This window comes from Pteronotus mesoamericanus, unplaced genomic scaffold (genome assembly GCF_021234165.1).
Source record: "Pteronotus mesoamericanus isolate MK-2021 breed Mesoamerican mustached bat unplaced genomic scaffold, CSHL_Meso_final scaffold_232, whole genome shotgun sequence".
NCBI classification, from domain to species: Eukaryota; Metazoa; Chordata; class Mammalia; order Chiroptera; family Mormoopidae; genus Pteronotus; species Pteronotus mesoamericanus.
In genome coordinates this window covers 15,711,391-15,855,569 of record NW_026555311.1, presented here as the reverse complement: position 1 = coordinate 15,855,569, position 144,179 = coordinate 15,711,391, and positions in this window count along the sequence as shown.

Here is a 144,179-nt window from a genome sequence, read left to right as displayed (position 1 = left end):
TTCCCTCTACATACTGCTTTATCTGTGTCTTATAACAATTGGCATACAGATCTTTCAATATCTTTCAACTTAAATTTCCCATTTTCTTTAATACTGAAGTTAGTGCTTTTTTTCAATTTCCAGATATATAATCTTTTCTGAGTTCTCACTTCTTTATTTCCAGTCTTAGTGTATTATGAATAAAAAATCATATAATATTTTGTTATTTGAGACTCTATTTATAACCTTAAACATAGTCACCTGTTTGACTAAGCCTTTGAAATGAATACACATTTATTTGACATAGGGATTTTATTAGTCTGATATATAATTGCAACCTTACATTTTCTTCTGAAAAATATTTGCCTGGTATTTCATATATATTTACTTTCAGAGATATACTAAATAGATCATTTTACCAGAGAATGGTCAAATGTGAAAATTAATATTTGATTAAGATTGAGGCAAAAGTCAAATATGCCTTTCAAATAACAAATGAAATAATCTTTTATCCCCAGAATAATCATTTTATTACAACTTATTTAGTGGCTAGCTTGCTCCTTCAATCACAATACTGTACACTTGGAATACTGAAATAGATGCCCACTTTCCCCCAAGGCTGTGGAGAAGCAAAAAGGTCCAATGGCAGGTTTTTCAGCTGTTGATGGTGAAGTAACCAAAAAATTATTTTACCAAAGTAAAAACTCATCACATTTTCAAATATAAGTTTAGACAAAGTGTTATGTAATATAATGTACTCAATTCCACAAACATAGGCTTCATGCTTTTTTCAAATATAATTTCTAACTACTTAAAATCCATATTTAATTTTTTGAGTAATCTTCCCACTGTATATGGAAGCAATATAAGTGTCCATCAATAGGCTATTGGATAAAGAAGATATGATACATATATACACAAGGGAATATTACTTGGCCATAAAAAGTAAAATTTTACCATTTGTGACAACATGGATGGACCTAGATGGTATTATGCCAAATGAAATACAAATCAGACATAAAAAGACAACTACCATATGATTTGACTTACATGTGGAATCTAAAGAACAAAACAAACAAACAAATGAACAAAACAGAAAAATATTCATAGATACAGAGAACAAAGAGATGGTTACCAGTTGGGAGGACTGTAGAGGGACTTGATGAAAATGTAAAGGGATAACGAAGTACAAAATGATAGTTAAAAAACAGTCACAGAGATGTAAAGTATAGCATAAGGAATTTACTTACTCAATAGTATTGTAATAATTATGTATGATGATAGCTGGTACTAGACTTATCAGAGAGATCATGTCTTAAATTATTTTGTCTAACCACTATGCTGTACACTTGAAACTAATATAAAATAATATTGAATAGCAGCTGTAGCTGAAGAAAAGTAAATAAATATAAAGTAAAACCTATATGTAATATATTACCTATATATATAAAATATAAGTTGATAGATGATAGATAAAAATTAACATTGACTCATAATTTTCACTGATATAAAGTGCCAACAACATTTGTACAGCTGGAATCACAAAGAAATAACTGAATAATCCAGGCCAAGAAATGTCAACAGGTACCAAAAACCAAACTATTTTTATGTATGTAGCAATTCATTGTTAATAAGTTCTGTCAAACTAGAATGCATTTCCCTCAAGCAATCTTCTAGATATGTAAAACCTGATATTTCATCTTGTTTGAAAATCTTATATAAATATAAATCAAGCAGCTCCAAAGTCACATTTATATCAAAATAGAATTTTTACTCCAAGTTATATCTAGAGTATCAAAGTAAAAATTTAGATTTAATAATAAATCTAGATGACACAACTTGTGGTATTTCTGAAATTGTTTTCCTAGATATACACAGAAGAAACTTATACTACCACCTGATCTTTATTCCTGTATAAGCTCTGGGATGGCAGAATAATAAGGTGAGCAGTCAGTTATTTGCCCTTTCAAAGTCTGACACAAAACCCAATGTCAAATAACAGATTTTGAAAAAAATATGAGAGCTAAAGCTGAACTTAAGTTCACCTTTCATTTCCCACCTCTCTTCATCCTATTATTTTAAATCTGTTTCTCCTGATAAGTACATTGCTGGGTCATGCTTAACATTTGTTATGGGAGTCTCTGCTTTTTGATTGTTGAGTCTAACCTGACTTTGTTTATTATAATTATTGTTTTATTGGGATTTCTTCTTGGCATCTCACTTCTTGTCTTCTATTAACTTTTTGTTTTTGTTTCTATTTTTTTTCCTTCTTTTCGGGATAACATTTTGCAGTGACAGTTTGAATTATGCATTTGATTTGTATTCTTGTGATAGCTATATGATGTTGTGTTTATTCCCTCCTTCGTTTGTTGAGGTATCAATCTCTCCACACAAAACAAATATCTTTGCATACTTTCAACTCCTTCTTTTTCTACCCGTCCCCACTCCCCAAGCCTACATATGATTTTGTGAATTTGTACCCTCATCTTCTAGGACTCCTTTACCTGGGTATTGACCTTTTCAAATCCATCATCCACATCTTAAAAGGGATTCCCATCTTTTAAATCTATTTCTAATGTTCCTAATGCCTTCTGTGGGAATTCTTTAACCTAATCTTCCAAGTTACTAACTTATTTGTTGGCTTTATCCATTCTTCTTAGTGGATTTATATTCCCATGGGTGTATCAGCTACATTGACTGGTTATTAATCACTTAGGGGAGGATCCAAACTGGCATAGAGATTTTGCCCCTGTGGTGAGTTAGGGTATGGATACATGGGACCCACTTCAGGGAAGAGAGTCTCTGCTGTTCCAATCTGCTCACTCAACTCTGCTCCATCCCTTCCTCCAACACTCTACCCCCACAATGTTACCCTGTCTCAAGTAAAATGTCCAGGTTGTGGCCAATATGATGTTCTTCTTTTAGATTCAATTTTGGGTAAGTTTAAAATCAATACCACACCTCTTCATTATATTGATATTTCCTTGTATATCTTTCTGATCCCTGCATTGTTCTTTGCCCTGAGCAGCTGCTACTTCTGTCAGTTAAAATTACTTAGACAAAGTGTGGGGAGAAGAAAATGCTCAGGAGCTCACTCACTTATTTACTATAGATACTATCTGCTCTTCACTTCACTGGGCCCCAACACAGTACAGATGTTACCTGGAGACCCCTGGCTAGCTCTGCTGTGGTAGCCCCAATTTTTTGTACCACGGCAGTGCAGATACAGGCAATTATCCCCGCATGCTTAAGCAGGGAAGAGAGAAGGACAAAATGATGAAGCTCTCACCCAGTTTGAGGCATCTAATTCTTCCCTTATCTCAGGTCCTAGTGTCCCCATTGCAAGTGAAGTCCCAAATATCTTCTCTCCCCTAGAGTTTATTATTATTTGTCTTATATTATTGAAACCATTAGAATTCCATTCTCTTTTTGATTATTGGTTTTAGATTTAAAGGTAAACCAGCAGCCATGTCAGATTATCTTGTTGGGAATCAGAAACACTTTTTCCTGTTAATTATTTGTAACTGAAAATTTCCTAATACTTAAAAATTTCTTTATCTATATCATAGAGTTTCTTTGCCAGTTTCCCTAAAGGCTTAATAATATTTAACTACGACCTAGAAATAACCTTTGAAATACCATGTATAAAGAGGCCATCAGAGATTCACTAAAGATTTGCAACTTAAAATACTTTTATTAATGTAAGATAGAGAGTAAACATGGAAAGGAAGTGGAAGAAAAGTGCAGAGAGAAAGAACAATCTCTTATCAAAGACATATTGTGGATACAGTCTTAACTGAAGGTAATATTTGAGAGACAAAATTAATTGGAAGAAATAAGAAATTTGTAGATACGTTGCTTTCTCCATGTCCTTCAAATCTTAAATGTTGCCTCCCTTGTTAATGTAGAGTTCCAGTTCTGTTACTGCATTGGGACTAAGCTAGAAGATTACATCATATCAAAAAGGAGTTCATTCTAATAATTTTTAATAGTTTTCTAAAGAATGCTTCAGTCTGTAAAATAATGTTTCAATTGAAGAATAGCCATTTTCTCAATCTAGTTAAAGCATTTTATGAGCTTATGGTTTCTAATATGTTTTTGAATTTGAAAAAGAGGCAAAGAAAAATTAACTCCTTTCAGAGGGGTTTTTCCCCATTTCTTCCAATGACATATAACACATGCTTATTAAGAAATTTGATTCAATTAATATTGGGATATAGAGATAGTCCTATAGAGTTACTTACATACTAACTGTGTTTAAGAAGGAAGGAGTGGGATATGTCAGAATTTCAGATTGTCTCCCACTACAATAAGTGACAGATGAGTTTCAGAATTGTAATTGCATGTTGATGAAACTGATTTAGAAACATCCTGGGGTTTAGAAGCATAGAATTAAATCTCTCCCTTGGTACAGAGTGTACTCAGCTATGTCTGTATCTCCCTACATGACAGAATGGTTTTCATTCATTGCAAAAAACTTCATGTGAATAGCATTCATGTTTTGAATCCCTCATGTTATTTCTGTATCATTTTCATCTGCCATAAAATAATCTAAGAATCTAAGGTAAATTATAATCTGCTCAGATTGAAAATGGAAACCATTAGGATGTTCCACCCTAAACCACAATCTGTGTCTTTTATTCAAATGACTCATACTTCTTAATTTGTTTGACATAGAACCAAATCTTTACATCTTCCAAAACCATGTAAACATAACAACATATAAAATTTGAGAAATTTACACATTAATTTCTTTCTACCTAGTTCCAAATCTAAAGACCAATATAAATTGGTAATGCTGGTTAGTTAGTTGTTTATTCCTGAACCCACAGATTTATGTTGAGCCAAAAATTCTTCCAATCTCTAAAGATTTGCCATTGTATAAGACAGTTAGAAGGCCCCTTTCTCACAGAAGTTACATTTGAACTGGAGACAGACAATTAGCAAGTAAATAAATGAGATAATTTTAGATCATGATTAGAACTATAAAGAGAAGGAAAAAATGATATATTGGTTTGGGTATGCAGTGGCATGGGAGGCATTAGACAAGGTACTCGAGGAAAAGGCTCTCTACAAATGAGATATTGTAGTTAAAATGCGAATGATAAGAGGAAGTCAGCCATGTAAAGATCTGAGGAAAAAATATTCCAGGCAGTAAGAGAGGCAAGAACAAAAGAGAAGGGAATCAAAGAAAGCAAACAATTAAGCAAAGACTTGAAACTTGATTGAATTCAATAATTATCTCTTAGTTACAGACTACTGTTAGCTCATGGCCATATGTGTTTGCTTGGCTGAAACAATCTGTGTTTATGCCTATTGCCCAGGCTTAATTATCCATAGCTCACCCATTCACTCTTAAAATGTTCTGGTTTCAATAGAAACTGATGTGGTCAATGTGCTTATAAATTGAGATAATTGAAGCTATTATAGTACAATATTGAAAATTTGAATATTGATTTTGCTATACTTATTAAACTCAAAACTCAGAAAACTGCTTTTACTCATTTCAGTCTCTTATTGCCTTAATAAAAGTCTTTGAATTCAGAAAAATCCATTTTATTTATCATCTTCTGATTCTTATACTCTCTTCTGTTGATTATCTATGTGCTCTAAAGCTGCAAAAATAAAAATAAAACAAAACTAAGTACAAAAAATATTAAATGCCTCTTATTCTTAGGTTTCTTTCATTATCTTTACTTTCTTCTTCGTCTTTGTAATGTACTTGGGAAGTAGAACTATGCAAATAAGAGCAATTGATTAGACTCTTACTATGCTCCTTCATGTGTGCTCATCCATGGACTTATTTCCCAGTTTTCTGCAGTCTACACAATAAATTCCTGCATGACCTGAAGCCAGTTTGAAGGCTGACACCACAGTTGCTCCAGGGCTGGACACGGAGACCAAAAATTAAAAAGTAGAATGTTTGTTCAGCATGGTGCCAAGGGAGCATTCTTTCAATTTTCAAGCTCCCTCAAACCATGACTTTTAGGAGAAAAGGTTATGATATATATTTATTTTTAAAAGCACTGCTTTATATATATGTAATATGTGCAAAATATGCTATCTATGTACATATGCAGTTTGTATCAGACCCCAGATGTAATAAAAGGCAAATGGTACTAATTAGTTATTTTAATGTTTGAAGCAATCCTTAGAAAGTAAAAAACATAAATGTTAGAGTACACAGGTCAAATAGGGGTTGTGGGCAAACATAGGTATTTCTTGTGACACTTTAAGGTTTGATTTATATTACCAGCCAAAATATTATCCACACTTAATTCTTTTATCTTCTTATTCTTCCCAGAAAATTCAAGAAATTCAAAGGCACTCAAAGGTGCAATTAGTTGGCTCAAAGAACCCAAGGAGCTAAATATGGCAAAGTCATACAATTTTATATCCTTTTAACATTCCATTTGTGCACATGCTGGATATTCAGAATCTAACTTATAAATAAAGAGTTAAAATTAATCTAACAATATAACATGTTTGCCAAAGAGCTAATATGATTTTAGTCTGCATTGATTGAAGTACATTCATCAAAATAACAATTCCTTGAAATCTGTGTACCATTCTTAAGTGAAACATGAACACACAGGAAAAAATCACTTGCATGGAGATTTAAATTATAATTTTTGAAATACTGAATATATAGTATACTGGAAATATAGTCACTACTTAAAATTTATCCTAAAAATTGTTTAGCATCTACCATATACCAAATATTTTGGTTATCATACATAGTAAATTCAATATGATTCACGCAGGGCTTATATGTTAAGAAATTAAGGTGTCTTCCAGAGTAAATTAAAACTGTTTGAAACTATATAAAAGGCTACATATGGAAGCAGGATTAGATGTTTTATGCACTGTCTTAGAAGGAAGAATAAAGACCAGGAGAACTAAGCCAGAGCTGGTAGGAGGTAGGGAGAGCATGAGGCTGCATTTTACTTTCAATAGCAAGGATTTGATCAACTCTGTGGAAAAGAGTTTTGTTTTCATTTTTGTTTTTCCATTTATTCAACTCACATTTATTGGGCAATTATACATTAGTTTCCTTGGTGTATACCAGGAAAAAATTAATATTCTCACATTTAAGAATTATCTAATACTAATTTCTAAAATTAAGTTCTTGGTTCCCACTCATAAACAGCTGGTACTAGCCATGATTATTAGGCTGTGGGTGGTAACAGAAGTATATATTTTATGACCAGTTTTATAAAAGCTTTCTCTATAATTTCACTTTGTTGAAAGCAGAAACACTGAACTAATGCACATTACCTGCAATTGTTGTGCTGTCTACAAAAGAAGTATCTGTTCTTAAAGTGTCAAAGGTACACCAAAAATGAAATGTCAAAGAAAAAGCAAGAGGCACCTCGTGTAGTCCTGGATGTGGCAACTTCTAATGGCCATTGTTACCCTACCAGGATGATTTGGTAAATTGGAAGTTTTGATATGATTCAATGCTTACCTAGTTATCTTAGTTAAACTCTAAATTAATACAATCAATACATTTTTGGAAAAGTAAAGTCACAGAACTAGTCATACTTAAAGTATTGTGAAAGTCCTAATCATGCTCAAACTTAGCACATTATTTGACACTATCAAGAATAAATAGAAAAAAATAAGTAGGAAAAAACCTCTACTGCCTGAATGGTTCACTAAAAATCACAGATGTGGCTATAGGAATCAAAAAGATTTTGCTTTCCAAAGTGAAATTCTACTTGGACACTGAGGTGTCCAGTTCTAGGCCAGGCCCAGGGAATGCATGGCAGCGGCCTCGGCCGCTATATCTGCACAGTCCCGTAGACTCGTGCTCTTATGTGGAGCTGAGTTCCTAGCCCAGGCTTCTCCTTTCTGAGGCCATACTGGGACCTCAGCAGAAGAACTTTTATTCACTCTGACTTTTTGCTTTTCTACTCCTAACCCTTCCCAATCCCTCCCTTCGCTCACAGGAGCCTTTTGTTTGGAGTTCTTCAGCACTGACATGATTCCCTCCATCTGTGCTGAATCTAGCTGACACTCCCTCTGAGCTGTTCTGGGGGGAAGAAGGGAACACCGGGGAACGCGGAGCCAGGAGGAGGACCTCTCTTCTCATCTTTTCTTGTACTGTTGCAGTAAGTGAATAAATGCTCGATTGTTACTTTCACTTTGGCTCATAGTCCTGACTGACCAAGAGGACACCTGACTGCATGGCAGCCACTGGCTTTTGGACACAAAGTCTATCTCAAAACTGTATGTGAATACAGACTGCCAGCATCTCTTCTCCAAGAATTAGAAGGGGAATTGAAAAATTGTGCACATAGCACATGTTACTTGCTACTATGAATGGAAATGAGCAAATAGGAAACATCAAACAAGAATTTCAGTGCAATCCAGATTTTTCTCAGATGCATCTATTCACCGAACAGCACAATAAAATAAAAATATTTGTATAATTATTTAAGGAAATCCTTCTGACCTTCTTAAGCCTTGCTCAGATAATACCATCTACTCTCTTCCACACCTAAGTCCTATGATGTGTCTCACCCACAGCTATAGACAATCTCTCCATCTCATGATGTTTTAGTATATTTTCCTCAAATTTCAAACATCACCATTTTTTCTACTACTTTCTTTAGAATACAGTTATTTGTGCATGTCTCTTTCTCCATAGATTGCAAGCTCCCAGCATGCAACTCTGCATTCATTATCACACACAAACCATATTAAATAGCACTCTGTTTTGATTATAATGGCACTCAACAAACATTTGTTTAACTGAATCATTAATTTGAACTTGAAATTTGTAAGAGAAACTGATCAGCTTTATGTAAATTATGTAGCTTTAATGGTAAGCCTCATCCAGGGTACCTTTCTGGTGAAGCAACCAGTTTAGGCCTTTTTTTAAAAATGACACCATTTATTTTGAGGTAATTGTAGATTGACACACAATTGTAAGAAATAATACAGACGTGAACAGTTTTCCCCCAGTGGTACCATTTTCAAAACTATAGTACGATATTACCACCAGGATCTTTGACATTGATACAGTGAAGATACGGACAGTTCCTCACCACAAGGGTCTGCTTGTTGCTCCCACCACTTTCCCACCTCCACTACCTCCTTATTGCTATTATTTATAGCAATAACCTGCTATAAATAACCCTAGCAAGCAGTAACCTGTTATTTATTTCTGCATGTATGTCATTTTAAGAATGTTACATACATGAAATCATACCTTTTGTGATTGCATTCTACCTTTGGATTCTTTTCTTTCTTCCTTTCTTTCCTTCTTTCTTTCTTTCTTTGTATTCTTTTTTTTCTTTTTTCACTCAGTATGCTTCTCTGGAGATTCACTCAGGTTGTTCTTTGTTTGAGTAGTTTTGGTTTTTTTTCTGGGTAGAGTTCTATAGCATAGATATATCACATGTTCTTTAACCATTCGTCTTTTGAAAGACATCTGGATTATTTCCAAGTTTGAGTATAAATATTCATTTACAAGTTTTGTGTGAGCATAATTTTTATTTCTCTGGGATCAATGTCTTTTTCTTTTTTGATACTATTTTATTCTAATTCTTTTGCTTTTCTATATACATTTTTAATAATCTTATCAGTATCTTTAAAAAAACTTTGCTGGAATTTTGATAGAAACTGCATTAAACCCATATATCAGTTTGGGAAGAATTGACATATTTACTATGTTAAATCTTCCAATCCAAAAATATGTCTCTTCACTTATTTAGGGTTGCTTTGATTTCTTTCATCAGCCTTTTATAGTTTTCAGCCTACAAGTCCTGTAGAAGTTTTGTTATATTTCCACCAAAGTATTTAGTTTTGGGGTGATTGTCAATGGAATTATACAAGTAATTTTTGTGCTCATGTGCTCACATCTAGTATATGGAAGTGCAACTTATCTTCTTTGCTATGACCAAACTCAGCACCCCTTTTACTTCTAGCAGTTTTTCACAGGTTTCTTGGAGTTTTCTATGTGGATAATTATGTCATCTAAATATAATGACACATATTTCTTTCCAAACTGTATTATTTTTATTTTCCTCTTTTACTTCCTTACACTAGCTAGAACATCCTACATTATGTTTGATAAGAGTGATAAGAGTAGATTCTTGCCTTGTTCCTGATATTTGAAGAAAAGCACCATCTTTCACTCTTAAAGTTAGCCATAATGAGTTTTTGTTTGTTTTATATATGATCATTATCAAAATGAGGAAGTTTACCTATATACTGACTTTTCTGAGGGGTTTTTTTTTTTATCATGAATGGGTGTTGAATTTTGTCTATTTTATGCCTTAATTAATATGATCATATAATTTTTTCATCTTTAGCCTGTTAATATTGTGGATTATATTGATTGATTTTTGCTTATTGAGCCATCATTGCATGCCTGGAATTAGCTCATTTAGAATGTATAGTTCTTTTTGTATATTTCTGGATTCTATTTGCAAATATTTTAAAGAATTATTGCATTGACTTCCACAACAGATATTGGTCTGTACTTTTCTTTCTTTTCTTTTTTAATACTGTCATTATATGGCTTTTGTTATCAGAGTAATATTAGCTTCATTGAATGACTTCCTTTTCTATTTTCTGGAAAAGATAGTGCAGAATTGGTGTTACTGCCTCTTTAAACTTTGGTAGGATTCTCCAGTGAAACCATCTGGGCATAAAGATTACTTTGTAAAGAATTTTAAAATAATGAATTATAATTTTTTATTTGATACAGGGCTATATTTCTTTAGCTGTGTCACAAAACTTTCAATATGTTGTATTTTTATTTTCATTTAGTGTACTTTTGAGTCTTCTTTGACTCACAGATTACTTACAAGTATGTTTAGTTTCCAAGTGTTTGAAAATTTTTCTATTGTCTCCATGTTACTCTGACTGGTTTGATTCCACTGAGGTCAGAGAACACATTCTGTATGGTTTCATTCTTTTAACTTGAATAAAATTTGTTTCTAAGTTGCCAACATATTCTGCTTCATGGCTGGGATACAAGCAACATAAAAGAAAACCAAGGGCAGTTACCACTATGCCCTTTCTCAGGTTTTGGAGTCCTTAGCCAATCTACCTCTTTCCAGGGGAGGCCTTGCTTTATTAATGTCATTTGTTTAGCTATTTGGTTGTTGTGGTTGTGGTGATGGTGGTGGTTGGCATAAGGAGAAGATAAAATGCAGGGTGGAATGAAAGTAGATTTACGATTTTGCATATGAAAAATAATGCAATAAATAAAAATAATACAAAAATAAACTCCGTGTTTCAGTGTTTCATGTGCTCGCATCTGTATACTTTTGCCCAATCTTGTATATGTGTGTTTGTGTTGACTCACACCAATAAATTCCTATACAAATTCCATATGTATTAATAAAAAAACTGAAAGGAAAAGTTCAAACAATAGCATACCATAAGAAAAATTAAGTTAACAGAAAGTTATGGGATAGATTAAGAACTTCTTAGAAGTGTAAGTGATTGATAAATCATAAACAAAAATACAGACAAATATTACTAGCATTAAAAAATATCTTGCCCTGACTGATGTGGCTCAGTTGGTCAGATGTCTTCCCACCAGTTCAATTTCCGGTCAGGGAACATGCCTAGGTTGTAGGTTTGGTCACTGGTAAGGGCATATACTAGAGGTAACCAATCAATGCTTCTCTCTCACATTGATGTTTCTCTTCTCTTTTTCCCTCCTCTCTCTCTCTCTAATAAAATAAAAGTAAAAAATATATAAAAAACAGAAAAACTACCATTCCAAGCACTGTGTGTGTGTGTGTGTGTGTGTGTGTGTGTGTGTGTGTGTGTTTTGGTTTGTCCAGGAAGTATCTACACACGTAATATGAAAAATAGAGACATTTATTGAAGAAGATACAGCATACAAGACACACTGTACATAGGACAATGATGTCTCAGTTCCCTTCAAAGTAGGAACCTTAGGATCCCACACAGTTCTCTTAATTACCATCAGCTGCCTCATCGTATTTTCCTGAATCTCATCAATGGTTTGAAATCTATTCCCTTTCAAAGGTGATTTTAGTTTTGGGAAAAGCCAGAAGTTGCAGGGCACCAAATCTGGGCTGTAGGGGGCTGAGTCACCTGGGTGATTTGATGTTTTGCAAAAACCTCTCCACAAGACATGATAAATGAGTGGGTGCATTGTCACGATGAAGCTGCCAATCACCCGTTGTGCATAGCTGTGGCTTTCTGAATCTTCTGAATCATCTGAATAGTTTCCAAGGAGGAATGTTCCAGCTTATTGCAAAATTTGGCGCAGATTCATTGTTCTACTTGCTCAGTCATTTCGAATGCAATGGCCATACAGTACCCATGCTCACTCAACAGCATCTACCATCCCCACTGACTAATACTGAAATAGGTTGCAGAGTAAGAGCCCCCTAAAGTTCTCCACAGCCCATGGTTGAATGGAAGGGGGTGAGATAAGCAGAGGATACAGCTGAAAATACTTTGCATAACAAAAGGCAAGCTAATAGCTGTGCTACTGCCCTGGGCAAAATGTGTCTACTTGACTCTGAGAGCATTCATGGACCCCTGAAAAAGCCTGGGAGGTGAAAACCCTCCCAGGAAGCCCCTGTGTCTTGCCCTGACTAAAGATGGCAGCCAGACAAGGTAGAAGATATGGGAAACTGGCAAATGCAGCTCATTGTAGGAGGGGCCAGAGATGAGGTCACTTACGAAGCTCCAAGATTTAAACTAAGGGCAGGCAGAGAGAGAGAGACAGGCTAGTCTTCCATGAAGGCTGAGAGAGTAGGTAGCAGCCATGCTGGTCTGTAGTGAAGAGGGCAGGCATGTGAGAGAGTTTCAGCCATGCTCCCTGCAGTGAGGGAGGAGCTATGTCTACTCCTCTGAGTAAGAAGACATGAGGAAGGAGATATGAGGGATATGACCATGAGGTCCGAGAAAGAAAGCAGCAAGCAGCTATGCACTGACTTTGAAACCCACGAATATACTTTTATAGAGGAGATGGAGAACGGTTTGCATAGTCCGCTTAAGAACAGATAAGGATGTGAAGAACTATTGAGCTTGGTTTTGTCTTATAGCCTGGTGGGGAACGAGGAAAGTGCTGGGTCTAAGGGGAGAACAGAGCTCCAAGCAGGAGTGCTTCCATTCCCCCTGAGGCCTTACCTCTGAAAGTAAAATTCTATTTCCTCCAACACTAATTGTAGGGTCATACATCAAGGCTACACATTCATGGGCCCCGGTTTGCTCAGTTACAATACAGTGAAGTTGTTATTGTTCATGCATGTTCATTCCAGTCCACTCTCCTTGGCTGCCAGGTTACATCAATGTCCCACAAACCATTCTCTTTATATTTACAATGGTTGTACTTTTTCCAGACAGACCTCGTGTGTGTGTGGGGGGGGGGGGGGGGGTGTATAAAATCTTCGTGTGCTCTCTCTCTACAAAAGAAGCATACAGCTGGAAATTGCTTTATTTTAAAGCAAATATGCATGTACATACAGTGTTTATAGTTATAAGGAGGTTAGTAAGATTTGAAGAATTTACAAAAGAGGAAGTGTGCATAGCTAATTATTAAGTAATCAAACTGTAAAATTTTAAAAATAGAACTTAATAATTATCTAGATTATTTGTATTTAAATATTTATTGTGTCACATGCACACTACACTATATATCTGATTGGAACTTAAATTAAGCTCATTTAATAGAAAGAAGTTTTACAACAATGATACGGTAACTTTCTTTAAGACAAGGAAAAACTATCTAGATTCTCATTTCTGGGGTCCACATGGACAATGTGGCAGTAAACAAGCTTATATATTTTCTTAATCATCTATGTGATTATTTGCAAGTAGATAATGTAGTTGTACCCTTTCATATAAACTTCATATTCTTTGTGAAATGAGCTAAAATGTAGTAAAGATCTATATCCCCTTTCTGAATAACATTTCAGCCTTCTCAGGTGTCAGCAAACTTCTTGTGAAATGTCAGATAGCTGATATTCTAAGATTTGTAGGCCTCAGAATGTCCGTTGCAACTATTCTGACATTCTTTTGTAGAGAAGAAAAAAATCGTCAACCCTCTTAGGTTCAGTATTTGATGACCTGCAAATTAAAAGGACAGACGAAAGACAGATTAGCAAAAGAAGAGACAAAATTTATTCATATATGTTAACAGGACCGCCCACAGGAAATGTGACAAAAAGAGGCACTTAGAATTTGGGGCTTATATACCATCTTAATCGGAGAAGGGTGGAGGAGAAAGGGAACTTATGGGAAAATGATTTACTTTTAGGAAAGATAAATGGGCCTCTAGGAGAATAAATGAGAGATATGATAGTTTTGTAACAATTTATGTTCAGGCTATTTCTTATCTCAGTGCCAACTTCATGTCTCTGTTGATAGAGCCAGTCTTCCTTGGTTGTAGAAATCCACATGTGGGGCACTTATTATAGCTGAATCCTTTTGGGAGGCTGTGCTTGTAGGCAGATAAGGGAAGTTCGGATAAAACTTTTCTTACATCTCTAGACTCTCAAATGTCTTTAGCATAAAATAATCCTTGTCCACAGTGGTGTATTCTGGAGCCCTACAGAGTTTTATCATGAAAACCGTCATAGACAATATGTAAATGATGGGGATGGCCATGTTCCATTAAGGCTATATATGTGAAAACAGGCATCAGCTAGGAGCAACGGTTTTCAGACCCCTACTTTAGACTTTCTCTATAATTTCAGGACCCATACATTAAATATAAACAATGTAGCTATGGTTAATTTTGTTAACAAAGGAGGTGTCTTACTTAATCTCATGCACTTTGTCAAGAGCCACCAATGTTGTACTTCTACAGTATTTATACCATCCGTTAAAAGAGTGGAAAATAATAGCGTAGAATGTTTAGAAAATTAAGTAATTTTCTACTTAAAAGAACATGCTTTGAAAGCATATATAGCTCATATTTCTGGCTCTGCTCTTTATTAGTTGTAGGTCCAGGGAAAATATTTCCAAACCTCAGTTTCTTCATTTACAAAAGATTAATATTTGTTTGATGGGGTGACTGTGAAAATTAAATGGGAAATACATAAATGGAGGCAGTGCAGTCCCTAGCATCCAGTAACCTCTAAAAATTAATAGCTAAGTTATTATTTATAGTTTATTATTATTATCAAATAAAAGTTTTATTAAACAGACAATGTGAGGCAAGAAATAGGAAGGAGGGAACTCCAGAGGTGTTCCCAGGGCTAAGATAAAGAACATGGATAAAGGGCAGAGACACTGTTCTAAGACTGGTAATTCCTGCTTTCTGGAAAAGCATTGAATACACCTGTGCACAAGATGCTACCTGACCCTTGCTTCATTATAATAGTATTATAATAAGCATTGTGGGACCCCTTCCTAGTAGCCAATCAAGGAAAACGGGAGACCACCTGCGCAGTAACTTTAAAATAATATAACTACTTGTACATGTGCAATAAAAGCCCACCAAAAACTAGCCAGGAGAGACCCACCCTAAAGGAATAGAAGCCCTCTAGTCCCTGAGGTCAGGACTGTTAGGTTCTGCTGTGCTCTGCTCTGCTCCACTCTGCTCAGAGTTGGCCTGCTCCCATGTTCTGTGTGGCTTAATAAATCTGCTTTCTCTCACTGTCTGCTATAAACTCTGCATGTTCAGTTCAATTTTTTGTCCATGATCACCAAGAACCTGGTTACCTGTGCCCACCTATGACAAATGGAGAAATGAATATTTGGGTTCCGCTAATTTCCCATAAGAGATTTGATATCTGCTCTTGAAGTAATTCAGTTTTAATGCTGATCATTACTACTTATAAAAACATGCTCTAAACTTTATAACAAGGAACGTATCTATATTACTTTGTTCAGAATTCAGAGCAAAAAAACTTCTCAATCCACTTAGATTTAGCCCTTAGAATGAAAGTACTGAAATAGTACTGGAGAGATGGGCAGAATGGTGCCTGCTTTACTGTAAAATATGCACATGGGGTAGTTTGAAAACGAAGCAGAAGACTCTCAGTCAGCACCATCATGAGGTCGGGAGCCTGAACTGTGGTCCTTTCTTCTGGACTTTCCAGTCTTCTGTCAGGTGACTAGTGACTACCTACCAATGGTGCATTAAAGAGATTACAGTATGATGAGGTAAACTGCTATCAAGCATGGGAGAAGCTGAGGACATCACAGTCTGAAAACATGGTCTAAACATCAGAAACGCTTTTTTCATCCTTATTGCTCACCAGGAAGCACTGACAACACTAACGACATCTGGGTTTCTTTCAAACCAGTGGATTCTGGACAGGGTTGGGGGTTGTTTTTTTTTTAAATTTTTTATTTTTCTTTGAATGGTTCACAGCCCCCCAATTAGGAACAAAATTAGCCACTATCAGGGATGGATGATTCTTTTCACGGAAGACTTCTTCTGAGTATATTTGCATTGCAAATGTCAAAATCCCTGAAAGAAAATGAAGGCTAAATAAATAAATAAATAGTGCAAGTTTTCTTAAAAGCAGCCATAATTCATTACCGAGCAATTATCCTTGCAAAAAACTCCCATTTCTCACTTCAGAATATTTCGGTCAATATTGGAAATATAATTATGATAAAGGTTGAAGACACAGTGCAGTACTCAAATGTTAGCCATTTTCAAACAATTTGTCTTTAATGACAGACAGGAGAGCATCTAATTACACTCAGCATTTCAAGAAAGGCTGACTATTTGCCAAACAGCACTCCATTTGATTGCCTTTAAAATGCAGCCCTGGGTTGTTAAAGGGAAAATAGGATTTTTGGCTCCAGGTAATTAACTTTCCCGCTGTTCCTTTCTGAGGCCCTAATGAAGGCCTTTTGAAGTCTTCATTACCAATGGGTATTTGTCAAGGCCAGGAAAATAATGCAGAGCCCTGACTCCTTCAAATAACAGTTTCCTTTATCATTCCTCTGTAAAATCTTTGAAATAACTAATGATGGCCTGAGAGATGCAAAGGGCAAGTCATCTAGAGGTGCTGGGAGAGGACAGCTGAAGAAAGAAAAGTCATACTGAACTGAAGGAGGATGGAGAGTTATTATTTGAAGTCTAAATTCTTTGCAACAAAAGCTCATGCTTCAAAGCTCTGTGAAAAAGTGTAAAGGAAAAAAAATGTAAGTATGAAAAGTAAAAGTAAGTGAAAAAAATTAAAACGTATTTTAAAATAGATCCATGATCATAGGAGTTCATTGTTGACTGAATGGGCCCTCATTTAGTAGCATTTGTCTTGAATTAGGAATAAGGAAGAAATCAGTCACAGAGTTGGTCTGCTCTATTTGTCTCAGATATCACTAGATATTTTTCTAGCACTTGTTTTTCCTTTTTCTCCTAAGACTCTAGCATTTATAGAATCTATTCGAAGACATCTCAGAAGTGCTGCATTTTATGGACTCTTGATAAGCTGTCTGAATCATATTCTATTGTACCATGAATTTCCTCCAGCCCTGTCCTTTATTAAGGTGCATAAGGAGACTTTGAATTACTGACTTGCCTTTTGTAAGTCTTCTTAGCCTGGTTTCTACAGTGCCCTATTCAAGACAAGTTTTCTTAGACCTGGTAATGAGCAATCTAATTTTGAAACACCTGGGGGTTTTCATATCTTTAAATATTTTCAGAATTTTCAGAAGAGAACCAACATTAATGGAACACTCACTATTTTCTTACTTTTACTTCCTGCCTTTGGTGAAGATGAAGGGATAATTTTAATTAGTTAATGCCTCCCCACTTCAATTCCTAGTAGCCTAGATTTGGTTAACTTAAACCATTACATAAAACTACTCTCACAATGACTTTAACACCAGGTGCAAATATTCTTCCAGCAAACTCACTAGGTGAAATCTAAACCTTAGAATAATAGAAACATCTGCTTTCTCCAATGCCTCACTCTATAGTTTATTCTATTTGTAGTATATTCACACTATGCCTCTTAAAACTTGCTTAAGACTTGCTTCTCTTCTCAACATACAAACATTCTACAGTCTCTGCCACGTTTAATTGTTACAAAACAAGACGACATGTTCAAAATGGAGTCACTTATGCTAAGCCCTAAGTCTCCAAACCAGGATTTAATTATAGTTTCTGCCCCCACCCCCAGAAATGGAATCTTAAAACAGTCAATGAGGAGTCACCTTAGCAGCACTAATCATGTAATCTGCCTGATAGACCACTGCCATTCCCCAGAGGAAGCTAACCTTGCAATAACCAACCCTCGTTTTTGCTAGCATAACTTCCTTGTTCCTGCTCTCCTCTGCCCATAAAAGTGTTTCATTTGATGCAGCTCCTCAAACCTGCTTTATATTGGCTAGATGAATGCTGCCCAATTCAAATAGATTTTTGCTCAATTAAACTCTTTTTACGGTCCATTCTACTGTCAGCATTATCATACTAAAATATGACTATGATAATGTCTCATTCCTTCTCAAAAATCCTTCAACAACTCCTCACTATCTTCATTATAAACTCCAACCTCCACAACACAACATATTTAACATATGCTGGGTCTGATCCAGCTCTGAAATCTCCTTTATTATTCAACTTTTCTTTTTCTCCTCTTGCAAAGAACTTCCAATTCTTTAAGGCCCCACTTCTAAAAGGTATGGAATGCTGTCCTTTTTGCTCCCTCTTTCACCATCCCCCTCTTCACCACTTTTACTAGCCTGACAAAACTCAGTTCAGGTCTACCTGCATACTACATTTGCCAACCTTGGATTCCATTTTCAGAACACACCCAGACTCCAACCACTTCTCACACTGGTTCAAGTCACCGTAACTTTCAAACAGATTACTGCAATCTCCATCTAACTAGTGTGTTGACTTCTACCCTTGTTTACCTGGTGTATCCCCTATAAAGAAGCCGTAAGGACACTTGAAATCCTATGTTATATCAATTACTCCTCTGCTTACAACACATCAAGAGGCTCACTCATAGGAAAAATAAAAATTTTCACAAATGCCTTCATGGCTGACATAATCTGATCTCCTATTATCTCTTTGACCCCACTTCACATGTGTCTCCCCCTCTCTCATATTACATAAGTAATACTGGCTTCATTGCTATTCCAATAATATACTTTTCCCCACCTTATGATGTACTTCACCTCAGCCACTCTACTCTCAGATTATATAGATAAATGTATATACACACACATATATCAACATATATATATCTGATTAATACATATATGTACAAATATATACTATATAGATAGATAGATAGATAGATCTCATTCCCTCATTCCATTCAAATGCTACCTTATGAGAGACACCTCTTCTGACACCCCCATTTAAAAGGGCCATCCCCCTCCAATATTCTCCATTTTCTTATCTTTTTTCACACAGAATTATCCAACGTGTCCTATTTTGTGTACTTCCTGCTATATATCAAGAGAACATAATCTCCAGAAGGGACCTTCATTTTATTGTTCATTGTTGAATTTGTGAAATTTGTGAAATGGTGAATAAATGAATGAACGGATGAATTTATTATCTTCTATTTAATTTCCTCCAGTCACCATAGATCACAAGTAAAAAGGTATTGACATTTTCTTGATTCTAAAGAGTTTGCTCCAATTTCAAGACAATTGGCAACAAAGGGCATTATATTCCATAAGTTACTATTACCAGTAACTTGTAATTACATGTTCGTTTATGTGTTTGTTCACTTCAGGGAGCTTACATTTCAGGTGGGTGCCAGGTTGGGAGACAATTAACACCATATAGTACCTTACAGCACAGAGGGAATCCTTCAATATCACATTTGTTTTTATTCTCTTCCATAAACTGGTTTAATTTTAGAGATAACCCTGAGTAACAAATATATAGCAGTTTAAACATACTAGCTGTATTATTTTCTTAGTGCGGCCTTAGCAAAGCACCACAAACTGAGTGACTTAAAACAACAGAAATTTATCTCACAGTTCTGGGGGTTACTAGTTCAAACTCAAAGTGTTAACAGTGCCATACTTTCACAAAAGCCCCTAGAAGAGGATCTTTCTTTATCTCTTGCAGCTGCTGGTAGCCTCAAGTGTTCCTCTCCTTATAGCAGCATAATTCTAATCTTTGCCTCTGTTTCATGGTCATCTTCCCTGTGTCTGTCTCTACTCTTCCTATAAAGGCACCAATCATTGTATTACCAGCCCACCTTACTCCAGCATGATCTCACTTTAACTACATACACCTGCCACAACCCTGTTTCAGAATAATATCACATTCTGAGGGGCTGGAAGTCAGACCATCAACATTATGGAGGTGGGAGTACAATTCTACCCATGACACTAAGGAAACAAAACCTTATATATTTTGTGCCACGAAGGTTGCTCCTTTATTAATTTCGCAGACATTTATTCAGCAATTCTTTTTTGTTAGTCACAATTAACACAATATAATAACACAATTTAGTGTTAGATTCTGAGCACTAAAAATGAATTAGACCAGCAAGGAGATATAGAAACAAACACATTTAAATGTGATACAAGTGCTATGACTAGAATGCCATGGGTACATAGATTAGTGTGTGATGAATTAAACCTGTGAGACCAAGCTAGCCATTACAAAGAAAATTTTTTGAACTTAATCTTAATGGAAGTATAAGATCTAAACACGTAGAAAGATCAGAGGTAGTATTCCAGACATGAGTGCATTCAATACACATATATTGAGCACCTGCAGTGTGCTAAACATAAAAGTTTAGTGCTGGCATACATATATGATTTAAGTTAGTTTGGAGGAGGTAGACATTAAGTGCTCCTGTCTTGATGGAATATTCATTTAGTGTGGAAGACGAAAGACAAGTAAACAAATTATCAAAATAGAATGTGATAGGTAAGGTGATGGAGTGATAAAGGAGCAGAGAAAGACAAATAATTAGGTCTGAAAGACTTGTTAAATATTTGGCAATATCATGATTATTTTTACATAGGGGAATAGCATGATTAGACATTTTACTAAATTGGAAAAAAAAAAAACCTATAGAGCATTCTATTGCAGAATTAAGACTACTTCAGACAGTGCAGTGTTAATCTTCTTTAAATTTTAAGTCCAGATTTTCATTTATCTATACCCGTATGCCCTTTGCTAGGTGTTGCTTAAATGTTGTATTATTTTTTTTTCTTACCATACATAAATTAGGCAACCCAGATCTAAAATAAACAGATAAGAAAAAAGAAATTAAAGGGATGCCCAAGTTTCTATCTTTCTCTTAGGCATTAACCTATGGAAAAAGTAAAAAGGAAAAGAAAGTACCAAACCAAGAATTCTTTGGTAACATGAACTTTAAATTAAAGTTTTTCTCTGCATAATCAAATATGCAACCTTCCTTTGAATCACTGGATTCTGTATTAAGAAAGAATTTGGGGAAAATCTCACTTACCAGACAGAGACCATTGTTTTTATTAAACAAATTATTATAATTCTTTTTGTTTAAAGTGTGCCTCAGAATAATAGTTTTACATAAATGAACATATGTGAAAACTATAAGGAATAAACTTATGTATACATATGAGTATACATATTATACCATTATCTTTATAAATGCATATACATGGAATTCTATAATACATTGACCTCTGGAAGCCACCTTAAAAAAAAATGGCACAGAGAACTTTTGCTAAAATTGTTAGGCATAATCATGAAACACTGTTTTCATGGAAAATCTTTTCCTCTATCCCTTGAATTTTGGGGGGCCTGAAAGTTAAATTGACAGAAGATGAATTAGCAAAACAAAAGGCAGATTTTAATAACTTATGTACATAGAAGAGTTCACCAAGAAGTGTGACTCAAAGTGATGGTTAGTATTTAGAGTGCATTGGCGAAGCGGGTGGGGAGAAGAACACTTATGGGAAAACAAATAAATTCCTCTTAGAAAGGGGGCGGGGGAGAGTAGAGAAAGGCACTTATGGGAAAACAAATGACTTTTTGTGAGATAAATGGGTCCTTAGGAGAATAAATGGCAGATATAATAGTTTTGTGACAGTGTGTTTTAGGTGTGCTGTTGACTTTTCATTGTTTGTCTCTGGTGACAGGAATCAATCTTCCCTGGGTGCTTTTGGGAGGGGATTTATGACAGTTCTTTTGGTACGCTCTGCTTTTAGGCAGATGAGGGATTTCAGGAACTCAAATGCCTTCAGCTCAAAATAATTATTATGCAACAGTGGTATATTCTGGATCCCTTCAACTAGAGAATAGAAAGATGAGTACAGAATCTCAAGGGAAAAGTAGAGACAATAAGATCCTCACTCTAAACTGAGCACCCTAAGGATAAGAATAATAATCTAATCTTTCTGTGTACTCACTTCATAGCTGGGTGGATAGATTAGGATAGATAGGTTTTGCATCTAAGTTTTGTCTGAGGGAATAATAGGCTAGCAGTTTTTGTCCTTGCCCCTCTCCTCCTCTATTTCTCTTTGCTTTTCATAGGGAAAAACTATAAACAGTTTAATTTAGCCAACATCCTCTTTGCCTCAGTTATTTACTAACCAATTTCAGAGTTTAAAAACATCTATTCCTTATGTTTATTAGGGCTTTGATGTCCAAACACAACACAGCCCTATGTGTGATTAGTAACTAAGAGGCCTGGGAACATCCAGGTATCTACAAATGAGCCTAGGAATATTAGTTAAAGGAGAGGCATGGGACACAAGGCACTCACCTGGACAGAGCGGCTTGTACTTCTGGGCACTGGGGGAGGGGGAACCTTCAGACACAGTGGCTGTAGAGCGGGTGTGGGGCAGCGGGGAAAACAGTGCCTACACAATTCAATCATTACATTCTCTTCTCACAGGCTAATTATGATACCGCTACTATTAAACAATCTTTTAAATCATCTAAACATGTGATGCATATTGTAATCTAAAGCTTTTTTAAATAAAAAGTATTAAAAATATATTTCTCTTTGTTTCTCAAATACCTTCTTGCTCTCTCTATTCCTATCATAAATTCTGTGGATGTAGCTTCTGTTTTCTTCTATTCTTTTCTATGTTTTACTCACTTTTACATATGGATGAGAGGTTTTAAAGGCATTCTCATTTGCTGAATATAAAAACTGAAGTGTAACTGAAATCTTTAGAAGAGCAAACTATGTCTATTATGCACCATTACCTTCTACATTGTTTGTGATTACTGGGCTTGAACTTAAAAAAAGCCTTCTTATAAACCAAGGGCAAGATCCTACCTTTTTGAAAGAATCTATTAAACAAAACAAAACCCACGAGGTTAGAAAAAAGAAAGAAAGAAATATCTGACCCATTTTCAGCATACTAAAATAAAGCACTAGCACCATCTATCAGGAGATTTCAAACAATGGCACTAACACAAAGACTGAATCCAAATGAAAGCGTGATTTGAGTTGAACTGTTGGTGTGTCTCACAGTCTTTAATTAATTGTAGACCAGTTTAAACTCAAAACACGTTTCTTGTATGCAAAGTATATAAAATATACATGCATGTATATGCGTGTGTGCATCTATACACGCACAGTGTAAAGTGAGGTAAACACAAGTACGTGTTCATGCACAGTAACAGCCGTGCTCAGGTGAGTCTAAAAACACATTATGAGGACTTTTTCACACAGCTAGATATGGGCTGTCAGGTTTCTAATGGTAACAAAGGAATTATGATCAGTTACATTAGTCAAAGATTTACAAACATATTCCAAATAAAGTATTGTGTCTATTTTGAAAAAATAAGTAAATAACCTCCTAGGTCCCATGACTAACCAGAGTTTCTATGCATGCACTACCATTGAAATAGAAAAGCATGGCCCTTACCAGGTGGATCAGTTGGCTGGAGCAATGTTCTGTACACCAAAAACATTGCAGGTTCAATGCTCAATCAGGGCACCTAACGAGGTTATAGGTCCAGTCTCTGGTAAAGGCATGCATGGGAGGCAACCAATGGATGTTTCTCTCTCTTTCCCTCCCTCCCTCTCTCTAAAATAAATAAACATATCCTCAGGTAAGGATTATAAAAATAAAGAGGCATGACTAAATGTTATAGGAATTACTGAAGGTAGGCATGGGTAGTCTGGTTATTGTCATCAATTTATTTATTCATTCATTCAATTTATTTATTTTTATCCATGTTCATGAGGTATTTTTCTTTATTTTTTTGATCAAGCTCTCTGCCCCTCTCAGCTCCACCTCCTGACAGCTATCAAGCCTGCTCTCTATCTATGAATCTGTTACTGTTTTGCTTATTAGTTCATTTTGTTCATTAGGTTCTACATATGAGTGAAATCATATAGTACGTGTCTTTCTCTGACTGGCCTATTTCACTTAGCATAATATTCTCCAGGTCCATGCATGCTGTCACAAAGGCTAAGATTTCCTTCTTTTTTATGGCCAAGTAGTATTGCATTGTATAAATGTACCACAGCTTTTTTATCCACTCACCTGCTGATGGACACCTGGGCTGCTTTCAAATATAGCCTATTGTAAATAACACTGCAATGAACATAGGGGTACATATATTCTTTCAAATTAGCATGTCGGGTTCTTTCAGGTAAATTCCCAGAAGTGGAACCACTAAGTCATGAGCCAGTTCCATTTTTAATTTTTTGAGCTAACTCCATGCTGCTTTCCACAGTGGCTGCACTAGTCTGCATTCACCACCAATGCTTCAGAGTTCCCTTTTCTCCACATCCTTACCAACACTTTTTGTTTGTTGATTTATTGATGATAGTCATTCTGATAGGTATGAAATGATATCTCATTGTAGTTTTAATTTGCATTTCTCTGATGATTAGTGACACTGAGCATATTTTCACATGTCTATTGGCCATCCATATTGGCACATTTATTGGAGAAGTGTCTATTCATGTCTTTTGTCCATTTTTTAAGTAGATTGTTTGATGTTTTAGTGTTGAGTTGTATAAGTTCTTTATAAATTTTGGATATTAACCCCTTATTAGATGTATCAACAAATATGTTGTTCCATTCAGTTGGTTGTCTTTTCATTTTGTTGATGGTTTCCTTTGCTGTGCAAAAACTTTTTTAGTTTTATGTAGTACCATTTGTTTGTTTATTTCTTCTGTTTCACTTGCTTGAAAAGATGTATCAGAAAAAAAATATATTGCTACAAGAAATGTTTGAGATTTTACTGCCTATGTTTCCTTCCAGGATTTTTATGGTTTCGGGTCTAGCATTTAAGTCTTTAAATCCACTTAAAGTGTCTATGTATGTGCTACCATTGAAATAGAAAAGCATGACTAAAAATTCTAAAAGTTACCAAGGGTAGGCATGGATAGCCTGGTATTTGTCATAAATTTTTAAAGTCTAATATTTGCAGCCTTCATCTAAATCCTTTTCAGAAAATAAGGGTGTGCAAAAGGAGATTATAAAACAGATAAACGTAATTATTTAACTTGAAATCCTGATTAAAAATAATAAAATGGTTTATTTTTGTTTCACAAGTAAAACTTTTTTGGTATTACTGGTAATTTATGACTTCCATTCTCAGCAAACTTCTTTAGTGGTCCAATTTACATTTATTTGATCAAAAAGACACAACATGAATGACTTTATAAAAATGATCCTTGGCACAGTTCTTATGCTAGCTATCCTGGCCCATGGCAGAGTTTTGAATGTATGAATTTAGGTTACAAGAAACACATGAAAATTGAAACCCCAAGCTACAACATCCTAGCCACTCTGTGTATGAACATCTTCTTGTCATAACTGTCCCCGGCATTTGCGAAGAGGTGTAGCTTAAAATCACAATTCAAAGAATTATACTATTAATATAACTACCCTTAGCTGCTGCAATCTCTATTGCTGAGGCTGGTTAGAATCAGCACTTAGTCTTAAAGAAAGATGAAAAACAGTCTTTATTGTCTTGCTTTGGTTCTATATTAAAAGTGAGGCATTTTATTCAGCAATTTTCCATCTAGTTATGACAGAACAGGACTCATCATGGGTGATGGACAGGTAGATGATTGAGTTGTTTTTGAGGTAGGAATTGCTTAGAGGAAGAGTTATGGAGCAAAGCAGCCAATAAAACTATCTATGAAGAATAATGGACAGTGACGGCAGAGCTATAAGCACAGCGGGGTATGTTGTTCACTCCCTTTTCTGTCCTGGAGGTGCACGTTCCCTGGCATTAGCAAGGGAGGGGTCAACACCTGCAATGTCATGCATTTTAAATTTCAAATGTGAGATACCTTGCTCAAGAGAAAAATCTTCTTTCAGATTCCACCCTCAGCTTGGTGGAACGCTTGTGATTGTGTAATTATTTAACAAAACACAGGGGACTGGGTGCCACAAGAAGACACTAAGTTAAAGTCTGACACATTTCTTAACAGTTGTTAATCTCTATTTGCTTACCTATAGGGATAAGATGATCTGATCACAATGACAGAACTTTCCATCTCCCTCAACAGCAAATACAGAAAAAGTGCTGAGTGAACACATGTTATTCCTGACTCTGAAATTCAGTTTTATTTCCACTATTATATTTCCAAGGTATTACTGAACTGAAGTGGAGAAGAGTAATGGGTGTGTCTGAGAAGTCCTGGCTGGACCTTAAGCAGCTAGAGAGTATGTTTGGGCAGAACTAGGAAACTTGAAGAGCAGAGAAGTCGGATTTCTAAGAGACTGAAAATTTCCTGGGAAATAACTCAGGCCTGCAGACACTAGACAATACTTATTCTTTGGAGGACAAGAGCAAAGAGAGTGAGACATTAAGATTGCTGTGATGGAAATGTAGCTAAGTGGATTACCCCATAAATAAAAACCGAAAGTTCTGTTTTACTAAGAACTTGATAAGACACAGGAAGACCAGGGTGGAACCTAAGAGTTTCCTAGACTAGTTTTATTGGTTTATTCTTCAAGCAGGTTTAAAACATTTTTTGCATTCAGTGTATCTTCATTTAATGTGGGCATGGAGAAATCGATTTTCTGTTTATGTTGTTTAAAAAACATACTCACTCATTTTATTTCCATTGTCTGAATCAGAACTGGTGTTCTGAAAAGAGCTTGCAAACCATCTCACTTTTCTTTGGCACTTGTTCCTTAGCCCTTGTGAATTTCTTAAACTTCTTGGGAGGTACATTAAGTCATTGACAGTTTAGATAACAGGAGAAGAAAATTAGTCTCAGTAAACAGCACCGCCATGCCATGCATTATTATTTTTAGGTTCAGTTAGCTGTGATCACTGGCTTCAGGCTAAACAACATAGGTGACCTTGCAGAAAAAAATTGACAAAAATAGATCTGTGTTGCCAGGGAGTTGCTGATGTTGCTGTATTGTGGTGCCATTTGACATACTGCAGTTTTACCAGTTTCTAGCCCATGGCCCACTTCATTTCATAGATGTAAACATCACAATATCCCAGTAAATTTTCATTTCTATTACATACAAGTAGCAGAGCTGCACACAGGCTGACTCATTTTTTTTTTTTTTTTTTTTTTTTTTACTTTTCACCAGAACAAAAGCAGCACTACTTGGTACCTTCTATCTCAGAGCAGTCTTTCAAGGTGAGAAACCAATTAGTCACCAGCTTTGCCAGAGAGAACTACACAATATTTGGGGATGTGCTATTCCATTTTCCTCAGGCTTCTTTCTCCAGGCTCACTGTCCGTCCTTTAGTCCTGCCTCTCTACACAAAAAGGATTCACTGTTTTGAGTGGTGAGATGAAGAGGAGGTGTCACCTATTGGTCCGTGTTTCTCAACTGGTAAGTGGTCCCCACCCTGGGGTCTCCCTCTCCCTGCCGCTGCTTTAGGCCTCAGTGTACATGAGACTAATTTTCTCCTTGCAATTTATCTGTGTAAACAACCTGTGTACCTTGTGTGCCTAAACGGAGTTTTCCAAGATCAGACCTCAGGCAACAGCTCTTCGGAAGCTGTCTTTTCTCATCTTCTTCCACTAACGATAAAGCTGATATTTCAGTCCACACTTATCGGGCTCCTGTGTCAGCTTTTCAGCTGGCTCTAAACTTGGGAAGCAGGGGGAGTATGTCTTATATTAGCCCTTTCAAACCCTCACTCACAGTTTAAAGCTCCAGGACACCGTTCCCAGAGAAGATGGTGAACTTGGCAGGTGCCCAGGATCCCACAGACAGAAGCCAGGGCAAAAGAAAAAGAAATTGCAGTTGGCGTTTGGCAGCTCATGAAAAATGTTTATGAGAAAGTGAGAGACATTCCTTGGAAGCTTGCAAAAAAGTCAGAGGGGAAAATTCAGGAGAAGGTATGGTGAACTGGTGACCTGTAGGATCAAAACACTTTAAGTCATTTTAAATGGGATCTCAGACTAGTGAAGGCTGGAGAAATTTAAATTACCCATGCATATATCTTATGGTTATAACCAACTTGATCAAAGCATTTTTAGAGGGTATTTATGCATTTAAGGATAAGAATATATCTGTGAGGTAAACAATATAATCCTAATTTCCCTATTTCTCCTGTAGGAAACTGAGGATTAGAAGGTTAAGAATTAACTGAAGCTTCCTCATTTTGGCAGACTCCCTGTGTCTGCTTCTGTGTATTAAGTAGAGCTGCTTTGACTCCCTATCTTAGTAGCGTGGCCTATTATGGAAAGCACTCATGTAAGTTGGATTGGGTGGAGCCTTAGGTAATCACCAGGGTGGGGCAACCCTGTGTGAACCAGGTTAAGGAATCTCCAATACAGTGTCTCTGTGGCTCTGTGTTGGGGCGGGCTCAGGAAGGGGACAATGTTCCTGCCTGGCCTCTGGACTTTTGTTGGGGAAGAAGCTGTCCCCTGATGCTGGACACTTCAATTTTTCCCCATATGCCACTGGTGCCCTTCCAGCTGCTGCCCCAATGCTGAAGCCCAGAGGGAGTGAGTCTGCATAAGTCCTAAGTTCTTTGCAGGCCCTTTAAGAGGAGACTCCTGAGGATCCCAAAGTTTCTTGTACCACCCCAACCCCCACTGTTTTTACAGCCAGAAGTTATGGGAACTTACCTTCTTGGCAGTGGAACCCTGGGCTGGGTGGTCTGGCACAGGGCTGCGATCCCTCACTCTCAGGGTATCCAGCCTGATTTTTATCCACCACATGTGGGTGTGGGACAGCCTGTTCCATGTCTCTGCGTCTCTCTGCTTGTATCTGTTTCTCCGCCCCTCCTATCCGTGTGGAAGAATGTGACTTCTTTAATTTCTTGGTTGTTGGACTTCAAACAATATGATTTTCTGATGATTCTGGGTGATATTTGTTTTGTAGTCTAGTTGTAATTTTTGCTGTGGTTGTGGAGACTTATTTAAGAAAAAAGGAAGATCAAAACTATGAACACTAAAATGGCAAAAATTTACAACTATCAACAATTGAATAAAAAAAAAAAAAAGAAAAACCAAATTAAGCAAACAAGCAAAACAGAAACAGAATCATAGGGACCATTTGGAGGGTTATCAGCTGGGAGGAGGAAGGGGGAGACTGGAGGCAAAAGTGCAGGAATTAAGAAGTACAAATTAATAGGTACAGAATAGACATGGGGTGTTAAGAACAGTATAGGAAAGGCAGTAGCCAAGATCTAATGTGCATGACCCACGGACATGAACTAAGGGGAGGGATTGCTGGAGGGAAGGGGGTGGAGCGGAGTAAAGGGGGCGAAATTGGGACAACTCTAATAACATGATCAATAAAATATATTTTAAAAAAGTTTAACTTTTATCTGTTAAGATTTAGAAAGAAGAATTACCCTGTCATTTATATAGCTGGCAAAGAGTAGGGAAAGATTTAAAAATGTATATTTTCTCTAAGTTCAAGACTGATTTACTAATATGCCACTTAGAATCCTCAAGCCTATGAACTCTCCTTCACAGAAATACTTATACAAAATTTTTCAGAAATGAAAAGTTACTTACATGTAACGGGATTCACAAATAAAGAAACACTTTAGGGTGTAGTAATTGTGATGGGTTGACTTTAAGCTGGCCCCCCATGATCTCTGGATACAGGTGTTCACACCTTCTCCCTTTAAGCTTTAAGCGTGGGTGGGATCTGTGACTTGCTCCCAGCCAAAAGAGTATGGCAAAGGTGGTGGGTGGCACTTCTGGGACTGTAGTGTCCATCTTGCAGCAGACTCTAGTTACTGGCTCTGTCTCTTGCTGGCTTTGATGAAGCAAACTGGCATTTGAAAAATCCTACATGGCAAGGAATTGAGGGAGAGCTTCAGTGAACAGCCACAAAGGAATTGAATCCCGCCAACGTCCATGTGAGCTTGGAAATAGGTCCTTCCTCAGACAAGCAGCCTTAGGTGCGAGCACATCCCTGGTACACACCCAGCTTGCAGCCTAGGAGATCCTAAGTCAGAGGTCCAGCCAACCCATCCCCTTATTCCTGATCACAAAAGCTGTTAGGTATGTGTTATTTTAAGCTGTTAAATTTGTAATAATTTACTATGCAGAAGTAGGTAACTAAAATAGTAATTGATATATTTTCTCTTCAATAAAGCAACAATAATTCTCTTATAGGTAAAAGCTACAAATAATTCTAACAGTTTCATTTCCTACCATCATCCTATTTCATATGCTACCCTAACTTGTTGTCCCAAGTAATACAATAAGCACTATGTCTGGTGATCTTATGCAGCAGAAATGGTCATCTCTTAACTCCCTGGCAAAATTTAGTACTCAGTTGTCTACCACCAGGCACTGCAAGGCCGAAATCATTTATTATAGAGTGTTTAAGAATATTTCTGTATTAACAAGTCCTTGTGAGATAAACATTAATGGAAAACATAACTCAGTCTCAAGGTATCTTATGGAACATTTATCCTGAATTGCTTTACCAAGGCCTAGAAATAGGTGATCAAAATTCTCCTCTGATGATATATGCAGCCCAGGACTATTGTGACAGAGAAGGAAGGGAAGAAAAGGGGAAAAAAAGAAGATATCAACCTCCTTACATTGCTCCCAGGCAGCTTTTTTGAGTGTCTATTTTATTAAGCGTCTTTTATTCCTTTTTTCCCCCTTGCAAGTATTAAAATGAGAAATTGGTTTAATCATTTTCTGAGAAATCAGCTAAATTATAATGTTGTTTGATCACATCCAGTTGCAAAAATGTCAAATGCATTTCCATTTAGAGTGCTTGCTTAAACAGCCGTGCAAATAGGGGACAACCGAAAAATCAGCATATATCATGAGAGAGTTTTGAATTTTTTTCAGTACACACTTGGATTAATCCACTCTGATACTCTTGAAAATAATGCATTTTTCCAGCACATCATTTCTTAAATGAGAGTGATCCATCACCACTGGAGATTCAGCACTGAGGCGCATTAATAAAAGCAGACAGCTTCAGTTGTGTTTTCTTTGGGAAGGTTTACTTCTCAGGAGTGCAACGTTTGGTTGCCTATGCCAAAAATCCAAACCAGATGTTTCTACAACTTCTATTTTCCTAGCTAGGACATTTCCCTAGATAATGGTCTATCATGATTCTCATTCTACTCTTCATTAAGGATCTGTTCATCTAAAAATATTCTATGTGACATAGTGAGATGGGATATTTTTCCCCATTTCTGAAAACTGAGGTATTAAAAAATGCTATAGCAACTACACTAGAAATTATACTCTCTGATTAGTTCAGAACTAAAATGTAATTAAGACATGCGTGCACACACACATTCAACCACTCATTTGAATAGTAATCAGTAAGATGCCAACATATGGAATTCAGACAAATTTTACCTCTTGTCACATATTTTTTAAATCTTAAGTATTTCTGGATCATTTACTTTTTGCACATGAGTAACAAGTAATGGGCTATATAAAAGAGCTAAATATTTAAATATTAATATTTAATTAGATTAAAAATTAGCTAAGTGATGTCTTATTGAAAGAAATTATGTGCCATTTTTTCTCCTAATCAAAGTCCCCCTTTTTTCATTCCAAAATATGTATAAGTACATCATGTATTTAGAAAGCACCACTGACTTTGTGCAGTTTTAATTTCTAAATTCTGCTGCTACCTGCTACTACTTTTTAGAATATGGACTTTACACACAGTAAGGTGAGCTTCCTAGCATAGCTACATTTCATCTTTAATAAAAGGTTTAATCATTTTATATTCATTCTGACAATTTCACACTTAAACTATATGAAGTGATTGAATGAGTATCTATGCTTGTAATGTCTCATTGAATATTTAGTCAACTCAATAATATGAAAAATGAAATTCTTAATATATACATCCCAAAATAATCAGCGGTCAACTGTATAATTATAAGATTTAGAGAAATATAAAAATATAACACTAAGATATATAGAAATTCCCTAAGCAAATCACCTTTTTTGGATGTTATTCTCATAAATAGATCCAAGGGAATTAAATCAAATAAAAACAATTAATAAAATATGTACTGATTAATTAAAGTATTTAACATGATATCAATGGGGTCATGCATTGAAGGATGATTTTTAAAAATTCTCAGCCGAAATTGTCCTGAGTATCTAATTGCATGAAATTTCCAAGAGATAAAAAAGGATATTAAGAGAAGAGAGTTACCATAAGACCCAGAGCTAAGATCAGGAAGAGTCACGTGCTTGTATGTAAAGGAAGGCTGGCTTAAAGAAAGATACTTTAAATTCAAGTCAATTGAGGAAAACAACACACAGAAAAATACTAAAAAAAAAAAAATGAGTTGGATTTTCAAAGGCAAACAATGAGTATGAAAAAGGAACTTGGTATGAAGCAAAGGAGGAGATTGAGAACAGATAAATTTGTGTGTTCAGTTTTTCCTTAGTTTCCTGTGGTTGGCTGTGAATTTCATAGTGTCCCAGAGTTCAGATTAGTAATACTAGTTTTTAATTACCGTCTAGAGTTAGTTTGTAGAAAATCACAAGTGAATGTCACTCAATTCAAACAACTAGAACAACCTGGGTAAGCCAAAAATCAGTTTTTAAAAAATCAGAGAATTGAATATGCAGAGAAATCAAGTGAACTAAAATCCTGAAAGTTATGAGCACTTGGGCAGCTGTTTTTACTGCTATCAGAGGAATGAGGAGAAATCTTTCAGAGGTAAGGGCAAGACATGTAGGAACCTAACTGACTGTTAGCGCTATAGACAGGCATAACCAGAGTCACACAGCAGCTCAGTCACAAAGTGAGTTGGCACCCACTTGCAAAGCATTTGCCATAATAGAGTACACTGAACCCTAAAGACAGAGCAGGAAATTTGGGAGAGATACCCCCCCCGCCCCCCGGCCCCGAACTACATGGTATTTTTCCAAGGGCAAAGCAGCTCTCTGCTAAAAGCTGGTCTGGGGAAGGAGTGATGAGAGGACATCATAGAGTTACTCTGGGCTTTTGCAAACTGTGCTGCAGCAGCATGACAAACACTGGGGACAGGGCAGAAGAACAGAGAGAAAGAAGCCCTCTGAGAAGTTCTGGCCAATCACCCAGGGTGCAGCAGGCTTCCAAAGCCTCAGGGCTGGGCTGCACAATGGAAGATCTCCCAAGGGGCAGGACCAGAGAACAAAGAGAACCCCCTAGAAAGCTGGAAGCGGGATGTAAATGACAAAGTGATTACCAGACTCTTGCCAGTGCTCTAATCCCAAGCTTTGTTAAAGGGAAGCACTTGAAGTCAGTTCTTTAAAGTATTGTAAGTCAGTGATGAACTAATTTAACTAAAGCTGCAAGAAAACTCAGACTGAAATAAGTATAAATTAGGCTGATTTAGCTCTCCTCACTAATGGCATATAATGGCTGTCATAAAAAAAATAATAATAATGAGACATAAAGAAATAAGTAATATGACCTTTGGTGAAGACAGACAATAATGAAAACAGAACTAGAATGGCCATGATGTTTTCAGACAGAGACTTTAAAATAACCCAAAGAAATGTGCCTAGTACAAAGCTGGACAAGATGAATATACAAATGAGGAATTTTATCACAGTGGCAGACACTATAAAAATGAAGAAAATGAAAAAATACAAGATCAGAAATAAATTTTTGCTCTAGCTGGTGTGGCTCAGTGAATTGAGTGCCAGCCTGTGAACCAAAGGGTCACCAGCTCAATTCCCAGTCAGGCCATATGCCTGGGTTGAGGGCCAGGTTCCCAGTAGGGGGCACATAAGAGGCAACCATACTTTGATGTTTTTCTCCTTCTCTTTCTCCCTTCCTTCCCCTCTCTCTAAAAATAAATAAATAAATAAACTCTTTTAAAAAAACATTTTCTATGGGAATGACAATAGATTAGACAAAACAGAAGAATTAATGAATTTGAAGCCTTATCAATAGAAATTACCCAAAGAATAACCCAAAGGGGGGGAAAAAGGGTACAGAGCACCTGAAATCTGTGGAACAATATTAAATGTTGTAATTTATGTGTAATATATATTTGAGGTCCCAGAAAAAAGGAAAAAAAAATGGACCAAAAAATTATTTGAAGAGATTAAGGCTGAGATTAATTGTTTTTTCCTAACTGATAAATTATGTCAATCTGTTTAAGTAAACTAAAAAAATCCCAATTAGTATCATGCAAAGAAAACCCTAACTGGTTTCATCATAGTCAAACTATTGAAAAACAAATATGACGAAACAGCTAAAGAAAAAAGAATCATTACATAGAGATATATCAATGATTTCTTATCAAAAACAATGATAACCAAATATAATTTAATGATGTCTTTAAGGTGCTGAACGAAAAAACAGAAAAGGATTGTCAAATTGGTATTCAGTATTGGTTTACAATATTCTTTTAAAATGAAGGTAAAAGAAAGACACTTCAGACAAAAGCTAAGCAAATTTATTGCTAGAAGACCTGTACTGGATGGAAAGTTAACAGATATTCTATAGGAACATAAATGTCCTATGGAAATCAGATATGTAGAAACCAATAAGGGGACTAGATAGGGAAAAAATATGGGCTAAGTGTTAAATATATTTTTGTTTACATGTACACACAAATTTATTTTTAAATGTTTTTTAAAATTATTGACTTATTAAAGCAATGTTTCTAGAATATGTAGAAGTAAAATATAATAAGAACATGAGATTATGCTATTATACTATTTTTAACAATGTTAATGAAGTAGTATGAATAGGAAGAAATATGAAGGTGATAGACAAAATCCACCATAATATATTAAATAATATTGGTCTAACCTCTCCACATAAAATGCAGAGTTTGTTAAATATTAACTGACCATAAAGGTGTGGGTTTATTTCTAGGCTCTCTATTCTGTTCCATTGATCTATACATCTTTTTTTATGCCAGTACCATGTTGTTTGATTACTATGGACTTGTAGTGTAGTTTGATATCAAGTAGTATGATTCCTTCAACTTTGTTCTTTCTTAAGATTGCTGTGGCTATTCAGAGTCTTTTGTGGTTTCAGATAAATGTTTGAAATATTTGTGTTAGTTCTGTGAAATACGTCATTGAAATCTTGATAGAAATTGGGTTGAACTTATAGATTTGCTTTGGATAGTATGGATGTTTTAATGATGTTAATTCTGCCCATGAACACAGTATATGCTTCCACCTATTTGTATCTTTTTCATTTTCTTTCTTCAGTATCTTATAATTTTCAGAGCACAGGTCTTTTACATTTTTGGTTGAATTTATTCCTAGATATTTTAATATTTGAAGCAATTGTGAATGAGATTGTCTTCTTAATTTCCCTTTCTGATATTTAATTATTGGTGTATAGAAATGCATCTGATTTCTGGATATTTACTTTGTATCCTGCTACTTTACTAACTTCATGTATCAGTTTTAGTAGATTTCTTGGTGGAATTTTTAGGGTTCTTTATATATAGTATTTTTGTCAGGGGGTTAGAGGGAGGTAGAAGAGGGTAAAAAGGGGATAAATTGTGATAGAAGGAGACTGGACATGGTGGGATGAACACACATTAAAAGATGTTTACCATAAAGATGATGTATTATAGAATTGTACACCAGAACCTATATAATTTTATTCACAAGTCACGCCAGTAAATTCAATAAAAAAATAGAATAAAAAGGCAAAGCTTGTTAAACTGGATTTTAAAAAAGGACCTGATGATATTCTCTAAGAAATACAATTTAAATATTAACAAATATGTTGCAAATAAAAGCATGAAAAGATACATTGTGCAAACACTAAGCACAAGGAAGCTGTCCTGGCTATATTAACATTGGACTAAATGCCAAGGCAATGATTTTTACTAGAATTAAAGACATTTCATAATGATAAAGGTGAATTCATTTAGAAGACCTAATAATTTAAAAATTTTAAGTACACAAAAACAAAGTTTTCAAGTACATGAAGAACAAGTTAAACACTAAAGGAGGAAATAGACAAAATTCCCATACAGTTGACTATTTTAAGAACCTTTTCCCGGTCATCGAAAGGACAAGTAAACAAAAATACTGGTATCATTATGGAAGACTTGAGCAATAGTATTACATAAATTGACCTGAGTGATATTTGTAGAACACTATACCCAACAGCCATAGATACCCTTTTCTTGTAAGCATGCACAGAATATTCACCAAGTATGAAAATATGCTGGGGGCATAAAACAAGTCTCAGTAAATTTCAAATGATCAAAGTAATGCAAAATATTATTTTTAACTATAATAATAATTAGAAATTAATAACAAGATACCAAAAACATTATAAAATATTAGGAAGTAAAAACATACTTCTAAATGGCCCATTGTCACAATGCAGAACTGGATCAGTCTGGCAAATTTTCAGATGTTATCAGGAAACAGGATTATGGGTACATAATTACAGTATAGTTGGGCAAACTCCCCTTCAATAGCACAAGGAAATGATTAGTCCTTCTGGTGTGATATAGAAATGTTCTTTTATGTTTCATGATCACTCATAGTTAATTCCTATTCCTTGGAGTTTTGATTGATTTCTATCTGAAATATATGGAATATTTTTTGCAGTTTCTTCCCAAATCCCCATCTTATTATTTATCTTCAACAAAAACAATTTATAGCATCACCAGAAGAGTGCAAGAGTCAGATGTGGTAAATACATTTAGTTCCCCTAGGAGTCCACAATGCTAAAGTTATCATTCTAACAACAGGAAGTTTATAAGGGAAGGTTAGGTTCCAGGAATGGAAGTCATTAATGTAGTCAGTTCATGATCACAGCTGTAATTTAAACAATGCAACATTGGCATAGTTAAAAAATATGTTCTCTAGTATTAATCAAACATCTTTATAATCAAGTGAGAAAGCAAATGTAAAGAATGGGATTTTATGTAAAAACAGAACATAAAAGCTATAATGATTGTTCAATAAATAAGTGTAACTGCATAAAACTAATGTTCCTAAAAATATTTTACTCTGATCTCTCTTAAGAAGACTTGATGGAAATTGGTAAAGTATACAAAAAAATCAAAAGATTTTACATCTGATTTTAATACTAGCATCTACAGAATATGTGATCATAAATATTTTTGTCAAATTAGAAATATTGAGCCTATTTTACTTATGCCATTAAGTTTTCTCACTTTCTTAGAAGATATTTTTGTTCTTCAGATTGTTTATATAAGACTGGGCAAAAGTAGATTTACAGTTCTATGTGAAACACATAGTTTATTCTTGTATTGTTATTAATTATTATATTATTTTTGTATGAATGACAGTGAACCATTTTCCCCTACCCTGTATAATCAAAGTAGACTTGTTGTATTTTATAAAAATAATATATGGATATTATTAATCATATATAGAAATGTCTACACTGAGCAAATGTATAAAAGAGAAAAGAAAGCTTTTCCTTAAATCACCCAGAGATCATCATTGTTTAACATTCAGTAAGCATCCTTTCAGAGTTGTTTATATATGTAAACAAAAATTTAATATATATATATATAACATTCATTAAATGTGCATGTAATTATAGAAATACACATACATATCATCCTGTAATCTGATTTTCACATAACTAACTTTGCAATACAGCTCATAATGTACCATAGATAATAAAATCCAATAATTATAATAGCTATGTGTTAGGCATCTCTCTCAGCACTTGACATAAATTTATTTTATCTCTAGAGTAACTAATGCCTAGATACAATCATTATCCCTATTTACAGTTGAGAAAAATAAAGTGCAAAGAAGTTGAGTAAATTGTCCAAGATTACATCACTAAGATGTGAAATAACAAAGGACTTCAACCTTTTTTACAGTTGTGATAGACCAATGTATAGACACATCTTGGTTTATTTAATCAATCCTTTATAGAGGAATATTTAAACTACTTCTATTATAATTGATGTCTCAATAAACATTTTTACACATATATATTTTTGTATATTTGGCCAATAATTTCCATAGGATAATTTCCTAGGATAAATATACTAGCTCGCCTCTGGGAGATGAGGAAGATACGAGGGGGACCCCCCAAAAAACAGATTTATCCTGTTTGGGCCCCTTGTAGTACAGGCTTCCCCTGCTAGGTGAGTGTTCTAGGAACCTATGTGTACCAGTGTACCAGCTGGTGTTGTTGTGAGAGGCTGTGTTCGGCTTCTGTGAATTTTTTTGAAGATTCTTTCAACATATTTGCCCATTTCACGATGGGTGATTACCGAGAGTGCACCTGCCCACATTGCACTCTGTTCAGCAGTTTTTGACCAAAAAATGTCATAACCCCCATGCCACCATCCTCCCTATTCACCTAATTTCACCCCAAGCAACTTTCTTTGTTTCCTGGATGAAAAAAGTCTTCAAAGAGAAATATTTTGCTGACATGAAGAGGTGAAACAATGGCACAAGCACTAAAAGGCATCAAAATCAGTGAGTTCAAAAACTGTTCTGAGAAATGGAAAAAAAGTCTCCGTAGATGTGTTGCATTAAATGGAAAGTACTTTGAAGGTGGCTGAGTTTAAACATATACAAATAAATACACAATTTTTTATAAGTGAATTCTGGATTTTTTGGGTCCCTCCTCATATGTATATACATATATAGCATATATATACATAATAAAAGAAATAATGGTTTTAGAAAAAAGACATCTTGATAAATTTCATTTATTCACATAGATGTTATACAGTGTGTACATATATTCTTACAAATAGATTTTATATACACATATCTATATAATGGAAATATTGTGTATGTATCACATGCATATCACATATATAGGTGTGTGTATATAAACATAAAATTTTACATCAAAATGTATGCTTCTCTATATATACCTTTACCAATAATTTTAGCAAAAACTCCACCAAGTTGTGTTTCTTTAACTATTAGTGATGTTATATATAATTTTATAAAGTTTATTGGCTATTAGTTTTTCTCAAATATTTCCCAGGAATATTTGATCCCGTGTTTACCTCTGCTCTAAGGGACAATTGCTTCACATTTTTTTGTTTAAGTTGGGTAACTATGCTTCTAAGCTGCTCGGTGCTCTCAAAAGAAAAACACATGTTTTCTATAATTCATCTATAGTTAAAATAAAAGTTCCTGAGAGCTGGTCTCTGTGGGTAGAACACCTGCCTGGAATGCAAGGGAAATAGATGCAAAAGCCCCCACGTGTGAAGTGCCTGCCTCTATTTGTAATGCAAAGTTGGTTAATAAGAGCCAGCTGTCTCTTTACAGCGCCAGAGAGTTCCTGCTCAGAACGCGCACTGAAAGGCCCTCTCAAAATGACAACCAACTGGGCAAGTATCCTCAAGCTGTTTTTAGATGGGAGAAAAGAAGGGAAAATGAGGTTAAAGATTCATTTCATAGAACTCCTGCTAAATAACTTCAGGAAGATTTCCAACAAATTTAAGGTAGTACTAAATTAGGAAAAAAACTCTACTTAGAAATTGCTTTCAAGAGCTCATGAAAAGGCTAAGCAGTTCTTGTGACCCTTAATATCCTTCATTTTCCCTTTATTTGGACCATTTCCTCTAATCTAATCATTAGATTACCACTTCTAATCTAGTAAAGACGCAGATCTCTTTATTTGCTCAAAATATGTATCAATTATCTCGTTCTCAGTTTCACGCAAGCGTCTAAAGATCATTATTACTGGATCTAAAAATGGATGCCTTGAATTGACTTTTCCAAAATGAAATGTTACTCTTACTCAGTACGTACATGTGTAGGTTAAAGCACTTTAGACCAAAATTTTTTGGTCTAAAAGCATAGACCATATGCATTTGGATAAAAGCATATCTTTTATCTGATAGATTTAGGATGCTAGCAGTATGGACCTTTATAATCCACAGGAGAAAAATTGTCGATGGAAGAGAAAGCAAGTTTTTTAATGTGTGGACTGTAATTGGGAATACCCCAAGAAACAGGATTTAGGTGGAAATATCCTTCAGAAGGAACTCATGTATTAAACCATTTCAACTCAAGCAACATTTTACTTATTTGGAAGTCACATATATTGAACAATCTAAACTAGAAATTTCCAACCTATGGAAATTTTGCAGAATCCTCTGCATATACTTAGTTATTGCACAAAGTTTAATAAAATCCAATTGCAACCCAAGATGTAATATTACAAAGTTGTTGCCCTACAGTTAAAGAATCCTTTCAAATCAATAATAAAAAATGATGGTCCAAAGGAAAAATCAATCAGCAAAAATACAAGTAGGAAATGGATTATTTTATAAAACACCAGTAGCAAGGACATGAAATTTGAAATGCTCCTATTCAGTAAGAAATGTTGAATAATAGATACAAAGCTGAGAGCACCAGCTCATGAGGGAGAAAGGTTTCGGTTCAAGCTTTGTGTCCTATAGCAAGATACTTAAGGCATGCTGAGTCTCAGTGTCTCTATTTATTAAAAAAAAAAAATAGTAGTATTAGTTCTTACCTCATAACATTCTGTGAGAATTAAAAAAGAGAATGCATTTCGGACTAATAATGAAACAGCTTTATTTATTTATTTTTTACTCAGAGAATAAAATGATACTATTTAATGTTGGTGTGACTTTGAGAAATAAACAACCCATATTATATGTAGAAATCCAAACTGAATTTTCTTGCCACACTGAAAGGACAGTTGAATCAACAAAGTAATAACTTGATATGTGGAATCCACAAATAAAAACAGGAGAAAAATGAAAAGTGTATATACAATATGTTTACTAAAAATTTCCTTATACAATTTACCAGTGAACAACACCAGTTTGAACTGGGCAGGTCCATGTATATGTGGATTTTAAAAATAAATACCTGTGTTGCTTTCAATCCATGAATGGGAGTCTGTGCATGCGAAGGACTGATTGTATACATTGATCTACGTCATTTTAGATGACCGGAGCATCTGTGGATTTTGGTATCTGGGTGGGCTCTGTGAACCAATTCCCCACAGATTTTGAGGCACAACTATACATGAGGGGAATCGGAAGTTATACTCAGCTTTTCCACTTTGTGAGGTGGGACCACTAACTTCAACACTGTTCAAGGGTCAACTGAAATAACAAAAAAAAATTTGAGTATAAAATTCAGAGATGTAAGTCATTGTACATGTATATGAACATGTACATACATGTACATGTGTGTGTACATATGAAAAGGTTTTCATACTAGAATTTTATCTTTTTTTGATAAGCAGGAGTTTTCTATTATTTAATCTTTTCTTTATTTAAATTATAAAGGTAATACAATAACATGATAAAAAATTCAAACAACAGAAATGTATAAAGTTGAATGTAAAAATCTCCTCTCCCCCTACTAGATGGTCCCACTTAGGGGTTACCATTATTAAGTTTTTGTGTACCATTTCAAAATTACCTATGCAAGACAACCATACACACGCATAGCATTTTATTGAAAACATAACTTTCTTTTCTTTTTAACCTTATTTTCTTTTTAAAAATTTTTATTGTATATTTTTCCAGTACCTCTTGTCCACCTTATATCCTCTTCCACTCTACTCAACCCCTCACCCCTATAATCACCACACTGTTGTCCTGTCCGTGTCTCTTTTTTCTTTTTTGCTCAATCCCTCCACCCGTCTAAACCCTCCCACAGCAAGAGCTGTCAGCCTGCTCTCTATCTCTGAGTCTGTCTCTACTTTCTTTGTTAGTTGTTTGTCCATTAGATTCCCCATATGAGTGAATTCATGTGTTATTTGTCTTTCTCTGACTGGCTTATTTCACTGAGATTAACATTCTCCAGGTCCATAATGCTCTGTGTAAATGTACCGTAGTTGTTTTATCCACACATCTACTGATGGACACTTGGGTTGCTTCCATCTCTTGGCAACTGTAAATAATACTGCAGTGAACATAGGAGCACTTATATTCCTTCAAATTAGAATTTTGGGTTTCTTCAGATAAATTGCCAGAAGTGGAATTGCTGTGTTATAAAGCAGATCCATTTCTAGTTTTCTGAGGTTACTCTATGGTGCTTTCCACAGTGGCTATACAAATCAGCATTCCCACCAATAGTGCAAAAGGTTTATCCTTTCCCTATATCCTAGCCAGAACTTATTTTTTGTTGATTTATTGATTATAGCCTTTCTGACTGGTGTGAGGTGACATCTCATTATGATTTTAATTTGTATTTCTCTGATGGTTAATGACATCGAGCATCTTTTCACGTGCCTTTGGCTATCTGTATGTCCTCTTTGGAGAAGGGACTACTTGAGTCCTTTACCCAGTTTTTGAGTAGATTACTGGTGTTGAGTTTTATAACTTATTTACTGGTGTTAAGTTTTATAACTTATTTATACATTTTGGGTATTAACCACTTATAAGATGTATTGGCAAGTAAGTTCTCCCACTCAGCTGTTATCTTTTTTTGTTGTTGATGGTTTCCTTTGCTGTGCAAAAACCTTTTACTTTTTGTACTCCAATTGTTTTTTTTCCTTAGTGTTCCTTGCCTGAGGAGATACATCATAAAAAAATATTGCTACAAACAATGTCTGAGATTTTACTGCTTATGTTTTCTTTTAGGATTTTTACAGTATGGGATCTAAGATTTAAGTCTTTAATACATTTTGAATTTATTCTTGTGTGTGGTATAAGAAGGTGGTCTAATTGCTATTTTATTTTTTAACTTATCCTTTGTTTATTTTATTTTTATTTTTCTTCTTCTTCTTAAAGCAAGCCTTTTAAGATTTGTTGCAAAACTGGTTTGGTGTTAACACACTCTTTTAGCTTTTTCTTGTCTGGGAAGCTCTTTATCTGTCCTTCCCTTCTAAATGATAGCCTTGCTGGGTAGAGTAATTTTGGTGTAGGTCCTTGCTTTTCATAACTGAATATTTCTTGGCAATCCCTTCTTACCCCCAAAGTCTCTTGTGAGATCAGCTGACATTTTTATGGTAACTCCCTTGTAGGTAACTAATTGCTTTTCTTTTGCTGCTTTTAAGATTCTCTCTTTGTCTTTAACCAATGGCATTTTAATTATGATAAACCTTGGTGTACATCTCTGGATTATCTAGGATGCTCTGCACTTTCTGGACTTGTGTGTCTTTTTCGTTTACCAGGTCAGGGAAGGTTTCAGTCATATATTTCAAAATGGGTTCTCTATCACTTTCTCAATCTCTTTTCTTTCAGGTATCTCCATGATGAAGATGTTGTAACACTTCATGTTGTCCCATGAGTTACTTAAATTCTCCTCATTTTTTAAAATTCTTTTTCTTTTTGATACTCTGCTTGGGAGTTTTTTTCTACCTTGTCTTCCTAATTGGTGATTTGATCCTCTGCTTCAGCTGACCTACTTTTTATTTTTTCTATTGTATTTATTTCAGGTATGCATTCTTTATTTCTGACTGATTCCTTTTTATGGTTTTTATGTCTTTTTCATGCTATAGAACATCCTTATAATCATTAAATTAAACTCTACATCTGATAAATTGTTTTCCTCCATTTTATTTAGTTCTTCTGGAGAAGTTTCTCGTTCTTACATTTGAGGACTGTTTTGTCTTTTTGTTTTTTTTGTTTTTGTCTCCCAATTTTGGCTACCTCTTTGTGTTTGTTTCTATGTATTAGGTAGATCTACAAAGATTCTGGTGTAGCCCTATGTCAGATGCTGCCTATGACTGGCCCTGGACAACTTGTTTGGAGCTACCAGCTATCCACAGCTTGTTGTTCCCTATGCTGTGCCTTGGTGTGTGCATAAAAACCCAAGCTTCACACCAAGGTCAGCTTTTAGCAGCACTGGGCCTGGGGGAGACTCAGCTAAAGTTTCAAAGCTCCCAGGGATCCACCTCAATCTGTAGGCTTTCTGTTAGGCTTAATCAGTAAAAGTGACTCTAGCTGTACTCCTCAGAAGACAGGCTTAAGCCCCACAGTGTGGGGTGAGAGGGAGCCCTGCAAGGGGATCCCCCAGGCTGATTCCACATGGAGGGGACAGCTATGCCTGAAAAATATGGGCTTCTGCAGTAAGAGGAGTGAGTGAGCACAGGGATCCTCACAGCTAACCCTTCAGCTCTCTCCCTGGAGCCACCAAACCCAGGCTATCCTCATGTGGCTCCAGTCTGCCCTGTTCTGCATCTTCCAGAGCCCAAGGTATGTGGCTGCAAATGAAATTTTGCAAGTTGGACCTTTAAAAATCTCTCTTTATCTCTATCCATCTCTCTCTGGTGGATACAAACCTCACTGCTGGAGATTATGTTGGTTCCATTCCCAGTTGTAGTGCTTTAGGCTGGGGAGACCAAACTGAAGTTTAAATACCCCCAGATACTGAAATATTCCTCCAAGACTTTAGCTCCTGCCTGTGGGAGCCCACCTAGCCCTCTTGTCCTCCCCACTTTCTACCATTCTTGACATGGTGACCTTGTTTTTTCCATAAGCCCTTTGTTATAAGGCTTCTTCTCCAGCTAGTGTTCAGTTGGTTATTCAAGATTATTTTTCTATAATTTAGTTGTAATTCCAGGTTGGTACGGAAGGGAGTTTAGTGTATCTTCCACCTACTCTAACACCATCCTGGACCCCTCTCATACTGCATTTTTACATTAAAAAAGATTTCCTAATGAGGGGGAGTAGAGTTTGTCACCTCGAAATATTTCTGTTTGAAATATTGATCATTTCAAGCTGGTTACTTTTAGAAAACAAAAAACTCAGGAAGAGCCTTACTGCCTAAAAGAAGAATTCAGATAGAAAAACCTTCTCCAGACTTTAGCATAATATGAACTAAGCATGACAGATGGGAGAAAACCTAGCAAAGTCTGCCTGTTAGACTTCCCTCTGTGTCGTCTATTGATTCTGGGTGGCCTGGCAATAATTTGTTAACCAAATATTTGCTCTTTCTTACCTACCTAGGTAGTGAATTGTCTACCTTCCCCTTGGTCCAAACCACTACCCACCCTCTTTCTCCTTAGCTCAAGATGGTATATAAATCTCAGCTGCCCAGTTTGTGCTCAGGTTCCATATTTTTATGGAACCCCATATACACATATGTAATAAATTTGGTTATTTTCTCTTGTTAATCTGTATCATGTCAATTTGATTATTAGACCAGCCAGAAGAACTTAGAAGGGTAGAAGAGAAATTGTTTTCTCCCTTACAATAAGAGATTTTAAAATATATACTTGTTTTATATTATAGAAGCCTATGTGGGAAAAATTTTGTCAGTTCTTTTTAGGTACTGAAACTTGAGTTGATGTATTGTTTTATTACTCTTTTCCAATTGTTCAATAATCAATGCATTTTATTACTATACTTTTGGAACAATATATAAGAAGTGCAGGTGGAAGAGAAATATTACATAGTTCCAGATTAAAATAACAACACACTTTGCCTTATAAAGCACTACAGGTTAATGGTTAGATTTTTTTTTTCCTTATAAGGAGAAAGGTAAACCTAAGAGAGAAATTCATATTAATTTTTTTTTGTTACATCTTTGCAATAGCTCACCCTACTGTTACCGGACAGGATCTGGCCCAGTGTGAGTCTGCCTTCAGCCGGGCAGTCGTGTCTGGGCTCTTGACTTCACACAGGAAAGATTTCATACTGTGAGTCCAGGTAACTTTGAGAGTATATTTATTAAGGCTGGGGACAAGAAACAAAGGAAGAATTTAGGGAAAAAAAGTAACAGGAGAGAGCCTAGGCAGTGTTCTGCTTTGTTTGACTCCCTAGAAAATCTGTAGCAAAAGAGCAAACCAAGGTGGGGCTGCTGTTAGCTCACTGGGAAGTGAAGGTTAAAGAGACTGAAGTGAGCCAAGGTGAGGATGCTTTTAGGTGAGGGGTAAACAGGAGAAAAAGGGACCTTGGAGACAGGATCAGAAGGTTAGCACAGGTATAGCTGCTGCTGCCCATGGCTCTCCTGGTTGCAAGTCTTCTTGGGACTCTTAGAGTTTAGGAGGAAATTAAAATGTTCATGTTCAGGAAGGTCATAGGCATGCTCTAGAGCAGTCTTGCCCTGAATCTTTGTCCTGAGGGCTTTTTATCTTTTCTTTTTTTTCCCCCACTGATGAGATTCTTAGTGAAGGGTTTCAGCAGAATATTCATCAGCCTTCCAGGTGCATTGTTAATATGCTGATGTGTCAAAATGAGTACATAGGTGCAACAGAATGGTCAGGCCAAATCGCAAGAGAAGGCAGGAGGCAGGGAGAAAATTCCAAGGTGAAATTGAAGATTAGAATTGGTTTGCCCTCCCTGTGAAGGGAGGGGCTTCCAGAGGACAGAGAATGCCTAAGGCAGATAAGCAGTTCCTGACTGTTGGGAGCAGAAGAGAAGTCAAAGTTTTGCCCTGTTGCTAAACCTGTCAGCCAGAAGAGGGGCAAAGGCAAATATGGCTGACACTGGCTGTCATTGGATAAAAAGGTGGACATTCCCTCTGGCTTCCAGAGCACATGGGATTCTGGGAGGAGACTTTTAAAAAGAAGGCAGGCAGAAGCCTCTCTCTTTCTGTGCCGCACATGGGCAGGAGCAACAGATGCTGGGATGGCTCGGAGCTTAGGCCTCGCATGGTCAGAAGCCAGTTCTCGGAGGCAGGGTCCAAAGCTAGGATGTCTGCCTTGACAGGCATCAGCCGTTGGGATGCTATGGCCCAGTATTGCATGGCACATGGCTCCTCAACTGCTTCTACCCTTCACCCTCACAGCTGTGCACAGAGGCTAAGAGTAGCAAATGGAGGCATGATCGGAGAAGTTCCTCATGGATGGAGTTTCCCCTGCACGACTGTCTACAGTGATCTCGCAGCACACCCCAGACCCTGAGAGAGAGAGCAAGCTGCAGCCACAGCAGGCTCAATTTAAGTTTGTTGAATCAATTTTTAAAATTCAACAAATGTTTATTGAATACCCACTGGGTATCAGTAAACCCAGTGGTGGAGTAATTGATTCAAAACGGTTTGGATGGTTCTCATATGATAGCATTTGTAATATTTTTATTGTTATATGTGTATTTGGGTGGGGACCTGAAATAATAAACATTAAAATTCTGTAAGTTCCTGGAGGATTATAAAGAAAAATAAATATTGTTTTGTGTACTCAAAATTATAATTTCTTTTGTAACAATTTATCATTTTAAAATTATGCTTTAGCTCTGCTGGTATGGCTCAGTGGTTTGAGTGCTGGCCTGTGAACCAAAAGGTTGCTGGTTCGATTTCCAGTCAGAGCACATGCCTGGGTTGCAGGCCAGGTTCCCCCTTGGGGGCACATGAGAGGCAACCAATTGATGTATCTTTCACATCATTGATGCTTTTCTCCCTCTCTTCCCCTCTCTCTAAAAACAAATAAATAAAAATCTTTAAAAGTAAAGAAAATTGTGCTTTAAAAATAAATATGGAAAGTTGATACCTGCTAACAAATGGAAATCAAGTTTGCAAATCATTTTGAGACCTTACAAAAATCCTGACAAATCAACATATGCTTCTAGAAATTTCCTGAGATACACTAATAAATTTTTTTTAAAAGATAAAGTTATACATAAAATCATGAGGCCAAATGAGACTTCAGGGTGAATATCTTTATTTTTTATCTCCTCAGGAAAAAAAAAAATCAAATCCTTCACAGAATACTTGGTTATTTTATTCATGCAAACCTCCAAAAAGTGAGATTTTTTAAAAAATTAAGACATGTCATTTATTTATTTACTAAAGTATTATTTACTGAATTCTATGGCAAACCACTTAATATATCCTTATATAGTTAAGACCAATTAATCTTACTATTTGGCTGCCAAATTCATTTTTTTAGTATTGAATTTCCATTTCAATTCTCACATATTATTCTAAAATATTTCATATTTCTGTGCATCTTTTTGGTGCCCTCTTAAACATACTCTTAGTATCTTACCGCAGTTCTTTTCATATGAACAAATTCTAGGCATCTAGAATTTAACTAGTGTATAATTTAGTAGATAAACACTTGTAGTAAAAAAAAGCACAAAAATCAAAAACACAAGATTTGTGTTTTATACTCAGTTTTGTCATATCAATGCTTTATCTGAATTCTAATCATAGGTGAAGGAAAATACTGACATAGGATGCATAGCTAGTTCAGATCTGGGAGATTAAGTTTTGTTAAATGAGGTGCCCATGGGTGGTGAAAAGTAAGAAAATTACAGTTGGACCCTTGAACAACACCAAGATTAGGGGTGCCAGCCCTGCTCCAGCCCCATCCTGTGCATCTAAAAATCCTAGTATAACTTTTGACTCTTCCAAAACTTTACTGCTATTAGTGTATTGTTGACTGGAAGACTTAATAGTAACATAAACAGTTGATTAATATATGTCTAATGATTGATGTGGTATATACTATAGTCTTGTAACCAAGCAGCATGGTGTCCAGCTGCTTGTTGCCATGTATATGCATAACATGAAGACTTGTGGGGAAGAAAATAGGTTTTTGTTAATAGGGTTTCCAAATGGAGGCTGCTGGGAGCAACCCTGTTACGAGCTGACTGAGCCCACCTCTCCTCTAATCTTCAGTTCTGGCTTGGGGTTTTCTCCCTGCCCCCTGACTTCTCCAGTGATTTGGCCTGACCATTCTGTTACAGTTTTACAAAAGATAAGCTACAAAAAATAAAATGTTATTAAGAAAATCATAAGGAAGGAAAAATGCATTTACAGTATTTATTGAAAAAAATTCATGTATAGGTGGGCCTGTGTAGTTCAAACCCCTGTTGTTCCAGGGTGAACTCTGATTCCAACAAGGATTGTCAGAGACAGCCATCGACAGCTTTGCCTATTCATTTGCTTCCCATGAAGCAGTGTGTCTTAGAAAACAGGTCTGCTGTCAGAGCTAGGCACAAGGCAAATCCCAAATCCTCACCAACAAAAGCTGCATATGTTTGTTTTTTATAGGAAGGCCTATGGCGATAGGGTATCCTTCTGAAAAACCCCAGTACTCAAACCCTGATACTCAAATACTGCCTACTCTATTCTTCACATCCCGGAAAAAATAATTTGTCACAAACAGGCCAAACATGGCAGCACCTTGCAGAAATGACCACGTGAAGTTACACTTACAGAATAAAGAGGTTTGTGCTTTTTAGTGGCAAAATTAAAAATGTATTGGGCATCTCCTTGCATACACTTTCAAAAAAAAAAAAACAATGGAATAAACTTGTGATAAGGACTAGGTTTATTATCTTATGAATGTTTCTGCCTCCTTGCCTACCTTACTTCCCTCCCTTTCCCCAAAGAAAATATATAACTTCTTGGATATTTTGTAAACAAAGAAAACAGAATTTGGGAGAAGATGGAGGCAAGAGTGGAGGACTTGATTTCAGAGGCCAAACCAATCAATGTAATAAAGAGCTGGAGGTAGAGGGAGAAATTGAGCAAAAGAAAACATCAGATGGAAAGAATGATTAGTGTGAGGTGTGAAAGATTCCAAATCAGTTCTGATGAATGAATGGGCTGTTTCAGAGGTGTCGCCATAGGCCCTTCGAGAGAGGTGTTAACGGCTGACATAGTTTTCGCTCATGTCGTCTGCTGACCAGCGTTTCTCTAAACGTGACTGTGCAGACCAGGCCTCAGTGCCCCGGGGTTTACAGACTATAACACTCACTTTTTCTGTTTCTCCCTCTTTAGATTTTAAACTTAAGGGCAGTTTTGCTTTATTTATCGTTGATTTCTGGCCATCACTGAGTAAGTATGTGATTACTTCAACATTTACCTAGGACTCTACATTGTTTTTTCAAGTACTAACCTTTTATTGCAATCTTTTAATTACTACTTTCTGTTGAAAGCATTGATATGTTTGTGTTACCTTACATATATAACAATATATAGATACAGGCATAGGTATAGTTAACATATAAGTTTAAATACACAATCAGAATATTAGACCTTATGCTTAAGAAATATTACAAATATGATGATTTTTGTGCCTGGGAAAATTTGTTTTCTACTTCTGAAGTTATACTCTCTGGCAGTCATTGTGTAAACAAAGGTATAATACACGTATACCAATATTAAGGATCACAATGAAAATATCTGTTAAGTTTTATTTTGTTCTACACCTAGAATACCACCTAAGAAAATAATTTTCAATCAGAAAATAAATTTATGTGCAAAGATATCCATTGCACACAGCTTTTTGATAACAAAATATTGGAAATATCCAAAATATCTTAAGAGAATAATGGATAAGTTAGATATAGCCTTAAAACAAAATAGCTAGAAAATATTGTTATTTTGTTGCTGTGGAAGGCAAGATTATATTAATATACATATATATATGGATAAAAAAAGGACTCTATGGAAAGTAACTTCATAGGGTGATCTGATCATACATTCTACACTGGGCCGGCCATGGTGGGTAGTCATGCCCCAGTCATAAAAATTTTTAGCAAAATGTTTATCTTTGCTTAAGAAAGCCCTGTTCATTGCTTTTGTGAACCTAGGCTAACACACTTTTGAAATAAGCCACAACTACTGGTCCCACCTTGCTTTCTCCCACCTCCATGTAATCTTCTTTGCTTTCCATCCTTAATTTTAAATTCACAAAAGAAGCTGCAAAACTCCTGTCTGGAGCATTTGAAATATCCCCAGCCGATATTGTTAGTTTGGCTCAAATAAACTCTTATAATTTTCACCAGGTTTGGATGCTTCTTACACAACATATATAAAACAATCATAACTAATTTTAAAGCAAAGATAACATTATTAGAAAGTCAAACAGCAAAATGTTAATAGTGTTTTTTAAGTGTTTTGTCAAGTGGGTTACTTTTTCATTTTACATTTCTATATTATTACATTTCTATAGCTATATGCATTTTAAAGCTAAAAATAACTTTAAAAATCTTATTAAAGAATAATTGGAATATCATTTTTTCAATTCTATTAGTAAAATTTCTTATTTAAATTTCTCATATGTCCTATAAGTTAGCATGCACATTTATTCATTCAATCAACATGAATTGAGCGTATTCTATATATGAGACAGTGCTGGGGACACAAAGTGCCAGGCTTTGAATTAGGAATCTTCTTTGTTGTTTTTGAAATAATAAAAAAATGACTTGCCATGTGATAGTTATATATATTATGGGAATTTTTACAAGGGTATTGGAAATGTTGTGTACTATCATTTTGTGTATGCTGGGAATTAAAAATATATATAACACACAATAAAAGATCAATAAAATATATTAGCTACAATTAAGTTCCAAATGAGAGTGTAGAAATAATAAAATGCATGCTTGTGCTACCCTCTCTTACCCCCCAAAAGAATCAAAGACACAGAGAACTCAAGAAGTAAAAAGACACCAAACAAAAATCACTCAGGGAGTTTAATGTATCCATGGATTTCTTTCGTTATCTACATGCACTCCTTAGATTCAGTGGATTAAATATCATCTTTAGGTTCATGTCCCCAAGTCATATATATTTTGTCTAGGTCACTCCCTCGACTTTCAAGCATGCATCCAACTGGCTTTTCACTCTCTCTACTTGGATATGTAAGAGACATCTCAAACCTAACATGTTCAAACTGGCCTCCTGGGAGTTTCCCCCACATCTGATTCTCTTACATTTTTAGTTCTATGTTCCTAGAGGTTCAGGCTAAAATCTTGGGCACCTCCCTATCTTCTCTTTTTCTTTTCTTTCAGATGCATGTCTGATCTGTCAGGAAATCTTGTTGGCTCTACCTTTAAAATATTTCCAGATCTGGCCAGTTCTCTCTACTTCAACTGCTCCCACCCCTCTCTCACCTACATCATAATCTCCTTATTTCTGTTCCCAGTTTCTCTTCATTCTCCTCTCAAAACAGACACCAGAGTGATTGAGTCAAAATTTAAGTCAAACTCCTCATTACTGTGCAAACCTCTTCATTAATTTGCCACCTCATTCAGAGTAAAAGCCTAGTCCCTCGAAGTCCACAAGGCCCTCAAACTCTCATAGTGATTTAACTCTCTCCCATCCCGTCGCCTCTCTAATTTTCTCAATAACCTCACCTCATGTTGGTTCATTTTGCTCTAACACACTGCTCTAATTGTTATTCCTTAAACGTCACATTCTCACGTCAGGGCATTTGTAACTGTGTCTGGTGTTTTTCTCTTGATAGTCATACAGGTCACCCACTCTTCCTTTTGATCTCCTCTCTGATGTTCCCTTCTCAATTAGACCTTCTCTGGCCACTGTGGCCAAAATTGCAACCTTAGTCTCCCACACGGGAATTTCCTAACCTCTCTCTCTGCTTTATTTTTCTATATACCACTTTAATTTCATTATTTTAATATTTTACACCTTCCCTTCCCCAATGTAAGCTTAATGAGGGCAGGTATTTTGGTCTGTTTTGTTCATTGCTGTATCTCCAGTGCTTAATAAAGATGCTTGGCCCATAGTTGATATACAACAAATACTTGTTTTCTTAACGAATGAGTTATCACCATGGGATGATGGTGATAACTCAAGTAGAAATCTGAGTGGAGTCAACAGAGAGACTAAAGAAGAAAACATGCTTATTTAAGGACATCTACAAATTTTGCTAAATTATTTCTCCCATTAAAACAGATTATTAGATGGTGAAAATAAATCAGTATTAGCCAATTTTTGTTGTTTCACTTTCTCTACCAACTCGCCTTATTGTAAATACTGGCTCATATCTTCAGAGACCAAACTGCCATGGATTAAGAATCTTGCCACAACCGAATTGCTCTCACAGCTCATGCTCTCAGCTGATACATGAATTAGAAAAGGGTCAATAATATCTGAACATGGGGATGCGTTTTTTCAATGCCTTTGAATTTACACAATGGAGAGTTCAATTGCCGAAGAAGATTAACACAGTTATTTGAACCATTTACACCTGCAATTACTTTGAGCTGAAAAGACTTTTGGAAAAGATATAGTGTATTCATGTTGAGGAATTTAACTTTTTTGGATAAAGATGGAAACAAATAATTAGAAAATTAGATAATAGAAACTACATTTAGTTTTATATTTCAAAAAGATCACTTGATAGAATTTTTCACCATGTTTTTTAAAAATCATCTGTTAGATTTCCTAAGCACAAACATAATATAAACTATTTCTATCTTTGAGGCCCAAGTGAAAATGATTTAGAAGTGCCATATTCAGAATATAATTCACAGATAATTATGTTCCATATTTGTAAGGAATCTAGTACATAAATTCTTGAATGGAGCAGTTTAACCAACTTTAAAAGAATGAACAGCTGAATGGAATTGTAATGATATAATGGAGAAGCATAAAAATTGAAAGAGTAATAGTCACCTTGTAAATTTTCTCTATTTCATATTTATGCTCTTTCCTACATTTATTATATCATATGTCAGATGATTCAGCTTCCTTGGAAACCCATTTTTATAATAATAGCCTCAGTGATACAGCCTTGGTAAATCTGGAGTAGGAACTTCAGGACACATGGCCTATATACTCCAGATGGCCTTATATGATTTCCTCAATTATTCTGAAATGCAAAGAAGCTCTATGGACATCAGTCAAATGGTGACATTTAAATATTCACTAACCTAAGATTTTCTTGGGTGAAGAAGGCATCTGAATAAATGTGCACATTTGGAAAGCGGCAGAGTCCTAGCTTCCACCATGCCGCCTGTGAAATAGCTGGTATGAGTCATGAATAATCTGGTGAGCTCCCACACAAAGGCAAATTATGTTGTACCTTGAACCAATCCTTCAACTTGAATGTCAAATTAAAGTGGTTGGTATAACCACTGGTCTTAGAAACAGCTTAATAACTCTTGATAACACTGGATTATTTGAATTGCCACTGAGTTGTCTCCTTCAACTACTTTACCACAGTAATCAGCCAAAAAGCTCACTACCTTTTGTAAGGTGGTATCTTAAGTGATTGTTCGTGATGAGATCTATAAAGCATTTAGCATTACCTTGCCTAAAAGACATATTTCACAAAGTTCTGATATATAATTTGAAAGATATACTTCTGTCTGTTGCTAATAACTATTTAAATTGTACTTTGAATACCATTACAGAATATTCAGAATTATTCCTCTATCACATAATTTTGGACTTCCTTAATCTCATTCAAACATAATCTTTTATTAGAGAAACAAAAAATTATCAATAGCTTATTCACAGAGAAACTATTCCTTCTTTATCTATAAAAATAATTCGGATGTGTAAATTTTACAATTTGTAAAGTAGTTGGAATTACAAAGTAGCCAGATGCCAGGAAAATTTTACAGCCAAAGTATGTCTTTATATGACATCAGTTTTACTTGGAGGTGGCTATAATATGAAATTTTATTAAATCTAATGCAATGTATTAAGGAGTAGATTTTAAAAGTTATATTGAATTTTTTATTAAAAAACTAGAAAATCAAAGAAATTTTGCTTGTGAGTGGCTGGTTCCGACTTAGCCCCAGAGTCCCAGGGCTACGTACTCATATCCCTGTGACATTAAGATATAGGTAAAAACCATAAAACACACTGAATACATTATTTATAATTTTTAATTATTCTAACAAATGTCTGTGGTAGGTAGGCAGAAGAGGAAGCTGAGGATAAATAGAATTCCATTACTGGCCAAAATGGCTAACAATTAAGTTTGAGACCTGCACTCAGGTCTTTAAACCTCAAGTCTGAATCTCTTTCCTGAATTTCACGCTCATTTTAATAATATTGGTAAAGACAAGGAATTATAAAAGAAAAAAGTAGCAAAAACATAGACAAGACTAGACCTAACCTATCAAATCAGGAATTAACTTTATTCTGCAATTCTAATATATACTTTCTCTGATTTATAAAATTCTATTTAATAAATATCGCAGTACAGCACTATTAATTTGGCTCAATTGCCAAAATGATTTAGTATAGATCTCCTACAAGAAGTACCTACCTACCTACCTACCTACCTAGTTATTTTTGTCTCAGATGAGTGCAATACAATAAAAAGCTGAAGGGTATATTCCCCAGCCACCATAATGACCACAAAAAAATTGTTCTCTGCACGACAGCCATGCCCTGGTGTGATCTGAATTGGATGCTGTAATGTGAACTAAATGCAGTATATTAGCCAAAGGATCTCAGCAGCATATGCAGCTGTTAATCGACAAAAATAAATATAGATGGTACATAAACTCATACTATGAATCATGTTTTATAGTCCAACAATTTATGTGAAATAGAATGAGGCCCACATGGCATAACAAAAGAATCGTTGTTAGAAAAATTGTCCTCTCCACTGTCACTTAATCCATATATTTAAGTACTCCCATACTTTCATAATCCAGGAAGACAAAGCTGTTACTTAAAGGGGGGGAATCAATGAAAAAAAAAACAATTTTGAGGAGCATAATTACTTTGTATATCAGCTAAATATATACATAAGTAAATAAGTCTATTCAGCCTAATCCAATTCTAGAATAGGAATTACTGAAAATGTGAGCTTTATGTTTGGTATTTCTTATAATAGAAAGAAATTTGTGAAATTCAAATTTCAGAAAACTTGTATTATGGATTAATAAAGAATGGCTTAAAATGAAAGGTATAACCAGTAAAGCCTCTTTACACAGGATACATTGCATATGTTTAACAGATTTGTTTATGCCATAGATACCTCATAAAACATGTTATTTTTGTCAAGATAACAACTTTTGACTTTTGCCTGAGGATCAGGAGGAGATTTTTTTAAATGAAAACAAAAATTTATAAAATAGATAATTTGTATTTTCTCGCTTTTCTAAATATGTTACATGTATTCTGTCATTTATTTTTCACAGAAAAACTATTAGATAAGCAATTTCATCTGCATTTTCTACAGGAGTAAGTCAGTGTTTTTGGCTGCTAAATAACTAGACCTGATTTGCACGTTGGAACTGGTATTTGATTCCAGGTCCGTGTAATACTCCAAAGTCAGTGCTTTTCACCAGTGAACACCATTGTTGCCTCTAAATGAGCACAGGTATTAAAAAATTCAGACTTACGTATTCAACCTAAGTCTGGTTATCTTTTCATTTGCTAAGCACAGAAAAACAGCATAAAATAATTTAGTTTTTAACTGGGTGTAACAGACCCTAAGATGAACCTCACACCCTTGCCTTCTGGCTTTCATGTCATTGCACAATACCCTCCCCTTGAGTGTGGGACCTATGACTTGATTCTAATGAATAGACTATAATAAGGTGATGGAAAGCTACTCCTCTGATGACATCACATTATATGAGTCTTGCAAACCAATTTGCTTTATGGTTTCTCTTTCATGTCTCAAATTAAGCAGCTGTGTTGAGAAAGCCTAAGTGACAAAGAATCACGGGAGATCATAGGAACTGAAGGCAGCCTCAGATGAAAACTGACAGTCAGTAAAAAGACAGGGCCTTCAGTCATTCAGTTATGAAAAAAATGAATCCTGCAATAATCTGGATGAACTGAAAGGTAGATACGTTTCCAGCTCAGCCAGATGAAAACACATTTCAGCCAACACCTTGATTGCAGTCCTGATTCATCTTGAACAGAGCTCAGTCTGGTTCCAGAAATCCTGACCTACAGAAACTATGAGGTAATAAAGTACCAAAGCCCACTAAGTTTATGGTAATTTTTTAATGAGACATAAAAAACTAATGCTCTGGATGAGATGCAGGACTGGCAGGAATATTTCAGAAAACAAAGGCTACATCTTTATTTTGATTCACTTGCATCTGCGCCAATTCTTGTGTGCATTCTCCACCCTTGAGATACCTATTCTAGACTTTTGAGCTGCCTCAGTGATCTTGACCTTGAGGCTTGGAGCAAATTCCAAAATAAGTAGTGTTCTGAATGTCATTGTGGAAAGCGGGCAGAAGTTTTGCTTTCTCCAAGTTATTTTTCTTTTGCAAGTAAGAAATCATCTCCTGAGTGATTATTATTCAACATCAAATATGCAATATTTGAACTGAGATTTTGGTAACGCACCAGGAAAAAAGTAACAATATTCTTTATTTTTTTTCTTGTCCCTTGATTTTCCTGGGCGCCCTTTGTAAAAAGTCAAGACATACCCAGGGAAAAAGAACTGATTTACAGAAAATTTGGACGTATGGCACTTAATTTCAAAGACTATTAAATGTCATGAAACTATCTGAAGGGGAAGTGAAAATGTTTGGAAATAATATTCTTTTGGTTATCATTAAATTCTAAACATTTTTGGAAGAAATTTATATGTATTGATAAGCATTTCAATGTTCCCTGACTATTATAACTATTTATATAGTTTCTGTCACTACCATAAAAAAATGATCACAAATTTAGCAGTTTAAACAACATAAACTCATTTTCTACACTTCTTTCTATAGGCCAGAAATCAAGTAGACTTGGCCAGTTTATTTACTCTGGTTCCACAAGGTTAGAACCAAGGTGTCATCAGGGCTATGTTTTTTCTGGAGGTTCTAGGGGAGAATCTATTTTCTTTTAGAAACTGTCCACTGGCAGAATTCAATTCCGTGGGGGTTGTGCTACTGAGGTCCCCATGTCCTTGCTGGCTGCTGGCTGAAGGTGGTCCTCCACTCTCAGAGGAGACTGCATTCCTTGGCTCATAACCCTCTCCCCCATTTTCAAAGCCTGCAATAGAGGCTCAGGCCTTTCTATTGCAAATTCTTCTGCCTCATCTATTCACAATGTTCTCTTTCTTCTGCTGCATCTGCCTGACTTCAGCCAGAGAAATTTCTGGCATTTTTCTAATCCTCACACTAGGATATATTTATTAATTTGAGAGAAAGAGAGAGAAAAAGATTGATGTGAGAGAGAAACACTGGTCTGTTTCCCTCTATGCACACCCCAACTGGGAATTGAACCTGCAACCTAGGTATGTATCCTGACCTTGAATCAAACCAGCATCCTTTCAGTGTATGATGCAATGCTCCAGCCAACTGAGCTCCTTCATTAGATTGAGCACAGCTGGATAATCCAAGCTAATCTCCCGATCTCAAATACTGTGCTCTTAATCATATCTGTAAAATCCTTTTTGCAATATAACCATGACATATTAACAAGTTCTGGGGATCGGGGAGTGAGCATCTTTGGGGGCATTATTCTGCCTACCACACTAATCTTCATATAAATTAAATTATAATTTAATAGTAGACAGTTTTATAGAGCCACAAACATATTTAAATTGGGGAAATAGTGTCTCAGAAGGGTTTTTGGTTGTGTAATTTTTGTGACCTTCATTTAGAATCCATCCAATCAGCCTGGAGTAGGGCAAGCAATCTTGATTACAAATAATAACAAAAGTTCAAAGCAGAAAAGCATATAACTTCTTATATCACTTTCTTTTCTTCCCTGTGCAGAGAGGCCCATTTGAAAAGCACCCTGTAGTTACCAAACTTCATAAACTTTTTATTTTATGATTTTAGCATCTAGTTGTCTAACAGTGATATGTCCTATATTTCCACATTTTATTCTCAGAGTTACTTTACTGATTCTTTTTAAAAATTTGTGGTAAAATTTATATAACAAAATTTTAACCATTTTCAAGTGTATTATTCAATAGTATAAGTATATACACAATGTTGTGTAACCATCACTACTATTTTCAGAGCTTTTTTATCACCTCAAATAGAAACTCTGCACCCATTAACCAATACGTTTCCCATTGCCTCCACCTCCCAGTTCCTGGTAAGAATTTGCTAATCTTAGATACGTTATTCAAGTTGACTCATATGACAGTTTCCCTTTTGTGTCTGGTTTATTTCATTTAGCATAATGTTTTCAAGGTCCGTGCATGTTGTGGCATGTGTCAAACTTCATTTCCTCTGATTCCTGAGTAACAGTTCATTGTATGTATATACCACATTTTGTTTAATCATTTGTCGATGGACACTTGGGTTGTGTCCACCTTTTGGCTTTTGTGAATAATGCTGCTATTAATATGGTTATACAAATATCTCTTTGAGACTCTGATTTCAATACTTTCTGGTATATACCGAGGACTTATAAGACTTTTAACATCATAACCTGTGGCCCAACGTTTGGATTTTTGCAGTCTGAACTCTGATGTAGCACAAGGCATAACTTTGTCCTTTTGGGCTCCTAAATTGCCTGCAGAGCAAGCACCTTTCCCCTGCCTCGATGCTGATTGTACTGTTGGATAAATTATACTCCTGGCATAGTTGATAAATAATACTCTTTGTACTCTAATTTTGTTGTCAAAAACAGCCCTTTTGTGCTATAGGCCGGGGCTGAAACTAGGATGTGGATAAACACGTAATCATGCATTACCCATTGTTCTCACCTCACAGCCCCACGTGCTTACCCGCTGCGTCAGCTGAACATTGAAACTCCAGTTGTCCCCTCCCATCAAAAAATGAATGATGTATGTATATGGTCATGTTTCCCCTAGCAAACACTCTCTTTGGTCATCAGCTTCTTACAACTTTGTTTTAAAAACCTTGCCCTAGCCCCTCCATTTTGGAAGATATTCTTGGTTTATACTGAGGGTTACGATTCCCGGTTTACAAATCATTATCTGAAAAACTCTCTTTTAATCTCTGAAAAGGCTCCTCTGGAGTTTCATTGACAATACCAGGAGTGGAATTGCTGGATCATGTGAAAATTCTATTTTTAATTTTTAGAAGACTCACCATACAGTTTTCCACAACAGATATACCCTTCTACATTTCCACCAACTGTGCATAAAACTTTAACATATCCACATACTCACCAATACTTGTTATTTTCTGGAGGGTTTTTTTTGTTGTTGTTGTTGCTATTCTTATTGTTACTGTGTGTGTGTTTGTTTTTTATTAAAAATTTTAAATTATAGTTTGCTGTCCATATTATTTTATGTTAGTTTAAGTTGAAAAGCATAGTGGTTAGACAAGCATATACAAGGTCTGTCTGGAAAAAGTCCAACCATTATTAATAGAATGAGAACAGTTTGCATGACATCAATGTAATGTGGCAGCCAAAGAGAGTGGACTGGAATTCGCATGCATGAACAATGATGACTGCTCTGTTCTAGTCAGTAGGGCAGTAGAGCGGTAGATGCCATTGAGTGAGTATGTATACTGTGTGGTCATTGCATTCAAAATGACTGAGGGATTAGAGCAACAAATCTGCATCAAATTTTGCGTTAAGCTTGAATATTCCTCTGTGGAAATCATTCAGATGATCAAAAGGCCACATCTATGGGCCACTGATGACTGGCAGCTTCATCACGACAACACCCCTGCTCATTCATCACATCTCCTGCAGAGATTTTTAGCAAAACATCATGTCACCCAGGCGACTCAACTGCTTTACAACCCAGATTGTGACTTCTGGCTTTTCCCAAAACTAAAATCACCTTTGAAAGGGAAGAGATTTCAGACCATCCATGGAAGTCGAGAAAATACAACGGGGCAGCTGATGGCAATTGAGAGAGAAATGCGTGAGGTCCAAAGGTGTCTACGTTGAAAGGAACTGAGGCATAATTTTCTTGTGCACAATGTTTGCTGTATTGTGTATCTTCTTAAATTAATGTATCTAATTTTTTACAGTGCATGGCTGGATACTTTCTGGACAGACCTTGCCGTATATCGAAGTTATCATGGAACAATACTATGGAATCTATGACTATTATATGGCTGCAGACATTTTATTTTATTTTTAATTAGTTTATTTTTATTGAATTTATTGGCATGACATTATATAGGTTTCAAGTGTACAATTCTATAATACATTATCTGTATATTATATTGTGTTTTTACCATCCACAGGCAAGTCTCCTGTCACCATTTGGGTTTGTTTTAATAGTAGCTGTCTCACAAAGTATGAGGTGGTATCTCATCATAGTTTTGATTTGCATTCTCCAAATTATTAGTGATGTTGATTATCTTTTCATGTGTTTATTGACCATTTGTTATCTTCTTTGGAGAAATAGCTTCATGTTCTTTGGCCATTTTATTATTGGGTTATTTATGGTCTTGTTAAGTTACAGGAGTTTTTTATTCTCAATATTAAACCCATATAAAATTTATGTTTTGCAAAAATTTTCTCTCATTCATGATCTGTCTTTTCACTTTATAGTTGCCTTTGATGCACAAATTTTTAATTTTGATGAAGTCCAACTTACCTATTACTTCTTTTATTGCCTGAGCTTTTGGTGTCATATTTGAAAAATCATGACCAAATTTCAAGTCAAGGAGATTTTCCTTTATGTTTTTCCTAAGAGTTTCATATTAGCTCTTAAATTTTTATTTTTTGAAAATGTAAAATATTGTAAAGCATTAGTATCTTAACAAATCAATCTGTTAATAGCAATAGTCACAAAATATGCTTAATATAGAAACCCACCTTTATGTCTTTTAAGAAAAAAGTGTGTATTGTATTTTACATCAAAACATAACTTATTAATGCATTTAAAAACTCTGCAGTGGTCAAAATTATGGTAAATTTTAAAAGACTTCAGACTAAATTTAAATTTTTGTTCTGTTTTGAGTTTTCACTGACTCTTATGCCTAAAGTTTACTCTTCCTTTCTTTCGAGATTTTAATTCAGAAAAAAAAAAGTGCTTACATTTTTTTTAATGGCTTGGCAGCAAAAATAACTTGCTATTCTGTTTCAAATGGAAATTTAGGAAATAAACAGCACTTGATTATTTGCTATTGTGTTTTCTTTTCTTTTCTTTTTATATGTCTTTTTTATCTTAATAAATGTTATAGGGAACAAAGATATAGGTATTTTATAAACTGGCCACTGACCTTTTCCTCATATAGTTTAAAAAATGTACATGTAGAAATCTAAGGAGCTGAATTTTCTTCTGCCCTATAAGAGAGTGGTTAAATTTGTATATTTACTATTAAATAATAAAAGATTTGTTTGGTCTTTGTCCCCAGTTCTTAGGAAATGCACTTTTAATTCTTGAAATTTCCCAAGTGTTTAGAGTATCTTTGTTATTCATGTGGGCCCCAGACCACATTTGATAGTTTCTGTTTCAAAAAAACTCAAAATAGTTGTTGGCCATGTCTGAAAGATCAATCATGTGATTAGATGGTTTGAACTTTGAGGGTTAGTCCTACCTCTAAGAAGGGTAGGGAGGATGGAGGTTGAGTTCAACCACAGGACGAATGTTTTTATCAGTCATGCCCCACACAATGAAGACTCAGTAAAGGCCTCGTACATCACATCTTGGTGAACTATCCTGGTCAGCAATACTCTTACGGTTGTCACACGTTGATTCTGAGAGTGTAACACATCGCTTGAAAATTTGCATTTGGAACTTACCCAGATTTTGTCCTATGTATTTCTCCTTTTGGCTGGATATAGTTTTGTATCCTGTTGCTATAATAAAAACTAATTGTTATTATGGTGCCTTCATTTCAGGAAGTTCTTTGTATCTTTCTTATAAATTATTGAATCTGAAGGGAACCATGAAAAGCCTTGAATTTATAGCTAGCTCATCAGAAATGAGGATGGCTCTAAAGACTCCCAAGTTTGCAGCTGCTTCCTGAAGTAAGGATCTTCTTGTGGAGAACTGTACATTTAATGTTGAATTTTGCCAACTTCCAGTACCTATTCAAGTAAATACTATATGACAGAGAATAGCCAGCTCCCTTTGTGCCAGGATTCTTTAGTGCCACCTTCCTACCTGCCCCAAACAACTGAAATATCACCATTAGAAAGGTATAATTAAAAACCATGTATCTCCCGAGATGCCCTTTATTTTATTTATTTTAATTAAATTTGATTGATTTTGCTATTATAATTGCCCAGATTTTCCCCTCTTTGTCCCCCCCTCCACCCAGAACCAGCCACTGCCTCAGACAACTCCCCACCATTGCTCATGTCCATGGGTCATGCCTGTAAGTTCTTTGGCTACTCCATTTCCTATACTGTACTTTACATCTGCATGGCTATTCTGTAACTACCTATTTGTACTTTTAATCCCTTCACCTCATCGCCCATTTCCCTGCACCTCCTTCTTATCTGGCAACCATGAAAATGCTCTCTCTGTATCTATGATTCTGTCTCTCTTCTTCTTGTCTGCTTCTTTTGTTTTTTAGATTCAATTGTTGATAGAGTTGTATTTTTTTTTGCCATTTTATTGCTCATAGTTTTGATCTTCTTTTTCTTAAATAAGTCCTTTTCACATTTCTTTTAATAATGGTTTAGTGATGATAAACTCCTTTAGGGTTTTATTGTCTGGGAAGCTCTTTATGTGCCCTTCAATTATAAATGATATTTTTGCTGGGTAGAGAAATGTTGGCTGTAGATCCCTACTTTTCATGACTTTGACTATTTCTTGCCAGTCCCTTCTAGTCTGCAAAGTTTCTTTTGAGAAATCAGCTGGCAGTCTTATGGGAACTCCCCTGTAGATAACTAACTTCTTTTCTCTTGTTGCTTTTAAGATTCTCTCTTTATCTTTAACCACTGGCATGTTATTTATGATATGTTGTGGAGAGGACCTCTTTGCATCCATCTTGTTTGGCACTCTCTGTGCTTCTTGGACTTACATGTCTACTTCAGTCACCAAACTAGGGAAGTTTTCTTTCACTATTTTTTCAAATACATTTCCAATTTCTTGCTCTTTCTCTTCTCTTTCTGACACTTCTATCAGGCGAATGTTGGACCTCTTGAAATTGTCCCGGAAACTTCTTATATGATCCTCATTTTTTTGGATTCTTTTTTTCTTCTTGGTGTTCTGATTGGTTGTTTTTGCTTCCTTATGTTCCATATCATTGATTTGATTCTCAGCATCATCTACTCTACTGTTTTCCCCCGCTGTAAATTGTTCTTTATTTCAGTCAGTGTATCCTTCATTTCTAACTAAGTCTTTTTTTATGCTGCTGAGGTCTTCACTAAGTTCCTTGAGCATCCTTATTACCGGGGTTTTGAACTCTTCATTTGATGGATAGCTTATTTCCATTTTGTTTAGCTCCTTTTCTAGAGCTTTGATTGGTTCTTTCATTTGGACCATATTTATTTGTCTTCTTGTTTTTTCATCTTTCCTGTGTTTGTTTCTATGTATTAGGTAGAGTTGCTTTGGCTTCATGTCTTGGTAGTATGACCAAATGTAGTAGGTATCCTGTAGGGTCCAGTGGCACAGACTCCCATATCATCCAAGTTGGATATTCAAGTTGCGCCCTTCATGTGGGCCGAGTACACCTTCCTCTTGTAATTGAGACTTGGTTGCTGTTGGAACATCAAAGGGAAGCCAGTCAGCTGCAAGGATTGGCTGTGATCACTTACCATCAACCTCCACCCTCCATGGAGGATCAGCTGTGCAGGTACACGATAGTGGTGCTCCAACATGTTCTGGAGCTGTGCACTGGAGTTTCCTGGATGGTGCAGGCCAATGTTAGCCCCCACCTGTCTTTTTCCCAGGGTCACCCTGCATGAGCTACAAAACAATGTGAGGTGGTTGCTACTTGTGTTGGGCTTGAAGATTCCAAGGTGAAGCCAAATTATAAATATAGGCTGGCTTCTGCTAGTGTCAGGCCTGGGGCTCACTGAGACCAGCTATTGCTTGTTTGATAGGATTTAGGAAGCTGTGAAGCAATGAGCCAAGACCAGCTTGTTCATATGAAAAAGCAGCCTGAGTGGACCTGTAAGTTGGGTGGGGCATAGTTTCTAGAGATCTCCAAGGAAGGTCAAACAGCGTTAACCAGGTTGATGGAATCTCAGATATGGCACCAGCTTGTTGGCTCTGTGTGTGGGGGGGGGGTGATTTAGAAAAGCAATAATGTCCCTGCTCACCTTGATGCCAGACATTTCAGTTTCTCCCAGTATATCACTGGTGCCTTTTAAGATGCTACCCCAATGCTAGAACTCAGAGGGAGTAAGTGTGAGTAGGTGAGTCTGTGTGTGTGTTCTTTAAGAGGAACTGCTTGGGGCTCCAGCAGTTTCTTCTATTGACCCAATCCCCACTGGTTTTTGCAGCCAGAAGTTGTGGGGCCTTATCTTCCTTGCACTGGCACCCTGGGCTGAGGGGCCTGATGTGGGGCTGGGACTCTCGAGATACCTCTCCTGAATATTTATCCAGCACACGTGAGTGAGGGACCAGCCCATTCTGCATCTACACCCCTCCTAACAGTCTAGATGGATGTGGTTTATTTAATTCCAGAGTTGTCAGATATCCATTCAACTCTATTTCTGACAGTTCTGAGTGATGGCTGTTCTATATTTTAGTTGTAATTGTTATGTGGTTGTGCAAAGATGTGAGCCATGGCTGTCTATGCCGCTATCTTCAGAGATGCCCTTTAAAATTGAAATGTATCTGGGATTGATAATACATCAAAGTGCTTTTAGTCACTCATATATCTAAAGCCACTTAATCTATTAGTCAATAAAAGCAACCTGTAGTTACAGTGTGAGGAATAAGAGTTTCAAAAAAGAATAATAACATGAGATAGTTTTCAAGGTTGGACTTTCATGTGGAGCCCAGAGAGCATCATGTATCTAGAGATGTAAATGGAAAATGAAGTGATAAAGAAAAGGGACAGGATACTGTAAGAGCAGGGTAGACTCGTCCGCAAAGCAAACCACCAACTTTGTTATTTTGCCTGAAGCTAACCATACATTTTGAAATAAAAATTGCAAGTCTCAATGCAATGCATATTGGTTTTACTTCTGTAAAAAAAAATAAATAAATAAGGCCTTTCTAAACTCATGCCCCTTAAGATAGATAACAATAAAATAGCAGAGCAGCCCCAAACCATTAAACAACAATGAAACCTGATGACCTCTATTAGTTGTTCTGGGTACTTGCTGACTTATAGACGAATGAACAAAATAACTGAAGCAAACTCATGTGATTCCCCTAAAGGGATTTATAGATTGTGAAACCCATGCATTAAATATTCATTGAGCAGTTCCAATAGGTAACCCTTGTACTAAATTTTATAAGGTATTCAAAAGAAAAAATCAGAATTAGATTACTTCAGCAATCTTATCATTGTGTTGGGAATACATTTTGCAATTTAGTAATAAAGACAAATGTAGTAAAAAAAATTAAAGTTATTCAGAAAAAAGGTGAAAAAGAAGTACAAAAAAACATGAGAGCCACTAGTTAATTCTGGGTGTGTTTATCAGGAAAAAATTTTGCATAAGGTTATTTCTGAGAAGGAATTTACAGGTAAATAAAAATTGTACTGGCAGATCACGACAGGATGTGTGTTTTGAATGGACAAAGTATGGAATGTTTGAAAAACAAAAGGTAGTGGAAGCATAGATCAAAATCATAGATTAATAGCAGGAGAGTAGCCATAAACCAACAGCTAAACTCAATGACCTTTCTAGAGGTTTGGAAGGTTCAGTCAAGATCCTGCACCCTCCTACAGAGCTTGGGCTTTATCAGGCAGTGTAAGTTAAAGAGAGGGTTATGGGGAGTAGTGGCAACTGTTACAAATAAAAAAGAACTCTGGTTTTGCATGGAAGACAATTAGATGGGAGTGGAAGACAAGCAGGGACGTGAGTTAGGGGTTATAGAAGCACTATTGCTAAATGATAATGAGCATTTTATTATTAATATGATGGGAGCAGGTTGAGGGAAGCAGGGGGAAAACTGAAGATATCTAAGGACTCTGTCTCAGGAATTAGGTAGACAGCGATGCTACCAATTATAAAAGGGAATACAAAAAGATGATCAAATTATTACTGGGTGAAGAGGGGTAAGAATGACCTTTAATCAGTTCAATTTTAGCCTGTGGTGTTTCAGGTACCTGTGGAAAATTTAAATGTACATGGTCATACGATAGATAGAAATATAAGCCTAGGATTTAGGAGAAAAATCACATCCTGATTTACATCACAGTCGGCATCATGTTGATTCTAGTTGAAATCTGGTGGTGGAGGAAATCACTCAAAGAAAGTATATGCAATAAACTGAAGACAAGAACAGAAATTTGGAACACTAATTCCAAATGAGATGGAAAAAACAGAGAATCCAGTAAAAAAGACTGATGGAGAATGATCTTACAAGTAGGAAGAAAATAAAAAGAGAGTGGGATGGCAGCCAAAGGAAAAGCTTCTCACAGCCAAGTGTTGGCCGATAATTTCAATCACCCCACAAAGATCACATAAGAAAAATATTGAAAAATGCCAACTGGATTTGAGAATTAGAAGGTTATGGGCAACTTTTTATAGTACAGGGTTAGTTACATGCTGAGGATTATTAAAGCTTCACCTGCATGACCTAAAGAAGGACAAAGTGCAGATAACAGAGGTCCACTGGGCTGCAAAGGCCAGAAGCGGGAGAGCTTGCTGACAGGGTACCCAGTGAGAGGCTTGACATGTGCAGATGCTGAAGGGAAGGACCCACTGGTAAATCTGAAGGACAGATGAATGGAAATAGAGGACATTAATGGAAGAGATAGGAAATGGAGTGAAGGGTTCAAGTGGAGGATTAACCCTTACAATCATTGTAAACACATGATGTGCTGAATATGAGAAAGAAAGACTGTGCTGGACTTGAGGGACCTGAGAGAACCTGCTGCAGATGTCACGGCTGTACAGGATCTTAAAAGGTAGAACCTAGTAAATGGAGAGAAGATGCGAGCATGCCAGGCAGGGAAGCAGTGTGACCACAGTCACAGAGACTGCTCATCAAGTTAAGAGAGCTTTGTGGGGTGACGATTTAGAGGTACAAACTGAAACTGAGAAATGGTTTAATTTTTTCCTAGAATTTCTCTTCTAATTAAAAAGTTGGATAGTGTATGGAATGGACTAGGGCATATCGCCATGTTTTTATTTTGTTTGTGTATAAAAAATAGCGTCAAAAAGAGAGCACATGCCACAAAATATATGACTTAAGCTTACCACAGAGAAGTAGGATACATAGGGATCTTTCTTTTCCTTTTCTTTTTACTTGCACACTCAATTTGTTTTTATTTATTATTATAGAAGTGTACGAGTATGGAATGAAAACTGATTTTAATAAAGATAATATAAAGAAACAAAATAAAATCATCCATACCTTCATCCAGAGATAAAAGTCATTATAAATAATAACTATACATATTTTTAGGTAAAGGTTCTTCTAGTCCATGTACTTTTTAACATAGTTGAGATATTATGAATAGAAACAAAGAAAGAACTCTATCATGTCTTTAAAAAAAAAACTTCATAAAACATTTTGAAGGGTTGAAAAACATACTCCAATACATTTAACCATATGTCTACTATTAAATATTAAGTTTTCATTCATTTTAACAATTCCAAATAATATTCATGTGTATAAATCATGGTATATATTTCAGATTATTACCTTATAGTAAATATTTAGGCATTATCACAAAAACACTTTGTGTAACTGAGAGGCCTTATTTTGACAGTCAACATCTTTATCATACTCACAAAATATTTGTTTATATAATTTAATCAATGCCCAAGAATGAAACCCAGACCCTCACACACACAAAGGGAAGGCTAGTTTTCTCCTTTTGAGGTCTTTTTGACATTGTAAGGTCAAAATGAGTTTGTGGGAAATCATTTTGCAGAGAATGCTTGGTATGTTCAGCTCAGTTTCAGGAAAATAAATAAAATAGTTATATCAGACACCTGGAACAGTGGTGCAAATCCACTGTAATGCACGTAACTAAAATAATATATGATTTACAATGACATTTAGAACAAGAGGCACATTCTATCAAGGGGCATCCATGGAGGAATGCTTGCCAGGAACCTGAGTCTGCCTGTACTTCCCAAGCCCACAGCTGAAATTAACTGAGAGCTTCCTTTTATTGAATAGATTAATGTAAAACTATGACAAAAGGTAGTTTGCTCTCCTAAATAAATTCCTAGCTAGATAGTTTTATATATCAACTTGAACAGACTAAGGTGTCCAGTTGTTTGGTGATATCAGTATACATATTGCTGTTTAGGTATTTTTCACATGTGATTAACATTTAAATCAGTAGGCTTTGAGTAAAGCAGATTACTGTCCATAATGTGGGTGGGCCTCATATAGTCAGCTGAAGACTTTAAGAGAAACAACTAAGGTCCCAGGGGGAAAAAAAAAAAAGCTTCCTGCTTCCAGACTCAAGGCTGCAACATCAACTCTTGCTCCAGCCTGTTTGCCTGTCTTACAAATTTCAGACTTGCCAGCTCCCATAGTCCTGTGAGCCAATTCCTTAAAATCCCCCCCACCAAAAGCACGATTGGAGATAAATAAGGATGTATCTATCTGTTCATTCTACTCATCTCTCTTTTTCTCTGAATTACCCTGACTAATATAAGTAGATAGGTGAAGAGATATGGATGGAGATGTGGAGGGATGCACATGTCCATAAACAGATTCTGCTCCCAGGTGATTTGAGAGTATGCGCTGAAAGTGCTTTGGAAGAGCTCAAAAGATGAGGGCTTGAGTTCTGGCCCTACTGTATACAAATTGTGCAGCCACAGAAAGGTCTTAACCTTTTGGAGTTACAGTTTTCTCATCTTACCAAATAAAAGCAATAGAATCCACAGTATCTTCTTTGCCCATCCTGCCAGACTGTTATGAAAATTAATGATAAAAATAACATGAATAATGGATGCTAATATGTATTGGGTGCTAACTACAAGTCACACAGTGATGATTACTTCTAATACATTATCCTCAGCAAAAACCTTCAAGGTAGATAGGTTTATCTTAATTTCATAGACTAAATCTCAGAGAGACTTTGATTATCTTACCTAAAGTAACACCCCCTCTGTGCAATTCTCCCTCATCTCTGATTCTTTTTTTGTGTGGGGGGAGGAAAATGTTTTTTTTAATTAAAAAAATGTTTTATTGTTCAAATACATTTGTCTCCATTTTCCCACCACCATTTTCCCCTGCCCCACCCACCCCCACCTCCCACCCTCAATCCTTCCCCACTTTGGCTTTGTCCATGGGTCCTTTATACATGTTCCTTGATTTGACTTTCCCTTTCTTTTCCCTGTTACCCTCCCCATTACTGTATAACCAGCAACATTGAAAGAAAACAAAAAACTGACAGTCATCTCTGATTCTTAACAGCACTAATCACAATCTAAGATATTGTTAATTAAATGATTTGTTTATTACTTTATTAACTTTGGAGAGAATAGACTCCCTTTAACACTTGAAAAATAAATGAGTAGATGAATGAATGAGATAAATTTGTTTTGGAGAGATTCAACATATGTAACCATAAGAAGCAAAAGCTCTAGAGATAAACATTATTACTACAGTTTACTACACAAGCAATAAGGCCTGAAAGACCATTCCCACTCTTTCTGCAGGGACCTAAAGCACAAATCCACTTCCTTAGTTCCCACCTCCACTGTCCTGTAGAAGCACAGGGCTGGGGAGCCAGGCTAAGAAGGGAGGAGTGGTCCACAATGGTACTTTCTCCCTCTGATTTTTACAATGGTAAATATCAGGAAAAGATATTTAGTGCATAATGTTACTTTTGCCCTCCTCCAACATAATTTCCCTTGTAAGGTACCCCAGTCCTTCAGTAATACAGGCACTTTGGCCCTATTGTTTTAGTGTTATGGTCTTGTCTTATTTGAAGGTCCTAGATGACAAAGAGGAGGACCTCCACCTCTCCCTTAACTCCAAGCAGGCTGTACCTTAGAGAGAGGAGAAGTTCTGGAAGGTGGTCTGTACTGTCATGAGGGGAGGCCTCAGAGAGGTTCTCTGCAGATGTGCAAATCAAAAGCAACCAAGAACCAACACCTGTATTGTCACACTATAGTCCAGGGTGAGCCAATCTAAAACACGAAACAAAGTGGGCTTGAAGAGCATGGGAAGAGGTACTTAAACTGCAGTTTTACCAATGGGGAAACTGTGACCACATGGGTCATGAATTGCCCAGGTTAACACATTAGTAACAGAAAAAATCTAGAACTCTAATGATTTTTACCCCCTATATGGTCTTTACTTTTTGTTCTTGACAATGTGCATAACAAAATTTATTCTCCATAAATGCATTTAAATAATAAAAAAAACTTATTTCAGAATATAATAGATGAATACCTGCATTTGGGCAAAGCATTCTCTTCCCAGGGGCTTAATTAGGTTATAATTTCAAGATTCTTCATGTGGCTTTCTAATGGTGCCTGTGCTATATTTTCATGCTTCATTTCTTACCCCCTTGAAATGGCATTGCACATGATCCAGCAGCTGTTCTAACCAAGCATCAGGTTCTCCTCTTACTTATAATTTTGTAGAAATTCTGATGGAGTCACTCATCTTTAAATGCAAAGTCGAAGTAAAAATAACCTCCTCCCCATTTTTTACAATTAATGCTTTCAGATGCAAATTGTGAAGGGCACTTTCCATTTGGTTATTATTTAGAGTTTTATGGCTTGAATTTTGAAATCTCATCCAGCAAAATTAGCACTCCCTGGTAGAGTGGTGATTCCCTTCATTGAAAAATTGTGGTTTAAAGTTGTGCAAATGATTATTGAAATGGTTCAGACAAACCGAGCTCAAATTGAAGGGGCACATGCTTACCCTTCAGTGTTAGAGGGCAGCTTGTGAACATTTCATCTCATAGAGCTAAGTTATTTATATTTTTGATGACAACTCATAATTTCATCTGCTCTTCATCCCTAAAGACATTCACATCCAGAATCACAGAATCCTTCCTTTCTCTATTACTTTGCATTACTTTTGCACTATTTCTTTTGTCTTTTTTTTTTACATCCTGGGCCTTTGTCCTAAACTCATTCTTTTCATGATTTTTTTGGACAAAGTATTTCCAGCAAGTAAACTTTGTTTTACTGTGTAGCTGACTTGGCATACTGTACTTTTATCAGAGTATAACAAATTTGAAAGCTGCTACAAAGAGTGCATGGTTTCCCACAGGCCTTAATTATATATTTATTTTTATAACACGAGATGATTCACTAAAATAAATTTTTTTTTCACAGCATAACAGTGAGAACAGTAACCATCTAATTAAATTTCTCCCAAAGTGAGAGATATCCAATGAAAACATCTAGGTGGGCTCTAGGTAACATCTAGTCAACTCTGTCTCTAATTTTCATTTATCTGATTTTTAATGAAGAGGGGGTACTTACCTGGGAAAACTTAAAGAGAGCTGTAAAAATGGCCACTAGTGACCAGGTGAAATATGTTTTGTGGAATGAAATAGAATGTATAGAAACACTGTCTGCTATTCCCATATTCCCTTCACTTATGTTAATAAAAAGACTGAAACAAAACAAAAATTATGTATATACCCCATTCCGTTGTAAGAGAAAAATATTTATAAATGAAGATCACTTCTGGGAGAATGTGCATATAAAAATAGGCCACACCCAAGTCAGTATTTTCAGAAACCCTGTAATCTCTCCCTTAAGATAAATGCTGACTGTGACCAGCTCTTCCCTACATCACTGCCACCATCTTTATCCAAAACTCTGTGAACTCACACCTCAGTTATATCAGTGGCCTGATTTCCTTATTTCCTTACTTCCACGCCTTACCCTTTATAGTGTTTTATCAAATCAGCATTTACAGTGATCTTTCTAAAATATAATTTATAGTAAATCAATCTTCAGATCAAATTTGTCAGTCCCTGTCACTCAGGGTCAAAGCTTTTCAATGGCCTAAAAAACTTTACTGGATATTAAAGCCAGTGTTCTGATTATTTACTTATTGTAGTATTCAAATCACCCCCAAAATTAGTGGATGAAAAAACAGTGATCATTTTATTATTCTCTCTCATGTTTCTGGGGTTGATTGGGCTCAGTTATATGGCTCTCACTCAGGTTCTCTCATGCAAGTCTGGGCTGGAATCCTTTGACAGGCTTTCTCACTTCCAAGTCTGACAACTGATGCTGGCTGTCAGAGAGTGGTCTGTTAGATGGAACCTACAAATAGCCTCTCCACGTGGCCTGCACTTCTCACAGCCTGGCACCTAAGGAGAAGGTGCTAATTTCTTATGGTCTGGACTTAGAAACTGGCACAGCATAGCTTCAACTATATTGGCCAATCTCTAGATTCAATGGGTAGGGACTTATGCTCTACCTCTCAATGGGAAGAGCATCAAAGAATTTAGGAATCATGTTTTGGGTTTGTTTGGTTTTTTAAAGATTTTATTTATTTAATTTTAGAGGGGAAAGGAAGGATAAAAAGAGGGAGAGAAACAACAATGCACGGTTGCCTGTTGTGTGCCCCCTACTGGGGGCCTGGCCAGCAATCCAGGCATGTGCGCTGACTGAGAATCAACCCAGAGACCCCTTGCTTCACAGGCCAGCACTCAGTCCACTGAGCCACAGGAATTATGTTTTAAAACCACCATAAACAATCACCTTGTCTCTATAGCTGTTTTCCTTGCTCACTCAGTTCTAGCCACACTCACCTTGCTGTTCTTTGAACAGACTGGGCATGGTGCTTCTTTAAGGTCTTTGGACTACAGCTCCCTCTACATCCATAAATGAAAATCCCCTCTCCACCCCATTGAAATTCAACAGTGTCCCTGAAAGTTAACCCTAAAATCCTCCCTTAAATCTATGCTATTTTCTATAGTAGCTTATTCAATTCTTAAAGAAACTTGGTCTTACGCTTTCTTTGGGTGTGCTTAATGAATCAAGTCATTAAAGTTATTACTGACTTTGAAGGGTGATTGTCACTGATATAATAAATAATGACTTAAGGGTACAAAAATATCTTGACTCATCAAAAAATTATGTTTAGTATGATATAGTTAGTAAAGCAAGGAATTAATCTAATTTGAATAAGATTTTCAGCAATGAATATTGCTATAAAAAGAAAACTCTAGTTAATTTATGGTTAACCTTAAAAGGATTTAAAATACTTCTTTTCTTAGATTTGTTTTTTTTAGTTCAAGGTTCCACTTAAATAAACATATAAAACTTTTTCACAATAGATGAAAATTTATCTTGTATAACCATGAGTATTACGTTCAGGGTTTTTTACTGGAAAGTAATGTGATAGTTTGTTTAAAGATAGATTTTATTTTTTCTATTTTAGGAACTGACAATAAAAACCATTATAAATGGATGAACATTTTCAGGCTTTTTACAAGGTAATAGAGAAATGCATGCTTTGGTGAAGAAGTATAAAACATAGAAGCATAACAGTGTTACAAAAATGTCCTTTGATGAACGACAAAGGGGGAAGGGCTAAAACATAATTATCTTATGTCGTTCCTCATGTCCAATTAACCACTAAGTGCCATCCATTCAATCTCTCGAAACTGTCCTTTCCTCTCCATCCTAGCGCCAGCACCTTGAATTATGGCATCATCATTTTGCAGTCCACTACGGTAACAATTCCCTGAATGGTTTCGAAGACTCCTCGCTTGCCCTCTTAAGTTCACTTTTCACATTGTCACTGGGGTAATATTTCTTTAAAAAAAAGAAAAAGCCAAATTATGCGGTGACAAAATTGCTTTCGTAAAATTCTTCAGTAGTTCCAATAGTCCTCCATTGGCTTAAGGAAAAGTTCAGACTCCCCAGTGTGACATCTAAGTCCTTTTATGGCCTGGTCCCTGCTTCCCTCTTCAACTCCCACACACTTGCCTTTCAAAATCCACTCCTTCTGAAGCACTTGCAGCTCCCAGAAAGAGCCATGCTTTCCTTAGCTCTGAAATTTTGCACTTGTAATTCCTTCAGTCAGACCACCTCTACTCTCTCTTTTTCTTTCCTGTGGTAGCATGTAGAGGTGTATCTGCTCATTATCTAATCTTCTCTGTACATATGGATTGGGAACACGGGACACAGAAAATGATGAGTAAAGTCATATGGTTCAGCCAAATAGGTCCAAGAGCAAGAAGGACTGAGCAGCATGAGTTGTCACACACAGTACCCAAGATGGTCCTTAATGATCTATGCCTCCTGGTATTAACCCTTGTGTAGTCCCCTACCACATTATACTAGGATTTGTCTATGTTAAATATGGCAGAAGTGATGGTATGTCACTTCCAAGATTAGATTACCAAAGGCACTTAGGGTTTCTCTTTTTCTGTCTCAGATCCTTCACTTCGGTAGATGATAACTACCACCATGAGCATCTCTTTGGAGAGGATGATCTGGCGAGGAACTGAGCCCTAAACTACTTGACAGTGTAGAACTGAGATTCAAAGTCAATCCTCCAGCCCTATAAGTCATCAGATGTCTGTAACATCAGATAAGAGTTTGACTACAACTTCATAAAAGACCTTGAGCTTGAACCATCTAAGCAGCTTCTGTATTTCTAAACCGCAGAAACTATTAAATAGTAAAGGCTTATTATTTTAATTTGGAGAGTAATTTCTTATACAGCAATAGATAACTAATAGAAGTTGCTTACCTTTTCTATTTTAAACTACATAGTGTCAGCCAATTTTAGAGAAAGTAGATCAGTACTTTTCATCGTGGGTACTTTGGTGGATTGAATTTTGTCACCTCCCCTCCCCCTAGATATGTTCAGTTCCTAACCCCAGTACTTGTGAATGTTCCCTTATTTGGGAAGAAGATATGTGCAGATGTAATCAGGTAAGATCATTCTGGATTAGGGTCCTAAGTCCAATGACTGGTGTCCTTATAAGGAGAGACACAGAGACACAGACATACAGGGAAGAAAGCCGTGCAACAATGGAGGAAGAGGACAGAGTGACGCAGCTGCAAGCCTAGGAATGCCAAAGATTGCCCCCAACAGCCAGAAGCTACAGAGAGGCAAGGAAGGCTTCTTCCCTTTCAGAGCCTTCAGAGGGAGTGTAGTGCTGCTGACACCTTGACTTTTACTTCTAGCCTCCAGAAATGTGAGGGAATAAATTTTAGTCGTATTAAGTCACGCAGTTTACGGTACCTTTTATGGCAGCTCTGAAAACTAATATAGCTGCCCAACAGAATGATCTGTGAAACATCTAAAAATGTAGATGTCAGGTTTCCATGGAAGACACAGTAAATAAAAATTTTGAATTCTTATTAATACAAGGTCTGTCCAGAAGGTACCCAGCCATGAAATATGAAAAACAGAGACATTTATTGAAGAAGACACAAAACACAAGAAATATTGTACATGGGACAATGACTCCTGAGTCCCCTTCAGAGTAGGTACCTCGGGACCTCACACAGTTCTCCCAATCACCATCAGCTACCCAGTTGTATTTTCCTGAATCTCATCAATGATCTGAAATCTCTCCCCTTTCAAAGGTGATTAGTGTTTTGGCAAAATCCAGAATTCTCAGGGCGCCAAATCTGGGCTGCAGGGGGGATGAGTCACCTGGGTGATTCAGTGTTTCATCAAAAAACTGCACGAAATGTGATGCATGAGTGGGCACATTGTCATGATGAAGCTGCCAATCACTAGTTGCCCATAGCTGCAGCCTTCTGAATCATCCAAATAGTTTCCATGGAGGAATGTCCAAGCTTAATGCAAAACTTGACACAGATTTGTGGCTTTACAAGCTCAACATTTTGAATGCGACAGCCACACAGTACATATGTTCACTCAATGGCGTCTACTGTCCCTAGTGACTAGTACAGTGAAATTGTCATTGTTCATGCATGCGCATTCCAGTCCACTCTCTTTGGTTTTCAGGTTACATCAATGTTGCACAAACCATTCTCATTTTATTAACAATGGCTAGACTTTTTCCTGACAGACCTTGTTGTATATACATGAGGCTCAGCTATACATGTTTTAATTTCAAAGTTTATTATAATGTATAGTGAAGCTGGAGAATCACAGGACTACATGATTTTGAAGTCTGAAATGTGACGTGCAATGACTTCAAGTCCTTGTGGACTGTTTTAAGGAAAAAATAATGTATTAATTTATAGCCTACTTTGATTATTCATGCAAATATAAGAAAGTCATTTGCATTTGTTTGCATGGATCTATGCATAAACCTAATTAACTGTTTTGTACACGGACATTCTAGGTGTTGTTCACATTAAATTGTGTATTGGCCCCGGGTGGTTTCAGTTAGTTGGGCATCATCTTATAAAGCAAAAGATCCAAGCTTTATGAGTTTGGTTTGTGAGTTTGGTCCTCAGTCAGGGCATGTACAGAAGGCAGCTGATCAACGTTTCTCCTTCACATCAGTGTTTCTCTCCCTCTCTTTCTCCCTCCCTTCCCCTCTCTCTAAAATCAAAAATAAAAATAAAAAATTTAAATTGTTTGTTTTGGAGTTAATATCAGTTTTAAAGACAACTGCATTTAATGTTTAAAGGTTTACAATTATCCCAAATGAGAACAGTATATGGTTTTGCTTGTATAAGTGCCCCATGAAGAATAACTGCGTATATTTTGATGCATTTTTAATTGTGTGATAAAGTGGAAAATTATGAAAATCTGGCTCTTCAGTTTTTGCTAAAATAATTACTGAAAAAATGGAACAGATGCTGGTTATAAATAAATTTCATGAACTCAGATATTTGGGAATCTTCTGTGGATTCTGGGCACCACATGTAGAGATATATTTATGATGGCCTCAATGAAACAAGTATTTAGGACTTTTCCAGATCAGTCCAATCTCTCCTCTAAAAGACAGCATAGTAACATGGAGTCTGAATGTCATAGTTCTTATCTGTCATTAAGAGGGCAAACAAGCTCTTATTCCTATACAACCAGATACTTAGCTGTCATAAAAAAAACTTCCAAAATAATACTGCTATTTTTTTTTTCTGTTCTTTACTGACAGTACCCAAAGCACAGAAAGTACAATGTCCCTACTGAAAATAGAGATTCTGAAATTTGTTTCTTGGAGTTATAAAAGACGTGAAGACAATAGAATAAGACCACGTGGGTCTCAACACACAGGGCTTGGTGAGAAAGGCCGCCGCTTCTGCTGCATCATCAAATTTAACAAAGAGGAGGATTGACAAGTATCATTCTTGGGGAAATAAATTTAGAACTGCTATCACTCTCAGAATAACACAGGTAAAATAAGATGAGCAGACAGAGAAAAGTTAAGAAGTATAACAATATATTTTTAACATGAGACGCCAGAGGACAACTTTGGCTTTTGTTAGACTTATGCACATTCAAGCAGAAGGAGCCAGCATTCAGCTGAAGATGCGATTCACATGTGAGTTTCAATTAGGCTATCAAAGAGCAACAAGGGAACGAGATACAGGAGTAGGAAAGTAATTAGAACTTATTCTTAACATTCCTTAATTGCCAACCTTTATCAGTAGCAGATGGTAGGTGAACAGGAATTTTGGGGAAAAGCCACTTGTTTGACATTATCTCTAATTAAGAAGGTTTTCTTGGTTATTAGGACAACCTTTGAAATCATGTTATTTTCCCCAGATCAATATTAACTCAAAAGGTATAATGAAGTCAGTTCTCCTTCTGTCTATCATTTACTCTAGCTGCTTCCATCTGTTCTAAGGTGAAAAAGATGAACTTCTCAATGACTCTGGTCCAGGTTGCCTGCTTAGGCCCCCAATGACTCATGAGCTTTACTTCATATTGGATAACTTTTAGGGGAGAACCATCCTAATCACACCATTGAGAAAGACCCAGGAGAATGTAAAATGCACTCAATATGTGAGACCACCGTTATGTCACAGCAAGGGAGTTTGATACAAAGTGAGAATGAAACAAAACATTGCTACTTAGCATTCAGTTTGAAAGGCATACTGTTTTTGGAAGAAGAAAACCATCTTCTTCTTCCAAAGGCCTATGCAAGACCAGCATAGACTAGACTTTTATATAAGCCCCTTTTGAATTTTATTAAAAAAATAAATAAAGAAACCTTTTACATACCTTTTCATGAATTCTATTCTTGGCTGACTCTAGGTTAAGACAATAACTCTGCGTAAAGGTCCTTTTCTTAAATGTCTGCGGTATTTGTTTCATATTGTATTAGGTACATTAATGCCCCTGATTAATGTACCTAATACAATATGACCACTTGGACAGCTTCTCTTTTTATGGAACGTTTGTCAGTTACTCTGTGGCACTGATTCTCAAAGCGTAGCCCTCAAACCAACAGTGTCAACATCCCCTGGAAAGTTATTAGTAAGGCTGATTCTCAGGTCTCACCCCAGATCCACTAAATCAGAAACTCTGGGATCAGGACTCAGAAATTTAGATTTTAAAAAAGCCTTCCAGTGTATTTTACAAAAACCAATGTTTGAAACTGTGATAGTAAATACTTTATAAGCATTATGTCAGTTAATCATCATAATGACTATGTGAAACAAGTTATCTCATTACTCTCATTGTGTAAGTCAAGAATCTAGGTATTATTAATGTAAAATAACTTGTCCAAGGTCCTGGACCTAGCAAGTGGGAGCTAGATATCTAACCACTTTCTGACCAGTCTAAAACTCATACTCTTAACCACTGAAGAATAGCCAAGGGGAAACAAAGAAGGCAGTTTCTGTATGAAGACACACAGTGGGCACTACAGCAAAGCTAACTGTTGGCCCAAACTGAAAAGGCTCTGGTGGTCAGCAATTGACCCAGTGCTGAGAGAAAATAACGACCTCCCTCATAGATGCAAAAACACTCCTGTCCTGTGGGACAAAATAGCTGTGCTTCATTCTAAAACATTATTTCTGGCTATGTCAATAAGTATTTTCCAAAATCTCAGTTTGGAAGAAAATGAATAATAATCTGAAACATAAATAAGTTATAGACTGGAAATTGTAACAGGTGGCTCCTGCATCCCATCTTCATCTGATCTAGTGACCACAAGAGAGGTGTGCAGGTAATTTAGATTCCCTGAGGACCTTCTTTAACATACTGCATTTTAGTGCTAAACATTCAGTGTTTTAAAAAGTTGATGAAAGTATGCAAATACCAGTTCAAGATTTGTTTGTCTCTTTTTAATTTGTGTCAAGGGAAATTCTAAGTATACTATTCAGTGCCCATTTAAAGACACACATTAAATAAGACTTTAATACGACTTTTCCATAAATATGATTCATGATGTCATTAGTTCTGCAAGATTTTAATAGGTCTTTTAGAACACTTATTCTGCTGTTGAGTACGTCTGCAAACACTAGATCCCACATCTACATTGCACATCCTCTCAGAGCCTATAGCACACTGCTGTGTTTTATGAATTTCCAAGGAAGTCAAAACATGGGTAAAGTTCCCCAATGCTTTCAACCATGGGATTGATTCTTTTTGGATAATTATTGTGAGAGACTAGAATTCTCTGGAATAGACTCTAGGACATATTTTTATAAGTCAGATATTTCAGGTGTGCAAAGCAGAAGCATATTATGGAGTAGAAAGCACGAACCCCAAAGCCTGTCTACTTGACCTAAATTCTAGTTCTAACACTCAGTGGATATGCAACTCTAGAGAGATTCTTAAAGCTTCCGTGTCGGTTCCTTCAGTTGGAAAACTTTATTTATTTATATATTTATTTTGAGAAGGGCAACCTCTTGGAGTTGTTTTAAGTTTAAAATTTGTGAGGCATGCAGGAAAATATTTGGCACATGGTTAAAACTACATAAGCATTTGTTTACCAGCAATTAAACTAGCTCTTGTGGTCAGCATCATTGCTTTTGCTGTTAACCTAGCTCCTGCTTGTCAACATCAACTCATCTATTATTAATTTGAACATACCCAAGTCACTGGTAGGTAGCATACTTTTTTGGAATTATATAATGATATAAGGGCATGTTTCAAAATGAAGCAGATGGGATAAAAAGAAACTTTCACAGTAAATCTGATTGGTCAGTGTTTCTGAAAATAGTTCAAGGAAATAAGTGATGTGTCAGTTTAAAGTGAATGTAGTTAATGGAGACCTTCCAGTGGATCTGCTTGGCCACTGGTGAGTACCAGCTTTGGACACTTCTCCCAGTTTAGTACTATTTAACTTTGTTTGCTCTGATCTTAGTCAGTTTCCCAAGAAAAATTTCCTACTGCAATAAACCACTATTGTGTGAGTATTCTATTGCTCTTAACAGTATTTTAGTTTATCTTTTGTTCTTTTCTGATTTGTGGTAATGTAAATTAATTTACTGGCTTGAACACTGTGAGTGAAATGATAGAAGCATCTTTCGACACCGACAAAGGTGAGAGCAGGAAAACTTGCAAAAGAAGCCGAAACAGAAGCAGCGCTCCTGACAAGGAGACATGGCCTTGATCATACTAGTGAGTCAGCTCTGCTTCCATGCCTGGTGCCTGGGGCTGGCACAGGCTTGTTGTCAGAGGACTGTGCTTTTCAAGGAGATCTGGTGCTGATGCCGTGTTATTAAAAAAATTAAAAAAACAGAGAAAAGGTGTTTGCTGCATGATGAGAGTACAGTTGAGAGATGATAATTAAATGAAGATGGAGACCAGGTTTGGAACTTGCCAGTGTTAATGAAGATTTATTCACTAGTGACATTTGATGAGATCTACTGGGTGGATTCTTAGATTTCATTAGTTGAAGGCATAAAGCAGTCTGTCTGATTAAATAGGGAAGGAACAGTAGGGAGTACCCATAAATTACTATAGCTCAATTAGGTGCAGATAGTTTAGTGAGTGTTTATTACTAGTACAAAGAAAGATTTTCCAATTAGATTAAAAGGTTTTGAAAACAACAGTTACAGGCACAGTGATTTAGACTGATTGCTAGAATAATGCATCGTGAGAAGCTTTATTGATTAAAAGTAAACTGAAAAGTTATTTGTAGTGTTCATTGTTTATCAGTAGAACCCTTGCTGTGAGGTACAATTTTCCTCCCAAGATCAATGGGAGGACTGGGCTAATTTCTTCTTGCCCTGAAAATTGATAAGAATATAAAGGGCAGCTATATCACTGCTGAAAATACCAGCATGATTTATTCAGGTTAATCATCAGGAAAGTGACATTGCATAAATCATTGGGAATTTACCTTGCCAGGCTGGGCCCTTCAGGCCGGTTTCACTGTCATAAGTCGGACCAGAAAAAAAGACAATAAGAAGTGTAGGATTTAATCAGAAAATGCCTTTAGCTCACACTAAGCTGCTATAAGCTATTGCAAAACCTGGAACTGGCAAGAAATCAAAGGGAAGTTCCACAGACATCTTCTTTGATAGTGACCACAAGAATTATTGACAATAATTTGGTGGAATGAAGATGCAGGCTCTTAGCTCATGTGCCTTTTTTTCTTGAAGCATCCATTAGACTTCCAAAAATGTTGAGCAAGCTGGACATCCCATCCACTTGGCTAGAGGTCTTGGAGTAGACAGTTCATGGGTCACAAACGATCACTTTCTCACTACATGTGATTAAATATGAAAAGAAGGAAACAAAAGCAAAGAAATGATAGCTGAGTCTCTGGATTCTGCAGATGCAAGCAATACATGATATCTGTCCAGAAGGTATCCAGCCGTGTAATATGAAAAATAGAGATATTTACTGAAGAACATACAAGATACAAAAAACATTGTACATAGGATGATGACGCTTCAGTCCCCTTCAAAAGAGGCACCTTGGAACCTCACACAATTTTCTCAGTTGCCATCAGCTGCACTGTTGTATTTTCCTGAATGTCACTGATGGTCTGAAATCTCTTCCCCTTCAAAGGAGATTTTAGTTTGGGGAAAAACCAGAACTTTCAGGGTGCCAAATCTAGGCTGTGGGGGGTCTGAGTCACCTGAGTGATTTGCTGTTTTGCCAAAAATTCTGCAGGAGACGTGAGGCAGAGTAGGCACTTTGTTGCGATGAAGTTACCAACCACCAGTTGCCCATAGCTACAGCCTTCAGAATCATTGAAATAGATTCCTTGGAGGAAGTTCAAGCTAAAGCAAAAATTGATGCAGATTTGTTGCTGTACTTGCTCAGTCATTTTAATACAACTGCCACACAATACACATGCTATCTCAGCTGGGTCTACTGCCTACCTGCCACAGACTAGTACAGTGAGGTCATTATTGTTCATGCATGCAAATTCCAGTCCACTTTTCTTGACTGCCAGGTTACATTAATGTCACGCAAACCATTCTATTAGCAATCGCTGGATTTTTTCTGGATAGACCTCATATATATGTTACATGTAGATATCACAATGTACAAAACAATTCTGCATACAGAATGGGATAAACAAATATTTATTTTTCTTAAAACTCTTGTTCTTAACTGACAATTGTAAGAGAGAAGTGGGCTTGGGGACTGGGTGAGAAAGGTAAAGAGATTACAACAACAAAAAAAATATATGGACACAGACAACAGTATGGTGATTACCAGAGGGAAAGGTGGGGAGGGGCAGGTTGAAGAGGATAAAGGGGAGAGAAATGGTGATGGGAGAAGTCTTGACCTTGCGTGGTGAACACGCAATACAATATACAGATAATGTAGGATAGAATTGTACACTTAAAACCTATATAATTTTATTAACCAATGTCACCCCCAATAAACTCAATAAAACTTAAATTAAAAAAAACTCCTGTCCTTTAAAAAGTGGTTTAGAGATAAGCAGTATTTGTTTTTCATTTTTTATTGAAAACTATCCTGAGTTTGTCCTTCTGATAGATTTGCCCCTTGTGATTCTATTCTTTCTCATATACTTTTTCTCACTTTGACTTTCCTAACTAAAATTTTGAAGCCAGAAATAGCAGTTTGAAACATTCAAAGGGCAGAATAAGACAACAAACCAGCATTCCATCTGTTGTGACATTTAGTATTTGCTTTTCCAGAGAAACATCATATGAATCAATTTCATATCAGCATTAAGAAATTAAGATCTTAGTTCTTATGGTGCCCACACATCTATTTTCCCTGTGTCTGGAATCAGGCTGCCAGGTTTGAATACATGCACTGCTCTTCCTAGCTGCATGCGTGTGACATTGGGCAAGTTTCTTGATGCCTCTCAATTTCAGTTTGCTTGCCTCTAAGATGGAGGTAATAGTCTTTAATGCATATGATTGTTAAATGGAATAATTGGGGAAATATACTTAAAGTGTTCCCCATAATACTTGGTAAATAGGAAGTGCTCAATAAATGTCAATTTTCTCATTCACACTTTTATGCTTTTCTGTAACTACATTAAATAATGATTTGTTGATGTAATGTAAATATGATCTAATCTTTCCATCACATCTAAAATTTTCATCATTAAACTAATTCTGACTGCATTTTCCTATGAAAAAGAGAAAAACATGTAGGGATGCAGAAAATTAATTTCTCATTGCTTATTAAAATGAGTTGTTCTTAAATTGAAAAACAATGCAGCCCTCCTCTAATCTGGGGCACATACTCAGGGGGTTAGAGGTTAGAATAACCTCAAGTGAGCCTTGAATGTTCCTCCTGAGGAACAAGCACCCCTCCCTGGGTAACCAAATGCACTGTCACATAGCACAAGCTAAGCCATCACTTTAAGCAGGCAGAAATCAGTGATCAGTAAAAGGTATTAATTAAACTAACTAGCCTGCATTATTTGTAAATGAGCAGAAAAAAGAAGAAAAAGGGGGGAGAGAGAGCTGTGAACAGAAGCCAGAAGATTGAAAGCTAAAGACCTTGACTAGAGATCAGAAACAAGGGTCATTATTCATGTACTAAGTACATGAACAAGGTGCTAAGTGAATGATTGTTTCTCCTTGTAAATTGTGAGAAAACACTGGGAACTCTATTACTGGCTTCCTGGAAGAGTTTATAACCTAGTTAAGCCAGATTTCCTACGGAGCATTTGGAATCAACATATTCTTCCGTCATGCTAGAAATCACTTTTCAGGGACATAAATATCTTGTAGAAAATATGCCTGAAGTTCTATCCACTAATGACCTCTACCTTCAAATGGTGAGGTACTGAGCTTAAGAAATAAAAATCAGCATATCGTTTGCATTTCTGGTTCCAGGAAAATATCTGTTTAGGTTCTCAGATATTGCATAAAAACCATGTAGAACATACTTATTGAGATTTACTCTTTCAGAGAATATACAAAGTTGTCTCAATATCTTCAGATGTCTGCCCTAACAATGTTTGTGTCTGAGAACACAAGAAAGCTATGGACAACCAATTTTTCTATGTGAAACAGATTTTATTCCCTTTCTAAGATGCATGTTAAAATAAAACAAGTAGACTTATACTGAAAATCTCTAGCAATCTAAAAAATACACTTAAAAACTAGCAGTTACATGCTATCACAGAATCCTCTTCAGGATGCTTTTGAAATAGCAAAAATACCTATTTCCTCATTCATACTTAAAATTCTCATTGTTATTCTATGCCAATATTTCTTTTATTCTAACTACAGCAATTATCTCATAAGTGGCTCCATTTCTTCTGTTTTCTCTTTATTCAATATTCAAATCTATGATCCCAAAATCTTTCATAAGTTACCACTTGCTGAGCATATATCTCAGACATTGTGGTAAACGTTGACACAGGGCTCTCATTTAATCCTCTCAGTCACTTTGAGATAATGATATGAATTGGCTCCTTCAACATCTCATCTTCTCCCTAGTGTGTCTTCCTGGGTTCAGAGGTGGGAAAGCTAAATGCCACATTCCCCAGACTGCATTTCTGCCAAGGTTTCAGAATTCAGTCACGTGCGTTCACACAGAATTTGAATCAGAACTGAGTAAAGTCCAGTGAGAACCAGAGGTGTCCATTTTCTATTGTAAACTACAGCAGAGATGTTGTGGATTTGGACCTACAAAATGTCAGGGGAGATTTCTCACTATGGCAGGAGCAGAAGCTTCCGTGACGGTCCAGTTCTGTAGTGTGGTTTCGGACATTCCTTTTTAACAGTCAGCATAAATAGTGTTTTCTTCAGTCCAGCCAATGCTCCCAAAAGCCTTTTAATATTCTATAGTAACTCTATTCATGCTTAAATGAGTCAGAGTAAGTTACGGTAACTGCAGTTGAGCACTAAATTCTATAAGTAAATACGATCCCACTGTACATGTGAGAAAGAATCGTTAAATGTATCTATTTATTTTAATATTGACACCATTACAGATGTCCCCCTAGAATAGTTAAATTAATATGGGTAGTAAGTAATGGTTTAGGATTCAAATCTGGGCAAAACTATCGGCACTTTCACTATTCCGCTCTATAAATTCCTTGCTGCTGGAGTCCATGAAGTCCAGTCCCTTTTGCTTGTCACCAAAAGCTATTTTCCATTTATCTCAAACTCCTTTCTTATTTCTTTTCTCACCCAAAACATTCTATACTCCTGTCATGCTGAACTTACTCCTGGTCATGCTCATCTATTGTTTTTCACTCTACTTCTCACATCTGGAATTCTTCCTATTCACTTAACTTACCCAAACTCTGCCCACACTTTGGAGAGTTTATTCCCAAGCTATCTACTCATCTGAGAAAGATATAGTGAATAATGATCCTTTCTTTTTAATTTTATATCACTTATATCATTGTTTTGGTAATTAAACATATAGGGATTTATATCTCTTTTATCATTATTATATGTACTAAGTTTTTAAACTTATGTTCCTTTTACCTTTGTGGCTAGATCAGAAAGTTTTTGATAAGTGGGTTTCCTCTTATATTTCACTGAATCCTCCTCACCAAAGTAGATGCTGTGGTGACTTGCTTTTTTGATCTGTATAACAATGTTAAGGTGACAATTTTCAAGCTGTAGCTCACACAGGGATTCCCTGGAGAGCTTCTTAAAACATAGGTTCTTGGGTCCTATCCTCAATTTTTTTTTTCAGTAAAACTGAGATCAAGAATGGGATTTTTAAAAAGCTCCCAGGTGATGGAAATGCTGCTAATTCTGAAACTACCCTTTGGCACTGTGTTAAGAATGATAATAATTTCTGTAAGATTTACAAATTCTTTTCACCAACATCATTTTATTTGATTCTTCCAATATCTCTCTTAGATGTCCAGTATTTTCCCCACTTTAAAAATGAAGAAACGATATGTATGAATGATTAAATGATTCTTTTTAGTTCACCCTGTTAATAAGTAGCAGAGCCAGACTTTAACGCAGGCCTATTAATTCAAATTTTATTATTTTGCCTGATATAATGCCACCCCATCTCTTGAAACTTGAAAATAATCTATGGTAAATAACTCTGTTATAGTAATTTTTATTTCTTACTATCATGAGGTCAGAAGTAAATTTTTCTTGTCCTAAAACAAATTTAGGTAGTACTTTTTTGTTAAACTTATTTGACGTCAAGTGAATAAATAAAACAACAGTTCTATACAAGTCTGATCAAATAAAAACTCTCACAGAAGAGGAAAATGAAAGGGAAACAGAAAGAAAGTGTATATTCATGACTCCCTGTTAGTCCTGAAGATTGCACATGTAAGTCAAGACTTTTGGGTTGCAAATGACAGAAATCCAACTAAGATGAGTTAAGACAAAAATAGAAATGGGTTCATCAAAAATCCAAGGAGTAACGTTGTATCTAGGTGCGTAAACAATACTACTAATACTTTCTCTTTTTCTCAACTCTCAGAAATTCTTTCCTCTGGTCTGGAAAATTCAGACAAACTATATCATCATTGTGGGCAGACAGCCATCAGTAGCTCTGGGAATAGATCTTAGTATTTCATAAATCCCATGAAAAGAGAGATTGTCTTTCCCCATAGTTTCTGTAAAAGTTGTCTGGCTTACACCTACTGGCTCTGTTTAGCTCAGCCTGATTTATATACCCTCTAAAAGCCAATTACTGTGACACCTTAAAGCACAGAATAACCAGGACATGGGGACCGAAAATAATTAAAGGGTAATTAACAAAAAAGAGGGGGAGGTATTTTTATCAGAAGAAGCTGAAGAGTTTTCCTAAGTAGGCAGAGACAAAAGATGTCTATCAGACCACTAAATACTAATCTGCATATTATATTGGTTTAGGGAGTTTAGAGAGATTAAACATGCATATGGATAAAAGTATGTGCTGATTAGATGTTTTTCAAAAAGTCTTTGGTAATGGCTACTAATATTTGTCATTTCAGATTACAATTGCTATGTTTTTCCAGGAGATTAGAAACAATAACAATAACCAAAACAGACCCATCAGTTAAAATTAAAAAATACATCTATGGAGAGAAAAATATTAATTCTGGTGTTTTTCAGATGTCAGAAGTAGGGTTAGTCTTTGGGATTGATTGTACTATATAGTATTCCAAGTTATTTTCTCTCTCCTTTATTAGAAGATTATACATTTCTCCATTTTGTCATGTGACTTGCCGTGCCTTTCTATGGAAGGAGTCTATTTCCTAACCTCATGCACTGTGCTGGTCCAAATGATTTGTTTTGAGAAATGGAATTTGAGTAGAAGTGAGGACACACCAGTTGTGAGCAGAGGCTTCAGGAGCCATTACATACTTTGGTTTGGTCTCCTATCTTTTGTTTCAGGAATAACATGTTCTAGACAGGGCCTTCAGACTCTATTTTTACCCTGCATTCTGGAATAAGGACGAAATGTGGGACAGGAGCTGAATTACTGTGACAAGTAGCTAATATAAAACAGGAACAAGGAAAACATAGAAAGAAACCTGCAAAGAAACCTTACATATTCTTATAAGAATAAGCTACTTTAGATTTTTGGGAAAGTCATTGTTACAGCAACCTAGCTTTGACAAAAATGATATAGTCTTATGTGACTGCACTGAGTGACCTGGAGAGAGGTTTCCATTGTTTTTCCTTCAATTTGCAGACAACTCTAATTAATTTTGAATAATGAAACGAAAACAAGTGAATTACCTGAGTATTTGCTAAGTCAAAAGCATTATGCTAAGAGCTTTACCAACTTTATTGCCCATACCTATTTTAGTGCTCTCTGAAACCCTACTACAAATATTATGACTCTCCTTACCAGTAAGGAAACTCATTGGCCGATGTCATAAATCTACTACCAGGCAGAATAAGATTAATCCCTTGGTTTCAGGTGTCTGGCTTTCTAGCATTTATGAACTTTGGGGTAAACAGGTGATATACAATGCTTGCATGAAGTAGTAATCCAAACAATGGTAATGTATTTGAGGACCCTAAAAATGTGGGAATGACTCTAGAAAAGATAAGATGGAACACCTGTAAAATACCTGAAAGTAAAAGCTTTGTGACCAAATAAACATTAAAATGTTTATAAAACCAAGTAAAAGAGATGTGACCAAATCTAAAAAGCCAGGAAGAGTGTTAAACATTGGATATGTTATCAAATATAAATTTCAGACTATAGTGAGTTATTCCTTTTTGCTTGAGTAAATTTAATTTATATTTAATAAAATTGTTTTATGGGTTGAATTATATGTTCCCACCCTGATATTCATGTTGAAGTCCTAACCTCAGTACCTCAGAATGTGGAAATAGATTTGTTGCAGATATAATTAGTTAAACTAAGATGAGGTCATAATGGAGTAAGGTGGGCCCTATTCCTATATGAAAGCAATCTTTATAAAAAGGGGGAAATTTTGACACAGACACAGAGAGGTGTCATCTGAAGATGGAGGCAGAAAGCAGGAGATACAGCAGAGGCTGATGAAGGCTGAAGATTGCTATGTAACCACTGGAAACTGGGAGAGAGGAATGGAACAGACTTCTTCCTCATGACCCTCTGAGATAACCTGCTTAGCCAACAACTTGATCTAAGGTTTTCAATCTGGGCTCTTCTGGCTTCAATTTTTAAACTGGGTTTAAGCAACCCAGTTTGTAGTACTTTGTTATAACAGCCCTAACAAACTAATACAAATTAATTATTAACTTAGAAAAATAAGTTGTATACTTAAAGAACACATATCACTGTGGAATAATAATAAATTTATCAACAGAATAAAAAGTTTGTATAAATTCATAATTCATAAAGTTATACTGAGCTGTAAAGGACAATTGTGATATATTCATGCATCTAGCCTTTGAGGTTGACTTCAGAGAGAGAACCAATAGGCAGCATGAAGAGGTTTTAGGTTATTATATTAAAATAATAGACATTCAGGTTACTTCTATAATTATGTATATGACTGGGATAATTTTTTCAGATTTAACTTTTAGTACTTTCTGAGAGTATCTAATATATTCTTGTAAGTTTTTACTTACTTTAAAAATGTAAGCATAGTGAACAGGGCAAAAGTACTTTGGCCTCACATGGAAATGGTATATTCTTTCATGCCCTCCAGCATGCAGCTGAAAATGGTGCCCTGATGGTCTGAGAGAGTTAATTCACATCCCAGATGCCTAACTTACTCCATGGGAGTAAATTACTCATTGGCAGGACAAGGTCATTCTTCATTTTACCCATTACCATAGCATTTTATATTGTCAAGTGCTATGTGGTTTCACAATCCTTAAAATCCCCTGGTGAAGTAAAGGGGATGACAAACACAATTATGTCTGATTTACAGACTAGGGAACTGGGACTCAGGCAAGAGACAAAGCCATCATTGGTAAGGGCCATCCCAGAAGGCAGGAGCTCTGGCTCAGGTCTCTGTATATCATGTGCAGTGCAGGAATACACCTAAGGGATATTACCTATGCATGCAATTCTTATATTTCTTGGAATGTTAGCTCCCCACCCACGCTGATTCTTGGCAGCAGCCATCTGTCAAAGAAACAAAGGTACAAAGAAAGTTAAGTGGAAATTGTGTACAGTGTGTTAGAATTTTAGCTCTTCAGGATTAGAGATGTCTCCAAAATCAAAATGAAACACTGTAAGTGCCAAAACTAGTGTCAGAAGGACTAAGGATGCCCTACTTTATTGTCACTATTTTGACAGGTGAATCCAGTTAAAAACACCCATGGAAGCAAGTGCAGGGGGACAGGAGAGGCAAAGCTTAGGAAACAATACAAACAATAAGGGTTCCATTGCATAGTATAATTTAATCTAAAAATTCTTATTAATTTGAAAAAATTCTCATTTCTACTATATCACTTAATTATTAGATGAAACCACGACATGGCATTTATCCCAACAGGCATGTTTCACCTGCCCTTGCAGCATATGTCAGGTTATTGCCTGTAAAACAATGCTGGGCTTTTTGTTGTGTGTTCTGGGGATGTACTTTCATATTTAAGCCCACAACCTAGGATCCCAGCTCTTAAAAAACTGATAAAAATTTCAAAATGAAATATCTGAAAGATGCCTTAAGAATAAGTCAACATTTGAGTTTCAACTGCAATTTTGGGCGTTGGGCAACAAGGTCAGGATGGCTGGCTGAATTTCAAATTTCTGAAGTTGAATGTTGGACATTTTATGTCTGCCTCAAGCTAAATCCTAAGATAACAAGCAGTCAGAGCAGATGTGATTTCATGTAATTTAATGTTTACTTCTTTTATTTTATAAAGTTTGAAATGTTCTAGCCCATTTTCCTGCCAATCAGAGATCCAGCGTTGCTCTGATGAATCATTGATTCTAAAATCAATGACTGTGCTGCCAGTGCTTAGAGAGCATGATTGCTCTTTCACAGCAAGCTGCTGGGTCAATTTTTACCACAATGAGGCAGAAAAGTTAAGAATCAGTGTGACAACCTATTACATCGAAGTCACTCAGGTCTAGGGCTCTTCTGACACAAAGACTTACAAATGGAAATTACAATTTGCGGGTGACAAGTGTGGAAACAGCTGCCACACATCTATGACACAGAATACACCAAAACTTATTGAGTGATTTTACAATTCCATGAAGTGAGTACATACTTAATTGTATGATCCAAATCATACTCTTTTATACCATGATAGAATTCCTTGTTTGATGGCATGATCATACTATCCACTGAGTGAAATTGCTTTCTAACAGACCCACAAAATTAATTTTTATTGTATGCTATTACACGTAATAAATGAGAACGAGTCCTCAGTTACTCTTTCACTTGGGTTTTAAGATAAAATTCTGTCCTAATATTTGGAAAGAAATTTGTACTTTAATAAGAAATTGAACTTAAAAACAAGGTACATGATTCACTTGATAGGACTCTTTTCATAATTCACTTTTTACTGTGGTAAAATTTACATCACATAAAATTCACCATTTTAACTATTTAAAGTGTACAATCAGTGGCATTCGGTATATTCACAATGTTGTGCAACCATCAGCACTATCTAGTTCCAGAACACTTTCATCACCCCAGATGGAAGCTTCATACCCATTAAGCCCTGTGTGGCTACCCACAAACTCTGGCAACCACTTACCTGCTTTCTGTCTCTACAGACTTGTCTTTTCTGGGCATTTAATATAAACAGAATTATACAGTATGCAGCCTTTTATGTCTGACTTAAACTTTCACTCAGCATAATGTTTTCAAGTTTATCCATGCTATAGCATATATCAATGCTTCATTCCTTTTTATGGCTGGATAATATTCTATTGTATAGATATAACACATTTTGTTTATTGATTCATCAGTTGATCAACATCTGGGTTATTTCCATTGGTTTTACTATTCTGAATAGTGCTGCTATGAGCATTCATGTACAGGGTTTTGTTTGAACATCTGTTTTTAATTCTTTGGAGCGTAAACCTAGGAGTGAAGCGGCTGTGTTCCATGGTAATTCTATGGTTAACTTACTAAGGAACTGCCAAACTGTTTTTCCACAGTAGCAGCATCATTTTATATACTCACCAGCAATATATGTGTTCCAAATCCTCCATACTCTTACAATGTTTGTTATTTAATATTACTATTATTATTGTCATCCTACTGCGTGGTAAGTGGTATCTCATTGTGTTCTGATTTGCATTTCCCAAATGGCAAATGATGTTGAATATCTTTTCATGTGTTTATTGACCATTTACACACCTTCTTTGGAGAAATGTCTTTTCAAATACTTCACCTAATGTTTAATTGGGTTGTTTATCTTTTTGTTGTTGAGTACTAATGGTTCTTTAAATATTCTGGATACTAGATTCCTTTTATAGATATGATTTGTATGTACTTTCTCCCATTATGTAGGTTGTTTTTTCACTTTATTCACAGTGTCCCTTGATGCACAAATGTTTTTGATTTTGATGAAGCCCAATTCATCTTTTTCCTTTGTTGCTTGTGTTTTTAGCATTATATCTAAGAAACCATAACAAATTCAAGGTCATGAAGATTTACTTCTGTTTTAAGAGCTTTATAATTTTAGCTCTTACTTTTAATTCTTTCTATTTTGAATCAATTTTTATACATGGTATACAAAGTCTAATTTCATTCCTTTGCACGTGTAAACCCAAGTGCCCTAGTGCCATTTTTTTAAAAGGACAGTAATATTTTCAATTGAATAGTTTTGGCACCCTTTTCAAAATAAATTGACCATAAAGGTATTAGCTCCATCTAGACTCTCAGTTTTATTCCATGCATTTGTATGCTGTCCTTATGTCAATACCATACTCTTTTAATTATGTAGCTTTGTAGTAAGTTTTGTAGTGAAAAAGGCATAAGTGCGTCAACTTTGTCCTTTTCCAAGATTGTGTTGACCATCTGTGGTTTCTTATAATTCTACATGAATTTTAGGGTTAGTTCTTTTTGTTTTAGAGGTCATCTAGATTTTGATAGGGATTGCATTAATTTATATGTTGCTTTGGGAAAATAATTCCATTTTAACAAATTGTGTCTTCTAATTCATGAATATGTGGTTTATTTAGGTCTTCTTTAATGTTTTTAGCAATGTTTTTATAGCTTGCCATATACCAGGCTTATACAGCCTTGTTTAAATGTATTTTCTAAGTATTTCATTCTTTATTACGCTATTATAAATGTTTTTTTCTTCAAAAATTTTCTTTTTTGGACTGTCCAGTTCTAGTGTATAGAGCTAATATCTGATTTTTGCATATTGGTCTTGTGTCCCCCAATTTTGTTGAATTCATTTCATAGAACTATTTTCCAGATTTTAGTGATGAAAGAAAAATTCTGAAATACCTTAAATTAAATTAAAACAGGTTGGAGAGTGGGAGAAAGATACAAGGGTAATTAGCCAGTTAATATTTTTGGGACAATGAACAAATGACTGACATTTCTGAATGTACATTGGATATTTGAATCAATGTCCAGGCCTCTATCTAAAAAGAAATAGCCTCGGATGTCACCGCATCTGACTTATGCTTGAACTTTTCATACTGCTGCCAACAAACAATCAAATGTAGTAAATTTTTAAACTTTATTTTTCAATTACAGTTTACATTCAATATTATTTTGCATTAGTTTCTGGTGTACAGCATAGTGGTTAGACAATCATGTACTTTACAAAGTATCCTAGAACTGCCTCTGCTTCACTTTCTCCAGTCCACTTACCCATAGTCAAATTCTTTCAAAGTAAGTTTAAAGATTAAGTTACATCCTTAAAAGGGCCCCATCAGCTTTAGGACAGTGGGCATATTCATCTTTTCCATCTAGCCCTGCTGCTGATATTATAGATCAGAGGTCCCCACACTCTGGGCCATGGATGGTACCTAACAGTCCAGGCCTTTTAGGAACTGGGCCGCATAGCACTAGGTGAGCTTGAATATGATGTACTTGAATCATCCTGAAACCATCACCCACCCCCATCCCCCCGTCTGTAGAAAAATTATTTTCCACAAAACTGATCCCTGGTGCCAAAAAGGTTGGAGACCATTGTTTAGACCATATGTCCCCGGATGTCGTCCTTTTTCTGGCTAGCATGTGACTCAATACATCCTTTGTTTCAGAAAAGTTTTGACTGCAAAAGTTTTTGTTTAATCCTATTAATTAGTCAAAAACACACTAGAAAATGTCTAGATATGTTAGGTACAACAGGTTACTACAGAGAAATCATTACATTTTTAAAAAATAGGACTATTTTTTGGTCATATTTCACTTTTACTGGCTATCATGGCAGTTAGCATATATCTCTTCCACAAAATAATAGTGAATTTAAGATGGATCCTTCTAGCTGTGACCAACATAATTAAAATGTACACTGCTTTTCAGAATGACTACTTATGTTAACAAAATATTGTTTGTCTGGTGAGTAAATAATAAACCTATCAGCCCAGGACCTATAAATCACTGCAGGAAGCAAAAAGAAACCTAGGAGCTAAGCAAAATAGATTTTCAATTAAAAAAATGGTGAGTTGACATAAAAACCTATTTTAACACTTAAAACTCACATATACTTCTTATGCGAATTTATCTTAAATAGCTCCTTGATTTTAGTGAGGCCATAGGTCCTCTCTGTCTCTCTATTGGTAGAAACTTCATAGTATTTACAGAGAAATTTAAACCAGAGCACTGGAAAGTCTGTTACTACAAGAAAATTAATACACAAAATTTATGTCATAAAAGATTGAGCAAATTTTATCAGTGAGCAGAAATTTATAAAAAAAGTAAAGAGCTTAGCAATGATAAGGGAGAAGTGACTGAGTGCCATGGAAAGGACCTAGCTCAAAGATAATTACATTATTAAAAGGGAGGGTGGATAGGAACTTAATTCTCCAGCAATAAGAATAAGAGCTGAAGCAAAAATAGGTTGGCTTAGGGATGAAAGGGATCACAAAGGAAAATTGAAGGAGTTAAATGGTTTGTGGCCAAATACACAGACAAAAACCTTGGGAAGAATCAAATTTCAAATTAAGAGCTTAATGAACAAAGCAAGCAGTATGTAGAGAGCTTAAGCCAGCTAAATTGTGAACCTATAAAACCCCTATGTGTGTTCTGAGCTCTCTAGGCAGAAGCGTAAAGGAACTGGCTAAAAATACCTTAGGACAAATATAATGGATAAAGTTTATGGTATCAAGGATATGGCATTTAGAGTAATTTTGTTTTAAAGCCCTGACTTAAATTCCCTTGAGTAGTAGCAATAAGAGGTGACCAGTGACAAAATAACAGAGTGCTCTTTAAAATTTGCTCTGAATCTGTTTTATCAGGCTGATCTAATGTTCGAAAGTTCAGGTCAGCATCCATCAGTGTAGGACTCATTTAGTATTCAAAATTTCAGAGGGTGTTCAGACATAAAGGTGAACCTTGCCTTTAGGAAGGTCAACATGTGAATATATTGGTTATCTTAAAGCTAAAAATTTAAATTAATGGGTAATTATTTCCCTTATGAAATAATCATTCATTTGCAAAACTTTTGAATACAACACCTCTTATATCATAATTAAAATGATTTCAATTTTTTCAGAAAACTTGAACATAAGTTAAACTCATAAGGATAGTCATTCTTCCGTGTGGTAGACATTGCAATGCAGTACTCATGTTCTTTTTTTTTTTATTTGTTTAATCTTTATTGTATTTTTTCCATCACCCTTACACCTCCCTCCCCTCAACCTCACACTGTTGTCCATGCCATGTTCTTTTCAGTGGACTTACTACCTCAACTGTTGGGGGTGCTATTCCTCAATAGATTTGAACTGTCAGACTTTTCCAGTGACTGACTCAACTGCAGAGAGTCACCTTGGATAAGGGCATGCTCACTCATTATTCCTGGAATAAGTGAGCACACCCACACTCAATAGCTAAACATGCAGGAGTGTAAAGGGCCAGCCACTTTAGCCCAGTTTAGCACAACTCCGAAAGTCCAACAATTCTATAGATTGAATAGGGGGTTGCTGTTGATCTTGAATTACAGCTCAACTTCCCCCTCTGATCAATTCTGCTTCCTTCTGCAATCTTCCATAAGTGTTGATCTCAAGAATCCTTAAAAAATATTCTGCATGTTAAACTGCATTCTAGAAACTGTTTTCCAAGGAGCCTAAGTTCTAGTATTATAGAAAATACAGCAAACATGTACGTTAAGTAAAATGTATCCAGGTTGTTAAAAATGTATCCGGATTTAAAATTATGTAAAATTATATACATAATTTTAGCAATAATAGGGTATTGAGCAAAAGTGATATAACAATGGAAGAACCTGGATAATATGAAGTAGAAAATTAAAGTCCAAGACAAAGTAAACATAATGGTTAAAGGAATGTGTATAAGTAAACTCTGAAAAAGTCTTACCATTGTTTTTTTTAAGCTGCACGTTGGGAATCTGGACTTCAACTTCTTTTTGGAAGACACAATTCAACCATAAACATATGAAAATTTTTTTCCTTATGTACAAGTAAATTACAACAAATTCTAGTAAGATATGTACATTGAATGTGGCTGAATACTTCTAATAGCATTACTATAATACTTAGCTTGAACAAAAGGAAAAGAAAAAAGCTTACTTTATTTTGCTGCATCTCTTATCAACCTGGCTTGGGCAGAATTTATCTTAGTAAATCGATATGTGTTAACTGACTATTATATGCAAAATATTTTGCTATGCACTTTGGATTATATACATATATACAAGTTGAGGACTCTTCTTTTGAAGAATTTATAATGTTGTATGTATATAAACATCAAGGATGCAAAGGCATTTAAGTTTGCTCTCTGCAATTTAAGAATAACATTATAGAGTTCTTCAGTTTTGTACAAATTTCTACATTGCAGAATCTGGTTTATACTCGGAGTTGGAAGTGGTGAAAAGCCCTTGAATCTTGTCATTCTATGAATGTCTATCACCAATTACATTGAGAATGACTGATAGAACGAGACCTTATCACTTGTTAAAGGATATGCTTATCACTTGTTAAATATTTATAGCATTTTTGTTATATGCTAAAAATTTATAGCATTTTTATTGCTGAATAAAACAATGACCTATTGCACAGAATTTTCAATTGGTAGTTCTTTGGTTTTCTAAGATCAACAGTTTATATTTATTTGACATTCATGAAAAATTTTCCTTAGGTATTAATTTCATGACTTTAGTTGAGAAGAAATAGCTTTAGGCACAGGACCTGGGAAAATAGCTTTTCTTTTGTAAAAATTTGCTCTGTGATCCTTTAGTAAACAATATACAATAAATTATCATTCTTATATTAAAAACAGTAGAGCAATTAATGCTATATTAAGTTTGCTTATCTCATGATAGTTTAAAAAAGAACAAGGATTTATGCAAGTAAAAACCACTCTCTAAGAAGATGAGTTTAAATGTCTTATTCTACATAATTCTGTGGATTACACAGAGATCTTTATTCATTTCTGAAGCGATTTACAAGATTAAACTCAAAATGAGACAATTTTCATTTTTGGAAAGTATCTTTCTCTTTACAAATTATTTTGCAACAAGATTTAAGATATATTTAACTGTGTGATGAGAAGATAAGCTTTGGTAATGAACTTGTGCTTTTTCTATGATATCATCTGCTAAGAATGATGTTAAATATACCTTCAGATCATTTATTATTTGACTATAGAGAAAATAATATATAAAGATATCAAGGTAAACTAAAGATGGTTCATCAACAAAATGTAATTCACAGGAAGATAAAATCATATAATTAAAGTATATGTCGTTCTGGATATCTAAATTGTCTAGATAGTTGAGTTATTACCTTTTAAATACAATCAATTATAATTTTTAATTATTTTAATAGATAATTAAGCCTATTTCTTTTTTTAATTTTTTATTTTTTAAATATTTATTTATTTATTTATTTATTTATTTTAATTTTTTTTTTTCCAAATACACTTGTCTCTGCCTTTCCCCCACCACTTTCCCCTGCCCCCTCCCTCCCTCCCTCAGCTCTTCCCCTTTGGTTTTGTCCATGAGTCCTTGCTATATGTTCCTTGACTTTCCCCTTCCCTTCCTTTTCCCCCGCCCCCCTCCCTCCTTCCCTCTTGTCTCTGTTGATTTCTTTTCCTTTCAGTGTTGCTGGTCTTATTTCCCTTGCATCTTTGTTTTGTTGGTTAGGTTCCACTTATAGGTGAGATCATATGGTATTTGTCTTTCTCCCCCTGGCTTATTTCGCTTAGCATGATGCTCTCCAGTTCTATCCATGCTGTCGTGAAGTTTAGTACTTCTTTTTTTCTTTCTGCTGCGTAGTATTCCATTGTGTAAATGTACCATAATTTTTTGATCCAATCATCTACTGATGGGCATTTAGGTTGCTTCCAACACTTGGCTATTGTCAATTGTGCTGCTATGAACATTGGGGTGCATAGGTTCTTTTGAATTGGCGTTTTGGTGTTCTTAGGGTATAGTCCCAGCAGGGGAATCGCTGGATCAAAAGGCAGTTCCATTCTCAGCTTTTTGAGGAAATTCCACACTGCTTTCCACAGTGGCTGCACCACCAACCCACCAACAGTGGACTAGGATTCCCTTTTCTCCACAGCCTCGCCAGCACCTGTTGTTTGTGGATCTGTTTATGATGGCCATTCTGACCAGTGTGAGGTGGTACCTCATGGTGGTTTTGATCTGCATTTCTCTGATGGCTAGTAATGCTGAGCATCCTTTCAAATGCCTTTGGGCCCTCTGTATCTCCTCCTTGGAAAAGCGTCTGCCCAGGTCCTTTGCCCATTTTTTGATTGGATCGCTTGTCATCTTGGAGTGGAGTCGAGTGAGTTCTTTATATATTTTGGAGATTAAACCTCTATCTGATGTATCATTAGTGAATATATTTTCCCATAGGGTTGGCTCCCTTTTCATTTTGCTGATGTTTTCTTTCGCCGTGCAGAAGCTTCTTATTTTGATAAGGTCCCACTTGTTTATTCTTTCCTTTATGTCCCTTGCTTTAGGAGACATATCGGTGAAAAAATTGTTGCGTGGGATATCTGAGAGTTTCTTGCCAATGTTCTCCTCTAGGACTTTGATGGTGTTGCGACTTATATTTAAGTCTTTTATCTATCTTGAGTTTATTTTTGTGTATGGTATCAGCTGATGATCCAATTTCAATTTTTTGCATGTAGCCGTCCAGCTCTCCCAACACCATTTGTTGAAGAGGTTGTTATTGCTCCATTTTATGCTTCTGCCCCCTTTGTCAAATATTAGATGCCCATAGAGACCTGGGCTTATTTCTGGGCTTTCTATTCTGTTCCACTGGTCTATGGGTCTGTTCTTGTGCCAGTACCAGATTGTTTTGAGTATAGTGGCTTTGTAGTAGAGTTTGATGTCTGGTATTGTGATCCCTCCTACTTTGTGTTTCTTTCTCAAAATTGCTGAGGCTATTCGGGGTCGTTTATAGTTCCATATAAATTTTTGAAATGTCTGTTCTATTTCTGTGAAATATGTCATTGGTATCTTAATAGGGATTGCGTTGAATCTATAAATTGCTTTGGGTAGTATGGACATTTTGATGATATTAATTCTTCTAGTCCATGAGCACGGTATATGCTTCCATTTATTTGTGTCTCTCAATTTCTTTCTTCAATGTTGTATAGTTTTCTGCATACAGGTCTTTTACGTCTTTGGTTAAATTTATTCCTAGGTACTTTATTTTTCTTCTTGCTATATCGAATGGTATTTTTTTTCTGATTTCTTCTTCTTTTATTTCATTGCTGGTATACAAAAATGCCTTTGATTTCTGAATGTTGACTTTGTATGCTGCTGTTTTGCCAAATTCACGTATTAGGTTGAGGAGTTTTTTGGCAGAGTTTACAGGGTTTTCTATGTACACTATCATGTCATCTGCAAACAATGATGGCTTTACTTCCTCCTTTCCTATTTGGATGTCTTTTATCTCTTTCTCTTGTCTGACCGCTGTGGCTAGGACTTCCAATACAATGTTGAAAAGAAGTGATGAGAGCGGACATCCTTGTCGTGTTCCCGATCTTAGTGGGAAAGCTTTCAGTTTTTGCCTGTTGAGTATGATATTGGTTAAGCCTATTTCTTAAATCTATTATCCACTCTGGTGTCATGTTAAGTAGATGATATATAATAAAATTTTCTTGACACCTCAGTCATTATTATGTAACACATTGCTTAATATAGCAAAATATTATTGTAGACACAGATGTAAAATGAAAAAATTTAGTTCTGAGGGGGCTCTGATCAAGACATGAATCCTGAATTTCCTTTCACTTTTTTTTCTCCTTTTTTTAAGAATTAAATTTATTGGGTTGACATAGGTTAATAAAATCATTTGTGTTTCAAATGTACAATTCTATAATATATCATCTGTACGTTGCATTGTGTGTTTATAACCCGAAGTCAAATTTCCTTCCATCACCATGTATTTGATCCCCTTTACTTTTTACTCCCTCCACCACACACCCCTTTCCCTCTGGTAACCACTGCAGTGTTGTCTGTGTCTATGAGTTTTTGTCTTGTTTGTTCATTTGCTGTTTTAATTTTTATATCTTACATATGATTAAAATCACATGGTTTTTGACTTTTACTGTATGACTGCTTTTGCTTACTATGATATTCTCAAGATCTATTCATGTTGTTGCAAACAGCACTATTTCTTATTTTCTTATAGCATAAGTATTCCATTGCATATATGTATCTTCTTTATCCAATCATCTATTAAAGAACATTTTGGTTGTTTCTATGTTTTGGCCACTGTGAATAATGCTGCAGTGAACATAGGGCTACCTATGCAATGGAGAAAAGAAAGCCTCTTCAATAAACAGTGCCAGGAAAATTAGAAAGCCACGTGCAAAAGAATGAAACTAATCTGCTATTTGTCACCATATGCAAAAATTAACTGAAAATAGATCAAAGACCTACATATGAAACCTCAAACAGTACATTACATAGAAGAAAACATAAGTACTAAACTTATGGACCTTCATCTCAAAGAGGATTTTATTAATTTAACCCCAAAGGCAAGGGAAATAAAAGCAAAAATAAATGAATGGGACTATATCAAACTGGAAAGCTTCTGCTCAGCAAACGAAATCATCAGCAAAACAAAAAGGCAATTAATCGAATGGGAGAAGATATTTGCATACAACACCTCTAGTAAGAGGTCAATATCCAAAATATATAAATAGCACATACAACTCAACAACCAATAAACAAACGATCCAGTTAAAAAATAGACCTGAACAGACACTTCTGATAAGACATACAAATGGCCGAGAGATATATGAAAAGATGCTCAACTTCACTAGCTATTGGGAAAATGCAAATCAAAACTGCAATGACATACCACTTCACACCTCTTAAAATGGTTATCAACAAGACAACTAGTAACAAATGTTGGAGAGGTTGTGGAGAAAAAGGAACCCTCAGACACTGCTGGTGGGACTGGAAACTGGGATGTCCACTGTAGAAAACAGTATGGAGGTTCCTCAAAAAATTAAGAATAGAGTTACCATATGACCCAAGAACACCTCTTTTGAGTATCTACACAAAAACTCTTAAAACATTTAGCTGAATTCTCTTTTATGATGTCAGTTTGTTTTAATTATTCATTGCCTCATTAGAGAAGCTGCCTTGTGAAAAATCAATTAATACCTCATGGATTGATGTTACCTTCTCTGTGGCTTTTTTATTGTACAGAAAAATCTTATTTCTCATTGTGTTAATCACCATTACTCAAAGTTTTGTCTCCAGCTGAGCACCATTGGCTCAAAGGCACTCTCAAGGATCTTATATCCTTTCTTCTATGCTAAGTATCTTATTTTCAAAAGATAATAAAGAAAACATTGTCCTCATCTTTCCAAGAATTAAGTAAAATATTTGAAGACAATACAAGATTCCCTTAACCTGACATTTATTAGAATTCAAAGTATATTAGGGATCATATGGAACCTGCATAATTAAATATTATGTTCATTATTATGAGTGCAAGATTACAAATCAAAGAAGCTGTTGTTACCTTGAGTTTTATAGGTAAAACTCACTCAACTTTTAAACTCTATCTATAGCTATATCTAATGTATATCTATATCATTGATAAATATTTTAAATTTTGTTTATTTATTTTTGGAGAGAAGGGAAGGGAGGGAGAAAGAGAGGGAGAGAAATATCAATGTGAAAGAGAAACATCAGTTGGTTATTTCTTGTAATAGCCCCAGCCAGGGACCAAACCTGCAACCCAGGCATGTTGCTTTGATCGGGAATCGAACTGGTGACCTCTTGCTTTGCAAGACCACACCCAACCAACTGAGCCATGCCACTCAGGGCAAAAACTATATATCCCTATAGATATACAGAGAGAGACAGATCTATGTAGATGTAGCTCTATGTCCTTCTATATAAATTTCTAAATAAAGTCTATATTAATTGCCATGTATAATTTCTCTATATAGATACATTTTTAAATTCAGAGGGTTTAACACTACAACCCATGAAAAAATGCTCAATGCATTTTCTCAGAGTAGGAATAATTATTGGGAAGGTCTGATATAAAGTCATGGAAAATAAGACCCATAAAATACATTTTAGCAACCTTGGAGATAAAACAGTACATAATAATTTCCTAGAACTATCAAAACTGAAGTAGGACACTGGTTTTTAAATAGCTGCTGATTGGAAGAAATATACTAATTAATATGCCAAAAAACAAGAAAACAAATATCTTTAAAATATAACATAGAATTAGAGGTCACAAGGGAAGATAGTTTATATCACAGTTCTTGTCTGCAGTTTAGCTGCTTCTGACATGGGAACTCTAGGCCACAAGCCTTAGTGTAAATAGCAGAGATTGCTTTACGTTACCGTGGTTAATCATAACACTAGGCAACATAGGGAGCACTTGATAGTGTAAGAGTAACGGCATAAATCTTTAGAGTGCCCATATGATTGATCATCCAGTTCATAAAATCCCTTTAGTAATAACATTTAATATCCTAAACATTAATGTATTAAACAAAGGTTAAATTGGTCAGTAACACTAAAGAACAAGAGGTGATTAAAAAATATTCCTAAACAAAAAACTGCCTTCTCAAAATAAGCTCTATAGTTATCAAAAAAGACATGGATTTCCTCAATAAAGCCTAATGTTAATAAGTGATAGTGATAGTTCAAATGAAAGAGATGAAAACAAACTGAAGCAAACAAAAGACAAGTTGGGTAAAGTTATTAGAAAGGATCAGCTAGTGCTGGGGATGATTTTTTCAATTACTTCTGGTTTTTTTCAATTAGCTCTGATCTAGAAAATTTAAAAAACTTAAGACTAAAGGTGCAATAATTGTTTTATTAAATAATTAATACATTACTTAAGAGCTGTGACTGGCAATTCTTTTCCCTACTCTGAATTTTAATTTTAATTTTTATTTCATGACTAGATTTTCATATATATATAATATATTATGGAGGAATAGAATTAAGAGGGAGACAATAAAATCATTCTATAAAATTTTGTCTTAAAAGAATATAGGCAAAGGTGTTGCAATATGTGTAATGCACCACAAATGCTAGAGGTAGTCTGAATTTACTTTGACTAGACCTATATTTTACATTTCTTACATGATATATAAAAAGGTAATTGCTGAAAAAAATATTTTATGGATAATAGAAACATTGGGGATTACGTATCTAGAATTTAACTTTACCACATAAACACCTGAAGGAAACTACAGGTCCCAGGGTTCTATCCTAGAGTACAGACTATTGATAGGGAGTTGTTAAGTGTGGGGAAGTTATCTCATTTTTATCATCTCATTTGGTGATTGTGAAGCAGCATTTATGTTTGAAAACTACTGATCTAGCATACCAAGTGCTTTACAGCCATAGAACAAAGAAATAAGTGATTAAATAATTTACTTAGGGCTATGTAGCTCGGACGTGAGCTCAAAGTTTCCATCAACCACCAGTTCCGTGCTCTTTTCTCAATTCAGTTTAATTTGATTCCACTTTTTGGGTGCTTTACAGAGCAGTGACTTTCTAAAATTTCTTTATTGAATTTATTGGAGTGACATTGGTTAATAAAATTATATAGGTTTCAGGTGTACAATTCTATAATACTTCATCTGTATATTTTATGTGCATTTACCACCCCAAGTCAAGTCTCCTTCCGTCACCATTTATCTCCCATTTACCCTCTTCTACCTCCCCCATCCCCTTTTCTCACTGGTAATAACCATAATGTTGTCAGTGTCTATGAGTTTTTTTCCTTTGCTCAATCCCTTTACCTTTTTCACCCAGCCCCCCAATCCTGCTCCCCTCTGAGAGCTGACTGGATTTGATTAAATTTAATTCAATTCATCCAATCCAATGGAAGAGCAAATTCATTGACCATTTATTCTGGAGATTTATTGTTCCAATCTTGAATGATTAATTTTAGGTAAATTAATGGAGATTTTTTAATGAAGTTTTCTTAAACCAAAATACATTGAAAGATTTCAGGGGTACTTGAATCCTTTGAAATTATGCTAAATTTTTGGTTATTTGCACAAGCATATTTTTAATGGTGTTTCCATAGTTTATATCAAAATTTCAGAGGGGCTTATGCTACAAGCCAAATTAAGGACGATTGATCCAAATCCTTATCTCTGACTGATTTGTTTTTCAAAACAGTGTGAGAAATAAAGCCTTAACCCCAAAAGTCTTGGGATTTAATATTTAAGCTTATCCATCTTCCTCAACTATATTGGTTATTGGAAATAATTAAATGTATTGTTACAATTAAACCACTTTTTTCTTGCTCTTTTATCTGTACATTAAATTCACAAAAAGTAAATCATTCTGAATTTTTTTTATGGTTTCTATTCTCTACTTGTATAATTTCAGAGAATGAAGAGTAAGAAAATAAGTCAAGTGTATAACACATATATATAATACTATCATTTGCTTTGTTTCAGCATGCCTGGTATTTGGAGAGTAATTGTGTTCTCTGATTAGAGAATGAGATTCTAAAGTAAAAAAAAAAAATGCTTTTCATCAAATGTTTTTAGGCGGTATTATATCTTCTAGAGAAGCACTAGTAACATATGTTTAGAAAGAATGCAGTAAATAAATAAATATTGCTTTCACAATAGGAAATTTTTCCAGGAAAAACAGAGAATTATATGTTCTACTAAAACAAAATCTTTTATTTTGAAGTTAGAAGAGCAATTATGTCCCTTTGAGTTGCTGTTGGAGACCATTATCAAAATGGAATAACATCTTTGTGAGACAACTCTCAGCTTACATTTATATTAATAGATTATATCTTTGGAATTTATCTGTGGAGAAACAATGCTGTTTTAGTAAGTTGTGTTTCTATAGTGTTTCCTAACCTAAGCCAACATATTCTTTCAGAGTATTCCTTTAGTTACATTACCTCAAATAAAAAAGATACAGAATAAAAAAAACAACTTTTTTCTAACCAAATGGACTAAATATCATTGATACCACATAACTGATATTATGTCATAATCCTAGCTTTTAAATTGTCCTAACGACTCCTCTGAAGACTCAACCACCTAAAAGTGTGATTTATAATATATATTATACCTGCAATTGTTCAGATGTTATTTCATAATAATAGTGTACTTAATAAGATGCATTAACCGACAGAACAGGAAAGAACCAGATAAACGGTTAAAACTTTCAAAACATAAATTAATATATTGATTTATCCCTTGATAGATATTCTGGGAATGAAACTCTTTCATAATAAAATTTGTTATAAATGTAACATATAAGAGGGTGTACTAGGAGAAATATCATTTTTTCACTAAATTTCATATATGTGAGATTTCCCATGGCAAAAGTATTTTATGCTCATTTGCATTATTATCAGGAATATGCACGATCTGAATGTCAAACACAAGGATGATTATTACCAGGCACAAGTGAACAAAATGTGGCTTGCTTGACCAAGTTAAACCTGTGACATCTGGAAAATTTGTTCTGGTGTCATCATCCTTGCATTTGACATTTAGATGCTGATTTGTTTCACTTTTTTAATCAGCCAACACACTTTTGTTATTGAGCTTGTTCCCCCTCCACCCACATGTGAGTGGAACTGATAGCAGCCATTGAATATGTTATTATTCACTCATGTTTCATTAGAGTTAGTGTAGTAGCTCAGCTGACCATTAACTTCTCTCCAATTGCAAAATAAAATTATTTTTCCAAAAAGTTGACTTGAGGGAGTCTCCAGATGCAACTATACATACTAAAATAGAAAATAGAAAAAAAAATAGCCAGAGGTAAATGAAACATCTAGAAATATTGGTTCACAATTTAATTTTTTTTTAATAGAAGAGATTGGGAACTATTTAAAAGACAGTGGGAACCACCCTGTAGTTGAGAGTAAGAAAGGATAACTGACAGTGAAATATTTAGAAAATACAGAAAGGGAATAAAATCCATAGCATAAGGCAATTGGAGAAATTGTTAGGGAGAAAAAGGAGTGATATTATTTTAACAATTGGAAAAGATTATAAGATAAATTTAAATGTACATATATTTATGAATTAAATACAAGTAATAGAGGGAATCTCCATCTGATGTCGTTTTTCTATGTCACAGGCATCAAGTGCTCTTCCTGCTCAAATTCCCATCTAATGACCAAAGAAATATATGATTAGGGCAAACGTTGTGTTAATGTTGAAAAACAGGGATAGAACATTTATCTGTTGAGATTTTCAAAAAAATAACTGCTGGATAAAACAGGGAAGGGGATGGAGTGAAGGGAGATTTAGAGGTAGAGTTAGATTTCCTATATCCCATCCTAAATTTACAAGAAAAGATCTTGACTTCAAGAAGCTGAAATTTTGTCATTCTCAGCCTAGAAATGAGAAGTAATGTAGTATCATTTGGAGTAAAATTTATTTGAAGTATTGGAATTTCATACAGTTTTGCGATGCTCCAAGTTTCAATTCTGGCACAGCATACAGAACAGACTTAGAAACGAGCAGGTCAATTTTGTTTCTGCTAATAGAAGTGAGGCAAATCTGAGGTATTAGCATCTGAATTTTTGCACCAGGAAGCAGAAGTAAAGTTGGAGGTATCAGGCTTTATCTATAGCAGAGGAAAGAAATGAAACTTTTACTGTGGCTGGTCACTACACCAGTTCTTTCTATACCTTTCCTCAAAGGCTTCTTGGATCTGAAAGGCTCTGAGATTGAAGGCCCATCTGAAAAATATTTAGGGAGGTGGGATGGCATCAGATATTATAAAATAGTGTAAATGAATACTATTTAAAACAATGTGGCCTAAGCCCCAAAATAGATGTTAAATTCAGTGGAAAAGTAACTTGCCAGGCTTGAAATAAACACAGGCATTTAGTACACAGTAAAACTGGCATTTCAAGTCAACAGGACAGGGATGTACTCAAAGGTCACCAGTACTACAATAATCAGATTTGTAAAAACAAACGACTATATATAATATCTTCACATTATAGGCTCATGCAAATTTAAAATTTTAATAGAACACTAAAATAAATAGAAGAAAAACAAGTGTACATCAGGTTTAGGGTTTCGTTATTATGAAATCACATTGATTCTTCAGAAATTGCTATTAGAGAGTATATATATTGTATTGTTTTATATAATAAGAATTCCAATAAAGACTTTCAAATTTTTTAGAAAGCACTTCTCATAATGTTTTATAAATTATTCCTGATATAGAAAAAGTAAAATGTTGTCATGGTCATTTTGTGGAGTTAGCTGTATGACTCTAAGCATGGCTGTTGTTTGCCATCAAAAATGTCTGCGCTGCCCAACTTCAAGACTGACCATAAAGATGCGGTAATCAAAATAATGTGACATTGGTGAAAGAACAAAGAGATAAGAAACAGAATAAAGAGCCCAAAAAGGAGATTCACACAAATATAGTCAACTGATCTTTGACAAAGGAGTAAAGACAATATAAAGGAGCAAAGATCGTCTCTTCAACAAATGATGCTGCCATAGCTAAACATTCAAATGCACAGAGAAATGGTCCTAAACACAGACCTTACACTCCTCACAAAATTTAACTAAAAATAGATCATAGATATAAATGTAAAATGCAAAAACATAAAACCTCTAGAGGATAATGTAGGAGAAAATCTAGATGACTTAGGGTTTGGCAATGGCTTTTTGGATATACCACCAAAGGCTTGACCCATGAAGAAATTCATTGATATGTTAGTTGGTCTTTATTAAAATTAAAAACTTCTGTTCTGCCAGAGACTTTCTCAAAAAAATGAAAGGAAAGGCCACAGATCAGGAGAAAATATTTGTAAAGAACATCTGATAAAGATCTGTTAGCCAAAACATAACAACGAACTCTTAAAATTGAACAATCTGACTTTAAAAAACGGACAAAGATCTGAACCAACATCTCAGGAACAAAGATATACAGATGGCAAATAAGCATATGAAAAGGTACTCAACACCATATGTCACTAGGGAATTTCAAATCAAAATAAGGAGGTATCACTACACATTTTTTCAAATGTCTAAAATCCAAAACACTGACAACACCAAATACTGGTGAGGATGTGAGGCTACAGAAGCTCATTCCTTGCTGGTCAGAATGTAAAATAGTACAGCCACTTTGGAAGAGTTTAGTGGTTTCCTACAAAACTAAACATATTCTGAGTTGAAAAGTTATGTCTACAAAAGAAAAAACCCTGCACACACATGTTTATAGAAGATTTTCATAACTGCCAAAACTTGGAAGCAACAAAGACATTTTTCAGTAGGTGAATGCATTAAAAAAACCCAAAACTCTGCTACAAACAATGGAATTTTATTTCGTGGTAAAAAAAGAAAAAAAGACCTGTCAAGCCCTGGAAAGCCACGGAAAAACCGTAGATGCATATGACTATGTAAAAGAAGCCAAGGTTTAAAGGCTACGCTATGATTCCTACTATCTGACATTCTGGAAAGGCAAAACTATTGACACAGTAAAAAAGATGAGTGGTTACCAGGGTTTAGTGGGAAGAGGATGGATGGGTAGAACACAAAGGGTTTTTAGAGCAGTGAAACTATTCCTATGATACTATAATGGTGGATACATATTATTACATGTTTGTCCAAATCCATAGACTATTCAACACCAAGAATAAACCCTGATGTAAATTAAGAATTTGGGGTGATAATAATGTGTTATTGTAGATTCACCAATTGTGATCAGTGTATCAATGTGATGGGGGATGTTGATCGTGAGCAAAGATGGGGTAGGGCAGAGAATATGCAGAAACTCTGTATTTTCCACTCAATTTTTCTATGAACATAAAACTGTTCTAAAAACAGCCTATTAAAATGTGTTGAGTGATTCTAAAATTTATCTGAAAAGCCAGACAAGAAAGAATAGATTGGTAATTTTTTTAAAAGAATAATGAAAATAAGCTCGCACTGTTATAAAATAGGTAATTAAATAGCCACAAATGATTAAAATAGAGAAATCTTGGTATGCTATTTGACAAATTTTTGGGTAGAAATAACTTATATCAAACTTCAATGTTACCATGTCCTATATGTTTCCACCCTAATCTCTTACATGCCAAACATGATTAATTCATTCTCTTGGAATATTTTTTAAACATATTCATCTCATATTCTTTCAGTTAAATAAAAAATATGTCATTCATAATGTTCAGGAATTATATATTATCACTGAAAATGCAAACTTAGAAGTTCAGGATGGCATGCAATGTAAGATAAATTGTTAAAAATCACTAATACTGCAAATAATTACAGGAGGAGAATGATAAGTACACGGAGAGGCAGCTTAGGTTGGGCAAAGACTAGAATGCTGGAACCTGAACAAAATATTAAATCTCAAGCTACAGGGCATTTCAAAATGGGGTGCTGTTACCTGGAAGCTAGAGAGAAACAAAATGTAATGGTTTTAATTACCATAATGAAGAGGCGACAATGACCAAAGAACTAAACTCCAACAATCATTACACCGGTGGGTGAAAAAACTGAAGTGATGATGACGGTACATAATCCTCAACTCTTAACTATGCACACACCCCTTCTAGTTAACAACTTGCTTTTTCTTAAATAATATGCAAGTGGGGGAAGTAAAAAGGCTTCCTGTTATACAGAGATGAAAATAGTTGTTTTGTATTCTAAGCATTTTTCCACCTGATATCAGAATGAATATGAGATGGCTCTTAAGTGTATCTGATCTGCATTGAAACCATGTTCAGATCGTAGCTTTCAGAATATAAAAGTATCTGAAACCACTGGTCTGGAGCAAAGAGTCACCTAATGTCCACTTAGACTTTACATATTCCATGTTTTATGGTTTGTAAAACTGATTTAAAATTAATCTGAACCAAAAAACAATTTATAGATGCCATTTCATTGAAATTATGATGAATGTGTTTGAAATTTGAATTATGGTTGAGGTAAAATCAATACAATGTTAAAAGCTGTATGTTTTCTTTCTAAAATTCAAAATAAAATGAAAACTAAAATGGTGATATTCTAATTTGCCATGCTTATGGTTTTCATTGAAATTATAATCAATATGACATACTTATTATGTGAAGTAAAACACATTACCTAACACATTTTTGTTACAATGAGTCATTAGGGTGTTTTTATTCCTATGTTTGGTAGGATAACAACTGTTATTTTCCTGGGGTGATGAATGTCTTTTCAAGCCACAGTTGGATATTTAAAAAACAAAACATTGTTTCCTGACAGAGAAGGATAAAAAGACAATGCCCTGAATCCTTTTGTACTATGATTAGAAGTATGCATTTGGAAAAGAGAATAGAAACATTGAAACTAAGTTTTCCAAAAAGCTTTAAAAAGGTCAAAGTCCTGAAAGGCAAGAAAGACTGAGGACCTGGTATAGAGGAAAAGAGACTAAAGGAATATAATGATTAAAGGCAATAGTAGATCCTGGATGTAGAATATTATTGGATGTAGAAGATTATTTGAACGATTAGAAATATAAGAATAAAAGCTATATGATAAGTAATAGCATTGTAACAATATCCAATTTTCAGGATTTGACCATTGTTTTGTTGTTATGTAAGAGAATATCTTCATTGTCAGAAGGTGCATGCTGAGATTTAATGGTGTGTGGTATCTGGTAGTTTCAAATGGTTACCTGATATATAATTCCACAATTGTAATGCTTAAATATGTGTGAATCCAAGGTGAGAGTGATTGTGTGAGAGAGACAAAGAGAAAAAGACAGAGATAGAAAGACTGCAAATGATACAAGATGCTAACATAACAATTGGTGTATCGAAGTTTGCATTTTTTTAAATAAATGTTGAAACAAAATTTAAACTCAAAACACGTTCTCTGCTCTACAATTTTAAGTATTCAACTGCACTTTAATACTCCAGTTACAATCCCTCTTCCCCTAGAATCAGAAGTCTTGGGTCCTCTACTCTGTTTCCTTCCATGTGCTTCAAAGGACTCTTCTTTTAAACAGTATCAGCTTTGATGTTAGCCTCAGGTTTATTCTTTTCCTAGAGGTTTGTAAAATCTATATTATTGGGCTGATTGGGTTCAAATAATCAAGTCTACTTGCATGAATTCTGTCCAACACCCTTAAGGTATTGGAGAGAGGTGTGTTATTTCTATTGTATTTCTGTAAATCTTGTTAAGCTGTATAGTCCTTTATCATTTCCCCCTTTCAAATAACTAGAAAATGATGGTGAAAGCCACATTATGCTTTTTTTACTAAGTGTATAAAAGGAAAAGTGAAGTTGAGAGAGAAGGTGAGAGAGGATGGGAAGGGGGAAGAAAAGAAACAATGAGATAGAGCAAGAGGGAGTGTCCAAATGATATGATACATTAAAAATTGATGTATATCATCATTCTAGATGGTCATTATATAATACCATGGCATATCCTTCACAATCAGGTGATATTTATCTGAATTAGGATGTAACTATAGAAAATTAGGTACAGTATTTTCAGAAGAAAATCTCACTTTCTTCTCTCATATCAACTGCCACTTCAACATCTACCTGTGTACCTGCATCTGAATATTTTATGTCCCTTTACATTTAGTAAGTCTATCCCTAAAATCTCCATTTTAGATTTCAATAGCGTTCCCCCAACCCAATATTTCATAGCTTCTTTCACTGTTTTATTTTTTCTACTTATTACTGACTAGCATATTATACATTTTGTTTTGTATTTTGCTTTCTTATCTAAATTACTAGAAGTCATTTTTATTTTGTTCTACAGTACTCACAACTATGCCTGAATCAGAGACCTGAGAGGTTTTTTGTTTGTTTTAAAATTCTGAGGACTTCAGGTCTTCATTTATTGCTGTAAAATTCTCAGCTAAGACTATTTATGTATCTCTCCATTATTTTTTATTTCCCTTTTCTGAAACTGATATTAGAAATATGTTTAATCTTCTTAAATATTTCCATGTATTTATTTAAGCAAATGTTTATTAAAGTATAACATACAGAGAGAAAAATGCACAAATAAGTATAGAATAATAAATCTTCAAAAGGTGAACAATGTTGTGTAAAAAGCACACAAGTCAAAAAATAAAACATTACCAGAGCTCTGGAAAGCTCCCCTGTGCCCCCTCCAAGTCGTAACTCCTTATATCCAATTCAAAACCTGTCAGAGTCACAAGTATTCTTATTTCAAATACCATTATTAGTTGTTTAGCCTGATTTTGAACATCGCATAATTGGAATCACACAGAGCATTTCCTTTTGCATCTGGTATCATTCATTCAATATGGTGCTTGTGATATGGATCCATGAGGTTGTATATAACATTCATCCTCCTTTCAATTTTTCATTCCATTAAATAAATATACCACAATGTATTTTATCCATTCTGTTTCTGATGACAATTTATAGGCTGTTTCCAGGTTTTAGCAATTATAAATAATGCTACTATCCGTCATTATACATGTCTGGAGATGAACATATATACACATTTTTGTTGGTTATATACCTAGAAGAGTAACTGTTGGATCATAAACATCTGTACTTTTAGTTTTATAGAATCTACCAGATAGTTTTCCAAAATATATGAGAATTTCATTTTGCATCACATCTTTTCCAACACTTAGTAGTCTTTTTCTTTTTTCCCTTTGCACTTTATCCATGCTAATGGGAATGAAGCTGTATACTACAGTAACTTTAACCTGATTATCACTTATGATGAAATTATTTTATCATACGTCTATGACCATTTGGAGACCCTCTCTTTTTATGCCTGATCTAGTTTTTTGTCCATTTTAAATTGTGCTGCTTGCCCCTTTTTTATGTATTTGTAGAACTTCATTTATAGAAATATGTATTACAAAATTTGTACTTTTCTCTGTGACTTGCCTTTTCATTCCTTGAGTGCTATCTTTCACTCAATATAAGTTCTTAATATTCATATCATCCAGTTTATCATTTTTCATTATCAGTTAACATTTTATGTCCTTTAAGAGGTATTTGAGTAGCTCAAACTCATGATAGTTTCCTTTACCTTCTTTTCTAGAATCTTTGCTGTTTTTACTTTTCATTCTGAGATCTACAATATACTTGAAATTGATCACATATGTCAAGTAAGAGAGAAGTCAAGATTCTTTATTTCCCAAGTGAAAAGCCAGTTTAATGAGCTTTGTTTACTGATGATTCTAACTTTTCCTACTATACTACATTACCATAAAATATGTCAATTTCCAAGATGTGCTCTCCTCTTTCATTTTCCTATTTTATGTCAATTCCATACTACCTAAAGCAGCTTTATATAAATTTTGATATTTGATATGTAAATCCTCTAGCTGTGTTCCTATTCCTAATAGCTTTGGCTATCAATTTCCATATAAATTTTAAAATCGGTATGTCAATTTCCATACACACAGACTGCTGAGATTTTAAATTGGGATTTCATTGATTTTAAAGGTCAACTTGGAGAAAACTGGCATAAAATATTGATACTTCCAATCTGTAAATGTATCATGTTCCTCCATTTATTTGAGTCATTCCTGATTTTCCTCAATAATTTTTGTAGTTGTCAGAAATCTTGTCCATATTTTATTAGATTCTTTTATGATATAATTTTTGATGTCACTCAAATGGTATCTAAAATTTTTGTTTTCTAATCATCTGTTACTGATATCTATAATTTATTGTTTTTCCTTGACTTAGCTAAATTCAATATTTATTTATGTGATTTAGTACATTATTTTGGACTTTTAAAATGTAGAATATGTTTTCTGCAAATGATTGTAATTATATTTCTTATTTCTAATATTCATACTTTCAACCTTTCCCCCATTACTGCATTGACTAAGACTTTGAGCATTAGGTTAAATAGCAGTGGTTACAGATAGCAGATCAGAACATTTGACCCCAAAATATGCCACTTTGGCATATTGATCACTTTGAGGTGAAAACAATTCAGAAATAATGCAGGCAGGGCTCCCTACCTAATCTCCCTTTTCTACCTAATATCAGGGTATAAATTTCCCACAATAAATCTGCCCTCTATACCAGGAAAAGAAGAACATTCATATCACCAGTGACAGGAAGTCAAAGCCAAAATAAATCTATACAAACAAACCTTACTATAATATTTTAATCTTATCTTCTATCAGTTTCCCCGTTATATTTCCTAGTCACATTTCCAAAATTGCCTTCCCCTGGCTCAAAATTTTTACACACAAGTTTACTACCCCTTTTTCCTTTATCTTGTCACATCTTCACAATTTATCCCTCCTTATTTAAATGGCATACAAGACCCTAGGTCTAACCACTTTTGGGGGGTTTTCATTTCTTTCCATGAAGCCCCCTCCCCACACTATGTCATATAAAAATGTTATCTATGTGCATTTGCTCCTGTTAACCTGTCTTTTGTCAGTTTAAGTTGCAGAGTATTAAAACAGGAGAGAAAGTTTTGCCTCTTCTATTCTAGCATCTTCGGGCATTCTCAATCTCAGATGAAAAACTTTTAATAAATCATCAGTAGGCATAGTGTTTTTTAAAAAATATTTTTATTTGATTATGAAAATTCTACCTCAGTTTGTTTAGTTTTTATAACAAATGAACATGAATAGTATCAGTTTTTCTCAATCTATTGAGATAATACATACTTTTTACCTTTTTTTATTTGCAACAGTGGTTAATTACAATTTTTCACAATTTACTCTTGGTACCCTTGCTTTCCTGGAATATTCCCCATGTTTTCAAGAAGTTTTAAAAACATATTTGACATTTCATTTTCCCTTTGAATTGTATTCTGATTTCTCAAATATACTTATTATGCTTTTCTTCTAAGTATATTTTATTGATTATGTTATTACAGTTCTTTTTTTTCTCCTCTTTGTCCCCCTCTGCCCAGTATGCCCACTCCCTCCAGCATTCACCCTCTTAGCTCATGTCCATGGGTCTTATATATAAGTTCTTTGGTTTCCCCATTTTCTATACTATTCTTAATCTCCCCCATCTATTTTCTACCTACCAAATATGTTTCTTATCCCCTGCATCTTTACCCCCATTTTTCCACACCCCCTCCCCACTGATAACCCTCCATGTGGTCTCCATTTTTTTTTATTCTGTTCCTGTTCTAGTTGTTTGCTTAGTTTATTTATTTTTTTTTAGGTTCAGTTGTTGATAATGTTGAGTTTATTGTCATTTTAATGTTCATAGTTTTGATCTTTTTTTCCTTAGATAAATCTCTTTAACATTTCATATACTAAGGCCTTGGTGATGATGAACTTCTTTTACTTTACCTTACCTGGGAAGCACTTATCTGCTCTTCCATTCTAAATGATAGCTTTACTGGATAGAGTAATCTTGGATGTAGGTCCTTACTTTTCATGACTTTAAATACTTTTTTCCAGCCCCTCCTTGCCTGCAAGGTTGCTTTTGAGAAATCAGCTGAGAGTCTTATGGGAACTCCTTTGTAGGTAACTGTCTCCTTTTCTCTTGCTTCTTTGAGATTCTCTCCTTATCTTTAATCTTGGGTAATGTAATTATGATGTTCCTTGGTATGTGCTTCCTTGGGTCCAACTTCTTTGGGATTCTCTGAGCTTCCTGGATCTTCTGGAAGTCCATTTCCTTGGACAGATTGGGGAAGTTCTCCATTATTTTTTCAAATAAGTTTTCAATTTCTTGCTCTTCTTCTTCTCCTTCTTGCACCTCTATGATTCAGACATGGAAAGGTTTAAACTTGTCCCATATGTTCCTAAGCCTCTCCTAATTTTTTGGAATTCTTGTTTCTTCATTCTGTTCTGGTTGAATGTTTATTTCTTCCTTTTGTTCCAAATCATTGATTTGAGTCCCAGTTTCTTTCCCTTCACTGTTGGTTCCCTGTATATTTTGCTTTATCTTTGTATAGCCTTCAATTCTTCCTTTATTTTACATCCATACTCAATCATTTCTGTGAGCATCCTGATTACCAGTGTTTTGAACTCTGCAACTGATAGATTGGCCATCTCCATGTCACTTAGTTCTGTTTCTGGAGTTTTAAACTATTTTTTTTCTTTTGGGCCTTATTGTCTTGGTGCACCTGTTATGTTGTAAGGGGCAGAGCCTTGGGTATTTGCCAGAGTGGAGCAACCCACTAGGCTGCGTTGTGGCTCTGTATGTGGGGAAGCAGTCAGAGAGGGAACAATGCCACTGTCTCTGCTCTCACCCTGCTTTCAGTTACTTCCCTTGCTTTCCACAAGCAAATTGCACACTTCCCAGTGCTGCCCTGGTCCTGATTCCTAGGTGGGTGTTCTAGGACCCCACAAGGCCCTCCAACAGACACTCCTGTGAGACTAGCAGTTTCTCTCGCTGCCACAACCACTACAGGTTTTTATAACCAGAGATTTTGAAGCTTTATTCCCAAGACTAGAATCCTGGGTTGTCAGTCTGTTTTGCTCTCCAGTTGTTCCTCACTCTTTATCTGCATGAGAATGTGGGACCACCTGATTTGCCAACTGCTGCCTCGTCCGCCCAGTCCACAAGTTGCTACCTGGTTGTGGGTCCTCTCTGCCCCAGCCACCTATTCTCAGCCCCTCCTACTGGTCTGGATGAAAGTTTCTTCTTTAACTCCTTGCTTGTCAGACCTCTATACAGTTTGCTTTTCTGGCAGTTCTGGCTGTTTTTTGTTTTTAAGTTAATTGTTATCCTTCTGACTGTGCAAGGAAGTGAAGTGTATCTACCTATGCCTCCATCTTGGCTGGATGTTCTTATTATGCTTTTCATTCTTTAGGTGTATCCAGCCATTATAATTTTTTACTTAAACAAATTTATGTAAATGTGTATACATAAATTGCAGAAATTTTAATGCTGTTTAATACACATGATATTTAAGAATAGTCTTATGCTTACAGAAAAGTTGCAAAGACAGTACAAAGAGTCTCCATGTACACTACATCTACTTTCTCCTATTGATATTATCTTATATTAATATGGTATATTTTTTATAATTAATTAATAAATAATGATGCATTATTATTTACTAAGTCCATATTTTATTCAGATTTCCTTGGTTTTCATCTTGTATCTTTTTTTTTGTTCCAGGATCCCATCTAGAATATCACATTACATTTACTAGTCATGTTTTTGTGTGACTTCATAGCTTATTTCTTTTTATCATTGAATATTTTCCATTGTATAAATATATCACATTTTGTCCACTCATCCATTGAATTACATCTTGGTTTCTTCCAGTCTTTGGTAATTATGCATAAAAGTGCTATAAACAATTGTGTGTAGGATTTTATGTGGATTTTATTTTCAAGTCAGATAGGTAAATAACTAGAAGCATGATTGCTGGATTATACAGTAATATTATGTTTAGCTTTGTAAGAAACTGTCACATTATCTTCCAAAGTAACTGTGCCATTTTGCATTCCTACCACAAATTAATTCTGTTTCTGTCTCTGTTGCTCTATATCCTAGCCAGCAATTTGTACAGTCTGTTTTTTATAATAGTGGAAATAAACAGTTGGTGAATTAAATTATTTCACAGAATATTTGCAAAGAATCTACATGTTTTATCACTTAGGCAATATGAATAGTCAGAAAAGGTCACGTTTATGTCCACCCTAATAACTATGGACCTCTTAACACTTATACCCTTTCAAAGAAAATGTCAACTACTGAACCAGAGGGAACCATATTTTGAATTTTTAAGAAGCCTGATTCATAAGGCTGTCCTTTTCATCATATACTTCTTGTCATTGTATATCTTTTTGAATAAAAGTTTTGCTAACTTGATTGATATGTAGTATCATCTAATTCTTTTAACGATTTTACTTTGATTACTAGTATAGGGGAATTTAAATTTTACCTTTACCTGTTTAGAGTTCTTTTTAGTGGAGCCTTAAATTTAAATTGATCTGAGCAGGTCAACAGGAAAAGCATAAAAATTTATTTAATATAAATTTTATATATATGGAGACTTTATTTGGAGTGAAGACCCAAAGAAATGTGAAAAACCATAGGTTTTTATATTAGGTTGAACAAACTGACAATTGTGAAAAAGCAACCGAACTATGTCAGGAGGCTAAAGGAAGATAAGAACTCTTTTAATGAAGTCTTCATAGACTTCTCTCAGTCTCAACTCCTCTTCCTTGATGACAGAGTGGCATATTTTGGGATGGCCATGTTTTGACTGCTTCACTTATAAGAGATATAATTGTATATATTTCTTTTAACTCTTAGCGGAGAGGTTAAAAGTTATGTTCCCATGAGCAATACATTTCAGATTTAGAAAAAGGAACTTCCTCCTAGTAGTTTTGTGAATGAGGGTATATGCTTGGTTTCTTTTTCATTAATGGGAAGGGGCACTTCTTAGAAGAGAGTTGGGCACATACTGAATGATCCATATCTGTTTTTATCTGTGGTATTTACTAACAGTATTTTTCTATTTCTTTCTGATAATTTTAAACATTTTTGTTTATATAAAACTCTTTTTACTTTTTAGATGGATAACTTTATCACATTTGTTTTTTGTGGGATTCTTCCACTGCTTTTATGGTTATAGATTCGTATCTTCCAGAGTTTAACAAAATCATACAAAAAAGTATATGAGCAACATAGTAAAAATGTTAGAATAAAAAACAAGCTACTTTAAATAAACAAATCATGAATGAAAAGCAAACCGGTGATCTTTTTCCATGTTCTTTCAGAAAACTAGATCATACATTAATTGATGCCATAAATCATGCACTCAAGTGTGAAATAGGATTAACAGTAAGTTGAGAATAGTTATAGTTTGTTAAATATATTTGCAATAGACTTTTTAGCACCCATGTTAGTATAGTGAAAACCCACAAATGTGTGAAGGAAAAAAAGTTAACATTTTAGTGACATTTTTAGAAAGTTCACAACATTCAAAAGAATTATTATAGCTGAGAAATAGAAAAAGCCTAAGGTATCTCCAGTATCTGAAAAAGGTCATGAGAATTGCATAGTCACTGAATTTAACCCCATCTTATGAAGAAGACTTAACCAGTCACTCAATGCTTTGACATTATTACAGATGGAAGATAAAAGCCAGATTCACTGAATACATTTGAAATCTCTCAAAATAACATTTTGGGTTTTCAAGAAAACTGTAATAGAGCTTTTTATTTTCTAAATTAAAATGTTAAAAAGTATACAATTAAAAGAACACTATTTTAATTTGGATAAAAGAATATATACTCTTAATTATTTATTACTATAAACAAATACTCTACTATGTTTATTCATAGTGAAAAAAAATTCCAAAAGCATCATTGTTCATTTACTAATGGCAAAAGTAGATCAGAGTCACCAGATGATGATTCATCAAAAGAAGTTTTCAACTTTAAAACAAATTACATGTATAATGATTTCAAGAATTTGTTTTACATTCATACAGTGTTCCTGTTTTATGAGCCACAAAACATATTACTAATAAAATGATTTCTAAAACCTACCAAAAGTAGACCTGTCTATAACAGATTATATTAAAAATGGAACTGGAGAAAAATAACTAATGAGAAAACTGGGAAATATGTTAAAATAATTTAGACTGTTTTGGTGACTAGGTCAGGAGACAAATGCAAACTCAGATTAGATAAATGAAAAATAGACTGTAATCAAGGAACTCTGCCAAGGACTCAATACTAAATAAAACTCACCCCATGGTGTATATAAGGACACAGCTGATAGAGTTATTGAAACTACTTAGTAAATTTTTTAAAAATTAAAATACTGTATGCTGTAATAAGCATGGATTCTCTACTTTGTAAGGCATTTACTTGGAAGGCTATAGACTCTGGAGAATAAGCATTATATTATCTCTAAAACAGGAAGTAAGGTGATAGGGAAAAGAGCACTAGCATATTTGAATGACTTTACTATATATCCTCCTAAAGATTAACTCTGTGATTAATTATACTTTAACAGCCTGTCATCAGTTTTTGTATAAGTAATGAAAAAAAGTAAAAGAAAAGCCTCTGCATCTTGATAAATGTCTATAAGAACCTAAGAAATTAGTGTATAAAATATTTGTCAATTTTTTTTTACTGATTTCTTTAGAAATTTGTGACAGGGATAAACTTGTGAATTTAGTTTCATGAATATTTGAAAGTAATAATGAAAAATTCATTATTGTATCCAACCAAGTTTACTTAGTTTTCATTAATCAAGGGTAAGCTCTCTCTTCTTTTCTGACTGACCATCAGGAAAAAGAGAAGTCCAGCAACCTCTGTACTATCTGGAAATGAGAACTTACTGGGACAGGGTCACTATAACTGATGTTATCTATAATGGGAGCTAATAGAAGAGTCAGTCTTCTCTCCTTCCTTGCTTTTCATCAATTTTTTTTGCTCTCAAACTCCTTAATATACAACATGTACTGTTACATAAAGTACTCTATCAGGAGAGTTTGAGTCTTTTGAAAGAAAAAAATACCTAAAAGTGGTAATAAATAGTTCAAACAGTTTCTCTGGAAGTGGTCATTATAAACCTGAACCTGGACTACTAAATTTTTTCTTTTTGCCTATAAACATTATATAGCAGCAAATCAACTCCCTCCTGGTTCAGCTGAATCCCATTTCCTTCCCCTTAGGCACATAATGCTCTTCTATGTGTCAAATAACCTTGTGGTAATTTGGCCAATACAGTGGAACTGGGGAATTAAGAAAAAGATATTTGAGAAAAGCATTTTATTTAACCAAGTTGTTTTCAAATTTCTCACAGATAACCAGAAACCACAAACTCTCTTCTCTCTACCATTTATCTTTTCTTTTCACATAGAAACCAAAAATTACAATTGGAACCCAAATAAAAACTACATACAACTAAAGTTTAATACCTTCAAAACATTGTAGTTTTCTGGTCAGGTAATTAAATCAGCTGCCACTTTTCTAGGAATAATGGGCAGGAAAACAAAAGTTAGAAATACTCCCACACATCAGAAACAATTTTTTTAATCAGGCAAACATATATCATCATGATATTTAGGTAATATTATTAATAATCCACCTGTTAATTGACTTAACAAAGTGCTCAGTTTTCTATATAACAACCCAATAACATTTATAAAACTTCAAAAATTCATGCTAATATATTATAGGAAGGCACTGAGCTGACTCTAAAGAATTTGGATACGGAATTATTGTATTCATTTTTATTTTCTTTTGGAATAAAAGGAACCAAACTTGAAGTGGTGTAATGTTAAATAAAGATAGTCTAACATCTGAAGGAGAATGTTGGGGATTTATTGGGAAACAATGAGTTGGTTGTTAATTAGATATCTAATCAGATACAGCAATGATGTAGAGGAAGGAGTCAAATATAACTAATAGGATGTTGCTATAATTTACCAACAGAGAGAGAGGAAGATAATAGTGGGAGAGCAAAATCAGTGAGATACTAGCTTTGGCTCTGAACAATTTGAGTCTGAGATGTCTTGGGGAGAGCAAGGACAATAAAGACAGTAGGTTGCTATACTTCTGAGTTTAGATCTTGCAGAGTAGGAGAGGTAAAATCAGTTGTTTCTGACTCATGACTACAAAGAAGACAAAAAACAAGAGACATAACAAAACCAAATAGAAAGACCAAGTTTAAAGAGAAAAAAAGGAGGCAGTAGAAAAGACACAGATACAGAAAATACAGAAACTAAAACAAGAAGGCAGAACTCTCTATGTCAAGAAGTCAAGAAGGCAAGAGGGAGCACAAGAGCCTAGGAAAGAGTTTGTTATTTCTTGCCTATTTTTATGTGCTGGTCAAGGCATTGTGAGGAAATGATTTGACAGAAATGAAAGGGACAGTAACCAAAAGGACAGACAATTAAGGACATTCTACTTTAGGATAATTCATTTCTAACAGCTATTAGTATATAAAAATATAAATTAACAGGTGAGCAAAAGGTACACTATTATAATAGGGGATCTCATTGGAACCACTATCTATGAGGTCTGTCCAGAAGGTATCCAGCCTTGTAATAGAAAAAATAGAGACATTTATTGAATAAAACACAAGACACAAGCATCATTGTATATAGACCAGTGATGCCTCAAGTCCCCTTCAAAGCACGCGCCTTAGGACCACTCACAGTTCTCCCGGTTGCCATCAGCTGCCCGGTTGTATTTTTCTGTATCTCTTTGATGGTCTGAAATCTCTTCCACTTCAAAGGTGATTTTAGTTTTGGGAAAAGCCAGAATTCACAGAGCACCAAATCTGGACTGAGTCACCTGGGTGATTTCATGTTTCACACACAAAAAACCCCCCCCACAAAAACTCTGCATGAGACATGATGCATGAGTGAGCATGTTTGTGATGAAGCTGCCAATCACCAGTTGCCCATAGCTGGGGCCTTCTGAATCATCTGAGTAGTTTATACAGAGGAATATTCAAGCTTAATGCAAACTTAGATGCAGATTCGTTGCTCTATTGTTTAGTCATTTTGAATGCAACAGGCACACAGTATACATGCTCATTTAACAGCATCTCCCCGGCCAACTGATTTGTACAGTGAAGTCGTCATTGTCCATGCATGTGCATTCCAGTCCACTCTCCTTGGCTACTGGGTTACATTGATGTCATGCAAATCATTCTCATTACATAACAATGGTTGGAATTTTTTCTGAACTTGTACAATAATCCATGATTGTGGGAGCTTCAGGCTTATAAAATACAAGCTTTTGTTTTATAAAATAAAATAAAAGTAATATTCAGGACAATTATTTTGTGATTTTGGCTTAAGTCTTCTCTTTCAGGAGACTGAGAATTAACAATAAAATATAGACACAAAGAGATTAGGGAAAATATTAAGGATAAATTCTTTCAACAAAAGCTCTGCAATTTTAAAACACGCTGATTGAGATCTGAGGCACATTGCTCTACTGATTTATATGCTACTTTGTCAGAGTTTTCCACTAAACATTCTTTGTGATTTATAACGTGGAAAAAATGTTTCATTATTTTGCAAAGGAGAATTTTCTATGTTATATATCATTAATTTATTATACTATTTATCAGTATACATTTTGAAACACGTAATTCTTAACATACTTGATTTATGGTACAGAATTCACTTTTATAGTATTGTTATATACTATTATATCATGCAAAATATATTGATGATCATGGTTTAAGCTTTAGTCTCATTTCTCTCAGTAAACGTCTCCTGACATGGTCTCTAGTTGAAATAATAGGAGGAAATAGTAATTTTCATATTACTAAAATAATACACTATTCTATTATTTAAACATTTCTCAAATATTCTTTAGAACATATCATTGAAGTGGTTTCTTCATGAAAAATATATTTTATTCACAGTGAAAATACTAAAAAATACTGCCTAGAAACTCATAGAGATTATGAGACGGTGCCTCAGGGATTACGTTGGATGTGGACTTCAGAGAGAAAATGAGTGGAGCATTGAGATCATCATCTAAACTTCCCTATGATTATACCTCTTTATCCCATTTGCCTTCTTATTTTTAGATGGTTTTATAATTGGGGAAAAATGAAAATTAATATTCTAAGAAGAGGTTCATATCAGTTAAGGTTTAATGTTATAAATACAATATCACTTGACAGTGAAATAAACATTTTCTGGGTGTTTATTAATTTACCTAAAAACTGTTATTTCTTCAATTTCACATATAATGTAAAACCAATTTTTATAAGGCAAGCAGACCTAAATGGTAAATAATTATACATGTATATCTCTATTGTGACTAATGTAGATTTAACAAAAGAAAAATGTAATTTATAATAATTATTAATTGCCACCCTCAAAGCATACACACATACACACACACACACACACAGAGACACACACACGCAAACATGTACATGCATACACACACACTCTTTGTTGATAGCAATGCATTAACTGGAGAAAAAGTTGTCTAAAATTGAGACATGATATAAGAAGCTGCAGGTTAGTAAATTTGTTACTTAGACAAACATTTTTATTGAGATTTAACTGACATATGACATTATATTAGTTTCTTAACTAAAGATACAATATGAAAAAGTGGTGGTGATAGTGGGGTGGATACTCTGGTGGGAGGGACATTTTATCACTAATATGGTTAAGAATCGCTAGCTTGTAATGATATAGTAAAAATCCAGCTGACTTTTAGTGGGTTTGATTATTGTTTTTAAATATGTTATAATACACTTTCTCATTGCTTGTATGTAAGGCAAAATGTTCTTTCCACCACACTGTTTGGAAAACCAGGAATATGGAAGATAGTTAGAGAACAGGAGAAAGCCTAGCAGGAGGACCCAAAGCCTTTATGACTTTTAGAGAGAAAATTACTATCATTATTTTCCTGTTTATTTAAGTTTTATAAAATGATAAAGTAATGAACACTCTTTGGAATAACTGAAATAGTTGTATTTTTTAAAGTTAATAAATTACTATTTCCCTGGCAGATAACAAAAAACAGCTTTATCATGTGGGCTCAACAATACTTCTTTTGCTCAAATATACATATATAGAGTTATCTCATATAAATATATTGCATTATATATTATACACAATTCTTTAATTTGCTTATTCACTTGATAAATTATGTATGTCTTCATAAATCCATTCATAGAGCATTAATTCACTCTCTTAAACTGTTTATTCATTTACTCTTTTAGCATATTCTCTGTATAGGTATACCACTATGATTTATTCAATCATTATCTGTGAACAAGCATTTCATTTCTGCCCACATTCCAGTGACTAGTCATTGGCAAAAGGTATACAAATAAATACACTAAAAGGCAAATAAATATATAACTAAACCCCATTTATAGAGTAGGGAATTTAGTTGATATAACCTCATTTGGCTTGACAAATTTTTAATTTATTGTATTTTTTTTTCTAATTTTGACACTTTAGGTTATTGTCTTTGCTAACTCATTCTAAATCAATGCTGGAATGTTAACTTTATCTTAACTGAGTGCTAATTCCTCTACTTTCAGTTTTAGCAGTTAATTAGTTTTCACATATCACTTCAAACCTACGTCATTTAGTATATCTTTCATTTAGGAAAGTCCTTCAAATATGCAATCTAGGGAAGGAAATAAATTATGCCCTAGGATAAATGGGTAAAATTTGGTACAATTTTTCTATTAATGTAAGAAATACTTTTCTAATGTTAATATCTGTTATGGCTAATTTTATGTGTCAACCTGACTGGGCCAAGACTGTCCAGACATTTGGTTAAATATTTTTCTGGGCATGTCTGTGAAGGTGTTTCTGGATGAGATTAACATTTCAGTCAGGACACTGAGTAGATTGCCCTCCCCCATGTGGGTGAGCCTCATCCAATTCATTGAAGGCCTCCAGAGAACAAAAGGCTGAGTTAGGGAGAATTCACTCTGCCTACCTTTGAGTTGGATTGTAGGACATCTCCTGCCTTTAGATTCACACTGGAATTTACACCATTAACCCCCTTGGCTCTCAGGCCTCTGTGCTTGAACTGAAACTATATTATCCACTCTCTTAGGTCTCCAGCTTGCCAACTGCAGATCTTGAGCTTGTCATCCTCCATAATGACATAAACAAATTCCTTATACCAAATCTCTTCATTATTGTGTGCGTGTGTATCCCACTGGTTCTGCTTCTCTTTCTCCAGAGAACCATGACCAATGTGATACTGTATCCAATAATGGCACAATTTATAATGTCATAGCAATCTTCCTTTTATGTGCACTCAGTGCATGCCTAGATGATCATATGGTAAGAATAGTGTAGAATATAAGGGTAAACACAGATCTAAAAAATTACATTAAAAAATTTCCCTGGCGCCAAAAGGGAAAGGGAAAGGGAATTCCCCCTCCATCATTTTATTGAAGAATTCCCTCCCTTCCTTTATAAATGTGAAAATATAAATGGTTTCTTTGTCTCTTTGAGATATAGCTAAATCTTTAAAATACTCAATGAGTTTCTTTCTGGTTTTGCATCTTAGGAAGGTCTTTCAAGTGGTTTTGGAGCCATCATTTTTGAAATATAAACATGATGGTGGTGACTCCTTTTCTCCTTGGAAGCTTAAACTTAAGCATTTGACTCTACTATGTAAATTCCTATTTGTCTCAAACAGGCAAGAAGTTTCAGTTTTCCTTTGGGTATTTAATGAATTTTATGTATTTAATAAATTGTATCTGCCTGTTTCTATAAAAGAGTTAGATTCTTTTTTTTCTTTGCAGTCTCTTTAGGGATTGCCTGTGATGTGCATCATAGACTGGTTTAAAGTTCATTTAATGCTAAAAATCTTTTCTTTCTTTCACGTATTTGTGGAGAGAAATTTCTGTGTTAGCATATTTATTTTAAATTATATTTTCCCAAGAAGAAGACAGTCCTTGTATAGACCACTAAATTGGATAGTTTATAAAGCACCATGAAATTATAATATCTGATGGCTAAAAAAGCTCAAAAGATCCATAGTAATGCATTAAACAATATATTTTAGAAGGTGATTTCCAAGATGTTCACACTAAAATCTGCCATTCTTAATCTGCTCTTGTGAAGATTTTCATACAAAATGTTCAAAGTGCCAACTGTCATATTTTAACTGCCCATTTAAGATACACTAAAGGAGAACTGTTTCATTTTCAGGTTGAATTTAATGAAAATATAAAAGAACCAGTACTCACTGCAATCAAAAATGAAATTGTTTCTCATCTGCAGTCTCTTCCAACAACTATCAAAGTAAAAGCATATCTCAAAGAAAAAATTGAATCCCTTGTGCTGCAAAGGTAACAATAAAACCAAAAGTCTATAAAACACTTTGTTAAGCTGTGACATGACTTAAGGAAGGAGGCTTCCAGTGATGGGGAAACCCAGGAGTCGGGAAATCTTAGTAGATAATGCATGTAAAAAGCTAATTTTTCAAGAGCTGAAGATGTAGCCCACCTTGACTCCAGGAGACCAAAAGCAGTTCCACCTTTATGCCCCAGGATGACTGCAAGCAATCGAGATGGTACCTGAGCCATTGTGTTCCTGGGAGAGACACCCAGCCGCCCAAGACACAGGACACAGGACCCAGGGAGAAAATCACCAGTCAACGGATGAAAGGATGTTCAGTAAGTTGCCAGCCTGCATCTTTTTTCTGATTAACCTCTTTCCTGAATTCCAAATCCCTTACCTAAATTTTTTTCCTCCTTATTAAAAAGACTGACTTGAAAAGAAATATAAGACTCTCTGTTAGGGTACAAACCCACTGACTTCTCAGATAGCCGGCCATGTGAATAAAGTGCCCATGAAAATTCAGGCCCTGTCTGTGCTTATCAGGTCTGGTAGTGACAGGCAGCACAAAGGCCAGCTTTTCCGGTTTCACCACTACCCTTTTGCTAAATAAACAAGCTTCTAGAAATCATAAGGAAATATCTCAATTGCGCACCTAGGCCAAAAACTTTGAAGAAAATCATCCCATAATCTTCTGAATCAAAGCAGAGAGAGGATTATCTCAAATAGATTTGTGAGTAAAGATTTGTCAAATAGAGTGAATTTATAATTTGATCATGCTGTCTCCCCTGCCAGTTAGGTATTGAATTTATAATTTGATACATAGGAAATCCACAAGGCTTAAAAGAATGTATACACTCATGGGCTGCAAAATAAAGATATTTTAAAGTAATAGTTGGCTCTTTGCCTCAAAATTCTTTCGAACAAGGGGTATGCTGAGAAAACTTTTCAGCTGTGCACAAAAGCCTTTCTTACAGAAAAAGAAGACTTAGTCAGTTGTCAGAGTGTAAGAGCAACAGAGAAAGATTTCCAGTGGAGAGAACCACCCTAATTAAGAAACTCACAAAATTTGCCTAGCTGGAATTGATTATAATTGCTATGGACCAATGATTTCTCTATATATTGTCTTTTTCTCTTCCTGTGATGAGCTCCTCCTGTCTTGTTCTTTTCCATTATATACTGGATGAAGAAAGGGCAAATTGACTTTCTAATTTGCCAGTCTTTGGATTAAAAGAAGTTGCATCCAAGTAGCTATACTTTAGATACAGCCTTGAGAAGCACCATCCACAAATCGATATGATTTAGATGATGAGATGATGGGCTTCAAGCCAATGTCATAATGGGATGAGATTAGGAGGAAAAAGTGAGGATTTTTTCATGTGAGAGGGGTCTAAGTTTTTATGGTCAGAGAACAGATGATAGTAGACTGTAATTTCACAAACAGCTATAACAATCTCTCTCACCCCATAAGTTTTTCTGCAATGTGACATTAACACCCCTCCATGACAATAATCTTAAATTAAACTGTACCCATTGTTGATAAGAAAAATGGAAGAAAAAGAGACAAAGCAAATTTCAAAACAAATGTTTTTGATATAATTAACAAAAGACAGTGTTTCAGTTAATCTTTATAACATAAATCTTTAGCACACACATTCCCAGTGTTTCTTTCAGAATATAATTAAATACTTAAGATATATAATAATGGATATATAATAAATGTTTTATAAAGCAAAGATTGTGGCAAACTTCATGCTTTTTCTGGTTGAGTATTTTTTATTTTGTATGTAGAATATATCTTATTCTGGTTTTGTTTCTTTGTCCTGTTATTCCTGATTACTTCTTTTTAAATATCAACAAATTTTATTTATGTATTTCTATTTTTTCTAATTTCCATGTTTCTCATTATTCTCACTATGCTAAAATATGGCATTAAATATGATACACAAGTGCAAAACATCAGTTTCCAATACTAAAATTTAAATTACATAATAAATATTAGAAATAAAATAATCACCTTAAAACAACCCACACAGTTTTGGAGGGTTTATTATTATTTGATATTGGACAAGCTTCTCTTTCTGGGGCTCCTTTCTAGTATTGTACTTAATGTTTGAATTCCATAAGGCAATATCTTATCTCATTCTTTGGGGGTGATACACTATGCAGTCAGTTTAAATAAAATAATTAAGATTTCAAACTATGTATATATAGCTAAAAATTATATCGATTATTTGTATGTAAAATGTTCGAAAGAAGCTCAGTCTCTCAACAGTAAAAAAGCATTTTTGCCAAATATTATACATTAAGTGTTTGAGAAAGGGATGTTTAGGACAAAATAAATAACCAAAAGAATTATAAAGTAAGCAAAATTCCAAGTTCCCATTGAATTCTAAGGGGTGTGGTTGTGAAAAAGCATTTACACTATTGAGTTTAGTAACATCTGTATATATCAATAAGTGGTTATTGTCCATATGAGCCTCAATATTTGCAGGCTTTTTTTTTCCCTTAAGTTTCGCTCTTATGAAAGGAGAGAACTATTTTTTTATGCTCTTTGTAGAGTTCATGGATACATTAAATAAATAATCAAAAATGATTTGCCTATATACATATGTTGAAAAATCAGAGAGCAAATGTGTTTTATAAATTATACATGACTAACGTTAATAAAGGTGAATTTACTCAGTACTTTCAGTTTGTACTTCTAGTACCCTAAATCTGAAAATATCTTCAAAGAATCTACTGATAAGCCCAAACAGGAAAAAAGTGTTTTCAATTAAAATATACTATTAAGAGAGAGCAACATATAATTTGCAATTTTTCATTTGATTTTAACAATTATAAGTTCTTGCCTATATCAATATAGTTTTAACACTTGAATAAAATGTCTTTTGCGTCTCTAGGCAGACAAAATAGAACTGCCTCAGGAAAAAAATTATTAAACACAGTCCTCAAGATACATATTGAACTCAGAATTACACAGCATGTTTCTAGTGTCAAAAAGATTGTGTTTGCTTCCCAAATGTTTCCTGCTGCTAATGAAAAAAATGTAAGCTTTGTTTCAAGAAAAAGCTTTAACCCAAGAATTATTGCACTGCCATGGTTAGCTGGTGAAATATATTGTATAATCTAGAGGGTATCAATAAAACATTAGATTTGAAAATAAAATGATCTTTCTGTTGGCAAGTCATATGTGTCCCCTCTATGCTTGTGTAGAAATCTGTACAGTCTCAGAAACATCCTAACTCTCAAGTTCCCACAGAGTAGTATGTATGTGTATCCCAGGAGTGTGAAAATAATTTCTCTTATCTAATGATCTCTTACAAATACACCTTTGGTTGTCCTTTGATTTTCCTAAAAGGTGAGACCCATCATGGGACATGTTGACTGCCAAATATTTTTTTCAGAAGTTGTTTTTCTGCTGTTATACTTTAGATAGAAGTTCACAACTCAATGAGATAAGAGAAAGCACCATTCTTATAATAATGTTAGGAAAAATAAATTTCTGATGTTTAACTTTTTCCTTTTTAAAACAGGAGTCTTGAGACTATTTTACATAGGAAAAAAAGCATTATTCAAGATGAGTTGTACAAAAAACCCATATTTAAAATTAAAATGTTGATATAGTTTTTAAATATTACTTACTTATATTACTTCCCAAGATTTAGGATAATCTAAACAAAAAACTACATGCAGGCAACATAAATGATTTTTCTACTTGCCAATTCAACCTTCAAAAGGCTAGAAATTAATTACACAAAACTATTGATAAACACATCCTTTACTACATGTTCAATTGCAATAATTATACTATAGTATCTAAGGGAACTAATAACAATAAATGTCAATTATGGAACATTATTGATCAGGTCATATAAACTGTGATATTGATATAAGTTCTTCAGTTAAGAACTCCAGTTAAGTTCTAATATAATAGCAAAGCCAATACTTTTCTGTTCTATCATATGTATTCCAGATTATTTTCAAACTTTGAGGAATCATCTACCAAAAGGATCTTCTTATTGATAAGGATGTATTTCTTTTATTTAAAGTTTTTGATTTAAATAAACATGCATTTCTGCTAGCTTATTTCTGTTTGGTAATTAATTTCAATTAGACTAGACATAAAATCAAGTCCTTAAGAACTGCAGTTAAAAGATTGTTTTTGCATAGTTAGGACTTTAAGGTATTTTAGCAATGTAAATACTAATCCTCCAAGTGCCTGTGATGCATTCCTTTGCTTTTCTTTTCTATATTCTTAAAGAGCTATGGTATGTCTGTCAGAGAAATGCATATAATTTCAAAATATCAATAAGAAAAAACAAATTAGCAAACTATCTTAATGAATTTTTCCAGTCTTTCTATATTCATGTACATATTTTTCTAGTTCTAATGTTTTTTTATTTCTATGTTTTCTGTTACTCTTTCCATTTATTTTGTTACCTTAATGTAGTTTATTGATGCTGAAGCCTAACAAATTGGAATGGTAACAGCTTGAGACCAGCTCTGATCATGTGCAGGAAGGGAAGCAGGGAGAAGTAGACATAAATAGCTTTATTAAGTGAACCCTAGAGAAAATTACAATCTCATAGACCTTTCTTTCCTGAAAATCAGGTTCTATTATTAGGCCATGTGTTTATTAAGTACATTATAGGCATTTTAAGAAAGATTCAATTTAGAGTTTGTGGGTCCATCTTGGGTTAGGTACTCTAAAACAATGACTCAGTTTTCATTGTTGAAGCAAACCATGCTGCTCACCTTTAAATGGTAGACTATAAATAGCAGAGTGCATGTTCATGAAGAGTAGTGCTACAAGCGGGTGAAGTATTTTTAAGGCTATATGCCATTTTTAATGTAAGGAATTAGAATTTTAATTAAAAGTTCTTGTGCTTCAATTATTATATTATGATTTTTAAAGATTATGATGTTTAAGATTTTTAAAATTTCAAGATCTGCTTTAACATTTGAAAAGACATTTTTCTTCTTGATTATATGTAATACTGCTGCATGTTGCTGTTATTTAATTATAAAGACTTTTATAAATCACAAAATAAGTGTTTTCATGTATAAAACAAAAGAAAAATGCATAATCATGTAGTTTAAGAAAAGGTTACTTAGAAATTCTTGCAGGAAGAGCCACAGCTGAAATAATAAAAATGAGCCTGAAAAAAAATCATAATCGTCTTGAAATTTGCAATGAATAGCTTCAGATTTTAAACAAAATAATAAAGAAACAAAAGCATGCCAATAGCACAGGTGGCTGTTTTATTTTAAAATATTGCCTCATTTTTAAAAAAAAACCAAAATAAATCACAGACTTTCTGCAAAGATAGAAAATTAAAACATTATTGAAAATGCTCCTTCAATTGATATTTAACAAAATGAAGAAAAATAATAAAAATAACAATAAAATTAACCAGCAAGATCTAAACTATGAAAGGAGTAAAATGAAATGCTCAACCTAAAAAAGTAGTAGCCAACAGAACACAGATGATCTCAGTAAAAAAAAAAAAAAAAAAAAGAAGGGGTATTATTCCTTGTCCCATCTTTCTATCCACCTGAAAAAAGGAACAATTTTGGGAAGAAATGGCCAGGAAAACCCTGAAAATTCTCATCAATGCTTTCTAATTTTGATCTAAGCAGACTAGAGTGACTCATCAGCCTTGATAAAATCAGGATAAACCCAAGAAAGTGCAGTAACTTACATCAGCGATTTTCAAACACTGTGGCACAAGAATTCTTAAAGCATGCAATATCTAATTATTTAGTCAGGGGCACTGATCTCTTTGACCTTAGATTGTCAAATTACAAAAAAAAAAAAAAAGACAACAGCCAACACAATAATAGCCATCAATGTGAATGAATCAAAATTCTATCTCTTTTTTTTTGTCAAATCAGCAAAAATATTTTTTGCTGTACCCCAGAATTTTAGTAAGTTGTTTATGAGTGCCATGAAGTGAAAAATGTTGAAAGTCACTAACTTAGATGATGCACAGAAACATCAGCAGAGTGAGAAAGTAGCACCAGGAATTTTCATATTTCAGGATTCATACTGCACTAAGTAAAAGGTCTAAAACTATGGGAGTGACACAGTTTTAGCTGGGATAAGTGGGCCATGACATGGCAATTAATAAAACAGTAAGAAAATAAACCCAGGTCACATAGTATGGATTATTATACTGAGCTGAGGCTGAGGACTAGCCCTTCTAAAATTGATTCTTTTATTCATTCATTTAAACTGTTCTTTACTGAGAATCTATTATGTATTTTGTACTGTTCTATGCACTGAAGAAAGAGCAGTAAACAAACCAGTCAAAATATCTAGTTTGATGGAGTTTATATTATAATAGAAACATATTAAAATGAACAAAACCCAGATCTATAGCTTATTAGAATATGATAAATAGTATGGAAAAAATTAGAGAAGAAACAGAAAATCCTTGGGGAGAGGAGTTTCAATTATTTACAGAGTGGTCAAAGAAATCCTCTCTGTATATAAGGTGACAAATAAGCAAAGAGTGGAAGGAAGTAAGAGAGGGAACCAAGTGACAGGTAAAGGTGAGATGCCAGGCAGAGAAATAGTACGTGTGAGAGCAAAGGCAAGTGTGAGAAACGGCCAGCTAGACAGTGGAGAGAATTACATGGAGAGAACTAAATTAAAGTCAGCTGGAGATGAGATAAAAGGGTTAACTGTGTTGGAGGTAAGAGCAGATGTATTGTGTTGGGCTTTATACCATTTTAAGTATTTTGGCTATTACATAAAATGAGAAGTGAAAGCATGGGGTGTTTTGAATAGAGGAAAGACTTAATTTAATATACTTAATTGGCATACTCAGACTATGATCTAGAGAATAGACCACAGAAGGAACAAGCACAGAAGGAAGGAGACCCATTAGGAAGCTATATCAATATTTCAGAGAATAGATGATGACAGTAGTAATAGCAGGGGTTATAAAAATAGGTTGAAATTTGGATGTACTTGAAAAACAGAGCAAATAGGATTTACAACATATGCATAATAAAACAAAGAATATATATGAAATATACATTTTGAATATAAAAATTTTAATAAGAAAAATTAAAAGTCAATAAAATAGATCACAAAGATAAGATGAAAGACAACAAAATGACCTAAAACACAAGATTTTATAGCAAAGGAAATTGGGAGCCAAAATATTCAAATTGAATGTATAGATTAGAAATAGTAAAAATCAATAAACACAATAAAAAGTTAAATAAATGACAAAAATATTTCAGGCAATTATAGGAAATTAAGGAAAAATAGAAACTGATATTAAAGATTCTTATGTAGAAGTGATAATCAGAAGACACACTAAAATGATCAAATATATGGATAACTACTTATAAGAAATCTGGTAAATGGAATAAAATTTTTAAGAAATGTAATCTAATTGCATTTCTCTGACATAAAGGAAAAACTGAATCTGAACATATTACATTATACACCAGCAAGAAATTTAACAGAACATTCAGAAATGACAAATTCTGTCTAAACTATTGGGTTTCATGATATAGAATTCCTCAGGCATATAAGCAGAAAATGCAAGACAACTTCAAAGAGGAAAACATTCAAGCTCACTGCAAATTTAATCGAGCATCATTTAATGCCAGAAAAGAGTGAAATACTCTCTTTAAATTCCTGATGGGGAAAAAAGTGTATGAATGAGGATTATTATTCCCTAACAAGTTACATTTTGGATATAATGAGAAATAGAAAGTTACACATACATGAGACAACACAAGAGTACTCATGAGTTCATGGATGGTTAAAAAAAATTAACCATCCAGACAGCCCAAAAAAAAGGATTCAAAAATCAAGAATTGAAAAAAATTTTAATCATATATCTATAGATAGTAAAGATATGATGTTAAATATTTTATTTATTTAGGGAACTAGGGCAAACCATCTAGAAAAATTAGGGTTTCAGGGGAGTCTATGATATAAAACCTGATGAATTTGTATTATCTGCAGAATTAGGAAGTAGGAGTAATAGTAAAATACATAACTTTAATTTAGAGAGCTGGAAGTCTCTACATACAGATTAAATTGAAACACAGTCAAAAACATTTCTTTAATAGCTACTTTCTCCTCCACTACCTATCAATTGCAGGGACAATATCTTTTTCACTACCGGTGTGGAGTGCCCCCCACATTCCCCTTCCAACTCCTTCCATTGATGCTCAAACTCCAGATCCAATAATTCACTGAAGAGAGAAAAGTTGTGATAGCTAATTATATCATTTTGTATTCATTTATAGCTGAAATGATTATAAGATATGTTTTATATAGTATTTGGATATATAGGGGGTCATTCAATTGTGAATATTTGATTCTTTCTCTATATACCTAGTTTTCAGGATGATTAATTAGGTCACCAAAATGCTAGAATGGCTCAGACCAGTTCACAGAAGAGTTGTTAAACTTTCAAAATTTCCAACTAGTTGTTTACAATCAGCCATGGTGAAAGTATTCACACCACAGAAATCCAGATGCTATGAATTGAACATTATATATAAATATAAATACACACACACACACACACACAATTTAGATTTGTTTCCAATGAGAAGACTCCATATTTTTCAATAATACTTACTTTAAAAATGTTCATGTGTGCCCTGGCTGGTGTGACTCAGTGAATTGAGTGCTTGCCTGCGAACCATAGGGTGGCCAGTTCCATTCCCAGTTGGGAAACATGCCTGGGTTGCAGACCAGGTTCCCAGTAGAGGGCACACAAGAGGAAACTAAACAGTGATGCTTCTCTCCCTCTCTTTCTTCCTCCCTTCCCCTCTCTCTAAAAATAAATAAAATCTTTTAAAAAAATGCTTATGTGCAACAGAACAGAAAAAAAGAAAATATATTTCAAAATGTATCACCTATCTAATCATAATTGTTGCCAATATTCTTTTGTGTTTCTTACAAGCTTCTATTATGTGTGTTTTTAAAAACTATAATGTAATTTATAATTCTGTTTTTCATGCTTCACATTGCAATATAAATTCCTCCACATAAGTAACATTTATTAAACTAATCTACTATGTGAAAATAATAATGTTGAAATCATTGTAATTTGTTGACTAAATATTTTCAGAATATACAAAATCATATGAGGAATATTTTTGAGATTTTTTTCCTCCTATTTTCTGGTTAATTCCTTCAAACATATCTTATAATTAGGATTCTATAGGAAAAAATTAACTTTATAAAGATTCTTATTAAATATATCTAAAATGTTTGGTATATAGTTTATACCAAACATTTTGGTTCTGATATCAAAATTACACTTCTGTGTTTAATAAATAAGTTTTATAGAAGTTAGATGGGGAGAAAATGTGGGGAAAAAATAACACCATTGAAAAATAATGAGAAAAACTGAAAATATACTCATGGGAAATAATGTGAGAAAAACAATATCTCTGATAGTTTTTGAATTCTATGTTCCATATAACCAATTATGATATTCAGTAGAAAAAAATAATTTTTTGTTAAACTTTCTACTAAGATCGTAAATTCTGAAAGTTCTCTTTCATCAATCAACACTGCCATTTGAAAAATAGGAAAACAACAGTCAAAATTACAGTGCAGCAGATTAGCAGTGAAAGTGCTTATATGGCATTTCCTTTGGGACTGTTAAAATGCACACATATACAAATGTGTTTGAGGTTTTAGCTAAAGGAAAATTCTTTTGCTTTACTAGTAGTTGAATGCCACAAGGATATCCTATGATGTCCCAGGGACTATTCAATGGTAACTCTAATATAATGTGTTTTGCTTTTTATAATTCTAAAAGGAAGTTACTGTTGTCATCATGTTAAAGACTAAAGCCCAACATTTGTAGGAATTAGGCTTGCCCAAAATAACAGAGCTAAAAAATGAAACTCTGAAGCCCAAATAAAACGTACAGTCACAATAGCGGTATATTCCAGAGGTACTTCTTCATTAGGAAAATCTGAGCTGGATCTTTAAACTACAACTAGCTAATGCAATAAGTAACTCAAGTACTTATGCAACCACAGATCAAGAATTTACTCAGGATGAACCCAAAGAAATAAAAAGGGCCTAAAACTTTCTTTCTTTTTTACCTTTTGGTTTTTCACATTTTGTAAAAATCTGGGGAGCATTTCAAATGACTCACCTCCCACTAAGCAGCATTTTTTTCATTTTAATATTGAATAACCTCATCACCCCTACTTTTGCTATCACCCCTACAATGAACATTAGCAAATATGTAATCTTTAAGACACTTAATTTATCTAACCCAGAATATGAAAATAGAGATTGATGGTCCTTGATGGAAAAGGATTTCTGGGGATATTAGTTATTGAAGGATAAGAGTTGGCAAGAAAGAAAAATTAAAGCAAAAAAGCAAAGATTTAATAGGTTACATGCCAGAAAATGTCTGAGTCCTCAATGGCATTATTGTTGTAACTAAGCTTTGAAATTGTGCACTGGGGATCCAAGATGGCAAAAGAGTAAGTGGAAGCTACACTAACCCTCTCCAAGGACCAACCTGAAATTACAACTAAATTGTGCAGAAATCATCCAGCATAACGAACTGAACACTAGCTGGAAAGAAGCCTTATAACCAAGGGCAGACAGAAGAAAACACTTCACCTCAACCAGACTGGTAGGCAGTGCAGAGGAGGCATGAGAATGCTGGGTGGGCTCCTACAGACAGCAGCTGACGTTCTGTAGGGATATTTCATCAGCTAGGGGATTCCCCCTGAGAAGTATGGGACCTAAACCCCAAGCTGGGCTACTCAGCCTACAGCACCAAAGATGGAAAAGAACCCAGATAACATCCATCTCTGAAAAGCAGTAGAGTGTCTGCCTGGCAGGGAGAGACAGCTGGAGACACAGAGTCTTTTAATGGGACAATGCAAAAAATGTCGTTTTCAGCCACTTACCCTAGGCATTGAAAAAGGGAAGGCAGAGCGGGCTCGAGATGCTTGAGGAGAGTTTAGCAGCGGTGGCTCTGGAGAGAGAACTGAAGGAACAGCTACCTAGATCCCTGTACTCAGTCATTCCCCATACTGCAGAAGCCATCTTCTCAGGCAGAGCACTCCTATCCAAGAGGCATCAGCTGAGGGGAAGCAATAGCCCTGCAGGGATCACTCTGCCCGACTCTGTGGGTTTACGCCAGGCTGCTGATTACAGCTTGATTATATTAACAACAGATCAGTTTAATGGCTGATCAGTTTAGCAGCTAAGATGGAAAATACACAGAAGCTGCCAAAATGAGAAGACAAAAAAGCAAACCCCAAATGAAAGAACAATAGAGTTTTTCAGAAGAACTAGATGCAATGAAAGAAAGCAATGTTTCAGATAGAGAGTTTATAATAATGATTATAAGGATATTCAACAGCATGAAAAAATATATAGAAACAGTAAAAAAAGACTAGTCAGAAATAAAGAATGCACTATCTGAAATAAATAATACACTGGAAGGAACAAACCATAGGTTAGATGAAGCAGAGGATCTAATCAGTATTTTGGAAGACAAAGTAGGAAAAAATAAAAATAAAAAACCCAGGGAGAGCAGCAAAAAGAAAAAAGAATTTTTAAAAAATGAGGAGAGCTTAAGAAACATTTTGGACAACATGAAGCATAACAACATCCACATCAGAGGAATACCAGAAGAAGAGAAAGAGCAAGAGATTGAGAATGTATTTGACGAAATAATGACTGAAAACTCCCCTAATCTGGTGAAGGAAAAAGTCACATAAATTCAGGAAGCTCAGAGCGTCCCAAACAAGTTGGGCCCACAGAGGCCTATACTAAGACGCCTCTTTCCAAAGACATGGAAAGAATCCTAAAAGCCACAAGAGAAAAGCAGATCAATTGGACTGTCATCTGATTACTCACCAAAAACATTTCAAGCCAGAAGTGAGTGGCATGAAATGTTCACGGTGATGAAAACCAATGACCTACAACCAAGGCTCCTTTATGCAGCAAGGCTATCTATCATTTAAAATCAAAGAAATAAGGAGCTTCCCAGACAAGAAAAAGCGAAGGAGTTTGTTACCACCAAACCAGTACTGCAACAAATGTTCAAGGGCTTGCTTTAAGAAATAGAAGAAAAAGAGAGAAAAAACAGAGGAAAATAGTCTAACAATAAAATGGCACTAAATATGTCTCTATCGACAATCACCTTAAGTGTAAATGGTTTAAATGATTAACCAAAAGACACAGGGTAGATGAATGGATAAGAAAACAAGACCCAGCCATATGCATGCTGCCACCAACCTCATATCAAAAGATACACACAGACTGAAAGTAAAGGGGTTGAAAAAAGATATTTCATGCAAATGAAAAGAAAAAAAAAAGCTTGGGTAGCTGTACTTATATCCAACAAAATAGACCTTAAAACCAAGGCTATAGTAACAAAGAAGGACACTACATAATGATAAAGGGAACAATCCAACAAGAGGATATATAACCCTAGTAAACATTTACATACCCAACATAGGAGCACCTAAATATGTAAAACTAACCTTGATGGACATAAAAGGAGAGATCAGCAGAAACATACTCATAGCTGGAGACTTTAACACCCAAGTGATTTCAATGGATAGATCTTCCAGGCAGAAAATCAACAAGAAAAAAGCAGCCTTATATGGCACACTAGATCATGTGGATTTAAATAACTAGAGCATTTCATCTCAAAGGCGCAGAACATGCATACTTTCCAAGTGCACATGGAACATTTCTAGGATAGGCCACATTTTAGGACACAAAAAAAATCCTCTATAAATTTAAGAATATTGAAATCAAATCTGTCCACAATGAAACTAGAAATCAATCACAAGAATACTGAAAAACACACAATGACATGAAGCTAAATGACATGTCATTAAACAATGAATGAGTCATCCACATGATCAAAGAAGCAATCAAAAAATATTTTGAAACAAATGAAAACAAGTACACAACAATCCTAAATCTCTGAGACACTGGGAAAGTAATCTCTAGAGGGAAATTCATAGCATTACAGAAAAAAAGAAAAACCTCCAATAAAAAAATCTAACTTCACATTTAAATGAACTTGAATAACAAATAAAGCCCAAAGTGAGTAGAAGGAAAGAAATAATAAAGATCAGAGCAGAAATAAATAATAGTGAGTCTAAAATAACAATACAAAAGATCAATGAATCGAAAAGATCTTTGAAAGGATAAACAAGATTGACAAAGTTTTAACCAGACTCATCAAAAAGAGAGAGAGAGAGGACCCAAATAAATAAAACCAGAAATGAAAGAGGAGAAATAACAACTAACATCAAAGAAATACAAAGGATTATAAGAAAATATTATGAATAACTATATGCCAACAAACTGAACAACCTGGATGAAACGGATAAATTCCTAGAAACATAAAATCTTCCAAAAATAAATCAGGAAGAATCAGAGAATCTTAATAGACAGATTTCACCAAATGAATTCAAAGCAATAATCAAAAAACTCCCAACAAGCTAAACACCTGGAGAAGATGGCTTCACAGGTGAGTTTTACCAAACACTCTGAGAAGAACCAACACATCTCTTTCTTAAAGTATTCCACAAAAATTCAAGAGGGAGGAAGGCTCCCAAAGTAATTTTAAGAGTCCAGCATTATCCTAATTCCAACACCAGATGAAGATACTACAAAGAAAGGAAATTATAGGCCACTATTCCTAATGAACATAGATACAAAAATCCTGAACAAAATATTAACAAACTGAATACAGCAATACATTAAAAAGATCATACACCACAATCAGGTGGGACTTACTCGAGGAATGCAAGGTTTGTATGACATTCACAAATCAATAAAGGTGATCCACCACATAAGCCAAATGAACTATAAAAACCAGATGATCATATCAATAGATGCAGAAAAAGCTTTTGATAAAATCCAGCACTGATTTATGACTCTCAGCAAAGTGGGAATAGAGGGAACATACCTAAACATAATAAAAGCCATATATGACATCCGCTGCCAGCCTCATACTCAATGGGTAAAATATACAAGTGCTCCTCTTAAAATCAGGAACAACACAGGGATGTCTGTTTTCACCTCTATTATTCAATATAATACTGGAAGTCCTAGCCACAGCAATTGGACAAAAAGAACAAATAAAAGGCATCCAAATTGGAAAGAAAGAAGTAAAACGGTCTTTACTTGCAGATGACATGATAGTGTACATAGAGAACCCCAAAGGGTCCACTAAGACACTACTAGAACTGATATATTAATTCAGGGAAGTAGTAAGATACAAAATCAATATCCAGAAATCACTAGCATTTTATATGCCAATAATGAATAGAAAGGGAAATTAAGAAAACAACCCCATTCACAATTGCTTCAAAAAGAATAAAATATCTAGGAATAAACCTAACCAAGGATATAAAAGAATTGTATCAAAAAATTATAAGACACTGAAGAAAGTAATTGAACAAGATACAAACAAGTAGAAGCATATACTGTGTTCATGGATAGAAAGTATTAGCATCATTAAAATGTTCATACTCGCCAAAGCAATCTAGATATTCTACACAATTCCTATCAATCCAATGAAGTGCTACACAGAACTAGAACAAATATTGCAAAAATTTATGTGGAACCACAAAAGGCCCCATGGAGCAACAATGATCCTGAGAAAGAAAAACAAAGGTGGAAGAATCAGGCTCCCTAATATCAAACTGTACTACAAAGCCATAGTAGTCAAAACAGCCTGGTACTGGCCTAAAAACACACACATAGATCAATGGAACAGAATATTCTACAGAGGAAGCAGGCACAAACAATAGACTAAAGATAGTTTATTCAATAAATGATGTTGGGAAAATTGGACAGATACGTGCAGAAAAATGAAACTAGACCACCACCTTACACCAAACACATGAATAAATTCAAAATGGATCAAAGATTTAAATGTTAGATCTGCAGCCATGAAAGTCCTCAAAGAAAACATAGGCTGCAAAATCTCAGATACTGATTGTAGAAATTTTTTATTGGGTATATCTCCTCAGGCAAGGGAAACAAAAGAAAAAATAAACAAATGGGACAACATCAAACTAAAAAGTTTTTGCACAGCAAAGGAAATCATCAACAAAATAAAAAGACAGTACACAGAATGGGAGAATGTATTCACCGGTACATCTGATAAGGGTTTAATATCCAAAATGTATAAAGTGCTTACAAAAATCAATACCAGAAAAACAAACAATCCAATTAAGAAATGGGCAAAAGACCTGAATAGACGATTCTCCAAAGAGGACACACAGATGGCCAGTACACATATGAAAAGATGCTCAAAGTCACTAATCATCAGAGAAATGCAAAATAAAACCTCAATGAGATACCATCTCATACCTATCAGAATGGCTATCATCGATAAATCAACAAACAAGCGCTGGTAAGGATGTGGAGAAAAGGGAACCTTTTTGTACTGTTGGTGGGATTGCAGATTGGTGCAATCATTATGGAAAGTTGTATGGAAGTACCTCAAAAAATTAAAAATGGATCTGCCTTTGACCCAGTGATCCCACTTCTGGAATTATATCTGAAGGAACCCAAAACACTAATTTGAAAGAACCTAAGTAAACATACATTCATTGCAGCGTTATTTACAATCGCCAAGATATGGAAGTAGCCCAAGTGTCCATCAACAGATGAGTGGATAAAACAACTATGGGATAGTTACACAATGGAATTCCACTTGGCAGGAAAAAAGAAAATTTTACCTTTTGCAACAGTATGAGCGGAACTTGACAACATTATGCTAAGTGAAATAAGCCAGTCAGAGAAAGACAAATACTTAATGATTTCACTCATATGTAGAATATAAACACACTGAACTAAGAAGCAAATAGAGACAAACTCATAGATGGAGAGTAGATGACGGGTTTTAGGGGTTAGAGATTAGAGGGTGGATAGATTGAGCAAAAAGGAAAGGTACTCATGGACATGGACAACACTGAGGTGATTGCTGCTGGGGGGTAGGGGAACTAAATGGTAATGGAAAAAAATACAATACAAATTAAATAAAATATAAAAAAAGAAACTGCACTGATAGTGTTCTAATGAGTTATCTATTTTTCTTTTAGTCTTGTTTATTCCATGGTGGAAAGAAGGAGAAGAGATTAGTCGAAGAACATGTATGAATGACCCAGAGCAAAGGGGGAAAATTGAGTTATCTATTGTTAAAATGTAATTTCAGCATCTAGTCTATAATAATAGTTGCACATATTGTGGATAATCTGTTTTACATTTCTTATTACTCATCTCAAAATGTAAAAAGAAACAAGTTAGTACTGCTGTGTATCTAAGTGTTACTCCTGGAATTGTGCAATGGGCAGTTCCTCTGTAGTTATTTATGTTCATTTTGAAAAGGTTTTATATAAAAGTAACTAGCTACTATTTTTATAGATATTTTCCCTTTATTCTTCTCTTGCGACCTTTCAAGGCAGGTTCACTCAGGATTTGGACAGATGGGAAAAAATGTGTGGAGCCATGGGAATGCCAGACATCCTTTTATTCATGGCCGGGGAGGGGGGCGGCGATCTACACTCGCCACAAGCT